This window comes from Gossypium hirsutum, chromosome A10 (genome assembly GCF_007990345.1).
Source record: "Gossypium hirsutum isolate 1008001.06 chromosome A10, Gossypium_hirsutum_v2.1, whole genome shotgun sequence".
Classification (NCBI taxonomy): domain Eukaryota; kingdom Viridiplantae; phylum Streptophyta; class Magnoliopsida; order Malvales; family Malvaceae; genus Gossypium; species Gossypium hirsutum.
In genome coordinates this window covers 116,968,988-117,111,015 of record NC_053433.1, presented here as the reverse complement: position 1 = coordinate 117,111,015, position 142,028 = coordinate 116,968,988, and the positions used below count along the sequence as shown (strand labels likewise).

The 142,028-nt window shown below is 32.7% G+C and overlaps 14 protein-coding genes, 3 long non-coding RNA genes and 3 pseudogenes across 24 annotated transcripts in view; 14 read left to right on the top strand and 6 right to left on the bottom strand.

Moving 5' to 3' along the window:
* Positions 1–8,072: 8,072 nt before the first annotated feature.
* On the top strand, positions 8,073–14,036 carry LOC107931778 (probable LRR receptor-like serine/threonine-protein kinase At3g47570). The gene is made up of 4 exons (XM_041078643.1): positions 8,073–10,776; positions 10,943–11,356; positions 13,520–13,933; positions 14,029–14,036. Exons 1-4 carry the CDS (start codon positions 8,073–8,075, stop codon positions 14,034–14,036), a joined length of 3,540 nt encoding a protein of 1,179 aa, XP_040934577.1.
* A 768-nt stretch (positions 14,037–14,804) lies between these two features.
* On the bottom strand, positions 14,805–16,702 carry LOC107940341 (uncharacterized). Its single transcript, XM_016873773.1, has 4 exons — positions 15,851–16,702; positions 15,376–15,651; positions 15,091–15,294; positions 14,805–14,888 (listed from the first exon to the last, which is right to left on the bottom strand). Exons 1-4 carry the CDS (start codon positions 16,700–16,702, stop codon positions 14,805–14,807), a joined length of 1,416 nt encoding a protein of 471 aa, XP_016729262.1.
* A 10,654-nt stretch (positions 16,703–27,356) lies between these two features.
* Positions 27,357–30,472, top strand: LOC121208149 (probable LRR receptor-like serine/threonine-protein kinase At3g47570; the record flags this gene model as incomplete). Its single annotated transcript, XM_041078642.1, has 2 exons — positions 27,357–30,090; positions 30,207–30,472. Coding segments are annotated over exons 1-2 (3,000 nt in total), but the record flags the coding sequence as incomplete, so codon positions are not given.
* A 6,171-nt stretch (positions 30,473–36,643) lies between these two features.
* On the top strand, positions 36,644–40,781 carry LOC107931777 (probable LRR receptor-like serine/threonine-protein kinase At3g47570). The gene is made up of 3 exons (XM_016863709.2): positions 36,644–39,350; positions 39,467–39,849; positions 40,509–40,781. Exons 1-3 carry the CDS (start codon positions 36,644–36,646, stop codon positions 40,779–40,781), a joined length of 3,363 nt encoding a protein of 1,120 aa, XP_016719198.2.
* A 6,462-nt stretch (positions 40,782–47,243) lies between these two features.
* LOC121208147 (putative receptor-like protein kinase At3g47110) lies at positions 47,244–48,762 on the top strand. The gene is made up of 3 exons (XM_041078641.1): positions 47,244–47,616; positions 47,680–47,962; positions 48,045–48,762. Exons 1-3 carry the CDS (start codon positions 47,244–47,246, stop codon positions 48,760–48,762), a joined length of 1,374 nt encoding a protein of 457 aa, XP_040934575.1.
* A 4,358-nt stretch (positions 48,763–53,120) lies between these two features.
* On the top strand, positions 53,121–55,521 carry LOC121208146 (probable LRR receptor-like serine/threonine-protein kinase At3g47570; annotated as a pseudogene).
* Positions 55,522–57,698: 2,177 nt separating this feature from the next.
* Positions 57,699–59,742, top strand: LOC121207873 (uncharacterized). Of its 2 annotated transcripts, none has more exons than XR_005902983.1 (3): positions 57,699–57,920; positions 58,013–58,049; positions 58,634–59,742. It is a non-coding gene; the product is annotated as an uncharacterized lncRNA (long non-coding RNA). The 2 variants fall into 2 exon arrangements; XR_005902982.1 differs by lacking the exon at positions 58,634–59,742 and adding an exon at positions 58,160–58,587.
* A 789-nt stretch (positions 59,743–60,531) lies between these two features.
* Positions 60,532–64,522, top strand: LOC121207869 (probable LRR receptor-like serine/threonine-protein kinase At3g47570). 2 transcript variants are annotated; one of them, XM_041078377.1, is made up of 3 exons: positions 60,532–62,653; positions 62,726–63,595; positions 63,727–64,522. In XM_041078377.1, the coding sequence occupies exons 1-3, from the start codon at positions 60,874–60,876 to the stop codon at positions 64,095–64,097; spliced, it is 3,021 nt and encodes a 1,006-aa protein (XP_040934311.1). In that variant the 5' UTR covers positions 60,532–60,873; the 3' UTR covers positions 64,098–64,522. The 2 variants fall into 2 exon arrangements, with proteins under 2 accessions (XP_040934311.1, XP_040934310.1); XM_041078376.1 differs by having other exon boundaries at positions 60,532–63,595.
* A 1,663-nt stretch (positions 64,523–66,185) lies between these two features.
* LOC121207870 (heparanase-like protein 2) lies at positions 66,186–74,581 on the top strand (annotated as a pseudogene).
* On the top strand, positions 66,831–68,612 carry LOC121207872 (heparanase-like protein 2). 2 transcript variants are annotated; one of them, XM_041078379.1, is made up of 6 exons: positions 66,846–67,127; positions 67,219–67,452; positions 67,537–67,726; positions 67,809–67,934; positions 68,014–68,113; positions 68,190–68,600. In XM_041078379.1, the coding sequence occupies exons 1-6, from the start codon at positions 66,953–66,955 to the stop codon at positions 68,514–68,516; spliced, it is 1,152 nt and encodes a 383-aa protein (XP_040934313.1). In that variant the 5' UTR covers positions 66,846–66,952; the 3' UTR covers positions 68,517–68,600. The 2 variants fall into 2 exon arrangements, with proteins under 2 accessions (XP_040934314.1, XP_040934313.1); XM_041078380.1 differs by lacking the exon at positions 67,219–67,452 and having other exon boundaries at positions 66,831–67,127; positions 68,190–68,612.
* On the top strand, positions 68,571–70,367 carry LOC121207871 (probable LRR receptor-like serine/threonine-protein kinase At3g47570). The gene is made up of 2 exons (XM_041078378.1): positions 68,571–69,472; positions 69,589–70,367. Exons 1-2 carry the CDS (start codon positions 68,695–68,697, stop codon positions 69,981–69,983), a joined length of 1,173 nt encoding a protein of 390 aa, XP_040934312.1. The 5' UTR covers positions 68,571–68,694; the 3' UTR covers positions 69,984–70,367.
* Positions 74,582–83,912: 9,331 nt separating the features above from the next.
* Positions 83,913–84,858, bottom strand: LOC121207867 (uncharacterized). Its single transcript, XR_005902980.1, has 2 exons — positions 84,668–84,858; positions 83,913–84,466 (listed from the first exon to the last, which is right to left on the bottom strand). It is a non-coding gene; the product is annotated as an uncharacterized lncRNA (long non-coding RNA).
* Positions 84,859–88,731: 3,873 nt separating this feature from the next.
* Positions 88,732–91,346, bottom strand: LOC121207866 (uncharacterized). The gene has a single exon (XM_041078375.1). It carries the CDS (start codon positions 89,795–89,797, stop codon positions 89,210–89,212), a length of 588 nt encoding a protein of 195 aa, XP_040934309.1. The 5' UTR covers positions 89,798–91,346; the 3' UTR covers positions 88,732–89,209.
* Positions 91,347–94,350: 3,004 nt separating this feature from the next.
* On the top strand, positions 94,351–98,233 carry LOC121207865 (probable LRR receptor-like serine/threonine-protein kinase At3g47570). 2 transcript variants are annotated; one of them, XM_041078373.1, is made up of 3 exons: positions 94,351–97,346; positions 97,457–97,857; positions 97,987–98,186. In XM_041078373.1, the coding sequence occupies exons 1-3, from the start codon at positions 94,661–94,663 to the stop codon at positions 98,008–98,010; spliced, it is 3,111 nt and encodes a 1,036-aa protein (XP_040934307.1). In that variant the 5' UTR covers positions 94,351–94,660; the 3' UTR covers positions 98,011–98,186. The 2 variants fall into 2 exon arrangements, with proteins under 2 accessions (XP_040934307.1, XP_040934308.1); XM_041078374.1 differs by having other exon boundaries at positions 94,361–97,346; positions 97,993–98,233.
* Positions 98,234–100,961: 2,728 nt separating this feature from the next.
* Positions 100,962–104,707, top strand: LOC121207864 (probable LRR receptor-like serine/threonine-protein kinase At3g47570). Its single transcript, XM_041078372.1, has 3 exons — positions 100,962–103,705; positions 103,835–104,250; positions 104,383–104,707. Exons 1-2 carry the CDS (start codon positions 101,032–101,034, stop codon positions 104,206–104,208), a joined length of 3,048 nt encoding a protein of 1,015 aa, XP_040934306.1. The 5' UTR covers positions 100,962–101,031; the 3' UTR covers positions 104,209–104,250; positions 104,383–104,707.
* A 1,094-nt stretch (positions 104,708–105,801) lies between these two features.
* On the top strand, positions 105,802–109,136 carry LOC121207861 (probable LRR receptor-like serine/threonine-protein kinase At3g47570). 3 transcript variants are annotated; one of them, XM_041078369.1, is made up of 3 exons: positions 105,802–107,660; positions 107,733–108,602; positions 108,682–109,136. In XM_041078369.1, the coding sequence occupies exons 1-3, from the start codon at positions 105,869–105,871 to the stop codon at positions 109,083–109,085; spliced, it is 3,066 nt and encodes a 1,021-aa protein (XP_040934303.1). In that variant the 5' UTR covers positions 105,802–105,868; the 3' UTR covers positions 109,086–109,136. The 3 variants fall into 3 exon arrangements, with proteins under 3 accessions (XP_040934303.1, XP_040934302.1, XP_040934304.1); XM_041078370.1 differs by having other exon boundaries at positions 105,807–106,311; positions 106,477–108,602; XM_041078368.1 differs by having other exon boundaries at positions 105,804–108,602.
* Positions 109,137–109,230: 94 nt separating this feature from the next.
* On the bottom strand, positions 109,231–111,440 carry LOC121207863 (uncharacterized). The gene is made up of 5 exons (XM_041078371.1): positions 111,223–111,440; positions 111,031–111,126; positions 110,864–110,938; positions 109,801–109,984; positions 109,231–109,664 (listed from the first exon to the last, which is right to left on the bottom strand). Exons 1-5 carry the CDS (start codon positions 111,247–111,249, stop codon positions 109,381–109,383), a joined length of 666 nt encoding a protein of 221 aa, XP_040934305.1. The 5' UTR covers positions 111,250–111,440; the 3' UTR covers positions 109,231–109,380.
* Positions 111,441–114,678: 3,238 nt separating this feature from the next.
* Positions 114,679–121,716, top strand: LOC121208145 (protein NUCLEAR FUSION DEFECTIVE 4-like; annotated as a pseudogene).
* Positions 121,717–126,209: 4,493 nt separating this feature from the next.
* On the bottom strand, positions 126,210–130,076 carry LOC121207860 (auxin transporter-like protein 2). Of its 2 annotated transcripts, none has more exons than XM_041078367.1 (9): positions 129,643–130,076; positions 129,300–129,466; positions 129,023–129,208; positions 128,811–128,923; positions 128,544–128,727; positions 128,375–128,472; positions 127,429–127,636; positions 127,093–127,350; positions 126,210–126,690 (listed from the first exon to the last, which is right to left on the bottom strand). In XM_041078367.1, exons 2-9 carry the CDS (start codon positions 129,462–129,464, stop codon positions 126,484–126,486), a joined length of 1,419 nt encoding a protein of 472 aa, XP_040934301.1. In that variant the 5' UTR covers positions 129,465–129,466; positions 129,643–130,076; the 3' UTR covers positions 126,210–126,483. The 2 variants fall into 2 exon arrangements, with proteins under 2 accessions (XP_040934301.1, XP_040934300.1); XM_041078366.1 differs by having other exon boundaries at positions 129,853–130,076.
* A 10,981-nt stretch (positions 130,077–141,057) lies between these two features.
* Positions 141,058–142,028, bottom strand: part of LOC121207859 (uncharacterized) — a 1,156-nt gene continuing 185 nt past the window's right edge. The window contains exons 1-2 of the long non-coding RNA XR_005902978.1: positions 141,745–142,028; positions 141,058–141,427 (exon numbers count right to left, since the gene is read on the bottom strand). The exon at positions 141,745–142,028 is cut by the window's right edge and continues 185 nt beyond it. This is a non-coding gene — a long non-coding RNA (uncharacterized lncRNA). The remainder of the gene's footprint in view (positions 141,428–141,744) is intronic.

The following is a 142,028-nucleotide window of genomic DNA, read 5'->3' as shown; positions in this document are numbered from 1 at the left end:
ATATAATTCACCATTCTTTTTTCTTTTTCGGAATTAATGTATTTACTGTTGATTAGACTTTATCATAAGTTGGGCCACTCGGCCTGGCCCGAAGGTCCTCCTGAAAAGTGGGAGGATTTAGGCAAAAATATAGATCTAAAAAATGAGTTTGGACAAAAAAATGAGGCCTGTTTTCTAAACAAGTTGAGCATTGAGTAAGCTTTTTCCTTTATCAGGCCCGATTTGACCCGTACTTACAAAAAAAGTTGTTTTTTCCACTATTTTGTTGTCATTTCGCTATTATATTGCAATTATTTTGTTGTTATAGTTTAGATATTGTATAAATCTTGTTTTATTGTTAATTTTGCTACTATTTTAGAGACATTTGCTTACTAAGCTGTACTTATTTTAATGTTATTTAAGTATACATACTTTTTTTAATTTATTCTCAATTTATTGAGAAAACATTTGTTTTAATGTTTTTAGTATATTTGATGTATTATATTTTTTAAATTTATTTTTATATAAAAATAATAATATAAAAAAATAATATGGGTGAGCCAAACCGGGCTAGGGTTTTAATATTTTATCCGGTTGGGTTTGGACAAAATTTTAGGTCAATTTTTCAGGCCGGCTCGACCCATGATCACCACTACTATAAATAGCTGTGATTAATCTTATTGTACTTTATGCTCATGAAGAGAGATTGGACGTCTGAACACATAATTAAGGGACAAAATGAACTATCACCGCGTCATTTCTAAATCCGCATAAATAAAAAATTATTCATACTTTAAAAAAATGTTATTCATTAATAATAAATAAAAATTCCTGATATTTAATATAAAATAATAAAGCATAAGTATTATTAATTTTTAATTATAAGTAAATAAAAATCTGGATACCTTCCTTCCTTTGCATTGTATGCTATTCTGTTATTTTAATTTGGGAACCTCACCCAACCAAAGTAAAGAATAAGTTCCATTGGCTTTCGCATTTTTTAAAGATTTTATGTAACTTTTTATTAAAAAAATTTAGGTTATGATGTGGTATAATTTTAACGTTAATATTATTATTATAAAAATAAAAACAATTTTTTTAATTTAAAAATATTATATTAATTATTATTTTTATTGGTAGTTTTTGTTAAAAATTATGAAATTAACATATTTATTTTTTGTTAATCATATGCACGGGCATATCTAGGGGTTGGTAGGGGCTCAACCCCTAAAATAGAAACTATCCATTTAGGATATTTAGAGAATTTTAAATTTTAAATTTGTAAATGTAAAGTTACACTTTGGCCCCCTAAAATAAAAAATTGATTTATTTTTTAGAAATAATAAAGATATAGGCTATTAAAATTTAAAATTTAATTTCGACCTGCCTAAAAAATTTTTCTGACTTTACCTCTGATCATATGACACATCACATGAGGGTAGCTTGATCAACATGCCAATTTGATAAATTTTGATAGAAAATACTTATGATTTTAATGATTGAACTGAAATTTTTAAATCAAAATAGTCAAAGGACTTAATTTCTAACTTTATAAGTACATGTGTTATATCTTAAATTTTGTCAAAGTACATGGACCAACAACATATGTTAATAAAAATTAAATAAAATTATTTTATAATAAATATAAAATTAATGGTATATTTATATATTTTTTACTTAAATTGATAATTAAATATTTTTTTAAAAAAAGAATTGCTCACATTTTCAGTTAATCAAAATCACACTTTTCATTTACAGGAATAAATGTTTGTTAGTAGAATGGAAAATCATGGATTTAAAATATTTATTTTAAAATTAATTGTGTTTAATATTATATGTAATTGCGGTGTGTGAATCTCTCTTACTTTGTGCACATGTTATGCGTGAGTTGTTTTCGAAATTTTCTGACTTTGTATAGTTTTATCAGATTTTTCGTCCACTATGCTTAGTTGGACATATATTTATACTTATATTGTAATTATTCTTGTACTATATCTGTATTAATGACACTTTTAAAAAAAAAACTAGATGAGGTTGAAAACTAATAATTACTAGAAATTCTATGATACGCGTATGCGTGTGGAAATTACGAATTTAGAACATCGATATGTGTTTGAAAATAACATACAATAAACAACGAATTGTATGGTTTGAAACTAGTAATATGTATGATATTAAAATAAAAAACAAAAAATTATAAGTAAAACGAAATTTAAATACGTAAATACATCATATAAACAATACTAAATGCATTACAATTATTTATCACGGTTTTATTATCAATTGTGAGTTAGTATCAAGTTAACTTGTGACACCAACTCAATTAGCAACATTATTAATAGGGTAAACTATCAAAATCGTCACTTTTGTTTACCTTAGATTACGTTTTAGTCACTTATGTTTGAAATGTTACGTTTTAGTCACTTACGTTAACATGTTGTAATATTTTAGTCACTGAGTCGTTAATTGCCGTTAATGAAGTAACAGTAAGCTGATGTGGCATATTAAATCATAATTTTAAACAAAAAATTTAGGTTAAATTATACAATTGGTTTTCATATTTTTTCGTTTAAATAAATTTCATTTTTTTCTTTTATGTTATTTTTAACTTTTTTTTCTCTATTTTTCATTCGCTTCTGGTTCTCCCTTTGCTTTCTTCCATTCTCTATCTCTTTCAATGTAGTTTTCTATATTTTTCATTTGTTAAAACTAGTCCCTAAACTTTAATTTTTTTTGAACAATTTAAATTTTCTTTTTATTTATTTATTTTCCTTTTCTTCTTCCCCTCTAATTTCAATAATTGAAGTTCAAAAGTTTATATAAATGTAAAATCTTATTAATATAATTATCAAAAGGTTAAAATATATTAGTCCCTATACTTTAATAAAATTTGGAATTTAATTTTTATATTTAAAAAGTTATAAAGTTTTCTAATTATTTTAATTTAAAAATCCTAGTCAAATCATTAAAATTATAAGTATTTTTTGTCAAAATTTGTCAATTTGGTATGTTGATTAAGCTGCTTTCATGGGACGTGTCATATGATTCACGAAAAATAAACACATTAACTTGACAAATTTTAATAGAAACTACCAATGGCGATAATGATTGGACTAGGATTTTTAAACTGAAAAAATAAGAAGATTGAATTTTTAACTTTTAAGTGAATGGACTAAATCTTAAATTTTATAGAAGTATAGAGGCTAATAGCATATTTTAACCTTACCAAAATTATAATCAAGATGTAATTTTCATCGGCAATGGGCACCTAAAAGTCAAAAGATTCTGCCTTGTGTCTTGTCAATTACTGCACGCCACGGCCCACGCAAGTGGTTTATAGTGTTAATTTCTTTCTTTCTTTTTTTTTTTTTAAAATTATATTAGGGAATTAAGAATTATTTGATAAATTGAAAATTAATTTTGAAAATTTAAATGTTCAAAAATTAAGCATTTAAAATTGAATTATAAAATATGTTTATCATGTTAATTAAAATTAAAATTAATTAGATTATTTGATAATTTAAAAAATACGATTTTAAAATAAAAAATGGTAATTATTTGATACATGTAAATTTTTTATTCTACAAGCGAAATTAAGATTTTTTTATATGTCTTATATATTTTTTAATTTTTTATATACAACTTAAGGACACATGAAAAAATATCAATACACTTGTAAAGTTAAAACTTTCCACCGTAAGTATACCAAATAGTTATTCATAAAAAAATGAAAAGCAAACTAATGTAATCTTTATAAGTGATAAAGGAACTTTTATTTAGGTGCTATTTGATAAAATAAAAAAATTATATTTGATAAATTAAAAAATTAAGTGTCAAAAAATTAAATATTAAAAAATTAAGTACTAAATTTAAGTTATAAAATCTGTTTGATATATTACCTAAAATTTCTTATGGAATATAAATAGATTGTTCGATAAATGTAGATTTTAAATTATAAAAAAATTATATTATATATTTTATTTTTAATTTTTAAACATTTCACCTTACTTTTAAATAAAAGCTAAATTTTATAGTTAAATTTTGATAGGATAATATAATATTAAAATAAATAAAATAAATAAAATAGAATTAGTTAAAAATATTCTCTATTAAGTGATAAGCAACTCTTATCTACTTATCATTTTCCATACTTTTTTTATAGAAAGTCCTACCGATTTATTTTTATTTTAGATTATCAAACATGTATTGACGCAATTCATTAAATTTTAAAATTAAAAGTAAAAAAATTGTATTTATTTAAAATCCAGAAATGATTTTTTTTTAAATTATAAAAGTCAATTAAAATTAAAATTTATTTTTTAACTTCTAAGCTACAGAATAAATTAATCAATTCCAACCAAATATATTTAATCAAATTCAAAAAAGAAAAATATAAATTGAATAAAACAAATGGGTTAGAACTTAAAATCCTTCTTAATTTTCTCATTTGTGAATCCAATGGGCCTCAATTCAACTGTAAGCCCATTTTCTTGTCACCCAAGGCCCGTCATATGAAAAAGGAGGTAGTAGGCTTGGAGCACTAAGTTCTTGATGTTTTAATTTTCTTGCTAATTAAAGGTATTTATAGGTCGGGTCGGATAATATTAACGTAATTTATACTTTTTTCAAGCTTGACTTAGCTTGAAATATGAATTTAAAATTTTATTCTAATTTTCCATTTTAAATATACTCATATTTGTTTTTGAATTTTTTAAAAATATTTATATTTTTTATTTAATATTTAATAATTATATATTTATTTTTATTTATTAAAATATTTACATTATAACATTACATATTACTATAGAAATAATTTTTATGCGTTATAAATTTCATAATATTTGTAAATAACATATTATAAACATTGAAAACGGATTGGACTAGGCTTAGGTCTTGAATGTTCCAGTCAAGTTTAATCCATATTTTAAAGGAGGCTAACTTTTCTTTGCTAAAATTCAATTTTTAAGCTTAATAGTTTTACTTAAATCCTTTCAAATATTGAATTTTAATAAATAGCTCGATCCATCAACAAGTCTAATTATATTCTCTAATTAAAAAGTCATAAACATTTTGGGATTCCTCTCTTGCTACAAGCAGTAATGCTATCTCAGAGCTTAGTGTCAACGATAATGGCGTTTTGTCTAGATGCGAGAGGGGAAAGAACAGCGAATCAAATCATTATTCTAATAACAATCAATGTGAATCTAATTGGATTTGTATTATTAGGGATATCAGTTTCATCTATGGAAGAAGGGCATGCATAATTTCATGCAGTCATTTTAGCTCCATACAGTCAGAAATTCAGAATCACCAAGAATTGTGACATTAGGAGCATGCAGTCCACCCGCTGGAAATGGCCCAAACTTTTGGACATAAACTGATTCCGAGTGAGTTAAGACATGAAAATGGCTCAAATTTTCATGCAATCAGGAACATTCTTGTATGAAATATATATTTAATCATAATTTTCTGTAGCTTCTATCTATCATCTCTTGAATACCCTATGCTACATTTTCAAGAATAATACTACGATTCTTCATAAGTTCCCGAATATCAGTCTGGATCGGTTCAATCTTCCGATGCGGCCTCTAATGGCGATCGAAGAGCATTCTCCTTATGCATTTGAGCAGGATTTCACGAACAGCGATTAACCGAACAAGAACCGGTTCCAAGTTGGCGTGCAAACTTCCTCTGTACTTGACAAAATTCTACTCGGTTATTGGTCAAGTATAAGAGCAGCAAACTTGCCTCCGAGGTTCCCATCTGTCCTATCCATAAGGATTCGAAACTTCGGGTCAACTAGTTGGCCGATCGTTTGCATTCCTTTGATGTCTGCAAATGTAGCACATTACCACGGCCATCTGCTGCTTGATATGGTTATCAATCAAAGAACCATCCAAACTTCCTTCAATCTAATTAGCAGTCCATTTGATAATACTCTAAAATGACGTGTTTTTATATATTAATCATGTGTTTATTTTGAGCTTGAGCCTACTAATTTGAGCTATTTATGTCTTTTTATCTTTTAGGGACTAAATTGGAGGCAAAAAGTAAATTCAAGGGAAAAAGCGTCAATTTGGAGATTAAATGGGCCAATATGCAACGTGGGACAAATATGGTGCCAAAAGTGCGAACATGGAAGGCACAATGACTTAAAAGCAAATAGAAGAGATTTTATTTTGGAAGACTCTATTTTATTTTATTCTATTAGGATAATTAATATTAAGATAATTATTAGGATTATTCAAATTTAGGATTTTATTTTAATTATCTTTGTTTATCTTTAATTAAATGTATTTATCTTTTTAGAATTTAATTCAATTAGACTATCTCCTAGCACTATAAATAGAGGGTGAAGTGACTCTATTTGGGAGCATCTTTTTCTGTAAACACTCTCCCCAAAAGTCTTTTGTTCTTTCATATTTCTTTTCAATAAAATTTCTTTTTCTATATTTTTATTTATTTGCTTTCCCTTCATTATCATGAGCCACTAAAAAACCCTTCTAGCCAAAAGTTGTCAATATTTCCCCAAAAAAGGTTCTTGAGGCCTAGAATCCGTACTTAGCCTTCTCGCCAAGTATTCATCGTTTCTCCGCACTACGGGCTGACGCTTCCGTCCATGGCCCTTAAGAAGTAAGCTTTTCAGCATATGCAAAGGCGGCCGCTTTGTATGTTTTGGAAGGACTGCATAGTCGGTTCGTTAACTTACTGCGTCAGAGGTTGGCGAGCCAAAGAGACAAAATGGCGTGGGATTCGCCATTGAGAAGCGTTGATCTAGCATAGATTACTGGTTAGAGTCAGGTTCCCTAAAAAATCGTAAATCTAATCTTTGGAGCTGGTGGTCGTAGGCGTCCTCTTCCACTATAACTGGCTTACTTGAGTCGAGAAGGATCATCTAAAAGCCAAAGATTGAGCCCAAGGCGGAATGAGACAACTGGAGGCTGGAACTTTCCCATAAGAATTTCTTTTCTCTTAAAACTCTCTTTATTATTTTTATTATTTTCGTAATCATAATTTCAGTAAACTTTAAATTCTGTTTTTATTTTATTTTCGCTTCCAAAATCAATTCTTAAAATTCTGTTTTTTATTTTTTTTATCCAGGAACGCAGGTTTTCTTGGGCACGATTCTGCCCAGGATTTCGAGAGACAAGCATTCGTATAATCCGGTCCCTGAGGATTCGACCCTAGACAATCATTCATATAATCCGGTCCCTGAGGATTCGACCCTACTTCCCTTTTACTATTTCTTTTTCATTATTTTACAGGGAATAAGATATTTTTGGCGCTCTCAATGACCCCATCACCATTCTTGGAAGTCACCAACAGGATAATTATTGGCTCCCGATCTGACCTCAATATCAAACCAAATATCCCGAGCATGATTCCAATGCAATGGGACAGAAACATTTTGTATAACTTTATATCGATGTATACAATTGAATCAAAATTAAAGTTACCGTCTTTTTTTGTGTTAGCCTTCGTTGAAACATAGATTTCAGATTAAAATAATTCTTTATATATGTAATATAACAATTTAAAATGTTGTTAATTCAATAATGTTATTAGTGGTTTGAGAAATTTTAATCAAATTAAATTTTTTTATATAAAATCGGGGAAAACTAAAATTAATGTATAATAGTATACATTTGCATGTCATCAAACTTTATCATAATATCCATAGCTATAACTTGATCATTAACAGCAGGAGGTACTAATTATATATTTAATCATAATTTTTTTTCAAAATTTTTACTTCTTTTGCAAAGAATCAAACCATGCTATGCCCTTATTTAATTCCAAAGAAATGACTTTTCAGAAGCTACTGTTTTAATCATTTCTCTAAAATGGCATTCCCCCAAGGGTATTGACCAAAGAATTAGGCAGAACCAACTATCAGATGACTTTGAAAATCAATACTTACATTTTCCAATTTCTTTTACACAAAGTCAATAAGGGACCATGTATCATTTTCTTATACAAGAAATATGATGTTTTTTTGAAAATATATATAGATGTACTTGAAGTTCCCCCATGGATAAGCCTACTCCCAAATACAAATCATTCTCATCAATCAAGAAATTGTTTTCAGATTGATGGAGCAATCAAGAAAGCATTTGGAAGTGTCTAGTTCTTTTTTTCTTGTTTATGTTGAAGTTATAATTCTTCTCTCATGCTTCAACTTCCAGGGTCTTAATTTGCTTGGTTTAGCAAGCCCTGTAGCTGGAGGAAATGAAACTGATCAACAAGTTTTACTCCAGTTCAAAGTAAAGATAATTGGTGATCAGCTCAGATCCTGGAATAGTTCCATTCACTTCTGTCAGTGGCTTGGTGTTACATGCGGTCGCAAGCATCAGAGAGTCACCAGGTTGGAGTTGCAATTCCAGAAACTATCGGGATCATTGTCACCGTACATTGGAAATTTGAGCTTTCTCAGGGAGTTGAATCTTTCGGGCAACAACTTCCGCGATGATATTCCACAAGAAATTGGTGGTTTAAGAAGATTGGAAACATTAAGTCTGATTAATAACTCCCTCAGTGGTGAAATTCCTTCGAATTTATCTGCTTGTTCTAAGCTTACATTAGTTGATATGACAGGCAACCAACTAACAGGAGAAATACCATCTGTGCTGGGTTCCTTGTCAAACCTGAAAGTCTTGAATCTTCAAAACAACAGTTTGAGAGGGAGCATCCCACCTTCGTTGGGGAACTTGTCATCCCTGGAAGTACTTTCTTTGGCGATTAATAGATTAACTGGGATCATACCTGAAGCTTTTCGACAGCTGACAAATCTTTCAGATTTCTCGGTAGCACAAAATGCAATTTCTGGTATTGTTCCTGTTGCAATGTTCAACCTCTCCAATATTAGAATCTTTAATATTGGTCAAAACAAGATTCAAGGTACTCTTCATTCTGACATATCAATCACCATGCCATATGTTGAGTTCTTTTCCATTACTGGAAATCAAATCTCTGGACAAATCCCTCTCTTAATATCCAATGCCTCAAATCTGAATGTACTTCACTTAGCGGATAACAAACTCAGTGGAAATGTGCCTTCATTAGAAAAGCTGAATAAGCTGTATAAATGTGCCCTAGCCATAAACCATTTGGGTCATGGGGAAGAAGGTGACTTGAATTTTTTGTGCACTTTAGTTAATAATACCAAGCTAGAATTTCTATATCTAATCCAAAATAATTTTGGAGGTGTATTTCCAGAATGCATTAGCAATTATTCTAGCACCATTTTACATTTAGTAATAGGAGAGAACAAAATATCAGGAAGAATCCCAGATGGGATTGGAAATCTCATCAATTTAGAGTTTCTAGCAATAGCACAAAATCAACTATCAGGTCACATTCCCTTTGACATCGGGAGACTACAGAAGCTAAAGATATTTTCTGCTGATAATAATTTTCTCTCTGGGATTATTCCTTATTCTATTGGAAATTTAACAATGTTAACCAAACTTGGTTTAGGTGTTAACAATCTTCAAGGCAACATTCCTTCTAGTCTAGGTAAGTGCCTAAATTTGCTTGAAATTGATATTTCTTTCAACAATCTTAATGGATCAATTCCGCGTGAAGTACTTGGGCTTTCATCCTTGTCCATTGAACTAGACTTATCATCAAACTATTTGATTGGTCAGCTTCCCGTTGAAGTAGAAAAACTGAAAAATCTGGGTTACTTGGATGTTTCTCAAAACAAGTTATCTGGTTTGCTTCCAAACAATCTTGGTAGCTGTGTAAGTATGGAGAAGCTGCTCTTGGATGGCAATTTTTTTGAAGGGTCCATTCCTTCATCTTTGAGTTCATTAAAAGGTCTTGAGGCACTGGATGTATCTAACAATAATCTTTCAGGTGGGATTCCTGAATTTCTTGTGAAATTTGGGGCATTAAAATATTTAAATCTCTCTTTCAATGATTTTGAGGGAGCGGTACCAAGTGAAGGAGTCTTTAAAAATGCAAGTGCTACATTTGTTGAGGGAAACAATAAACTTTGTGGAGGCATTCCTGAGTTACACTTGTCTAGATGTAACTCAAAACCATTATCAAATACTTCTCTTAGATTAAAAATTGCAATAGTTGTTGTGATTTTAGGAGTGACTTTTCTATTCTCTTTTCTCCTCATCATGTGGTTTAGAAAGCAGAAAGAGAAGCAGTCAACAACTTGTGTAGAAAGTTCCCTTTTACAGTTATCATACCAAAGCATCCTAAGGGCTACGGATGGATTCTCCACGCAGAATTTGGTTGGTTCAGGAAGCTTTGGTTCTGTATACAAAGGAGTTCTTGAAGCTAGTGGAGCAGTTATTGCAGTGAAGGTGCTTAATCTTCTGAATCGTGGAGCTTCCAGGAGTTTCCTGGCTGAATGCGAGGCCTTGAAGAACATTCGACATCGAAATCTTGTCAAGGTGCTAACAGCTATTTCAGGAGTCAATTACCAAGGCAATGATTTTAAAGCCTTGGTTTATGAGTTCATGGAAAATGGAAGCTTGGAGGACTGGTTGCATCCATTTATTGGCATGAATGAACCAGAGACGGCTAGAAACCTAAACTTCTTCCAAAGAGTAAGTGTGGCCATAGATGTTGCTCATGCACTCGAATATCTGCACCATCTTTGTGAAGAACCAATCATTCATTGTGACCTCAAGCCAAGCAATATTCTACTCGATGAGGAAATGGTTGGCCATATAAGTGACTTTGGCTTAGCAAAAATCCTTTCTGCAGACAAACTTAACTATTCTGCTAATCAGTCAAGCTCTCTTGGATTAAGAGGAACTATTGGTTATGCTCCACCAGGTAAGTTCACTTTATTTGTTTCTTCTATAATTTAAGGGCAAGACATACAATCTAGAAGTATTTTTTCATATATTTAGAACTTGGTTGTAAGAGGCTATCTTATAAATTCTCAAGGATCTTTCTCTGCAATTATTTCTATATGTAATTTTTGATAAACCGATTGTAGAATATGGCTTGGGAAGTGAGTTGTCAACAAAAGGTGATGTGTACAGCTATGGCATTCTTTTGCTAGAGATGTTTACAGGGAAGAGGCCAACTCATGACATGTTCGAAGAAGGTTTCAGCATTCACAATTTTGTTATGGCAGCTTTGCCGGAACGAATAACTGAGATTATAGATCCCATTCTTCTTCAGGAGAGATCTAGACATAGAACACCTGGAAACATCACTTTCAGTGACAGACATCTTCAACACTTGAATTCAATATTCGAGATTGGACTCGCTTGTTCTGCTGAATCGCTGAGTGAGAGGTTGGACACGAGTGATGTTGTTTCCAAGTTATGTTCTATTAGAGACAAGCTTCTTCGTCCTACTCACTATAGTCATGAGCGCCAAACTTTAAATGCTGCTCAATCAACAGGTATACAATAACGTCTTATTGCATTGTTCTTAACAATATAATCATCATTGCATGACAAAAGGCAGTTGTTTGACTTGTTTCCTTGTATTCAACATGCAGGTATCTAAGGTGTCGTATGGATGAAGTTGAGCTTGAGAGGCTTGGGTCAGTCAAAGTGTTGGATTTTATCTTTTGTTCACATTCTATTGGGTATTAGCAGGTCTCCTCATTTCGCCTAAAAGCACTATGCTTTGAGAAAAGAATAAATATGCAATATCTATAGCTTTCCACCAATAATTTCTTAGTGTAATTTGTATTAATGCTTTGTTTTTCTCTTTGCTTCTTAAACTATTGGATACTCATCTAATAAGAACTCAAGAAAATGCCAATAAGCTTTGATTTTATCTATGTTACTCGAATTTGGAAGAATTTATTGAAATGTTTGATAAGAGTCTATTAGATTTTACATCTCAGTTTGATCAGTAATCACTGAATATTAATCTCATTATAGATTCTAATAATATATTTAACGCACTCAAACTCATATACTTTTATTTTGGCAACAATATAAATACCAATCAATTTAAGACTTAATCAGAAGATTCTTCTCAATTTTTACCAAGTATTATAGTTGTTGGTGTTAATCACTTAATCTAAGTTTCATGTACTCAAAAATTTTAGAACCCTCATAGGGATATTTCATAAAATCTCTATAAATGCATTTCTAATTTATTTCCACCTCCTTTTCCTTCTTAAATACAATCTTAAATTGCTCATTGAATATTTTTTCTTTGACCCATTTTAACAAAGTTTCAAATTTTAGGACTGAAAAGCTAAAGGGAGTTTTACAAAATCTCTATAAATCCTTAAATAGAATAATTGTGAATTGTGAATAGATTATGGACATTAAGTAAATTCAAAGCTATAAGAGATGCTTGCAAACAAAGTTCGTTATGATCTAATTGCATAGGATCAATGTTTTCTTTCATAAGAGGACTTTGTGATTGTCATTAAGCACGAGTAAAATATCAACAAGTGTTGAGTATAGTGTTAAGGTAAATTGCAATATCAAATAGAGATGTTAGTTTAAATATTGGAAATGGCATTTTTGGGAAGGACTGTTACAAACACAAAATATGGGCCATAAAATGGATATGGAAGATATCTAAAAAAAAAACCTAAGCATAGACAAAACTATGTTTCTTTTGGATAATTTCCATATTTTATTATTTGTTAAATTCTATTATTAGTCCATGTACCTTGCGAAAGGTGTGGATTTAATCCATGTACTTTAATTTGGTCAAATTTAGTCCATATAATTTTTAAATTTGTCAATTTTAGTCCCTCTACTTTTGAAATTTAAAATTTTAGACCTAACCCAAATGTTAGCAATTAAATTCGTTTGGTTAAATTCAATTACTAGTCTTGTACTAGACATTCAGATGTAAATTTGGTCTATATTCTCCAATTGGATCATTCTAAGTCCCTATGCTTTTCGAATTTTGAAATTAGTCTTGATGCAAATGACAGTTGTTAATCTATTACCTGTGTTTTTAGTGAGTAATATGTGGAAATGAAAAGCTGGCATGGTATTGCACATATGATAATATGTTTTCCAAATTAGATTTTAGAAATAACAAAACTAAACTTAATGAATTTAACAATTATTGTTTGGTGATAAAAATGACCAAATTAAAGTATGTGGATTAAATCCACAACTTTTATAAAATATAGGGACTAATAACATAATTTAACCTTTTTTAATATTGAAATCAATAGATTTTTCAGATAAGAATTGTCCGTAGTTGCTCGCTTTCAAAATTGACATGGATTAAATTGTTTTAAAATTTTTTGAGAGGGACTAGTTTGCTTAATATCGAAATTGAAAGGGAATTGAGAGGTCTTTTTACCAGTAATTTGAGAGGAGGAAGTCTAAGTTGCTTTAGACAAACTTAACTATTCAACTAATCAGCCAAGCTCTCTTGGATTAAGAGGAACTATTGGTTATGCTCCACCAGGTAAGTTCACTTTATTTGTTTCTTCTATGATTTAAGGGCAAGAAATACAATCTAGAAGTGTTTTTTCATATATTTAGAACTTGGTTGTAAGAGGCTATCTTTTAAATTCTCAAGGATCTTCCTCTGCAATTATTTCTATATGTAATTTGTGATAATCCAATTGTAGAATATGGCTTGGGAAGTGAGTTGTCAACAAAAGGTGATGTGTACAGCTATGGCATTCTTTTGCTAGAGATGTTTACAGGGCAGAGGCCAACTCATGACATGTTCAAAGAAGGTTTCAGGATTCACAATTTTGTTATGGCAGCTTTGCCGGAACGAATATCTGAGATTATAGATCCTATTCTTCTTCAGGAGAGATCTAGACATAGAACACCTGGAAACATCACTTTCAGTGACAGACATCTTCAACACTTGAATTCAATATTTGAGATTAGACTCGCTTGTTCTGCTGAATCGCTGAGTGAGCGGTTGGACATGAGTGATGTTGTTTCCAAGTTATGTTCTATTAGAGACAAGCTTCTTCGTCCTACTCACTATTGTCATAAGCGCCGAACTTTAAATGCTGCTCAATCAACAGGTATACAATAATGTCTTATTGCATTGTTCTTAACAATATATATAATCATCATTTCATGACAAAAGGCAGTTGTTTCCTTGTTTTCTATGTTGTAGGAACGTAAGGTGCCATAATATCAATGGAGTTGAGAGGGTTAAGTCAGGCAAAGTGCAGCTATTCTCTTTTATTCACAATATATTTCTGTAATATGCATTAAACATAAATCACATCCTTTTGTGGATCAATAAATTGGAATATTGTGTTTATATTTAGGGTAAATTGTCAAAATAGTCACTCTTATTTGTCTCAGATTATATTTTAATCACTTACGTTTGAAATGTTACGTTTTAGTCACTTAAGTTGGAATAATGTTAGGTAATATTATAAAAAAATGAGTTGAGTAAATTCTATATAAAAAGTGTTCATTATGGTTCAAAAATTTGAAGGCAATATTGTTGAAAGGAGTAAGCATGAACAAGAAACATGGACTGTAAAACAGATATGTAGGATCCAAAAAAAATAGAAACGACATTGTTGAAAAGTGTTGGTTTAGCAAAGAACTAATTGAAGTATAGAACAAACTATGAATGAAGGGATAATTTAATTGATTAACAAAGCAGCCCTTATATACAAGTCCCAAGTAACAACCTCAACAAGAAATAAATTCAAATTACTACTAACAAGCTAACAACTCCTCCTCCTACTAACAAGCTAACAAATCCCCCTAAGACTTAATTTTATTATTTTAAAAATAGCTGCAGCCTTGAGATACTAACATTCTCCTCCTAACTAAAGTGCTGAAGACACCAAATTTATTCTTAAGAAACTCAAAACGACTAACGTGAAAAATGTAGTAAAATATCCGTCATCTGATCTCTGAAAACCAGTTTCTTCAATATTCGCCTTCTAAGAATTCCTTCTCGACTAGTGTAGCTTCAAGAGTTGCCTCTAATTGTTTCCTAGCATGCAATGCAATCTAAATCAAAATTCCATAATTCAAAATCATCACAAGTTGCTCTAGAAAAGTCATGAGAGTGGCCAGAGTGCTTTCCCTCCTTCCAAGATCTTGTGTTGTCACTATACTTGCGATTAATACGATTTATAGTTTGATTAACCAATCTTCTCGTAACTAATAATTCCTTTTTTAATTTTGTATTTTGCATTGAAAGCTTAATCACCTTACCAACTAAATTCTTAAACTCAACAACATCTACAGATGTCAATTCTTTCGCATATGAAGCTTCTTCAGTCGATTTTTGATTTTGGAAACATAACCCACTATTCTTTTTCCGTGGCTCCTCAGCATGTTCTTCAGATATTTCATGTGCAAAAGATGATAGTTTATCAGAGAGAAATGTCACCTGCTGCTCCAAGAGAGTTACCTTTGCATGCAACTCATTCTCAAAACACTTGATTTGCAGTTGTTCTTACACGATAGGATTATCTTCCTAAAACTTGGATGCCATTTGCTCCTCTTCAAATGGATTCAATGAGAACCTCTTCTTCTGCATCTTGATCCTAAACAATTCATTGCCATTAGAGTCAATGATCAGACACATTCCCTCTTCGAACATCACCTTGAATCTCTTCTCTACCAATTGCCCCACACTCAACAAGTTTTGATCAATCTCAGGTACAAACAGAACATCTGAAATCAACTTAGTTCCAGCACAGCTCTCTATTGCTACTGTGCCTCTTCCATTCACTTCTAGGTATTCTCCATTTCCTATCCTTGCTTTCTATTTAAATGACTTGTCAAGATCTTTAAATAGCTTCCCATCATAAGTCATGTGATTGGTACAACCACTATCAACTAACCAACTGTCACATAAAATGCTTGATGAGAAGTAAGAGACGACAAACAAATGGTTCTCTTCTTCTTTAATTACAGCATGTGCTCCAAATGTGCCCCATCGAGTTACACTTTCTGCACTTTACATCTGGCCTTCTCCAACACCTGAAATAAGGATGATTCTGTTTTTCACAAAACTTACATGAAGAATATTTGTGAAAATTTCCAGTCCCATTACCTTTTGCAGCAGTTTCTGAACCACTACCGCTATTGCAATCACTATTCTTCCCATTCCGCTTCTGTTCCTCTCCTTTTTCACCTTGCTGCATCTTAGCCTTTAATGCTCCTTCTATGCTTCTTTCTATACTTCCTTCCTGCCTCATTAGCCTCCTCTGCTCTTGTGCTTGTAAACCAATAATCAACTCCACTACTCTCAATTGAGTCAAGTCCTTAGTGTTCTCAAAAGAGGCAATTGTTGCTTCATATTTCTCAGGCACGGAGACAAGTATCTTCTGCACCAGTCTAGAATCAGAGAGATCAGCCCTAAGAACTCTTACCTTGTTGGCAATATCAATCAACTTGTCTGAGTATTCTTTGATTGACTCAGACTCCTTCATTTGTAGCCTTTCTAATTCTCTGATCAAATTCAACACTTTCATGCTCTTGATCCTCTCATCTCCTTGATACTCAGCTTTGAGGTAGTCCCATATTTCCTTCACTGATCCAAAAGCCATAATTCTATTGAATATGGCCGGCGAAACCAAAGCATAAAGACAAGACCTTGCCTTGGCCTTCCTGGTGGTTCTCTCATTGTACATTTTGATCTGATTCATAGTTGGATTATTAGGAAGTAGAGTCACCTCATAGTCTTCCTCAATGGCTTCCCAATAATCACAACCCTCCATGTATGCTTGCATTCTCACTGCACATGCTTGATAATTCTCTCTATCAAACACAGGTGGGGCTGAGATGGACAGGTTACTCGATCCCGATTCCATTTTCCTAAAAAAAACCCTCACAAGTGTATCTCTTAAAATTTTTTTCTCAGAATTGTCACAAAACTTTTCTCACAAGTCCCTCAAAAAAACTGGCTCTAATACCACTGTTGGTTTAGCAAAGAACTAATTGAAGTATAGAATAAAATATGAATAAATGGATAATTTAATTGATTAACAAAGCAACCCTTATATACAAGTCCCAAGTAACAACCTCAACAAGAAATAAATTCAAATTGCTACTAATAAGCTAACAACTCCTCCTCCTACTAACAAGCTAACAAATCCTCCTACTATGGACCATAAAATGGATATGGAAGATATCTAAAAAAAAAAAAAACCTAAGCATAGACAAAACTATGTTTCTTTTGGATAATTTCCATATTTTATTATTGGTTAAATTCTATTATTAGTCCATGTACCTTGCGAAAGGTATGGATTTAATCCATGTACTTTAATTTGATCAAATTTAGTCCATATAATTTTTAAATTTGTCAATTTTAGTCCCTCTACTTTTGAAATTTAAAATTTTAGACCTAACCCAAATGTTAGCAATTAAATTCGTTTGGTTAAATTCAATTAGTAGTCTTGTACTATACATTCAGATGTAAATTTGGTCTATCTTCTCCAATTGGATCATTCTAAGTCCCTATGCTTTTCGAATTTTGAAATTAGTCTTGATGCAAATGACAGTTTCTATTACCTATATTTTTAGTGAGTAATATGTGGAAATGAAAAGCTGACATGGTATTGCACATATGATAATATGTTTTCCAAATTAGATTTTAGAAATAACAAAACTAAACTTAATGAATTTAACAATTATTGTTTGGTAATAAAAATGACCAAATTAAAGTATGTGGATTAAATCCACAACTTTTATAAAATATAGGGACTAATAACATAATTTAACCTTTTTTAATGTTGAAATCAATAGATTTTTTAGATAAGAATTGTCTGTAGTTGCTCGCTTTCAAAATTGACATGAATTAAATTGCTTTAAAATTTTTTGAGAGGGACTAGTTTGCTTAATATCGAAAGTGAAAGGGAATTGAGAGGTTTTTTACCAATAATTTGAGAGGAGGAAGTCTAAGTTGCTTTAGACAAACTTAACTATTCAACTAATCAGTCAAGCTCTCTTGGATTAAAAGGAACTATTGGTTATGCTCCACCAGGTAAGTTCACTTTATTTGTTTCTTCTATAATTTAAGGGCAAGAAATACAATCTAGAAGTATTTTTTCATATATTTAGAACTTGGTTGTAAGAAACTATCTTTTAAATTCTCAAGGATCTTCCTCTGCAATTATTTCTATATGTCATTTGTGATAATCCAATTGTAGAATATGGCTTGGGAAGTGAGTTGTCAACAAAAGGTGATGTGTACAGCTATGGCATTCTTTTGCTAGAGATGTTTAATCACTTATTTTTGAAATGTTACGTTTTAGTCACTTAAGTTGAAATAATGTTAGGTAACATTATAAAAAAATGAGTTGAGTAAATTCTATATAAAAAGTGTTCATTATGGTTCAAAAATCTGGAGGCAATATTGTTGAAAGGAGTAAGCATGAACCAGAAACATGGACTGTAAACAGATATGTAGTATACAAAAAAAAATGACATTGTTGAAAAGGGTAATTATGAAACCAAAACATAAACCATAAAATGGAGATAGAAAATACAAAACAAAATAATTCTAACATAATCAATTAATCATATGACTTAACATTCAATCTCCACTTTATTCTATATAAAAATTATTCATTATGGTTCAATTACGGTCAGTGTGGTTTAAGGACAGTAGAGAAATTTTGTAGTGGGGTCAGTTAGGCAGTGTTGCTTTTCACCCAAGGGGGTTTGGTTTGATTTTTAAAGGAGTTATATGAGTATGTTGCCTACCAAGACTTCAAAATTTGAACAATTTCAGGCTGAGTGTTGTTTAGTTTGGGAGAAAATTTTGTTTTCTTGTGTGAATGTGACTTTGCTTCCATGGAAACGTGTTCTTCACTTCTAGTACCAATTTGGGTTTTATTTTATGTTCTTATTTAAAGTCATAAATTGATGAATGATGGGTTCAATTCCAGGGTTTTTGAGTACATGAACAAAACGAGAATCAGCAAAAGCATAATCTGAGTGGTTAGACTATCATTAGATGAATGACTTAAGTCAATCCCTCCATTATTTGAGGCACTAATGGGCCAAAATGGCATTAATATATAGAATTTATTATTATTAAAGTTAATCAATATAAATTATATTCCGCCAACATCACGTTAGGACAGTAGCAATTAGGACAAACGAAAATCGTTGTTTTGTTTTTTTATGTTTTTCAAATAATGTGATTAATATTGCTGAAAGTGTCGAGTATAATGGTCAGACACGTTACATTTTGAAAGAAAAAAATAAGTTCGAGCATTGGAGATAATATTATTGAAGAAATAACTACAAATCCCGAATATAAATTATAAAAAGGATAAGAAGGATTAAAAAAAATGAATGGATAATCTGTTAGAATTAAGTGATCCGAATCCTTATTTAAATATAATACAGTGGTAAAATAAAATAAAAAAAGAATCTATATAGAATTACACTTCTTTTATTTTTTTTAGAATAAGGTTTTTAAACCTTATTAAATTCTATCTATTTGATATTAATTAGAATAAAGTGTTTCAGTCTTACTAGAATATGGCTTTACAAGCTTATAAATAGACATAGTCTATTTCTCTTGTAATTATTCGAATTCGACATAATAAATTTTTTTCTGCTCTATCCGTAATTTTTTTCCGAAAGAATTTTCATGTAAAAATCTTGATGTGTTTTTTTATTTTATTTTATTTTATTTTTTTCACATAATCAAAGTATATTGTTGTGGGATATGGGTCTAGTGTGAAAGAGGTCTTTGATTGCTTAGATAATGGAAGAAGAGGGTGATGAATTGGACTGGTTTGCTTAATCATAATCAATATATCACAAGACTTAAAACAGTATATCCACTACTTAAAATTCCATATGGTCAAAATCCATGATTCTAGGATACAACCTTTACCGAATGCCTTTTTAATTTATCAAATGTTTTGAAGCGATGCCTAGAATACAACCTTATTTAAAACTATGAAAAATGCCATTTTATGGTCGATAAAGGGTTGATTCTAGGATAAATAGTTTCTTCTAACGGTGTTGCGGTCAATGAAGCCAAGACCGATGTTATTCGCTCACTCCCTTACCCAACTAGGGTTAGGGAAGTACATTCTTTTCTTGGCCATGCAGGATTTTACCGATGATTTATCAAGGACTTCTCAAAGATCGTACAACCGTTATGCAGTCTTCTTCACAAGGACCAAATCTTTGATTTCAATCCAAAATGCAAAAAGTCGTGGAACACCTTAAAGGAAAAGCTAATGATGGCTCCAATTGTACAACCACCGGATTGGGAATATCCATTCGAGCTGATGTGTGATGCCTCCGACACTAGTGTTGGCGCGGTTCTCGGCCAGAAAATTGACAAAGAGCCGCACGTCATTGCCTATGCGTCTCGAACTTTAGACTCGGCTCAGAGAAATTATTCTACTACTGAAAAAGAGCTTCTTGCTATAGTATTTGCTTTAGAAAAATTTCATTCGTATTTATTAGGTACTAATATTATCATTTTTTCTGATCATGCAGCATTGCGGTACCTGATGAGCAAGAAGGAAGTGAAGCCGATGCTAATTCGTTGGATTCTACTTCTCCAAGAATTTAATTTGGAAATAAAGGATAAGAAGGGACGAGAAAATTTAGTGGCCGATCACTTGAGCCGAATTCCCATCACTTCGTCTGATCCGCCGATCAAAGATGAGTTTCCCGAAGAGCACTTAATGTTAGCGCAACAAGGGAATTTACCATGGTTTGCTGACATTGTAAATTACTTAGCTATGGGTAAAATTCCGATACACCTACCAAGAGCGATAATTAATAAAATTAAGAGGGAGTCTCGATATTACATTTGGGATGACCCTTATCTTTGGAAACATTGCTCTGATCAGGTAATTCGGTGATGTGTAGCCGAAGAAGAGGTAAATTCGATACTGAATTTCTGTCATTCGTATGCATGTGGCGGTCATTTTGGACCGAAGCAATCTGCTCATAAAATATTAGAATGCGGTTTCTTTTGGCCGAATATATTTAGAGATGCTTATTTTTATTGTAAATCATGCGAAAAGTGTCAAAGACCAGGTAATTTAAGTCGTAGGAATGAAATTCCTATGAATCCAATCCATGTATGCGAAATTTTTGATGTGTGGGGTTTTGATTATATGAGACCTTTTGTGTCATCTTATGGTAACACTTATATAATTCTTGCAGTCGATTATGTTTCAAAGTGGGTCGAAGCGAAAGCAACCCATAATAATGATGTGAGAACTATTGTTAATTTTCTAAAGAATTTTAATTTTTCTAGGTTTGGCACACCAAGGGCGATCGTTAGCGATAGAGGAACCCATTTCATCAATTGAATTATTGAAGCACTCATGAAAAAATTTAGCATGACACAAAGAATTGCCACGGTTTACCATCTGCAAACAAATGGGCAAGCGGAGGTGTCAAATCGTGAAATTAAGGGGATTCTGGGAAAGATTGTCAAATTGGACCGCAAGGATTGGAGTTTAAAGTTATCCGAAGCACTTTGCGCGTATAGAACGGCTTACAAAGGGTCGATCGGAATGTCTCCATACCGCCTAGTTTTTGGTAAACCGTGCCATTTACCGGTTGAACTTAAGCATCATGCTTATTGGGCGGTGAAGCAATGTAACATGGAGATGGAAGCGATCGGAGAAGCATGAAAATTACACATTCAAGAGTTAGAATAAATATGACGAAATGCTTACGATAATGCCAAAATCTATAAAGAAAAGACAAAAGAACTCCACGATCGAAGGATATCCTTTAAATCATTTAATGTTAATCAAAAGGTTTTGCTATTCAATTCTAAAATTAAGCTTTTTGCAGGAAAACTTCAATCAAAGTGGCTCGGACCATTCAAGGTAACTCAAATTTTTCCTTATGGCGTCGTGGAAATAGAAGACGACTCAGGAGTTCGATTCAAGGTTAACGGGCAAAGATTGAAGCCATATTATGAGAATGCCCCTGTCGGATTAGTTGAAGAGATTGAATTGGAAGAACCCAAGCTTTGAAATCGGGTCGTTGGGCTAATGATGTTAAACAATGGCGCTTAATGGGAGGCAACCCATTTCATTTTCATTTCTTGTTTTCAATCTTTAGTTTTTTTTTATTAATTTCGCTTAATCATTTTTAATTCTTTGATTCGAATTTTGTAGGTACCCTGGACATTTTAATTCGGACAAAGCCGAAGCAAAGAATTGGTTTAATTAAAGCATAAATTAACCGAATTCAACTCCAATTTCCAGCAAATATTGTGAAAGGGTAGCAGCAGGGTCCCCCATGTTCTAGACGCACCATAACATTAAGTGAGGGGGAGCGTTCGAAGCACGTTAGAAGCAAGAATAGGGCCAGCGCAAGACAGCACAACCTAAACCCACCTTTTGTCCCCTTGCCGCCAACACCCCCACATTAATCAGGGAGTACTTTCACCCTCTCTTGTGCATTTTAATTTTTATTGTTCATATTGGAGTAATATGATCTTAAGTGCCGGGGGGTGGGATTAGACTCAAGTTAACTTTTGTTTATTCGTTTGATTTGAAATTGAGTATTTCTTGATTATGACTGTTGACTTATCTTGGTTGCCAATCTCTAATTTATTGAGTTTCTTTGTGTTTCTTTCTGAATTCAAGCATGTTCTTGTTGAATTTAGGATTCAAGATAGCATGGCATGATTAATTTAAGTAAATTTTTCTTGGTAATTTCATGCTTTCATTGATTGAATTGGATGCATCACTTAGTTCACAAGCCTTTCATATGAGTTTTTGAACCTATTGAGCATATCTTTTATTCTTGCTTTTTGTTTTAATTGAGTATGCCGAACGAATTGATTCCATTCTAGAACTTGTGACTCGATGCTTGTTGAGATTACATTGTTGATTATGATGCTATGATGTGATAGATGCATTAGGATCTAACCCATTTCTTTTCCCAAATAAAACAGCCTACCCTATTTGTTTTACCCCTTAGTGAACCAATTTGAGCTTTATCCTTTTCGTTGATTCACCACACTTAAAACCTGAGGCTATTTTATTTTTACCATCTTTTTGCTACCCTTTTTCATGAAAAGGTGAGATTGTTTCGGGAAAGAAAAAAAGGAAGAAGCTATTCGAAATAATAGTCTAGATTCGAACAAAACCAGCCAGAAATTAATCCTGTTCGAACAGAAGTTCTTTCAAACAGTTCAGTTTTTCGTGCAGATTTCTTTAACAGTGCAGTTTTGATTCGAATGAGCAGGAAAACAGTTTGGTTCGAGCAGAAAAGAAGGAAAAAAGGATGTCTCGGAAAAAAGAAGAAAGAAAAAAAAGAAAAGAAAGTGAATTGTGCTCTGATTGAATTTCTTGTTTCTCCTACCTTCTATTTTTCTTTGAATAATTTTTGGAATAATTTTTTTCACTGTCTTGGAATTTGGAAACCTCATTTTTCAGCATTTATCCTACCCGAACTTAGCCCCATTACAACCCCTTTGAAGTCCTCTTGATTGTTGCATCATTTTCACACTAAGTAGTGGAGATGAGATTTAGTTACAAGCCTATGGTAATGCATTGGTTGGTTCAGGCTTGAGCGATTCTTTCACCCGAAACACTTGAGTGGAATGAGTGAACCCATGAGAGGAACTAAGTCTTGAATTCTTTGGAATTGATGATTGATTGAAATGTCATGGTTGAGTTGCACTTAATTGATTATACCTTGCTTGATTGAGCTTGAATTTCGACATTTGCTTGGTTGGGTTTGCTTAGAAACCTTGGAAATTTTCTAAAATTGGAATTGGCAATTTTGAGTTTTTGCATGATAATTGAGAAATGCTTGAGGGCAAACATTGAATAAGTGATGGGAAATTTGATTAGTGTTTAAATTATACATTATTTCATAGTTGATTACTCCTTTATTAGCTATTTTCAGTTGCTAACTTGGCATTTTTCATTCCTTTTTGATTCAGGACATTGAATTGCATAAATTGAGCTTAAGTCAACGAAATTGAGCATTTTTGGATTTTCTGGATACATGGCTGAATTACCGGGCGTGACTTGGGGCATGATGTCGCTGACGTGGCGTCCAGTCAGCAGTTTCTAGAAGGTCTAGTAAGCAATTTCTAAAAGGCATTTGGAGTGGAGAAAGAGACTTAGCCGCCCATTTAAATTCAAATTAGGATTAAGATTTATTTTTATTTATTTATTTAGGATTTTTCTCTTAATTTTGAATACTACTTTTTAGGATTTTTAAGGACTATAAATGCCCCATTGGAGTAAGCCTCAAGGGGGGACCGATCCATCGAGCATTCTTCACTTTGCATTTATTAAACTCTTTGTTTCTTTCTAGTTTTAATAAATTTCTCTTTTTGATTTAGTTTTTACTTTATTTTCTTAAAGTGCTAAGTATGGTCTCTACCATGCTTAGCTAAGTTTTCCATAGACAAAGGCTAAAGCGATGACTCGATTTTAAGTCGAGAGAATCAAAAAGCACTTCATACCCTCGAGGGTTACATTTTCAGTTTTCGGGAATCAATGGTTGGTAATCGACCATCCTTTTATAATCAAATCGGTTTGATTTCAAAAAGTGCACGTTGGAATAAAATTCGGTTTCGATTAACAGTTGGGAGGAAGAATCGGCCTGTGGCACTTCGACTTCCTGTGAACACGCTTAGCGGCGGTCCACTAAGGGAAACTAAAATCGGGTTAGATTCTTATTTAAGATGATAGAATTCGAGTCGGGTTTTTCCAAATTTTCAAAGCATTGAATTAATAAGTGATTGACGCTATTAGCTCATAAAGAATTAAGATCTAAAAATTGATTTTAGATTCTCGATTTACTTGAGAGAAAAACAAGTTATAGGGGTTGGGCCCTATAGACTGTAACCGGCATGTGCCTAGAGGAAAAATCCCATTCGAGGATCGATTTAAATCGAGGCAAGGTCTTTAGCCCAAGGCTGACTTTTATCTCTTGATTTCAATTTCAATCTTTTTAATTTACTTGTTTAATTTCAATCATTTACTTCACTTCAAACAAACCCCCTTCTACTCCTCCCTTTACTCATCACGCCTAAACAAAGTTAAAAGCAAGAAAATCATCAAACTCCTAGTCCCTATGGAATCGACCCTTACTCTCCCTATTCTACTTATTCCAATCATTTTATCGAGATTAAGGCTATTTATTTTTGACATCATAACGACAGCATGTCAATGAATTAAACATAAATCACATCCTTTTGTGAATTAATAAGTTGGAATATTGTGTTTATATTTAGGGTAAATTATCAAAATAGTCACTTTTATTTGCTTCAGGTTATATTTTAATTACTTATGTTTGAAATGTTACGTTTTAGTCACTTAAGTTGAAATAATGTTAGGTAACATTATAAAAAAATGAGTTGAGTAAATTCTATATAAAAAGTGTTCATTATGGTTCAAAAATCTGGAGGCAATATTGTTGAAAAGAGTAAGCATGAACCAGAAACATAGACTGTAAAACAGATATGTAGGATACAAAAAAAAACGACATTGTTGAAAAGGGTAATCATGAAACCAAAACATAAACAGTAAAATGGAAATAGAAAATACAAAACAAAATAATTCTAACATAATCAATTAATCATATGACTTAACATTCAATCTCCACTTTATTATTCTATATAAAAATTATTCATTATGGTTCAATTACGGTCAGTGTGGTTTAAGGACAGAAAGTAGAGAAATTTTATAGTGGGGTCAATTAGGCAGTGTTGCTTTTCACCCAAGGGGGTTTGGTTTGATTTTTAAAGGAGTTATATGAGTATGTTGCCTACCAAGACTTCAAAATTTGAACAATTTCAGGCTGAGTGTTGTTTAGTTTGGGAGAAAATTTTGTTTTCTCGTGTGAATGTGACTTTGCTTCCATGGAAACGTGTTCTTCACTTCTAGTACCAATTTGGGTTTTATTTTATGTTCTTATTTAAAGTCATAAATTGATGAATGATGGGTTCAATTCCAGGGTTTTTGAATACATGAACAAAACGAGAATCAGCAAAAGCATAATCTGAGTGGTTAGACTATCATTAGATGAATGACTTAAGTCAATCCCTCCATTATTTGAGGCACTAATGGGCCAAAATGGCATTAATATATAGAATTTATTATTATTAAAATTAATCAATATAAATTATATTCCACCGACATCACGTTAGGACTGTGGCAATTAGGACAAACGAAAATCATTGTTATGTTTTTTTATGTTTTTCAAATAATGTGATTAATATTGATGAAAGTGTCGAGTATAATAGTCAGACAGATTGTGTTTTTAAAAGAAAAAATAAGTTCGAGTATTGGAGATAATATTGTTGAGGAAATAAGTACAAATCTCGAATATAAATGATACATGCACAGATGGGGTGAAATTTATTAGATTCCAATCATCAAAATTGCCAATTTTCAGGCTTGGGAAATCAGCAGACTTTCGACAACTTTTTGGATGGGATCCTGGCATTTCTAGGTTGAGATGTCTCATGGCGTTTGAAGATTTATCTTTTAGCTTCAAAACGCATTTTTGAATCACTCAATTTTGAGTTCGGAAGTTCAAGTTATGAGCATTTTAGTGAAGACTGCGCGAGCAGAATTTCTAAGACGGGAGTTACGAGTTTCGGGCTTTTAATTCGAGTTTAAATCCTATTGAGTTTGGGTTTTAGGCTAGTCTATATATAGGCTTTTGCATTGTACACAAAATAGACAATTGATTATTATTCTATTTCTCTTTTGAGTTAATAAATTTTCTTTGAGTTTTTCTTTTCAAGAATTTCTTGAGTTTATTTTAGAAGAGTTTTAACAATCTTTTTAGATTGTGGGGATCATCTTCAAACTTTTTTTTGCCAATGTTTTATCTTAGAGGGGAAATTAGAGCCGCTTGAAGGGGGTTGTGGATTCTTCATGTTTCCAAGGCTTCTTAGTACTTCTACACGCCACGTTATATCTTTCTATTTATCTTTTCATTTATCTTCTTTATTCACTTCCTTAATCTTTAATTTATTATTTGTTTTAATTATTTTATCTAACTTGGATTTAATTTCGTTTCAGGTTGTGTCAAAAAATTTGGTTTCTTTCCGAACGTTTAGAGCCCTAAAATCCGCGACTTCGACGAACTTTACGATCCGCTTTCGCGTTCATCCTTCTCACCCTTTATCAATAAATTATAAAAAGGATAAGAAGGATTAAAAAAACAAAAATGAACGGATAATCAAAGTATATTGTTGTGGGATATGGGTCTAGTGTCCAGGAGGTCTTTGATTGCTTAGATAATGGAAGAAGAAGGTGATGAATTGGACTAGTTTGCTTAATCATAATCAATATATCACAAGACTTAAAAACAGTATATCCACTACTTAAAATTCCATATTGTAAAAATCCATGATGAAAACCAACCCAATGAAGTGCCTCTTCCACTAAAAGCAGGATATAAATAAACTTGTTCTTGTTGATGAACCCCATCACTCTCAAATACAAACAGATCTCATCAATTAAAAAAAAACTATTTGGGTTGATGGAGCTATTGAGCATGCACTTACAAGTGCCCAACTCTTTTTTCCTTGTTTACATTCAAGTCATAATCCTCCTCTGGATCTCATGCTTCAACCTGAAAGGTCTTAGCTGGCTTGGTTTAGCACATGCAGCAACTGTAGTCGGAGGAAATGACACCGATCTACAAGCTTTACTCCAGTTTAAAGCCATGATAACCGGTGACCAACTCAAGGTTATAAACTGCTGGAATAGTTCAATTCACTTCTGCCAGTGGCATGGCGTTACATGTGGTCGCAATGATCGGAGAGTCATCAAGTTGGAACTGCAATTCCTCAAACTCTCTGGATCTTTATCTCCATTCATTGGAAATTTGAGCTTTCTCAAGGAGTTGAACCTTGTGAGTAACAACTTCCACAGCCAGATTCCTCAAGAAATTGGTCGCTTAAGAAGATTGGAAACATTACAACTGTCCAATAATTCCATGACGGGTGAAATTCCTTCCAATTTATCCAGCTGTTCTAAGCTTACATTTGTCAGTATGAGAGGCAACCAACTAACAGGAGAAATACCTGCTTCATTGGGTCTCTTGTCAAACATGAAAACCTTGGGTTTTGCCATCAACAGATTGAGAGGGAGTATACCACCTTCGTTTGGGAACTTGTCATCTCTAGAGGCACTTATTTTGAGGACTAATGCATTGAGTGGGGTTATCCCTGAAGATATTGGACGACTGAAAAATCTTTCATTTTTCTCGGTAGAAGAAAATGCAATTTCTGGTATTATTCCGGGCGGAATGTTCAATCTCTCCAATATTAGAAGCTTTGATATTGGTGGAAACAATATTCAAGGTGCTCTTCCTTCTGATTTAGCAATCACTATGCCATATGTTGACTTCTTTTCTGTATGGGGACACCAAATCTCTGGCAAAATCCCAATTTCTATATCCAATGCCTCGAATCTCAAGGTACTTCAGCTTCATAAGAATAGACTTATTGGAAACCTCCCTTCCTTTGAGAAGTTGGATAAACTATTTTATCTTCTTCTAGGCACAAACCATTTGGGAAATGGAAGAGAAGGTGATTTGAACTTTCTCTGTAGTTTAGTCAATAATACCAAACTAGAGAGTCTAGATATACGAGCAAATAATTTTGGAGGGGTACTTCCGAAATGCATTAGCAATTTTTGTAGCACACTTTTATCTTTAGTAATAGAAAATAACAAAATATTGGGGAGAATCCCTGATGGGATTGGAAATCTCATGAATTTGGAGGTGCTACGGGTATCACAAAATCAACTATCAGGTCCCATTCCTCTAAACATGGGGAGGATTCAGAAACTAAATACATTTGACTCTCGTTATAATTTTCTCACTGGGACTATTCCCTATTCTATTGGAAATTTAACAGGGTTAATGTTCCTTGCTTTAGGAGCTAACAATTTTCAGGGCAATATTCCTTCTAGTCTTGGTTACTGCCAAAATTTGCTTGTATTGGGTCTTTCTTACAACAATCTTAGTGGATCAATACCACCTCAAGTACTTGGACTTTCATCCTTGTCCATTTTACTAAACTTATCATCAAACTATTTGACTGGTGAGCTTCCCGTAGAAGTAGAAAATCTGAAACATCTAGGAGATTTGGATTTTTCAAAAAATAAGTTATCCGGTTTGCTTCCAAAGAGCCTTGGTAGCTGTGTAAGTCTAGAGAGGTTGTTCCTTGCTGGTAATTTGTTTGAAGGACCCATTCCTTCATCTTTGAGTTCATTGAGAGGTCTTGTGGAATTGGACATATCTGAAAATAATCTTTCAGGTGGGGTTCCAGAATTTCTTGTGAATTTTGGTGCATTACAGTATATAAATCTCTCTTTCAATAATTTTGAAGGAGTGATACCAAGTGGAGGTGTCTTTAAGAATGCAAGTGCTGTATTTGTTGAGGGAAACAACAAGTTATGTGGAGGCATCCGTGGATTACATTTGTCAGTATGTAACTCGAAAACATCATCAAAGACTTCTCCTAGATTCAAAATTGTAATTGTTGTTGTTGTTGTTACATTAGGAGTGACTTTGGTATTGTCTATTATTCTCATCATTTGGTTCAGAAAGAAGAAAGTGCAGCAACCGATATCAACTTTTGCAGAAAATTCTCTTTTATGGTTATCATACCAAAGCATCCTAAAGGCTACCAACGAATTCTCCATGCGGAATTTGGTTGGCTCGGGGAGTTTCGGTTCTGTATACAAAGGAATTCTTGAAGAGAGTGGAGTAGTTATTGCAGTAAAGGTTCTTAATCCTTTGGACCATAGATCATCTAGGAGTTTCTTGGTTGAATGTGAGACCTTGAAGAACATTCGACATCGGAATCTTGTCAAGGTATTAACAGCAATTTCAGGTGTTGATTATCAAGGCAATGATTTTAAAGCCTTAGTTTATGAGTTCATGGTAAATGGAAGCTTGGAGGACTGGCTGCATTCTTCAACAGGTATCAGTGAATTGGAGACGATGAGAAAGCTAAACTTCTTCCAAAGAGTAAGCGTGGCAATAGATGTTGCTCATGCACTTGAATATCTGCACCATCATTGTGAAACATCGATCATTCATTGTGACCTCAAGCCTAGCAATATTCTACTTGATGAGGAAATGGTTGGCCATATAAGTGACTTTGGCTTAGCGAAAATCATTTCTGCAGACGAACTTAACTCTCCTACTAAGGTGTCAAGCTCGCTTGGATTAAGAGGAACTATTGGTTATGCTCCTCCAGGTATGTTCACTTCAGTATTTTCTTCCATAATGTAAAAGCAAAGCATACAATCTAACATCAAATTTTCATGCTCTCTGCAATTATTTCTATATGTAATTGTGATGAACTAATTGTAGAATATGGCATGGGAAGCGAGTTGTCAACAAAAGGTGATGTGTATAGCTATGGCATCCTACTGCTTGAGATGTTTACAGGAAAAAGTCCAATCGATGAAAGGTTCAGAGAAGGTTTAAGTCTCCACAACTTTGTTAAGGCAGCACTGCCTGAACGAATAATCGAGATTACAGATCCTATTCTTGTTCAAGAAAAAGTGAGACGAGGAACTCCTAATGTAAACAACTTTAGAAATGATAGGTACCTTCAGTGCTTGAATTCTGTTGGAATATTTTCAAATATTTATAGTATCCCAATAACTATAAATGAATGGGTTTAAAAAATCAAATGATATAACTTTTGATTCTAAATATTTTGAAAATGGGGGGAGATTGTTGGAATATTTTCAAATATTTATAGTATCCCAATAACTATAAATGAATGGGTGTAATTAATCAAAAGATAAAACTTTTGGTCATTGGTCAAAAGTTATATCATTTGATTTTTTAAAAAAAGAATTATAACTATTCAAAAAATATTATTTGAATAGTTACAAAATTAAATGAATAATTATTATTATTTATTTATTCATAAAGACACCTATTGAAAGATGTCTCTATGAAGAGACATGAAAATTCCTATAAATAGGAATGGGATTTCATTTGGAAATCATATCAACAAATTCTAATATTATTTCTTCTCTTCCTTCATTTTCTAATATTATTAGATTATTCTATAAAGTATTGCTGCAGAAATCCTTTGTAGAAATTGAGTTTTTGTTATACATTACTCAGTGCATAGTGGACTATTCTCGTCAGTGTAAAACGCAAATAGTCATTGGCTTCATTGTATCCTCGAGGTTAATTTGCTTGGAACTCGTTTGCACACTGAAGATAAGTGGGGGCGAATATAACCTTAAAGATAGTGGCTTGATACACGCCTTGGAGCCTGTCCTATTTCTTCTTTTTCTTTTCGAGTTCCGATCGTGTGTTCGAGTTTTTTCCTTACCGGAGTTTTGTACTAACAAATTAACTATTCGAAATAGGACTCACTTGTTCTGCTGAATCACCCAATGAGCGGATTGACATGAGTGATGTTGTTACCAAGCTTTGTTCCATTAGAGACAAGCTTCATCCAACTCGATTGCATCATGAGGTTGGAACTTAAATATATTGCTTAGTAGAAAGGTAAGTTATTTTCTTATCTTAGCAAAATATTGTATCATTTCATAACTTAAGGTATATTTCCACTACTTTTGGAGATAATTGTTATGTTTAGATGATATGAAGAAGTAAAACAGATTACCTTGTATTCAATATGCAGGTATCTAAGGTGTCGTATGGATAAAGTTGAGAGGCTTGGGTCAGTCAAAGTGTTGGATTTTATCTTTTGTTCACATTCTACTGGGTATTAGCAGGTCTCCTCATTTCGCCTAAAAGCACTATGCTTTGAGAAAAGAATAAATATGCAATATTTATAGCTTTCCACCAATAATTTCTCAGTGTAAATTGTATTAATGCTTTGTTCTTCTCTTTGCTTCTTAAACTATTGGATCCTCATCTAATAAGAACTGAAGATAATGCCATTAAGCTTTGATTTTATCTATGTTACTCGAATTTGGAAGAATTTATTGAAATGTTTGATAAGAGTTTATTTGATTTTACAGCTCAGTGTGATTAGTAATTACCGAATATTAATCTCATGATAGATTCTTATCATATTTTCAGCGCACTAGAACTCATATACTTTATTGGCAACAATATAAATACCAATCAATTTAAGACTTAATCAGAAAATTCTTCTTAATTTTTACGAAGTATTATAGTTGTTGGTGTTAATCTCTTAATCTAAGTTTCATGTACTAAAAAATTTTAGAACCCTCGTAGGGATATTTCAATAAAATCTCTATAAATGAATTTCTATTTTATTTCCACCTCCTTTTCCTTCTTAAATAAAATCTTAAATTGCTCATTGAATATTTTTTCTTTGACCCATTTTAACATAGTTTCAAATTTTAGGACTGAAAAGCTAAAGGGAGTTTTACAAAATCTCTATAAATCCTTAAATAGAATAAGTGTGAATAGATTATGGACATTAAGTAAATTCAAAGCTATAAGAGATGCTTGCAAACAAAGTTCGTTATGATCTAATTGCATTGGATCAATGTTTTCTTTCATAAGAGGACTTTGTGATTGTCATTAAGCACGAGTAAAATATCAACAAATATTGAGTATAGTGTTAAGGTAAATTGCAATGTCAAATAGAGATGTTAGTTTAAATATTAGAAATGGTATTTTTGAGAAGGACAGTCACAAACACTAAATATGGACCACAAAATGTATATGAAAGATATCTAAAAAAAACATAAGCATAGACAAGACTACGTTTCTTTTGGATAATTTCCATATTTTATTATTGGTTAAATTCTATTATTAGTTCATGTACCTTGCGAAAGGTGTGGATTTAATCCATGTACTTTAATTTGATCAAATTTATTCCTTATAATTTTCAAATTTGTCAATTTTAGTCCCTCTACTTTTGAAATTTAAAATTTTAGACCTAACCCAAATGTTAGCAATTAAATTCGATTGGTTAAATTCAATTACTAGTCTTGTACTATACATTCAGATGTAAATTTGGTCTATATTCTCCAATTGGATCATTCTAAGTCCCTATGCTTTTCGAATTTTGAAATTAGTCTTGATGCAAATGACAGTTATTAATCTATTACCTATATTTTTAATGAGTAGTATGTGAAAATAACAAGCTGACATGATATTACATATATGATAATATGTTTTCCACAGTAGATTTTAGAAAGAACAAAACTAAACTTAATGAATTTAATAATTATTGTTTGGTGATAAAAATGACCAAATTAAAGTATGTGGATTAAACCCACAACTTTTATAAAATATAGGGACTAATAACATAATTTAACTTTTTTTAATGTTGAAATCAATAGATTTTTCAGATAAGAATTATCCGTAGTTGCTTGCTTTCAAAATTGACATGGATTAAATTGCTCCAAAATTTTTTGAGAGGGACCAGTTTGCTTAATATCGAAATTGAAAGGGAATTGAGAGGTCTTTTTACCAATAATTTGAGAGGAGGAAGTCTAAGTTGCTTTAAACAATCTACAGTAATTGTTTTGAACAATCTCATTATAGGTTCTGATCATATAAGTTTTTTTTTGACACAATACTTAGAACTACCCAACCCATAAATAGGAGGATAATGTACTTCAACGCACTCGAATTCACATCCTCCTACATTGACAACAATATCTATGCCAATCAAACTAAGACTCAATCGACACAATTATGCATTAATTAAAATCACAATTTCTTAATTAAATCCATCGTATCATCAATTTTAGTACAGCCTATAATAAGGAAAAATAAATATTTCAAAACATTAAACAACCAGCAATACAAAACTAGTTAAATATATAAACAACTACCTCCTATAAAGAAATTGGAACATTAAACATATAACTTTATTTATTTATTTCTACCTGATCTTTGCTTTCAATTTGGTTTCTAATTATTTAATAAATGGTTGCATGTCACGAAACATTATAACAATAGCCATAGGGAATCTAATGTTGAATATCACAATAAATTTTTTTGGTTACTTATAAAACATGGCAAAGTCCGAACAACAAACGCGACTCGAACTTAGGTCATACTTAGGGTGGTGAACACCCTTAACCATTAAGCTATCACATGAGGTTTATCATATCTGTTTTTTTTAATATAATGTTTAACACTATCCATAGTCTCTTTCCAACTCTTAAATAGGAGGATAATGCGTTGCAACACACTTGAACCCACGTCCTCTTGGACTGACAATAATACTAATACTAATCGAGTTAGGACTCAATCAATAAATATAATAATAATTTTCTATGTTTTCTATTGGCTTCAGTCAAGTCTGGCGACTATGTTTTACTTTAACATAATGAAAGAGGCAATTCTTAACAGCTAATCATTTGAGATTCGCATTAGGGACCAATTATATTGTATTAATCTCTAATGTGAAGACCCTAATAAATTTAATTATAGAGTACCCAATAATTTTATTTAAATATAATCTAGTCTAATTTGAATTCGGATAATAAAATAGAAGACTAATTTATACTGATATTATAAATATACAACTATATATAAAAGGTGTTCCTTTCAAGATAACTGTCTTTTTCCTTTTTTATTTTAACATGAAAATATTATGGTCAAATTTCATCTTTAATTTTTTATAATTATGTAAGGATGGTTAAATTTCAATTTTGATTTCTATATTTCACTCAAATTTGAAATTGAACCTTTATATTTTAATTTGACATAATTTAGCACATCGATTCTTATAATGTTATTAGTTAGTTTAAATACTTTATTTTGACTAAAATGCTAATGTGAATTTTTAAGGATTGTTAACATCATTAAAATTATTTATTAAATTCAAGTCCATTACGATGTCACTTTTTTGTTACATGGATGCTAAGTGAGTATCTTTTTAATTTCAAAATGCCACGCTAGCAAATTTAATAATAGAATTATAACAGTGTTAACAAATAGACTTAAAATATTAAATTCGAAAAGTAGAGAGACTAAATTCCTGAAAATAAAAGTAATGAGATTATTTCTAAATATACGAAAAGTACAAGAACTTTGAGCATATTATAACCTTCAAACTTTTACTATATAATTTAATTAGAAAATAAATAATAAACCCAACGTGAAGCGTGAGTGAAACCATACTAGTATTATATAAAAGGAATGCCACGAGGATTCTTTATCTAGCACACATCCAACCCAATTTTTTTTTCTTTTTTAAGGTTATATAATAATAGTCAAATTTTAGTTTTGATCTCTATATTAAGCTTAAATTTGAGATTTAATCTCTATACATTAATTGTCAACATAATTTGGTCCATTAACTTTTATAATGTAATTAATTAGTCTAAATATTTTATTTGACTAAATGTTGACTTGAATTTTTCCTAAGAACACCATTATATAAAAAAAAATCATATGATAAGTTAAATTCTAACAAGAAAAATACACATGCATTTTAATCAAGGCTTTGAAAGTTTTAAATAATATTTTAAATTATGTTATTAGTCTTTTTACTTCATCAAAGTTATGGATTTAATTTCTATACTTTAATTTAGTCAGTTTTAGTTCATGTACTCTTCAAATTCTAAAATTTCTGTCCTCACAAAATAATAGCGGTTAAATTCATTAAGTTCTACTATTTTCAAAATTTGATACAGCAAACATATTATCATATGTGCAATGTCATGCTAGCTTGATATTTCCACATGTTACTAACTAAAAATCGAGTTAACGCATTAACTACTATCATTTGTATTAAGACTAAAATTTCAAAATTTAAAAAGTATAAGGACTTAAAATGATTTAACTGGAGAAAATGAACTAAATCTACAACTATACAGGACTAGTAATGATTTCAAAATTCAAAAAATACAGAGATTAAAATTAACCAATTTAAGAATTACAGAGACTAAATTTGATAAAATTAAAATACATGAATTAAACTTACAACTTTCATAAAGTACAAAACTAATAGCAAAATTTAACATAAATAATATTGATTGAATACTGAATCTTGAAAAGGTGCCTCATGTCTTGGTTGATCATTTTCCTCAAAGGGGGTAACCAGCCTTGACTTATTTGATTGTCCCACTCTTTTGAGGCATTTTCTTTCTCTTGTTTCTTGTAATTTTGCTTTGTTTTGAACCTTTTTCGAGTTGTTCTTTTGGTGCTTTCTTAATGAATAAATTTTTTCTTAATTAAGAAAAAAATGATGGTGTTAATTATTTGGACTAATTAATGTTATTATAATAGTAAATAAATTAAATTTTACTAAGTAAAAAAGTACAATAATTAAATCTCAAATTTAAACATATATAATAAAATGATCATAATTATATTATGACCAAAGATAATTTATATCTAACACAAATTATACCAAATAAAAATATAGTAATTAAATCAAAAATTAAAATTTCATGTTTACATACAAAATTAAAGTTCATGTATAAATTTGACATTTATTCCAATTATTTATCATTAATTTTGTCTGATCATGCATGACGTCTTATATGAATAATTATCTTTTTTTCTTTTTTACAATTTTGTTATTATTAAATTTAATAAATGTAAAATGACGTTTTACAGATCATATTTGATACGTTTATATATATATATATACATGTTTCTAGTATTATTGATAATCTGTAAGCGATAAACTCGGCATGTGAACTCAATTAAACAAATTATAATGTAAGAATCAGTCATATTAAACAAATTTTCATAATTCAATCCAACAAAAACAATGCTCTATAAATAGGTTAAAAAGGTGGTGGAGTCAAATATGTTCCCAAGAACCAGAAGGAAACATTCTCAAATAGAAATAAATCAAACTGATTCGAGTTATGGAAGTGGGCAATTCTTTTTTTATTGTTTGCATCGAACTTATAATTCTTGTCTCATGCTTCAACTTGCAGGGTCTTAACTTGCTTGGTTTAGCACATGCAGCAACTGCAGTCGGAGGAAATGACACTGATCTACAAGCTTTGCTCCAGTTTAAAGCCATGATAACCGGTGACCAACTCAAGGTTATGAACTCCTGGAATAGTTCAATTCACTTCTGCCAGTGGCATGGCGTTACATGTGGTCGCAACAATCGGAGAGTCATTATGTTGGAATTGCAATTCCTCAAACTCTCGGGATCTTTATCTCCATTCATTGGAAATTTGAGCTTTCTCAAGGAGTTGAACCTTGCAAGTAACAACTTCCACAACCAGATTCCTCAAGAAATTGGTCGCTTAAGAAGATTGGAAACATTACAACTGTCCAATAATTCCATCACGGGTGAAATTCCTTCCAATTTATCCAGCTGTTCTAAGCTTACATTTGTCAGTATGAGAGGCAACCAACTAACAGGAGAAATACCTGCTTCACTGGGTCTCTTGTCAAACATGAAAACCTTGAGTTTTGCCATCAACAGATTGAGAGGGAGTATACCACCTTCGTTTGGGAACTTGTCATCTTCAGAGGCACTTATTTTGAGGACTAATGCATTGAGTGGGGTTATACCTGAAGATATTGGACGACTGACAAATCTTTCATTTTTCTCGGTAGAAGAAAATGCAATTTCTGGTATTATTCCGGTCGGAATGTTCAATCTCTCCAACATTAGAAGCTTTGATATTGGTGGGAACAATATTGAAGGTACTCTTCCTTCTAATTTAGCAATCACTATGCCATATATTGACTTCTTTTCAGTATGGGGAAACCAACTCTCTGGAAAAATCCCGATTTCTATATCCAATGCCTCGAACCTGAACATGCTCCAGCTTGATAGGAATAGACTTAGCGGAAATGTTCCTTCCTTAGAAAATCTGGATAAACTATCTATACTTCTTCTAGGCACGAACCATTTGGGAAATGGAAGAGAAGGTGATTTGAACTTTCTCTGTAGTTTAGTCAATAATACCAAACTAGATAGTCTAGATATACGAACAAATAATTTTGGAGGGGTACTTCCCGAATGCATTAGCAATTTCTCTACCAGCCTTCAATTTTTAGAAATAGAAAATAACAAAATATTGGGGAGAATCCCTGATGGGATTGGAAATCTCATCAATTTGGGGGTGCTGCAGGTATCACAAAATCAACTATCAGGTCCCATTCCTCTAAAAATCGGGAGGATTCAGAAGCTAAATACATTTGACGCTCGTAATAATTTTCTCACTGGGACTATTCCCTATTCTATTGGAAATTTAACAGGGTTAACAGTACTTGCTTTAGGAGTTAACAATCTTCAGGGAAACATTCCTTCAAGTCTTGGTAACTGCCAAAATTTGCTTGTATTGGGTCTTTCTTACAACAATCTTAGTGGATCAATACCGGCTCAAGTACTTGGACTTTCATCCTTGTCCATTTTACTAAACTTATCATCAAACTATTTGACTGGAGAGCTTTCCGTAGAAGTTGAAAAATTAACAAATCTAGGAGATTTGGATTTTTCAAAAAATAAGTTATCCGGTTTGATACCAAAGAGCCTTGGTAGCTGTGTGAGACTAGAGAGGTTGTTCCTTGGTGGTAATTTGTTTGAAGGAACCATTCCTTCATCTTTGAGTTCATTGAGAGGTCTTGTAGAGTTGGACGTATCTGAAAATAATCTTTCAGGTGGGGTTCCAGAATTTCTTGTGAGTTTTAGAGCCTTGAAGTATTTAAATCTCTCTTTCAATAATTTTGAAGGAGTGATACCAAGTGGAGGTGTCTTTAAGAATGCAAGTGCTGTATTTGTTGAGGGAAACAATAAGCTATGTGGAGGCATCCCTGAGTTACATTTGTCAAGATGTAACTCGAAAAAATCATCAAAGACTTCTCTTAGATTCAAAATTGTAATTGTTGTTGTTGTTGTTATAATAGGAGTGACTTTGGTATTGTCTATTGTTCTCATCATTTGGTTCAGAAAGAGGAAAGTGCAGCAACCGATATCAACTTTTGCAGAAAATTCTATTTTATGGTTATCATACCAAAGCATCCTAAAGGCTACTAACGAATTCTCAATGCGGAATTTGGTTGGTTCGGGGAGTTTCGGTTCTGTATACAAAGGAATTCTTGAAGAGAGTGGAGTAGTTATTGCAGTAAAGGTTCTTAATCCTTTGGACCATAGATCATCTAGGAGTTTCTTGGCTGAATGTGAGACCTTGAAGAACATTCGACATCGGAATCTTGTCAAGGTATTAACAGCAATTTCAGGTGTTGATTATCAAGGCAATGATTTTAAAGCCTTAGTTTATGAGTTCATGGTAAATGGAAGCTTGGAGGACTGGCTGCATTCTTCAACAGGTATCAGTGAATTGGAGACGATGAGAAAGCTAAACTTCTTCCAAAGAGTAAGCGTGGCAATAGATGTTGCTCATGCACTTGAATATCTGCACCATCATTGTGAAACGTCGATCATTCATTGTGACCTCAAGCCAAGCAATATTCTACTTGATGAGGAAATGGTTGGCCATATAAGTGACTTTGGCTTAGCGAGAATCATTTCTGCAGACGAACTTAACTATCCTACTAAGGTGTCAAGCTCGCTTGGATTAAGAGGAACTATTGGTTATGCTCCTCCAGGTATGTTCATTTCAGTATTTTCTTCCATAATGTAAAAGCAAAGCATACAATCTAATATCAAATTTTCATGCTCTCTGCAATTATTTCTATATGTAATTTTGATGAACTAATCGTAGAATATGGCATGGGAAGCGAGTTGTCAACAAAAGGTGATGTTTATAGCTATGGCATCCTACTGCTTGAGATGTTTACAGGAAAAAGTCCAATCGATGAAAGGTTCAGAGAAGGTTTAAGTCTCCACAACTTTGTTAAAGCAGCATTGCCTGAACGAATAGTTGAGATTACAGATCCTATTCTTGTTCAAGAAAGAGTGAGACGAGGAACTCCCAATGTAAACAACTTTAGAAATGATAGGTATCTTCAGTGCTTGAATTCACTATTCGGAATAGGACTCACTTGTTCTGCTGAATCACCCAATGAACGGATTGACATGAGTGATGTTGTTACCAAGCTTTGTTCTATTAAAGACAAACTCCATCCGACTAGAGTACCCCGTGAGGTTCCAACTTAAATATGTGGCTCAATCGAAAAGAATATATGTGCAATATTTATAGCTTTCCACCAATAATTTCTCAGTGTAATTTGTATTAATGCTTTGTTTTTCTCTTTGCTTATTAAACTATTGGATTGTCATCAAATCAGAATTCAAGATAATGCCAATAAGCTTTCCTTCGTACACCTTTTGGGGCTTGATTTTTTTTAATGTTACTCGAATTTGGAAGGATGTACAAAAATGTTTGACATGGCGAAAAACAATTTGAGTATAAAAATAAAATTTAAAGAATACAATTATTAGTTATATTGGAAAAATTATATAAAATTTTCATTACGAAATAAAAATTAACTTTAAAGTAGCATATGCAAAATTTTTATATGAATTAAAATTTTATTATTAAAAAATCGATAGTATTGGGTAAAATAAATAAAATAAGCATAGAAATATATTATATTAAAAATGAATATGAGGGGCAAATCATAATTTAACTTAATTTACCCTTTTAACTTAATTAGTGGAACCGTAGCTTTTGGGACCATAGTGGTCACAACACAAGATGGGGCGGAAATTATGTCAGCTCATTAGGCTTTAACCCAGTAGGCAAATATGAGTTTTAGGGAGAACAAGAGCTAAATTCTATCAAATATTTTACCTTTAAAAAGGATCTCATTTCACTGAAGCCACAAGGTTGTGAAAAAATCATCCTCCACGAGCAATGGCTGCTCGAACGATTGATAGCAAACTGCCATGCAAGAAAGAAATCCAATGGCCAATGGGTTCGAGGGGGAAACCCAACACACATCCCAGAGGCTATAGCAGTGTTGCCAAATGGCCCAGGATTCGGCGCAATTGAAGAAGATGTGGTCCATCGTCTCAGGAAACTGGCAAAAGGGGCAAGCAGCCGTTTCCCAAGAGATTACACCACACTTTGCTAACTCAACTTTACATGGCAGCCTATTGGAAATTAACATCCAGTTAAAGACTCGACTTTCAACGGGCCAAGGCCGGCCCATTTGATAGTAGGATTTGGAGGAGTAATGTCCCTTCGATGCTGCCTTCCACAGGAAACGGTCCGATCTCGACTCATCAAGGACGCAACTATGGATGAGTTGCCAGAAGTCAGCCCCTCGGTTCCTTTCACAGTCAAAAAGTTACCATCTAAATTCAATATTCCATTCCCACTAGTCGTTACTAACAGAACCAAACTGTTGAAGCAATGGTCAGCATGCAGCAACCAAGACTGTCGAGGGCACTACATGCAGAAGCTGCAAGTTCATCAAGCCAGCAAGCTGTGTTTTCACTTATTTTGTATTTTTAAGTTAATGCAATGTAACTTAGTTGTATTTCAACTATGTTAGGTTTATATTTGATGTAAAACTGATGGTGATTGAGCTGATAAATCAGCTTTGTTGATTTGTACAAGTTAATTAGCTCAAGTTACTAAGTTTGTTAGTGGTAGTAGGTGAAGTTTAGGTTAACCTACTGTTTTGTCAAGTTGTAAGCTTGTTTATGTATTGGCTTTAAGCCATATTCAGTTTTTTGAATGAATTCAACAAGTTTTCATCCATATGCTCTCTATTTTTAGTTTTGCTTCAAAATCTATTTGAGTTTTCTGCTTTGTTTCTGCTGCAAGTCACGAGACTTGCTCGACAAGCATTCTGTTGAAGCTTGCTGCTGTAGCACTTAGATCCAACAATTGGTATCTAGAGCCATATTCTTAGAGGACCTGTTGTAGTTCAGTATCAAAACCATGGCATCATCAGGTTTTTCACCAGCTTCACCACCTGTCTTCAATGGAGAGGGCTTCAACATTTGGGCAGTTAAGATGAGGACTTACCTGCAGGCATTCGACCTATGGGAAGTTGTTAACTCAGATGCTGAGCCAGCACCTCTTCGAGCTAATCCAACAGTTGCTCAAATAAGGCAACACACTGATGAAAGAACAAAAAGGCATAAGGCCATGTCATGCATACAGAATTGTGTGACAGATGTGATCTTTATGAGGATCATGGCCTGTGAAACACCAAAGGAGGCTTGGGACAAGCTAAAAGAAGAATTTCAGGGGACTGAGAGAACAAGGCAGCAACAGCTGCTCAACTTGAGAAGAGATTTCGAAAATCTCAAAATGAAAGAGGAAGAAACAGTTAAGCAGTACTCAGATCGGATTATGGCTGTTGTAAACAGCATAAGGCTCCTAGGAGAGCAATTCAGTGAAGCTAGAATAGTTGAGAAAGTCATGTCCACTCTACCAGAGAGGTATGAAGCTAAAATTTCATCCCTCGAAGACTCAAGGGACTTGACAACTATCTCCTTAACTGAGCTAATCAATGCCTTGTATGCACAAGAGCAAAGAAGAGCCAGCAGACAAGAGGAGCACCAGGAAGGGGCTTTTCAAGCCAAAGAAGCCTCGAGTATCAAAACTCACAAAGGAAAAAAGTTCTGGAAAAACAGGCCTAAGCCTGATGCTGCTAGGAGCAGTGACCAACTCTGCAGACATTGTAAAAGAGCTGGTCATCCAGAAGATAGATGCTGGTTTAGACCAGATGCAGTATCCCAGCACTGCAAGAAAAAAGGCCATGTTGAAAAAGTTTGCAAGAATAGAAGCAAACCAAGACAGAATCAATTTCAGCAACAAAAGGTAGAAGCTCGAGTAGCTGAAGAAAGCAGTGATCTAGAAGAACATGTTTTTGCTGTGTCATGTGCAGCAAATCAAAAGAAGGGTTCAAAGGGCTGGCTTCTAGACAGTGGGTGCACAAACCACATGTCACCAGATGCAACTATCTTCAAAACCCTGGACAGAACCTGCAAAACCAAGGTAAAAATTGGAAATGGTCAGTTGATTAATGCTGAAGGAAGAGGAGATGTGCTGATTCATACCTCTACAGGTGGCAAAATCATTTCAAATGTACTTTTGGTACCTGAAATCGATAGGAACCTTCTCAGTATAACTCAACTACTTGAGAAAGGTTACTCAGTTGTGTTCAAGGAGAAAGAATGTCAAATTTTTGATCCAAGTGGATCAAACCTCATAACAGTCACCATGACTGATAAATGTTTTGAAGTAGACTGGCCAAATGACTTACATTCAGCCTGCATAGCCTCCACTGATGACTCTAGACTCTGGCATCAGAGGCTTGGACATACAAACTACAAATCCATAGCCCGCATGGTCAATGAAGGTCTGGCAGAAAATTTCATCGATTCAGTGAAGAATGATGAGCTTTGTGAGATATGTCAGCAAGGAAAATTGGCAAGATTGCCATTTCCAACAAGCACAACATGGAGAGCATCAGAGAAGCTCCAGCTTGTGCATACAGATGTGTGTGGACCAATGAAGACTGAGTCTCTCAAAGGAAGCAGGTACTTTATTCTATTTAATGATGACTTTACAAGATACTGCTAGATTTATTTTCTAAAACAGAAATCAGAAGTTCCATCTGTGTTCCTGAAGTATAAAGCTGCTGTTGAAACTGAGTCTGGTTGCAAACTTAGAGCAATGAGGTCAGATAATGGAACTGAGTACACCTCAGCTCAGTTCCAAGCCTACTGTGAAGAAGCAGGTATCAAACACCAGTTGACTAATGTGTATACACCCCAACAGAATGGGGTCAGTGAAAGGAAAAACAGAAGCTTGATGAACATGGCAAGATGTTTTCTGTTTGAGAAGAATTTGCCCAAAACTCTGTGGGCTGAAGCTGTTAACACAGCAGTTTATCTCCAAAACAGGCTCCCAATCAAGGCTCTGGCTGAGAAGACTCCATTTGAAGCCTGGTTTGGGTTTAAGCCATCACTGGCTCATCTCAGAACCTTTGGTTGTCTATGCTACACTCAAGTTCCAGCTGAGAAGAGAAGCAAGCTAGATAAAAGAGCTCAAGCAGGGATCCTGATCGGCTATAGCTTGGTTAAAAAGGGCTATAGAATCCTAGAACCTGCTACAAACAAGATATTGGTTAGCAGGGATGTTGTTTTAAATGAAAAAGACACTGGAATTGGGAGAAGGCTGAACCAGAGGCAGTGGCTGAAGATCTGGCATTGGACCAAGTTGAAAATGATGAAAACACACCTGAAATGGATGTAGATGATGTTCCAATCAGAGGCACTCGATCACTGGTTGATGTTTATGAAAGAGCACAAGTGGCTACTGTTGAACCAAGTTGCTTTGAAGAAGCAGAAAGCCAGGAGGACTGGAAGCAAGCAATGATTGAAGAAATCAGGATGATTGAAAAGAATCAGACCTGGAGTCTGGTTGATAGACCAACAAACAAGAAGATTATTGGTGTCAAATGGGTTTATCGAGTCAAGAACAATGCTGATGGTAGCCTAAACAAGTTAAAGGCTAGATTGGTTGTGAAAGGCTTCAGCCAAAGGTATGGATCAGACTACCTGGAAACCTTTGCACCAGTGGCCAGGCTAGACACCATCAGACTGCTAGTTGCCTTAGCAGCACAAAAATAGTGGCTGATACACCAACTTGATGTAAAATCAACATTTCTGAATGGATTCCTTGAAGAGGAGATTTATGTGGAGCAACCTCAAGGTTTCAAGGTGTCTGGCAAGGAAGAAATGGTGTACAAACTCAACAAAGCCTTGTATGGCTTGAAACAGGCTCCAAGGGCCTGGTATAGCAGAATTGATGGATATCTGACCAGTTTGGGATTTGAGAGAAGTCTAAGTGAGCCAACTCTCTATGTTAAATTGACTAGTACTGAAATTTAGCTCATTGTGTCAATATATGTCGATGACTTACTGGTGACAGGAGGAGATCGAGAGATGCTAAGCAGCTTTAAAGCTAAAATGCAACAGCACTTTGAGATGTCTGACTTGGGATTGATGTCTTACTTCTTAGGCATGGAAGTAACTCAAGCTGAAAATGGAATTTGGCTTAGTCAAAAGACCTTTGCTATGAAGGTTCTCAACAAATTCTCAATGGAGAATTGCAAAGCAACCAGCACACCAATTGCTGTTGGAGAAAAACTCTCGAGCCAAGATAAGCATGAAAAGGTCTGTGAAACAACCTATCGAAGTCTAGTTGGATGTTTGTTGTATTTGACTGCTACCAGACCTGATATAATGTATGCTGTGAGTCTACTCTCAAGGTTCATGCATTGCTCAAATGAAAGTCACTTTAGAGCTGCAAAAAAAGTTCTAAGATACATCAAGGGAACTTTGTCCTATGGAATGCAATTTACCAAGGCTGAGAACTTAAAGTTAGTTGGCTATTGTGATAGTGATTGGGCAGGTTCTTTGGATGATATGAAGAGAACAACAGGTTATGCATTCAACCTAGGCTCTGGTACGATTTGCTGGAGTTCAAAGAAACAGGCAGCAGTAGCACAATCTACTGCAGAGGCTGAATATATAGCTGCTGCTGCAGCAGTTAATCAAGCCATATGGCTTAGAAAAATCTTAGCTGATCTTAACCATGAGCAAAATGAAGCAACAGAGATAATGTGTGACAACCTATCTGCTGTTGCAATTGCAAAGAACCCTGTCTTTCATGGAAGGACCAAGCATTTCAACATCAAACTTCATGCAGTTCGAGAAATGGAGCAAGCTCATGTTATCAAATTAGTTCATTGTAGTTCTGAAGAGCAAACTGCTGACATTTTGACAAAGACACTCAGTGTTTCCAAGTTTCAACCCCTAAGAACTAAGATGGGAGTTTGCAACATGCTAACCAAGGAGGAGTGTTGAAGCAATGGTCAGCATGCAACAACCAAGACTGTCGAGGGCACTACATGCAGAAGCTGCAAGTTCATCAAGCCAGCAAGCTGTGTTTTCACTTATTTTGTATTTTTAAGTTAATGCAATGTAACTTAGTTGTATTTCAACTATGTTAGGTTTATATTTGATGTAAAACTGATGGTGATTGAGCTGATAAATCAGCTTTGTTGATTTGTACAAGTTAATTAGCTCAAGTTACTAAGTTTGTTAGTGGTAGTAGGTGAAGTTTAGGTTAACCTACTGTTTTGTCAAGTTGTAAGCTTGTTTATGTATTGGTTTTAAACCATATTCAGTTTTTTGAATGAATTCAACAAGTTTTCATCCATATGCTCTCTATTTTTAGTTTTGCTTCAAAATCTATTTGAGTTTTCTGCTTTGTTTCTGCTGCAAGTCACGAGACTTGCTCGACAAGCATTCTGTTGAAGCTTGCTGCTGTAGCACTTAGATCCAACATAAACTCAGCAAATTTCCCCGTTTTATTAATTGCCAAAGCAAAAACTCTAGGGAACTTTATTTTAATAATAATGATAATAATAATAAAGCTTGAATGACTTTCAGCATGTGAACAGGTGATTTCAGATTCCATGATTTTGAAGACTCATTCAAAAGGCTTTTAGAGTTGCATTATTGCTTGAAAGACTAATTAGAAAACAGTCATTCCAGGTAATCTCGAAAGTAACCATATACAAAACCTAAGCAGTCTCAATCCCAAACGAATATAAATAAGAAAATAAAAAGGGTCGACTGGTGATGTATGAGATTATCTCATTCTAGTTAAATATAGAGATAATATAATTTTTTACTCTTGAATTTGATAACAAGGTTCATTTTTGTACCTGAATTCATTTTGATATCTGAATTTGAAAAATATAAAAGTTTCATTATGTGGTACTATTGGATTGTGCCATGTCATCACTTGAAAATTAAAAAAATTATATAAATTTTCAGACGATGATATTGTGCAGTATTAGAGTGTCACACACAATGTTCTAATAATGGAATCTACGGTTGAATTAGTCAGACACTAATTTCATATTCAATCAATTTGATATTAGTTCAACTTTTAGGCCACTAGTCTATTGGTCTGTTCTAAGTCCAATTGGTTCGAACGACTAATTCAGTCATATTCCAAGAAAATTGGTTACATCATTAAATCTTGATGAAATATAAGTTTAGGGACCACATTGAATTTAGTTACCGAGTTCAGGTATCAAAGTGAACTCAAAAAATAAGAATAAATATAAAAGTGGACCTAATTACCAAATTTAGATCCTTTAATAAATAAATAAAATGACTACCCATAAAGAAACTGGAATAATACACTTGCCGGCAATTTGGTTTTTCTACCTTATATTTGCTTTCAATTTGGTTGCCAATTAAAAGATAAATTGTCGCAAAACTTTATAATAATAGCAATGGGAAACTGATATTGAAGATGAGAATAATTAAATATGGCAATTGTCAACGGCTAATCATTTTAGATTCACATTAGAGATCAATGGTGTTTTTGTTTTAACGAAGTTATAAAGATAAAGCCTAGAAAGTAAGGGAAAGCAATAAAAGTCACAGCAAGTTTGTTGTGTCAGATTTGATTTCCATATCAGTTCTTGTTGATGAACAAGGTAGTCCCAAACACAAATTAATATCATCAATTAAGAAGTTGATTCAGGTTGATGGATCTATCAAAAAAGCATTTGGAAGCGTCCAGCACTTCTCTCCTGGTGTGCACTGAAGTTATAATTCTTCTCTCCAGCTTCAACTTGCTGGGTCATTACTTTCTTGGTTTAGCAACAGCAACCACTGTAATCAGAGGAAATGACACTGACCAACGAGCTTTACTCCAATTCAAATCCAAGATAACCAGTGATCAGCTTAAGGTTATGGAGTCTTGGAATAGTTCCATTCACTTCTGTCAATGGTATGGTGTAACATGTAGTCGCAAGCATCAAAGAGTCACCAAGTTGGAACTGCAACTCCTCAAAGTCTCGGGATCTTTGTCACCTTACATTGGAAATTTGAGCTTTCTCAGGGAGTTGAATCTTGCGGGTAATAACTTCTACAACTAGATTCCTCAAGAAATTGGTCGTTTAAGAAGATTGGAAATATTAGACCTGATCAATAACTCCATCAGTGGTGAAATCACTTCCAACTTATCTGCTTGTTTTAAGCTTACATTTTTCCGTATGAGAAGCAACCAGCTAACAGGAGAAATACCAGGTTCGTTTGGTCTCTTGTCAAAGCTGAAATTCTTGAGTTTTATCAACAACAGTTTAACAGGGAGCATCCCACCTGCACTGGGGAACTTGTCATCACTGGAGGAACTTTATTTCACATATAATGCATTAAGTGGGGTTCTACCTGAAGCTCTTGGACGATTGACAAATCTAACACAGTTCTCGGCAGATGAAAATGCAATATCGGTATTATTCCGACCGCAATGTTCAATCTATCCAATATTATAGCCTTCTCCATAGGGGGAACGAGATTCAAGGTACTCTTGATCCTAACTTAGCAATCACTATGCCATATGTTGGAGCCCTTTCTGTATGGGGAAACCGAATCTATGGAGAAATTCCTATTTCCATATCCAATGCCTCAAATCTATATCAACTTCAACTTGATGGGAACAGACTTAGTGGAAATGTGCCTTCCTTAGAAAAGCTGGAAAAACTGTTCGCGCTTAATCTAGGCGAAAACCATTTGGGATATGGAAGAGAAGGTGACTTGAACTTTATTTGCACTTTAGTCAACAAAACCACATTAAAATATCTAGATATGGGCATAAATAATTTGGGAGGGGTGTTTCCCGAATGCATTAGCAATTTTTCTAGCAACCTTCTACAATTAGTAATACAACAAAACAAAATATGGGGAAGAATTCCGGAGGGGATTGCAAATCTTATCAATTTGGAGACTCTAGGGGCATCAAGAAACCAACTATCGGGTCCCATTCCCTCTGATATTGGAAGGCTTCAGAACCTAAAGATATTTTATGCTTCTAATAATTCTTTGTCTGGGTATATTCCCCATTCTATTGGAAATTTGACAGTGCTAAGCAAACTTGCTTTAGATTTTAACAATCTTCAGGGCACGATTCCCTCTAGTCTAGGTAATTGCCAAAATTTGCTTGTAATAGGTCTTTTGTTAGTGCAAAGAGACAACAACAGACTGTTTTCAATCTTGCTTGTATAGCAAGCCTCGAGCCTTGCTGAAGAAACAAACTCAGAAGCAAGAACAGAAACACATGCGAATGGAAAACAAAGAATTGAGAGAGAGTATTTTGAATGAAAAGAGCTGATATTTTCATTAACAAAATCCAGAAGGCATAATGCCATTACATATAATAGATAACAACAACAAAATGAACAAGTCTTTACCTAATGACATACCTAACACCACTAAATTTACATTGGAAATTGTTAATCAGCTTGCTTAAGTTTCTTTGCTGATTTTTCAGTCAATCAATCAACAAAAAAACATCATAAGGTTTACCAACTTAGTTCAACATGAACTAGATTACAAAATAATAATTAAAAATACAATCAAAACATAACAAGTAGTTAGGCAACTTCAAGCTCTAGTTTCTGCACTTCATAGCTCGACTGCTTGCTGCCACTTCTCCTTGCATGGCCACCTTTGCATGTCTTGCATGGGAACTAAATTCAACACTCCTCCTTAGTTTCCATGCTAGTGACACCTAATTGCCTTCTTAATTTAACAAATTTAGACACATTGAGTGCCTTTGTAAAGATATCAGCAATTTGCTCTTCTGAATTGCAATGAACCAGTTCAATTTCATGAGCTTGCTCCATCTCCCTTATGACATGTAGCTTGATGTTGAAGTGCTTTGTTCTACCATGAAAGATAGGATTCTTTGCAATTGCAACAGCAGATTTGTTGTCACAGTAAATCTCTGTTGCCTTTCCTTGATTTTGATTTAAATCAGCTAGGATTTTTCTAAGCCATATGGCTTGATTTACAGCAGATGCAGCAACAACATATTCAGCTTCTGCTGTTGACTGTGCTACCAGACTTTGCTTTTTAGAACTCCAGCAAAACATGCCTGAGCCAAGACTAAAGGCATATCCAGATGTGCTTCTCATGTCATCACAAGATCCAGCCCAGTCACTATCAACATAGCCTATTAGCTTCATGTTTTCAGCCCTTTTGAACAATACACCATGATCAATGGTGCCTTTGATGTATCTAAGCACTCTTTTAGCTGCTTGAAAGTGCTGATCATTGCAGCAATTCATGTATCTGGATAGCACACTAACAACAAACATGATATCGGGTCTTGTTGCAGTCAAATACAACAGACTACCAATGAGACTTTTGTACATAGTCTCGCAAATTGGTTCACCACTCCCTTGCCTCGAAAGCTTCACTCCAACAGCCATTGGTGTGCTTGTTGGCTTGCAGTTCTTCATAGAGAACTTATCCAGGATCTTCATAGTAAAAGAACTCTGACTAAGAAAGATTCCCTTTGCTGTTTGCTTCACTTCCATTCCAAGGAAGTAGTTCATTCTGCCTAAATCAGACATTTCAAACATTTCCATCATTTTTCTTTTGAAATCTTCCAGCATTCTTCTATCTCCTCCAGTCACAAATAAATCATCAACATAGAGTGACAGGATAAGCTGAGTTTCAGCTTGGTTCTTCTTCACATACAGTGTTGGTTCACTGAGACTTCTCTCGAATTCCAAACTGAGCAAGTAAGAATCAATTCGAGCATACCAGGCTCGAGAAGCCTGTTTCAGGCCATACAAAGCCTTTTTCAGTCTGTACACCTTGTGTTCTTTGCCAGTGACCACAAATCCTTGAGGCTGTTCGATGTAGATCTCTTCTTCCAGGAAACCATTGAGAAATGCAGACTTAACATCAAGCTGATGAATGGTCCACTGATGTTGAGCAGCCAAGGCAACTATCATTCTAACTGTGTCAAGCCTGGCTACTGGTGCAAATGTCTCCAGATAGTCCAGACCATACCTTTGGCTAAAACCTTTGACAACAAGCCTGGCTTTTAGCTTGTTCAGACTGCCATCTGCATTCTGTTTTGCTCGATAGACCCATTTTACTCCAATGGTCTTCTTTCCAGTAGGTTTATCAACTAACTCCCATGTCTGGTTCTTCTCAATCATGTTGATTTCATCGACCATAGCTAGTTTCCAGCCTTCATCTACCTCAGCCTCTTCAAAACTGCTAGGTTCTGCTATTGCAACCTGTGCCCTTTCATAAATATCATCTAGGGGCCTTGTGCCTCTCACAGGCACATCATCAACATCCATTTCAGGTCCTAGCTGCTCAAGTTCAGCTTGATTAGGCACCAGGTCTTCTGAAGCAGCTTCTGGTTCATTCTTTTCCCAATTCTAGCAAGCCTTCTCATCGAAGATGACATCTCTGCTCACTTGAACTATGTTTGTCAAAGGATCCAACACCTTGTAGCCCTTCTTAACTGAGCTATAGCCTACTAGAACACCTGGTTGAGCCTTTTCAGAGAGCTTGTCTCTCTTTGCTACTGGTATTTGTGCATAACACAGGCAACCAAACACCTTCAGATGTGCCAAGGAAGGCTTGAAACCGGACCAAGCCTCGAAAGGTGTTTTGGATGCAAGAGCTTTGGTAGGAAGCCTATTTTGAAGGTAGACAGCAGTGTTTACTGCCTCAGCCCACATGGTCTTGGGCAGTTTCTTCTCAAACAGCAGGCACCTGGCCATATCCATCAAGCTTCTGTTCTTTCTTTCTGATACCCCATTCTGCTGAGGTGTGTAGACATTTGTAAGCTGGTGTTTGATACCAGCATCATTGCAAATGGCTTGAAACTGAGCTGAAGTGTACTCAGTGCCATTGTCTGACCTTATCGATTTCAGCTTGCAACCTGTTTCTGTCTCTACAGCAGTTTTAAACTTCACAAACACTTGAGCTACCTCAGACTTGTGTTTTAAGAAGAAAATCCAACAAAACCTTGTAAAATCATCAATGAAGAGGATGAAATACCTATTTTTGCTGAGTGATTCAGTCCTCATCGGGCCACATACATCAGAGTGCACCAGCTGCAGTTTTTCAGTAGCTCTCCAAGCTGAATTTGTAGGAAATGGCAGTCTTGCCTGTTTCCCCATCTGGCAAACTTCACACACATCATCATGCTCCACTGAGCTAGTAAAGTTCTCTGCCAAGCCTTCTTTGGCCATTCGAGCCAATGATCTAAAGTTGGCATGCCCAAGCCTTTGATGCCAAAGCTTGGAATCATCAACAGAGGCTGTATATGCAGACTTTGAGTCATTTGGCCAGTGTACCTCAAAGCATTTGTCAGTCATTGTGACTGTCATAAGGCTTGATCCACTTGGATCAGCAATGTGGCACTGTTTGTTCTTGAACACAACAGAATAGCCTTTCTCGAGCAATTGAGCTATGCTGAGAAGGTTTCTGTCGATTTCTGGCACTAACAACACATTTGGAATGATCTTGTTGCCTGTGGGGTACATATCAGCACCTCTCCTCTTCCTTCAGCCCTTATGAACTGACCATTTCCAACCTTGACCTTGGTTTTGCAACTTCTATCCAAGGTTTTACATAAGGAGGCATCTGGTGACATGTGGTTAGTGCAACCACTGTCCAATAACCAGCCTTTTGAGCATTTCTTCTCAGCAGCTAAGCAAGAAACAGCAAAGACCTGCTCTTCTTGATCACTACTGTCCTCAGCTACTCGAGCTTCAACCTTTGGTTGTTGAAATTGACTCTGCCTTGACTTGGTTCTATTTTTGCAAACCCTTTCAACATGGCCTTTCTTCTTGCAGTGTTGGCATACTGCATCTGGCCTGAACCAGCATCTGTCTTCTGGATGACCTGGCCTCTTGCAATGTCTGCAGGGCTGGTCATTGCTCCTTGCAGTATCAGGCTTAGGCCTGCTTTTCCAAGGCTTTTTACCTCTTGGAGCATTGATGCTCGAGGCTTCTCTGGCCTTGGCATTGAATGCACATTCCTGGTGGTCTTCAGCTCTGCTAACTCTCCTTTGTTCCTGAACATAGAAAGTGTTGATTAGCTCAGTCAAAGAGATGGTAGCAAGGTCTCTTGAGTCCTCAAGAGAGGATATCTTGGCCTCATATCTCTCAGGCAAAGTGGAGAGAACTTTCTCTACTATCCTTGCCTCATCAAAGTGCTCACCAAGGAGCCTTATACTATTAACCACTGCCATGATTCTATTTGCATACTGCTTCACTGTTTCTTCTTCCTTCATCTTCAGGTTCTCAAAATCCCTTCTCAAATTCAATAGCTGCTGTTGCCTTGTTCTCTCAATGCCTTGAAACTCCTCCTTAAGCTTATCCCATGCCTGTTTTAGAGTCTCACAGGCCATAATTCTGGTGAAGATGACATCTGACACACAATTCTGAATGCAGGACATGGCTTTGTGCCTTTTGGTCCTCTCATCAGCATGTTGCCTAATCTGAGCTACTGTGGGATTGGCCCTCAGTGGTGCTGGCTCAGCATCTGTGTTGACAACTTCCCACAGATCAAAGGCCTGTAGGTAAGTCTTCATCTTGACCAGCCATATGTGGAAGCCTTCTCTATTGAAGACTGGTGGGGCTGCTGGTGAAAAACTTGAGGAAGACATTCAGCTTTCTTAGTTTGATAAAATAGGTCCACTAAGAATGAAGCTCTAGATACCAATTGTTGGTGCAAAGAGACAACAACAGACTGTTTTCAATCTTGCTTGTATAGCAAGCCTCGAGCCTTGCTGAAGAAACAAACTCAGAAGCAAGAACAGAAACACATGCGAATGGAAAACAAAAGAAATTGAGAGAGAGTATTTTGAATGAAAAGAGCTGATATTTTCATTAACAAAATCCAGAAGGCATAATGCCATTACATATAATAGATAACAACAACAAAATGAACAAGTCTTTACCTAATGACATACCTAACACCACTAAATTTACATTGGAAATTGTTAATCAGCTTGCTTAAGTTTCTTTGCTGATTTTTCAGTCAATCAATCAACAAAAAAACATCATAAGGTTTACCAACTTAGTTCAACATGAACTAGATTACAAAATAATAATTAAAAATACAATCAAAACATAACAAGTAGTTAGGCAACTTCAAGCTCCAGTTTCTGCACTTCATAGCTCGACTGCTTGCTGCCACTTCTCCTTGCATGGCCACATTTGCATGTCTTGCATGGGAACTAAATTCAACATCTTTCACATAACAATCTTAGTGGACCAATACACCCTCAAGTACTTAAACTCCCATCCTTGTCCATTACATTAGACTTATCATCAAACTATTTGACTGGTGAGCTTCCTGTTGCTGTAGGAAATCTGAAAAGTCTAGGTGAGTTCCATGTGTCCAAAAATAAGTTATCTGGTTTGCTTCCAAGCAGCCTTGGTAGCTGTATAAGCCTAGAGAAGCTATTTTTGGATGGCAATTTGTTTGAAGGGCGTATTCCTTCATCTTTGAGTTCACTGAGAGGACTTGAGGCATTAGACGTATCCAACAATAATCTTTCAAGTGAGATTCTAGAATTTCTTGTCAGATTTGGGGCTTTAAGGTACTTAAATCTCTCTTTTAATAATTTTGAAGGAGTGATACCAAGTGGAGGAATCTTTAAGAATGCCAGTGCAACATTTGTTGAGGGAAACAGTAAGCTCTGTGGAGGCATCCCCGAATTACACATGTTAAGATGTAACTTGAAAACATCATCAAGCAATTATCTGAGATTAAAAGTTGCAATTATTATTGTGACTTTAGGAGTGACTCTGGCTTTTACTTGTCTCCTCATCTTGTGGTTTAGAAAGAAGAAAGAGAAACCGGCAACAACAACTAGCGTAGAAAATTCCTTTTTACAGCTATCATACCAAAGCATCCTAAGGGCTACGGATGGATTCTCCACACAGAATTTGGTTGGTTCGGGAAGCTTTGGTTCTGTATACAAAGGAGTTCTTGAAGCTAGTGGAGCAGTTATTGCAGTAAAGGTGCTTAATCTTCTGAATTGTGGAGCTTCTAGGAGTTTCCTGGCTGAATGCGAGGCAAGAACATTCGACATCAAAATCTTGTCAAGGTACTAACAGCAATTTCAGGAGTCGATGACCAAGGCAATGATTTTAAAGCCTTGGTTTATGAGTTCATGGAAAATGGAAGCTTGGAGGACTGGTTGCATCCAGTTATTGGCATGAATGAACCAGAGACGGCGAGAAACCTAAACTTCTTCCAAAGAGTAAGTATGGCTATAGATGTTGCTTATGCACTCGAATATCTGCACCATCATTGTGAAGAACCAATCATTCATTGTGACCTCAAGCCAAGCAATATTCTACTTGATGAGGAAATGGTTGGTCATATAAGTGACTTCGGCTTAGCAAAAATCCTTTCTACGGACAGACTGAACTATTCTGCTAATAAATCAAGCTCCCTTGGACTAAGAGGAACTATTGGTTATGCTGCACCAGGTAATTTCAATTAATTAATTTCTTCAATTATTTAATAGTAAAGCATACAATCTAAAAACACTTTTCCGTATATTAAGTGGGTTTCCCTCTGTAGTTATTTCTATATGTAATTTGTGATGAATTAATTGTAGAATATGGCATGGGAAACGAGTTGTCAACGAAAGGTGATGTGTATAGCTTTAGCATTCTTTTGCTAGAGATGTTTACGGGTAAAAGGCCAACCGATGAAGGGTTCAAAGAAGGTTTAAGTCTTCACAATTTTGTCAAGGAAGCTTTGCCCGAACGAGTGACTGACATCATAGATCCCATTCTTCTTCAAGAAAGAATCGAACGAGAAACTCTCAACGAAAATAGCCTAGGGAGTGATATAGATCTTCGATGCTGGAATTCAATATTTGAAATCGGACTCACTTGTTCTTCAAAATCACCGCATGAGCGTATTGACATGAGTGATGTTGTTACCAAACTTTGTAAAATTAGAGACAAGCTTCATCCAACTTGATTACGATTTGATATTGGAACTTAAATATATTGCTCAATCACCAGGTAATATTATTTTCTTATCTTAACAAAATACTTAATCATTTAATCACTACTAATTTTGAGATGAATGTTGCTTTTAGATGATATGAAGTAGTAAAAGAGGTTTCCTTGCTTTCTTAAGTTGCAGGTATCTATGGTGCCATAAGAATGGACTTGAGAGGTCAGTCTAAGTGCTTGTTTGTTTATGTTTTGTTTAGGCAAATAAGCTAAAGAAAACGAGTAATGAAACCATTGTTTGGTTTATACGAATAAGTTGACTTAATAACGATGTCGAATTTTGAGTGTGCATGCAACTTGTATCAGCATTGCAATTTAACATGTCAATAGAACTTTATATTGTTGAAAATTAAAGATTTGAATGTTTGTGTTGAGTTATCTCTTTATCTTGGCTGATCAAATAAGTCTCTCGTAAAAAAGGCTAACATATAAATATGTCCGAATTATCTCTTATTTTGGCTGATCAAGTTTATTGCAGGACAACCTTGGTTGTAACAGTGTTTTCATCGTATTTATTTTTCACGTATTTAACGTATTATAGATTTATTATTATAAATTTATGTGAATTCTTTTGCACTCTAATAACTTGTTTTGTATAAATTTAATATATTTATTTGTTTGCAGTATTTTTATTTCAAAAAATATTTGGTGCACTATTAGTGAAGTTGTATTGTAAAATATTGTAAAAAAAATACATGTTTATAAAAAAAGACATGTGACAATTTTTTAATATTGCTTGTTGAATAAAATATATTAGAAATTCTATCACACGTGCATGTGTGTGAGAACCATGTATTTAAAACATAAAAGTTTGTTTGAAAATCCCATCATATGTATATTTTTATTGTTATTTGTTAAAAAGAAAAGATTAAAATACTCTCAAATACTATACGTTATTTTAATTACGAAAAATATTTTCGTATTTTCTCTAGCCGAGTTAGTCCTTGATTGACTTATGACACAAACTCAGTCAAAAATTTAAATAATAATAAGTATAAATTATTTAAAAATTTATGACTAATCATATATTTATTTCAGACTCATTTTACTTTTTTATGTCATGTGGTATTTAAATTTTCTTAAATCACATTTTTATGTGTAATATTAAATTTTTTAACGTAACATGTAAAAACACTTAAATAATAATTATATAACATTATTAAATCTTTATTTACTTACCATTAATTCTTTAAATTTCAGGACAAAATCTAGTTAATTAATAATAATCAAAACCCTTTCCCAAATTGTACAACCTTGCAATCGGTTTTGTGATAGCACTCGCTCCATTCATCGAATCAATTCAAATTAAAAACTAGCAGTTAATATTGTTACCTCTAAATACTAAAATATATGATTTTTGTTAAATACAGATACAAAATTAAATAAAAAAATAACATAGTACCACATTAGGAAAAGTGTCAAACTCGAGTATTAAATAATATATTAAGAAAAAGTTAAAAACTAAATCTTCCTACTTTTTAAACTTAAAACCTTAGTCTTATAATTAATACTATTAGTAATTTTCGTCAAAATTTATTGACTTAATATGTTTATTTTTCATTAATTATATGCTAGATATATGAGAGAAGCCTAATCACATGCTAAGTTAGAATTTCAAGTACAGGGATTAAATATTAAAAATTTCAAACTATAGGGACGGATAGTAGATTTCAACCAATCTGAAAACTACAAAGGATGCATGAGGAACCGGAGTTTCCGCTGACGCAACGTGTTTTTATTTTTATTTTATTCTTATTTGACTAATCAATCCCCCTAATCTTCGGTACTTTCCCTAATCAATTTTAACTTTTTTTCATCTATAAAATCCAACTAAAATTCTCATGATAAAAGAAAAACCCAACTAAAACTCTATCATATTTCGACAATTTTAATTAAAATAAAATACAAATTTTACGATAATTTTAGTCAAAATAATCAAAATACTTTCATATTAATCAAATTACGTATTGATAGTATTTATTACTTTTCTAGAGTTATAATACAAACAAATCTTTTAATTGTTTCAATTTAATCTTAACTCTAACCTATTTGAGTTCACTTCCAAATGTATTATTGATCTATAAATAGTCAATTGATTCAATCGTATTTTATCATAGCAATTTATAAGTTTTGTTTGTTTTTTTTTTCCGATGATGAATTTCAAAAGTATTACGTTTTTTTGCTGTGCTTCTGTCATACCTTTTGGTCTCAAAAGCTGAAAAAGTTGAAGTTGTGGTTGAAGGAGCAACTTCCATTGCTCAAACCGATGAAGATTTTATTTGTGTTACCCTTGATTGGTGGCCTACAAACAAGTGTGATTATGATCAATGTCCGTGGGGTCAAGCTGGACTTTTTAATTTGGTAATTTTATTTTATTTTTTTAGTATATATTGATTAAAGACTATTTATTTACTTAGATGTTTATTATTTTGTATTATTTATTCCATTTGTAGGATTTGAAGAACAAGATTCTTGAAAAGGCTGTAAAAGGTGAGTATTGGAGTTATTCTAATGAATGTTTTGTTTACTAGTTTTTTTTTTGCTGATATGAGTAGCTTCTAATATGCTAATTAATGTTGGTGAATAAATTATGGTTTCAGCATTTTATCCTTTGAGAATTAGAGTTTCGAAATAATATTGAGAATTGCCAACCATTCCAAAAACAAGACAAGGGCTTTTTATTTGGTTTCTCTATTGGATGTCTTGACATGAAGAGATGGGATGAACTCAATGAGTTTTTCAATCAAACTCGGTATAAATCAATGACATATATGTTATTTTTAAATAATAATTATGATATGAGCTATTCATGTTATTTTTATGTTGTAGAGCTAAAGTTACATTTGGTTTAAATGCTCTTATCGGAAGAAAAGAGTCTGAAACTGAAAAGACTCTTTAGGTTGATAATTGGTATTCACATAATGCTCGAGATCTCATGCGTTATACAATTTATAAAGGATATAAAATTGACTCTTATGAATTAGGTATTTGATTAATATCAATATTTTTAAGTTTTCAAATTAGTTTATATATGATTTACTCTCATGAAATGCAATTTTATTTTCTTTTTTTAGGAAATGAATTGTGTGGAGTAGGAGTTAGTGCTAGCATTGAAGCTAAACAATATGCAAAAGATATGGCAACACTTAAAAATCTTGTAAAAGAGATGTATCCAAATCCTAAAACTCAACCTAAGGTTTTAGGCCCGGGAGGTTTCTATGACAAGAAATGGTTTGATACTTTTTTGGATGCTTCAGGACATGACGTTATTGATGGAGTTACACATCATATTTATAATCTTGGACCTGGTATCTATCTATATATCATTAAAAATATTATTATTATTTATTGTTGTTCCATGAGTTTTCTAATATTATAGATGATTAATGGAAGTAATAACCCAGATCTGGTTTGTCGTGTCCAATATCCATTTTTCTTGACTCAAATTGCTCAGACATTTAAAGATGTTTCAAATACTATTGACAAATTTGCACCATGGTCTGGTGCATGGGTTAGTGAATCGGGTGGGGCTTATAACAGGGTGGCCAATTAGTGTCGTATACATTTGCATTTGGTTTTTGGTAAGGGCCTTTCAAATATTTTGTTTAATATTTTTAAGGCCCTGTTAAAGTCTAATGATTAACTTATGACTCCAACAGGTACTTGGACCAATTGGGAATGACATCAGTTTATAACCACAAAGTTTATTGTAGACAAGCTTTAATGGGGGCAATTACGCTCTTCTTAATACTAACTTAAGGCAAAAGGGGCAAGCAGCCGTTTTCCAAGAGATTACACCACACTTTACTAACTTTACATGGCAGCCTATTGCGAATTAACATCCAGTTAAAGACTCGACTTTCAACGGGGCAAGGCCGGCCCGTTTGATAGTAGGATTTGGAGGAGTAATGTCCATTCGATGCCGCCTTCCACAGCAAACGGTCCGATCTCGACACATCAAGGACTCAACTATGGATGAGTTGCCAGAAGTCAGCCCCTCGGTTCCTTTCCCAGTCAAAAAGTTGCCTTTCTAAAATCAATATTCCATTCCCACTAGTCGTTACTAACAGTCTAACAGGACCAAACTCAGCAATTTTCCCCGTTTTATTAATTGCCAAAGCAAAAACTCTAGGGAACTTTATTTTAATAATAAATGATAATAATAATAAAGCTTGAATGACTTTTAGCATGTGAAGTGTGAACAGGCGATTTCAGATTCCATGATTTTCAAGACTCGTTCAAATGCTTTTGAAGTTGCATTATTGCTTGGAAGACTAATTAGAAAACAGTCTCATCAGGTAATCTCGAAAGTAACCATATACAAAACCTATGCAGTCGCGATCCCAAAGAAAATATAAATAAAAAGAAAATAAAAAAGGCCGGCTGGTGATGTATGAGATTATCTCATTCTAGTTAAATATAGAGATAATATAATTTTTTACTCTTGAATTTTATAACTAAGTTCATTTTTGTATCTGAGTTTATTTTGATATCTAAACTTACAAATATAAAAGTTTCATGATATGGTACTATTGAATTGTGCCACATCATCACTTGAAAATTTAAAAAATTATATAAATTTCCAGGCAATGGCATTGTATAGTATTATACAATGGTCTAATAATTGAATCTATGGTTGAATTAGTCAGACCACTAGTTTCATATTCAATAAATTTGATATCCGTTCAACTATTAGACCAACAGTTATTAAATAGATAATTAAAAACTCATAAAATTTAAAAATTAAAAAAAATGATTAAACCTGCTTGTATCAGTCTATTAGTCTATTCTCAGTCCAATTGGTTCGAACGACTAATTCAATCATATTTCAAAAAAATTGGTCACATAATCAAATTTGAATGAAATCCAAGTTTAAGGAACAAAAAATTTAGTTACCAAATTTAGGTACCAAATTGAACTAAAAAAACAAGAATAAATACAAAAGTTGACCTTTTTACCAAATTTAGTGCGCGCCCTTTAATAAATATATAAAAAGACTACCTATAAAGAAACTGGAACAATACACATTTACAGGCAATTTGGTTTTTCTACCTTATATTTGCTTTCAATTTGTTTGCCAATTAAAAAATAAATATGGCAATTGTCAACAGCTGATCATTTTAGATTCACATTAGAGATCAATGGTGTTTTTGTTTTAACGAAGTTATAAAGAAGCCTAGAAAGTAAGGGAAAGCAATAAAAAGTCACAGCAAGTTTGTTGTGTCAGATTTGATTTCCATATTCGTTCTTGTTGATGAACAAGGTAGTCTCAAACACAAATCAATACCATCAATTAAGAAACTGATTCAGGTCGATGGATCTATCAAAAAAGCATTTGGAAGCGTCCAGCACTTCTCTCCTGGTGTTCACTGAAGTTATAATTCTTCTCTCCTGCTTCAACTCGCTGGGTCATTACTTTCTTGGTTTAGCAACAGCAGCCACAGTGATCAGAGGAAATGACACTGATCAACAAGCTTTACTCCAATTCAAATCCAAGATAACCAGTGATCAGCTTAAGGTTATGGAGTCTTGGAATAGTTCCATTCACTTCTGCCAATGGTATGGTGTTACATGCAGTCGCAAGCATCAGAGAGTCACCAAGTTGGAACTGCAACTCCTCAAAGTCTCGGGATCTTTATCACCTTACATTGGAAATTTGAGCTTTCTCAGAGAGTTGAATCTTGCGGGTAATAGCTTCTACAACCAGATTCCTCAAGAAATTGGTCGTTTAAGAAGATTGGAAATATTAGACCTGATCAATAACTCCATCCGTGGTGAAATCCCTTCCAACTTATCTGCTTGCTCTAAGCTTACATTTGTCCGTATGAGAAGCAACCAGCTAACAGGAGAAATACCTGGTTCGTTTGGTCTCTTGTCAAAGCTGAAATTCTTGAGTTTTATCAACAACAGTTTAACAGGGAGTATCCCGCCTGCATTGGGGAACTTGTCATCCCTGGAGGAACTTTATTTCACATATAATGCATTAAGTGGGATTCTACCTGAAGCTCTTGGACGACTGACAAATCTAACACAGTTCTCGGCAGATGAAAATGCAATATCTGGTATTATTCCGACCGCAATGTTCAATCTATCCAATATTATAGCCTTCTCCATAGGGGGGAACGAGATTCAAGGTACTCTTGATCCTAACTTAGCAATCACTATGCCATATGTTGGAGCCCTTTCTGTATGGGGAAACCGAATCTATGGAGAAATTCCTATTTCCATATCCAATGCCTCAAATCTATATCAACTTCAACTTGATGGGAACAGACTTAGTGGAAATGTGCCTTCCTTAGAAAAGCTGGAAAAACTGTTTGTGCTTTTTCTAGGCGAAAACCATTTGGGATATGGAAGAGAAGGTGACTTGAACTTTATTTGCACTTTAGTCAACAAAACCACATTAAAATATCTAGATATAGGCATAAATAATTTGGGAGGGGTGTTTCCTGAATGCGTTAGCAATTTTTCTAGCAACCTTTTACAATTAGTGATACAACAAAACAAAATATGGGGAAGAATTCCGGAGGGGATTGCAAATCTTATCAATTTGGAGACTCTAGGGGCATCAAGAAACCAACTATCGGGTCCCATTCCCTCTGATATTGGAAGGCTTCAGAACCTAAAGATATTTTATGCTTCTAATAATTCTTTGTCTGGGTATATTCCCCATTCTATTGGAAATTTGACAGTGCTAAGCAAACTTGCTTTAGATTTTAACAATCTTCAGGGCACGATTCCCTCTAGTCTAGGTAATTGCCAAAATTTGCTTGTAATAGGTCTTTCACATAACAATCTTAGTGGACCAATACATCCTCAAGTACTTGGACTCCCATCCTTGTCCATTACATTAGACTTATCATCAAACTATTTGACTGGTGAGCTTCCTGTTGCTGTAGCAAATCTGAAAAGTCTAGGTGAGTTCCATGTTTCCAAAAATAAGTTATCTGGTTTGCTTCCAAGCAGCCTTGGTAGCTGTGTAAGCCTAGAGAAGCTATTTTTGGATGGCAATTTGTTTGAAGGGCCCATTCCTTCATCTTTGAGTTCACTGAGAGGACTTGAGGCATTAGACGTATCCAACAATAATCTTTCAGGTGAGATTCCAGAATTTCTTGTCAGATTTGGGGCTTTAAGGTACTTAAATCTCTCTTTTAATAATTTTGAAGGAGTGATACCAAGTGGAGGAATCTTTAAGAATGCCAGTGCAACATTTGTTGAGGGAAACAGTAAGCTCTGTGGAGGCATCCCCGAATTACACATGTTAAGATGTAACTTGAAAACATCATCAAGCAATTCTCAGCGATTAAAAGTTGCAATTATTGTTGTGACTTTAGGAGTGACTCTGGCTTTTACTTGTCTCCTCATCTTGTGGTTTAGAAAGAAGAAAGAGAAGCAGGCAACAACAACTAGCGTAGAAAATTCCTTTTTACAGTTATCATACCAAAGCATCCTAAGGGCTACGGATGGATTCTCCACACAGAATTTGGTTGGTTCGGGAAGCTTTGGTTCTGTATACAAAGGAGTTCTTGAAGCTAGTGGAGCAGTTATTGCAGTAAAGGTGCTTAATCTTCTGAATCGTGGAGCTTCTAGGAGTTTCCTGGCTGAATGCGAGGCCTTGAAGAACATCCGACATCGAAATCTTGTCAAGGTACTAACAGCAATTTCAGGAGTCGATGACCAAGGCAATGATTTTAAAGCCTTGGTTTATGAGTTCATGGAAAATGGAAGCTTGGAGGACTGGTTGCATCCAGTTATTGGCATGAATGAACCAGAGACGGCGAGAAACCTAAACTTCTTCCAAAGAGTAAGTATGGCTATAGATGTTGCTCATGCACTCGAATATCTGCACCATCATTGTGAAGAACCAATCATTCATTGTGACCTCAAGCCAAGCAATATTCTACTTGATGAGGAAATGGTTGGTCATATAAGTGACTTCGGCTTAGCAAAAATCCTTTCTACGGACAGACTGAACTATTCTGCTAATAAATCAAGCTCCCTTGGACTAAGAGGAACTATTGGTTATGCTGCACCAGGTAATTTCAATTAATTAATTTCTTCAATTATTTAATAGCAAAGCATACAATCTAAAAACACTTTTCCGTATATTAAGTGGGTTTCCCTTTGTAGTTATTTCTATATGTAATTTGTGATGAATTAATTGTAGAATATGGCATGGGAAACGAGTTGTCAACGAAAGGTGATGTGTATAGCTTTGGCATTCTTTTGCTAGAGATGTTTACGGGAAAAAGGCCAACCGATGAAGGGTTCAAAGAAGGTTTAAGTCTTCACAATTTTGTCAAGGAAGCTTTGCCTGAACGAGTGACTGACATTATAGATCCCATTCTTCTTCAAGAAAGAATCAAACGAGAAACTCTCAATGAAAATAGCCTAGGGAGTGATAAAGATCTTCGATGCTGGAATTCAATATTTGAAATCGGACTCACTTGTTCTTCAAAATCACCGCATGAGCGTATTGACATGAGTGATGTTGTTACCAAGCTTTGTAAAATTAGAGACAAGCTTCATCCAACTTGATTACGATTTGAGATTGGATCTTAATTAAATATATTGCTCAATCACCAGGTAATATTAGTTTCTTATCTTAACAAAATACTCAATCATTTAATCGCTGCTAATTTTGAGATGAATGTTCCTTTTAGATGATATGAAGTAGTAAAAGAGGTTCCCTTGTTTTCTTAAGTTATAGGTATCTATGGTGCCATAAGAATGGACTTGAGAGGTCAGGCTAAGTGCTTGTTTGTTTATGTTTTGTTTAGGCAAATAAGCTAAAAAAAAAAAGGAGTAATGAAACCATACCATTGTTTGGTTTATACGAATAAGTTGACTTAATAACGATGTCGAATTTTGGGTATGCAACTTATTGTATCAGCATTGCAATTTAACATGTCAAAGAACTTTATATTGTTGAAATTAAAGATTTGAATGTTTGTGTTGAGTTATCTCTTTATCTTGGCTGATCAAATAAGTCTCTCGTAAAAAGGCTAACATATAAATATGTCCGAATTATTTCTTATTTTGGCTGATCAAGTTTATGACTAATCAAGTCATTGACCAAATATTGCAGGACAACCTTGGTTGTAACAGTGTTTTCATCGTATTTATTTTTCACGTATTTAATGTATTATAGATTTATTATTATAAATTTATGTGAATTCTTTTGCAGTCTAATAACTTGTTTTGTATAAATTTAATATATTTATTTGTTTGCGGTATTTTCATTTCGAAAAATATTTGGTGTACTACTAGTGAAGTAGTATTGTAAAATATTGCAAAAAATACATGTTTACAAAAAAAGAGACAAGTGACAATTTTTTAAGGTTGCTTGTTGAATAAAAAATATTAAAAATTTTACCACACGTGCATGTGTGTGAGAACCACATATTTAGAACGTAAAAGTTTGTTTGAAAATCCCATCATATGTATTATTTTATTTTTTTTGTTAAAAGAAAAGATTAAAATACTCTCAAATACTATACGTTATTTTAATTACGAAAAATATTTTCGTATTTTCTCTAGCTGAGTTAGTGCTTGATTGACTACAAACTCAGTCAAAAACTTAAATAATAGTAAGTATTGATTATTAAAAAATTTATGACTAATCATATATTTATTTCAGATTCATTTTACTTTTTTATGTCATGTGGTTTTTAAATTTTCTTAATTCACATTTTTATTTATAATATTAAATTTATTAACGTAAAAGATAAAAACACTTAAATAATAATTATATAATATTATTAAATCTTTATTTACTTACCATTAATTCTTTAAATTTCAGGACAAAATCTAGTTAATTAATGATAATCAAAACCCTTTCCTAAATTGTACAATCGCCTCATTCATCGAATCAATTCAAATTAAAAACTAGCAATTAATATTGTTACCTTTGAATACTAAAATATATAATTTTGTTAAATATAGATACAAAATTATATAAAAAAATAACATAGTATCACATTAGAAAAAGTGTCAAACTCGAGTTTTAAATAATATATTAAGAAAAAGCTAAAAACTAAATCTTCCTACTTTTTAAACTTAAAATCTTAGTCTAATAATTAATACTATTAGTAATTTTCGTCAAAATTTATTGATTTAATATGTTTATTTTTCATTAATTATATGCTAGATATATGAGAGAAGCCTAATCACATGCTAAGTTAGAATTTCAAGTACAGGGATTAAATATTAAAAATTTCAAACTATAGGGACGGATAATAGATTTCAACCAATCTGAAAACTACAAAGGATGCATGAGGAACCGGAGTTTCCGCTGACGCAACGTGTTTTTATTTTTATTTTATTCTTATTTGACTAATCAATCCCCCTAATCTTCGGTACTTTCCCTAATCAATTTTAACTTTTTCTCATCTATAAAATCCAACTAAAACTCTTATGATAAAAGAAAAACCCAACTAAAACTCTATCATATTTCGACAATTTTAATTAAAATAAAATACAAACCTTACGATAATTTTAGTTAAAATAATCAAAATACTTTCATCTTAATCAAATTACTAATATTATTTATTATTAAATCTTTTAATTGTTTCAATTTAATCTTAACTCAAACCTATTTGAATTCACTTCCAAGTGTATTATTGATCTATAAATAGTCAATTGATTCATTCGTATTTTATCATATCAATTTATTCAAGTTTTGTTTGTTTTTTTTTTCCAATGATGAATTTCAAAAGTATTACGTTTTTTGCTGTGCTTCTATCATGCTTTTTGGTCTCAAAAGCTGAAAAAGTTGAAGTTGTGGTTGAAGGAGCAACTTCCATTGCTCAAACCGATGAAGATTTTATTTGTGTTACCCTTGGTTGGTGGCCTACAAACAAGTGTGATTATGATCAATGTCCATGGGGTCAAGCTGGACTTTTTAATTTGGTAATTTTATTTTATTTTTTTAGTATATATTGATTAAAGGCTATTTATTTACTTCAATGTTTATTATTTTGTATTATTTATTCCATTTGTAGGATTTGAAGAACAAGATTCTTGAAAAGGCTGTAAAAGGTGAGTATTGAAGTTATTCTAATGAATGTTTTGTTTACTAGTTTTTTTTTTCTGACATGAGCAGCTTCTAATATGATAATTAATGTTGGTGAATAAATTATGGTTTCAGCATTTCATCCTTTGAGAATTAGAGTTGGAGGTTCAATGCAAGATCAAGTGGTGTACAATGTTCGAAATAATATTAAGAATTGCAAACCATTCGAAAAACAAGACAAGGGCTTCTTATTTGGTTTCTCCATTGGATGTCTTGACATGAAGAGATGGGATAAACTCAATGAGTTTTTCAATCAAACTCGATATAAATTTATGATATATATGTTATTTTTAAATAATAGTTACGATATCAGCTATTCATGTTATTTTTATGTTGCAGAGCTAAAGTTACATTTGGTTTAAATGCTCTTATCGGGAGAAAAGAGTCTGAAACTGAAAAAACCCTTTGGGTTGGTGATTGGTATTCACATAATGCTCGAGATCTCATGCGTTATACAATTTCTAAAGGATATAAAATTGACTCTTATGAATTAGGTATTTGATTAATATCAATATTTTTAAGTTTTCAAATTAGTTTATATATGATTGAATCTCATGAAATGCAATTTTATTTTCTTTTTTTTAGGAAATGAATTGTGTGGAGTAGGAGTTAGTGCTAGGATTGAAGCTAAACAATATGCAAAAGATATGGCAACACTTAAAAATCTTGTAAAAGAGATGTATCCAAATCCTAAAACTCAACCTAAGGTTTTAGGCCCGGGAGGTTTCTATGACAAGAAATGGTTCGATACTTTTTTGGATGCTTCAGGACATGACGTTATTGATGGAGTTACACATCATATTTATAATCTCGGACCCGGTATCTATCTGTATATCAATTAAAATATTTTTTATTATTTATTGTTGTTCCATGATTTGTTTAATTTTATTATGATTAATGCAGGTAATAACCCAGATGTGGTTCGTCGTGTCCAAGATCCATTTTTCTTGACTCAAATAGCTCAAACATTTAAAGATGTTTCAAATGCTATTGACAAATTTGCACCATGGTCTGGTGCATGGGTTAGTGAATCGGGTGGAGCTTATAACAGTGGCGGCCAATTAGTATCTTATACATTTGCATTTGGCTTTTGGTAAGTGCTTTTCATATCTTTTGTTAGTTTATTATTTTTAAGTCCCTGTTAAAATATAATGATTAACTTATGACTCCAACAGGTACTTGGACCAATTGGGAATGACATCAGTTTATAACCACAAAGTTTATTGCAGACAAGCTTTGACCGGGGCCAATTACGCTCTTCTTAATACTACTACATTCATTCCTAATCCAGATTATTACGGGTATCTTTCATATATTTTCCACCGTATTTGTTGTTAATTTCATTTGTTTTAACTTTATTTGTTAAAATATCTTTTGTAGTGCGCTTTTGTGGCATAGAGTTATGGGGAGTAAAGTTCTTTCCGTCACGCATAAGGGTTCTCCATATTTGCGTGTATACTCTCATTGTGCCAAAAAGGAGGTAATTTTTATTATTTTGGTTGTCTCAATTAATTTTAATTTAAGTTTTTATGTATTAAATTTTTGTTTGGTTGCAGCCTGGGGTTTCTTTTGTTTTCATCAACTTATCAAAAAATACCTCATTTGAAATTGATCTTTTCCATGATCTAAATTTAAATGGTGGGAGTCCAAATTTTGAATTTAAAGGACGTAAAGAGCGAGAAGAGTATCATTTGACTCCAAAAGATGGGAATATCTTAAGCAGAGTTGTATTGTTGAACGGAACACCACTGGAACTTTTAGTCTCGTTGGAGATACCAGAGTTGAAGCCGAAGCTTGTGGATGGTTTGAAACCCATTAGCATCGTTGCTCATTCAATCGCATTCGTAACCATTAGAGATTTCAATGCACCTGCATGTTCTTAGTATTTTATTTCTTTTAGGGACAAAATTTATTGATTTTAGTCATTAGGCAAATTTAGGATTTTTGGTTTTTGAGTTACAAGATTTATTAATTTTGTTCATTAGGTCAATTTAGGTTATCATATTATTGTTTAATTTTTAATTTGTTCCTTCTTATTAAAATAAATTATTCTTTTTTATTATGTTAAGATGTAACTTGAAAACATCATCAAGCAATTCTCTTAGATTAAAAGTTGCAATTATTGTTGTGACTTTAGGAGTGACTCTGGCTTTTACTTGTCTCCTCATCTTGTGGTTTAGAAAGAAGAAAGAGAAACAGGCAACAACAACTAGCGTAGAAAATTTGGTTTTACAACTATCATACCAAAGCATCCTAAGGGCTACGGATGGATTCTCCACGCAGAATTTGGTTGGTTCAGGAAGCTTTGGTTCTGTATACAAAGGAGTTCTTGAAGCTAGTGGAGCAGTTATTGCAGTAAAGGTGCTTAATCTTCTGAATCGTGGAGCTTCTAGGAGTTTCCTGGCTGAATGCGAGGCCTTGAAGAACATTCGACATCGAAATCTTGTCAAGGTACTAACAGCTATTTCAGGAGTCGATTACCAAGGCAATAATTTTAAAGCCTTGGTTTATGAGTTCATGGAAAATGGAAGCTTGGAAGACTGGTTGCGTCCACTTATTGGCATGAATGAACCAGAGACGGCGAGAAACCTAAACTTCTTCCAAAGCGTAAATGTTGCCATAGATGTTGCTCATGCACTCGAATATCTGCACCATCATTGTGAAGAACCAATCATTCATTGTGACCTCAAGCCAAGCAATATTCTACTTGATAAGGAAATGGTTGGTCATATAAGTGACTTCGGCTTAGCAAAAATCCTTTCTACGGACAGACTGAACTATTCTGCTAATAAATCAAGCTCCCTTGGATTAAGAGGAACTATTGGTTATACTCCTCCAGGTATGTTCACTTTAGTATTTTCTTCCATAATTTAAAAGCAAATCATATAGTTTAATATCAATTTTTCATGCTCTCTGCAATTATTTCTATATGTAATTTTGATGAACTAATTGTAGAATATGGCATGGGAAGCGAGTTGTCAACAAAAGGTGACGTGTATAGCTATGGCATCCTACTGCTTGAGATGTTTACAGGAAAAAAGCCGACCGATGAAAGGTTCAGAGAAGGTTTAAGTCTTCGCAACTTTGTTAAGGCAGCACTGCCAGAACGAATAATTGCGGTTACAGATCCTATTCTTGTTGAAGAAAGAGTCACAAGAGGAACTTCTGATGTAAAAAACTCGAGAAATGATAGACATCTTCGGTGCTTGAATTCACTATTCGAAATAGGACTCACTTGTTCTGCTGAATCACCCAATGAGCGGATTGACATGAGTGATGTTGTTATCAAACTTTGTTCCATTAGAGACAAGTTTCATCCAACTCGATTACGTCATGAGGTTCGAACTTAAATAAATTGCTTAATCGAAAGGTAAGATAACTTCTTATCTTAGCAAAATATTGAATCATTCCATAACTTAAGGCATATTTCCACTACTTTTGGAGATAAGTGTTATGTTTAGATGATATGAAGAAGTAAAACAGATTACCCTGTTTTCAACATGGAGGTATCTAAGGTGTCGTATGGATGAAGTTGACAGTCTTGGGTCAGTCAAAGTGTTGGATTTTATCTTTTGTTCACATTCTATTGGGTATTAGCAGGTCTCCACATTTCGCTTAAAAGCACTATGCTTTGAGAAAAGAGAATAAAGATGCAATATTTATAGCTTTCCACCGATAATTTCTCAGTGTATTTTGTATTAATGCTTTGTTTTTCTCTTTGCTTCTTAAACTATTGGATCCTCATCAAATAAGAATTTGAGATAATGCCAATATGCTTTGATTTTATTTATGTTACTCGAATTTGGAAGAATGTATTCAAATGTTTGACATGGGATATATTTTATTTTACATCTATGTGTGGTCAGTAATCACTGAAATTTAAGGCTCTTTGTTTCTGTATCCATAATAAATAATATAGACTTCCTTTCTATTGGATTGAAGGGAGACTTATAAAATGTCTCTACATGATTTATTAATAGAAGCCTGTATTTATAAAATGTCGAGGAACTACTTATACTGCATTTTGTTTCTTGTTGATCAACAAAACACTTTGAAATACGTATAGAAATTGATTCAGGTTGATGGAGTTATTGAAAAAGCATTCGAAACTTTCCAGCTCTTTTTTCCTTGTTTACGTTGAAGTTATAATTCTTCTCTCATGCTTCAACTCCCAGTGTCTTAACTTGCTTGGTTTAGCTGACCCTGTAGTTAGAGGAAACGCCACTGATAAACAAGCTTTACTCAAGTTCAAAGCCAAGATAACAAAATAATTAGAATTTCTATTTATTAGTGACAATAATTTTGGAGGGGTATCAGCAAATTTTCCAACACCCTTTTACGAAATACTGGGAAGAATCCCAGATGGGATTGGTAATGTCGTCAATTTGGAGGTATTATTTGCATCAGAAAGCCAACTGTCAGGTCCCATACCATTTGATATTGGGAGGCTTCAAAAGCTAAAAAAAATTTTCCGATCATATTATTTTTTTCTCCGGGACTATTCCGAAATTTATCGGCGTTAACAGAAGTTGGTTTAGATTTTAACTATCTCCAGGGCAGCATTCCTTCAAGCTGGTTTCATCAAATAGATGTCGACAATACTTCTCTTCAAGGTCTTTTTTATGAACTAGTCTTTACGAGACGACCATCAAGATTTTGGGGACTCAGTCAATCCAAATCATGTATGCAAGTTATCTAAGACTATTTATGGGCTCAAGCAAGCCTCACAACAATGGCATAAAGAAATCGCCGAAGTTCCCTTGAAAATGGGGGTTTCAACTCTCTGTGTCAGATGCCTCCTTGCTAATCAAATACAATGGAAATTGCATCTACTTAATGGTTTATGTGATGACATTGTTATAACAAGTAACAACATATCCATCGTAAAAATTGTAACGTCCCAAGTTTCTTAAATCTTAAATTGCTTCATTATATTAAATAATTTGATTTGGTTAATTTTTTTTATTTTTTTATTCTTATTTGACTTATCAATCGCCCCTAATCTCCCCGGTGCTTTCCCTAATAAATTTTAACTTTTTCTCATCTATAAAATCCAACTAAAACTCTATGATAAAAGAAAAACCCAACTAAAATTCTATCATATTTCAACAATTTTAATTAAAACAAAATACAAACCCAACTAAAAACTTCCGACAATTTTGATTAAAATAATCAAAATATTTTCACCTTAATCAAATTACTGATATTATTTATTACTTTCAGAGAGGTATAATACAAATAAATCTTTTAATTGTTTCAATTTAATCTTAACTCTAACCTATTTGAGTTTAGTTCGAAGTGTATTATTGATCTATAAATAGACAATAGATTCATTCGTATTTTATCATATCAATTTATTCAAGTTTTGTTTTTTTTTTCAATGACAAATTTCAAAAGTATTAACATTTTTTGCTGTGCTTCTGTCATGCCTTTCGGTCTCAAAAGCTGAAAAAGTTGAAGTTGTGGTTGAAGGAGCAACTTCCATTGCTCAAACCGATGAAGATTTTATTTGTGTTGCCCTTGATTGGTGGCCTACAAATAAGTGTGATTACGATCAATGTCCTTGGGGTCAAGCTGGACTTTTTAATTTGGTAATTTTATTTTATGTTTTGAGTATATATTGATTAAAGACTATTTAATTACTTAGATGTTCATTAATTTGTATTATATGTTCCATTTGTAGGATTTGAATAACAAGATTCTTGAAAAGGCTATAAAAGGTGAGTATTGGAGTTATTCTAATGAATGTTTTATTTACTAGTTTTTATTTATTTATATGAGCAGCTAATTAGCGTTAGTGAATAAATTATTGTTTTAGCATTTCATCCTTTGAGAATTAGAGTTGGAGGTTCATTGCAAGATCAAGTGGTGTACAACGTTCGAAATAATATTGAGAATTGCCAACCATTCCAAAAACAAGACAAGGGCTTCTTATTCGGTTTCTCCATTGGATGTCTTGACATAAAGAGATGGGATGAACTCAATGAGTTTTTCAATCAAACTCGGTATAAATTTATGACATATATGTTATTTTTAAATAATAATTATGATATCAGCTATTCATGTTTTTTTTTATGTTGCAGAGCTAAAGTTACATTTGGTTTAAATGCTCTTATCGGAAGAAAAGAGTCTGAAACTGAAAAGACTCTTTGGGTCGGTGATTGGTATTCACATAATGCTCGAGATCTCATGAGTTATACAATTTCCAAAGGATATAAAATTGACTCTTATGAATTAGGTATTTCATTAATATCAATATTTTTATGTTGTCAAATTAGTTTATATACGATTGACTCTCATCAAATGCAATTTTCTTTTCATTTTTTAGGAAATGAATTGTGTGGAGTAGGAGTTAGTGCTAGGATTGAAGCTAAACAATATGCAAAAGATATGGCAACACTTAAAAATCTTGTAAAAGAGATGTATCCAAATCCTAAAACTCAACCTAAGATTTTAGGCCCGGGAGGTTTCTATGATAAGAAATGGTTCAATACTTTTTTGGATGCTTCAGGACATGACGTTATTGATGGAGTTACACATCATATTTATAATCTCGGACCCGGTATCTATCTATTTATCTATTAAAATATTTTATTATTATTATTGTTGTTCCATGATTTGTTTAATTTTATTGATGATTAATGTAGGCAATAACCCAGATGTGGTTCGTCGTGTCCAAGATCCATTTTTCTTGACTCAAATTGCTCAGACATTTAAAGATGTTTCAAATGCTATTGACAAATTTGCACCATGGTCTGGTGCATGGGTTAGTGAATCGGGTGGAGCTTATAACAGTGGCGGCCAATTAGTGTCGTATACATTTGCATTTGGCTTTTGGTAAGTTCTTTTCAAATATCTTGTTAGTTTTATTATTTTTAAGGCCCTGTTAAAATCTAATGATTAACTTATGATTCCAACAGGTACTTGGACCAATTGGGAATGACATCAATTTATAACCACAAAGTTTATTGTAGACAAGCTTTGACCGGCGGCAATTACGCTCTTCTTAATACTACTACATTCATTCCTAATCCAGATTATTACGGGTATCTTTCATATATTTTCCACCATATTTGTTGCTAATTTCATTTGTTTTAATTTTATTTGTTAAAATATCTTTTGCAGTGCGCTTTTATGGCATAGAGTTATGGGGAGTAAAGTTCTTTCCGTCACACATAAGGGTTCTCCATATTTGCGTGTGTACTCTCATTGTGCCAAAAAGGAGGTAATTTTTATTATTTTGATTGACTCAATTAATTTTAAATTAATTTTTTATTTATTATATTTTTGTTTGGTTGCAGCCCGGGGTTTCTTTTGTTTTCATCAACTTATCCAAAAACACCTCTTTTGAGATCGATCTTTTCCATGATCTAAATTTAAATGGTGGGAGTCCAAATTTTGAATTTAAAGGACATAAAGAGCGAGAAGAGTATCATTTGACACCAAAGATGGGAACATCTTAAGCAGTGTCGTATTGTTGAATGGAACACCATTGGAACTTTTAGACTCGTTGGAGATACCAGAGTTGAAGCCGAAGCTTGTGGTTGGTTTGACACCCATTAGAATCGCTGCTCATTCAATCGCATTCGTAACTATAAGAGATTTCAATGCACCTGCATGTTCTTAGGATTCTATTTCTTTTAGGGGCAGAATTTATTGATTTTACTCGTTAGGCCAATTTAGGATTTTTGGTTTTTAAGTTACAAAATTTATTGATTTTGTTCATTAGGTCAATTTAGGTTATGGTAATTATTTTTTTAATTTTTAATTTGTTCCTTCTTATTAAAATAAATTATTCTTAATTTTAAGCAAAAGTTTGGAATAAAGGTTATGAGTATACATATTTACAGCATTGTATAGTCATTAATACTGTATTACTACAAATCAATCAAAAGAAGTCAGAAATTACGACAAAGCCTTCGTTAATACAACATGCTACTTTCGCCTACATCGTCTAGCACTTGGAGAATTGTTTTTCCCTTGTCCATGCATTGCCTTTTTAACACTTTCTAAAAAAAATTAATAAATAAACAGTAAATGAAAACAAACTTTATTCTTAAATATATAAATAAATATTGTTTTTGACTTATCAAACGAGCCTTATCTGCTTAATTCTTGCAGCTTTTTGTCTGTACCAATATGAGATATGGCAAGATTACATAATTGAAATTTCTTTAGGAAGACCTTTCCGTTGTCGTTGCATCCCAAATAAAACAAGCACAATGTGTTTGGCACATTCCCAAATAAAAAAAATGGATGAACTTGAAAGTTGGAAAGTGAAATAAAATTTTGACACTTGGTTGGTATTAAAAATCACTTGATTTGATGTTTTTTACGATATAAAAAAGAGATTAAGGGTTGTAATTGAGCTGAATTAAAGTTATAAAAAGCTCGATTTTAATTCAAATTTAATGTTCTCAAATGTAGCATAACTTTTAAAATTTGGACTTTGATTCAAAACATAAATCAAACTAGCTTGATTATACTTAATTATACTTGTTTATCTAGTACAAAATAAGTTAAATTTCATACTTGGTTTATGAGTTCATGGAAAATGGTTTAATTATAGATCCCATTCTTCTTCAAGAAAGAGTCAAATGAGGAACTTTCAATGAAAATAGCCTACGCAATGATATAGATCTTCGATGCTTGAATTCAATATTTGAAATCAGACTCACTTGTTCTTCAAAATCATCGCATGAGCGTATTTATATGAGTGATGTTGTTACCAATCTTTGTACCATTAGAGACAAGCCTCATCCAACTTGATTACGTTGAGGTTGGAACTTAAATATATTGCTCAATCATCAGGTAATATTATTTTCGTATCTTAACAAAATACTCAATCATTTAATTACTCAAGGCATATTTCCACTACTAATTTTGAGATGAATGTTGCTTTTAGATGATATGAAGTAGTAAAAGAGATTTCCTTGTTTTCTTAAGTTGCAGGTATCTATGGTGCCATAAGAATGGAATCTTGTCAGGCTATGTGCTTGCTTGTTTATGTTTTGTTTAGGCAAATAAGCTTAAAAAACAAGAAACGAAATCTTTGTTTTGTTTGTTCGAATAAGTTGAATTAATAATGATGTCGTATTTTGAGTGTGCAACTTATTGTATCAATAGTGCAATTGAACCATTTTATGGCAAGATTACATAATTGAAATTTCTTTAGGAAGACCTTTCCATTGTAGTTGCATCCCAAATAAAACAAACATGCATACGTATACATGCATATATGTTGAAAGCGAATGCAATTTCTAGATAAAAACCAAACTTATCCTTTAAAAGATATTTTTTTAGAAGATTATAGAATATATATAAAATAAAGAAATAGGATATTTTCTAGAAGGCTAGATATTTTACATGAACATTCTAGTTATTAGATATTTGTGAAATTAATGGTAAGGATGTCGATATGTGTCAACAATCCAATGATCACTAAACTCTATAAATTGGGGTAAGAGCTTTCATTCATGTGATGATGAAAAAGAGAGATGTGTGTGTCATTTTGTAATTGTATTGTGTATTAATAAATGTCAAAACCATTTTTTTTTATTTTTTTAAAAAACGGGGATCGACTTTAACTCGAGTGGAGTCGCCACCAATCATTTTGTTTAGGTGTGATTGGATCACCTGATAAAATATTTTATTTTATTTAAATTAATTTTGGCCTACGAAATTTGAGAAAATGGGTTCGGGAGTCGGTTACGTACGAAGAAGGATTAGCACGCTCGCTACGCCCAAAATTGGTAGCAAATTGATTAAGTAATGTCCTTATGTCTAAGATTTAAAAATATTTTGAAATACGATTATCAAATTGAATGTTAAAATTCTCTTGTTTCAAAGGAATACAGTATCACATCCAACACGTTAGGACACGATCCTTTAAACCCTAGAAACCACGATCAATTCTTGATTTACAAAAGCTCATATATTTGAAAATTACAAAAGGATATCCGATTATTTGGTCCAGCGAAAAACTGAAACCCAACACGTTAGAGCACGATTTCTCGGATTTCCAAACATAGAACATTGCCTTGTTTTAAAATTTAGAAATCATGAATGAAACTTTAGAGGTATATTTGATTATTTGGACAAGCGAAAAATCGAAACCCAGCACGTTAGGGCACGATTTCCCGAATTTTCAAACATCAAACATTGCCTTTGTTTTGGGGAAATTTTCAAATAAATCATTATAAAGCCAACTCAAAATGCATTAGTTTGACTTGAAATAAAATGAAATAATTAACTTCAGATTAGTAAATTGAAAATTACAATGCAACACTTCTGAATGAATGGCGAAATTATAAACATGGAACCATATACACGAATAATATACTATACTTAGTGAATGAAAATAGTATAAACAATAAAACAAATTAACAAATATATAATAGCAATGAGCACACATCCTATTTTGAAAAACATTAATAATTAAAATAATGAAAACTAAAAAATAACTAATCAAAGAAACATATTAGAATAAAATATAATCAATTTTTCAAACACAGATGAATAATGATTGACATGATAATACAAAAGACGAATAAATAATATGCAACAATAATATATGAAATAATATAAAAAACAATCAATATACAAAACAATTTAGAAATTAGGAGTCAATATAATGTAAAAACAAATAAAAAAAATTAAATATATGAAAAATTTTAAAATGAACCACACATACTAAGGTTTGAAATAATTTTTAAAAAAATAATAAAATATAAATGAGTATTAGAATAAATATTATAAATGAAAAAACAAATTGGAGTAAATAATGTACAAAATATTTTAAAAAACAAAACATGTCTATTTAGAATTAGCAGTACACATATAATAAAAAATCATAAACAATGCTAATTAGATAATAGTACATGAAAGAATTTTGAATAATGAAATTATAATAAAATATATTTTTAAAATATAAACTATATACACCATAGATTTGAAAGAAAATATAGATTTAAACGAAATCATGTACGTAAAATAACATGGGGTTAATAATGTATGTAAAATAAAGCTAATTTTAATATAAGCCATATATATATAATATAAAGGTCATTTAAAATCAATATTATACAATATTTCAAGACAATATAATATAAAAGAGAATTTTAAAAAAATAATTTCAGAATTTAAACAGATAAATAAAAAAATAAACTAAGAAATTATTATAGCAATTCCAAATGTATATTTAAATAAATCTTTAAAATGAATACTAAATGAATTTTTTAGAAAAATAATGAATTACACATATTGAAATGAAAAGAAAATTTAATTGAGATAGAATTAAACTAACAAAGATAATTAATAAATAAAATAAATCATTGAAATTGACATAAGGACTAAAATGCAATGCGAGCAAATGCACGGGGATCAAAATTGGAAATATTCTAGATTCCAAAACGCAGCGTTTAGACGTGGACCAAATTGCAATAACGCAAATCTCAGGGAAAAATTTAAAAAAGAAAGAAAATACACAAAGTGTCCAATCGGATACCAGCGCGAAAGGGAGGGACCAAACGATGTCCAATCGGATACCTTTCTTTCCTTAAAGTTATTGAAGTAGACTTAAAACGATGTCGTTTCATATACTCCATAAAAAACAAAAGAAAACCCTAAAATGAACCCCTAATCACTTTAAACAAAATCAAAACAAAAAACCTAAGCTTCCTCTCCCTCTCATTCGGCCGAATCAGACGGTTCTTCTCCCATCTGCCATTTCGCCTCCATGTTTCTGTGGATCGCACCATATGAAAGCATGATTTTCCTTATTCGAAGACGAACCCAAAGGTTTTGATGCTCTTAAGCCACAGAATTCTCACTTAAACTTCGATTACTACGAAGCAAGCAAAGATTTGAAAGTGCCAATACCAAGATAAGTCACTTTCTTTTTATTTTTTTTATACCGTAAACAAAAATCGAGAAGAACAAAGAAATAAAGCGAAAGAAATGCCAGATCTAAGAATCACCTTTCCAAAATTGATTTCTAAATGCCTTTTCTTTGTATTCAGTATCCGTCCATTTTACAGTACAATCGACTTCTTTTTATAGCTGAATTTCTAAAATAATAAAATAAAATACAAAAAAAACTGATTTTGTTATTCGTTTGCTGGCTATTCTGGTACTGCTTAGCTGTTATTCGATTTTTCTCGCAGGTTCGATAGCCGTACGGAGGAGAAGACTGTGGTGACGTGGAGGAGGCAGTTGGAGGTTGCGGTGGCTGAAGCTCTTAGGGTTTGCTGAGTGGTTTTTTTTGTTTTGGGTTGGGATTTGGGTTATTTGTTGGGTCCGGTGTTGGGTTTATTTTTGGTTTTAGGCCTCAAGTTTGGGTTTGTATTTAATGGACTGCAAACAATTTAATTTAATTTATTTTATTTATGTATTTGTTGTAAATAATTTTAAAGGCCCAGGCAAAATGGGCTTTCTACAGTAAAAGTGTTCTCTTCTCTTGTAATTATAAGTCTCGGTTCACCTTAAGTTTTTAAACACTTAATAAATTTGGGTTAGCTTTTATACATTTTTTTTACAACAATTGAATTACAAGGGTAAAAGTAAGGGGGTTGGCAAGGCCAGGCCATCTTAAATTAATAAAGGTAAAATTGCACTTTGTCCTTTCTTAAAAATATAAAAAATTTGATTTAATCCTTTAAAAATTATAAATATATAAACTATTAAAATAGTAAAATTACATTTTTACTATCGTAAAATTTATAATTTAATTTTAACCCCTTAAAATTTTTTTCTAATTTCTCCCCTGTATTGAAAGTTTCTTTAATAACATCCTATTCTTGAATCTACGTATTTTCACAGGCATGGCCAAGGGACGATACAAATCCTTACAAGAATGCAAGTCAAGCAATATGGCAAGTAATATATGTGAAGGTAAACATTTAATCTCTTTAACGAATTGAAACCGCACTTGAAGTTTGAGCACCCAAGAGGTGGGATTTGTGATTCCTGTCTGCTTATTTTCAACACAAAAGTAGAGCTCGACCTGCATGTGAATTCTGAAGTTTGCGAACATAAATCTAAAACCAACCGTAAGAAATGTAAAAAGCAAAAGGGATCTTCAACTTAATTTTTTCAATTATAGGCCATAGGAACAAAGGTTGTCCTCGATTTTTTAGTAGCTAATAGAAAAAAATAAAAAAAAAAAACCAAAGAAAAATAACAGAAAGAATTCCAGATCGTATTAGAAATCTCATCAATTTGGAGGAGCTATTTGCATCAGAAAACCAACTATCAGGTGCCACTCCTTCATCTTTGAGTTCACTATGAGGATTTGAGGCATTAGACGTATCCAACAATCATCTTTGAGGTAAGATTTTCTTGTATTTTTCTGGTGCTTTTTCATCAACTCTTGTTCTTTAATTCTAAAGTACCTTTCTTTCTCTCACTCAGTTGGAGGGGTATTTCCTAAATGCATCAACAATTTGTCTAACACCATTTTACGTTTAGGAATAGACCAGAACAAAATAACAAAAAGAACCCCATATAGGATTAGAAACCTCATCAACTTGGAGGAGCTATTTGTATCAGAAAACCAACTATCAGGCCCTATTCCTTAATCTTTGAGTTCACTGAGAGGGCTTAAGGCATTAGACCTATCCAAAAGTTATCTTTCAGGTGAGATTTTCTTGTATTTTTCTAGTGCATTTTCTTTAATTCTAGAGTGCCTCTTTTTCTCTCACTCAGTTGGCAGGTACGTATACTTTCTTTTCTTTTATTTTTCTAGTAGTTTTTTAACAAATCCCATTCTTAAATCTACTTATTTTTGCAGACATGGCTAAGGGACAATTCAGATCCTTACAAGTACGCAAGTCAAACAACATGTTATGTAATATATGTGACGATAAGTCTTTCGATCTCTTTAACGGGTTAAAATCCCACCTCAAATCTGAGCACCCAAGTGGTGGCATTTGTCATACCTATACGTTTATCTTCCACACAAAAGCAGAACTCGGCCTACATGTAAATTCTGAAATCTGCGTGTAGAAGTCTAAAACGAGCCGTCGTTAATGTAAAAAGTAAAAGAGTTCTCGGGTTTAATTTTTTCAATTTTGGGCAATAGGAATAAAGGATGTTCTAGATTTTTTTAGTAGTTAACAGAAAACAAACAAAAAAATAAAAAAAAATTTGCATTACCAGCTAAAGTGATGATATTTTTTTAACACTAATCTCATTGTAGCTTCTTATTATATCTATAGTTTTTGATACAATATCTAAAATTACTCGTAGCCCCTTCCTACCCATTAAATAAGAGAATACTGAGCTTCAACACACTTGAATCTACATAATTGTTGAGTTATATCAACATCCAAAGATCAAAATTAAAAAATAAAATTTGTGTTTGAAAGATAAAAAACAGAAGCAAAGATGGGAGTTGGTTGAGAGAAAAATTGAAAACTCTTTTTTCTACTATAAGCAACATTACAATATACATAAGTAGTTTCATTACATTGGAAGAAAACAAAACATTGTTTGTACTAGTATCCAAGCTGTAAAATCAGCTTAATGATAACCTAAAAGGCTAGTAAATCAGCTAAGTACATGACTAACCTTAGCCAAAAAAAATTAAAAATAAACTAAACATAAGTCACATGTTACAAAAAGTTTTAACAACCAAATTACACATTGGACATTTGCTTGTTGTTGCATTGTTGCCAACTTTCAGCACTCCTCCTTGGCTACAAAGTAGCAAACTCCAATTCTTTTCCTTAAATACTCAAACCTTGCATTAGTTAGTGGCTTAGTTAAAATGTCTGCAAGCTGAACCTCCGAATGGTAATGAGTCAGATTGACTTCCCATGATAGTTCTGCCTCCTTTACAAAATGATACTTGATCTTGAAATACTTGGTCTTGCCATGAAATACAGGAATTTTGAAAATAGCAACAGCTGACTGGTTGTCCACCTTGATCTTTATTGCTTCCTCTTGATCAGCATTCAAGTCACTCAAAAGTTTTCTAAGCCAAATGGCTTGATTAACAACGGTAGCAGCTGTAATGTATTCTGCCTCTGCAGTGGATTGAGCTACTGTTTGTTGTTTCTTAAAACTCCAACAAAAGACCCCTGAGCGTAAAGTGAAAATGTAGCCCAATGTGCTCTTCATATCATCAACTGAGCCTGCCCAGTCACTATCTGAATAGCCAACTAGTTTTAGCTCCTCAGTTTTCACAAACTTCACCCCACAGTTTAAGGTCCCTTTAACATATCTTAAGACTCTTTTAATAGCCTTGAAGTGAGCAACATTGCAGTAATGCATGAACCTTGATAGAAGGCTAACTGCATACATGATGTCTGGCCTTGTTGCTGTCAAATAGAGTAGACAACCTACAAGGCTTCTATAGCCATTTTTATCCACTCGTTCATGGTCACTATTGCTGAAAAGTTTTTTCTCCTTGTACTACAGGAATGCTAGCTTATGAAGATACCATGCTCATTTGATTTACTTTCATGCTAAGAAAGTAGGTCATCAAACCTAGATCAGTCATCTCAAAAACATTTTACATATATTTCTTGAATTCTTCAATCAATTCATTCCTACACCCAGTAACTAGTAAACCATCCACAAACAATGACACAATCATCAAGGTTTCTTTCTCAAATTTCTTCACATTGAGTGTAGGCTCACTAATGCTCTTTTCAAACCCCAGCTTTGACAAGCAAGCATCAATTCTATCATACCAGGCCTTTGGAGCCTGTTTTAGACTATAGAAAGCCTTCTTAAGCTTGTAAAGCTTGTGCTCTTTATCAAGAACCTTGAATCCATCAGGCTGCTCAACAAAGATCTTTTTTTTTTGAGAAATCCATTCAAGAAAGTAGATTTGACATCTAGCTAGTGCACTTTCCACAGCTTTTGAGCAGCTAAGGCAAACAACAGCCTTATGGTGTCCAACCTTGCAACTAGTGCAAAGGTTTCAAAAAAATCAATGCCATATTGTTTATTATACCCCTTTACAACTAGCCTCGCTTTGTGCTTGTTCAGTGACCCATCTGCATTGTGTTTGGTGTTGAACACCCATTTCACAACAATAATTTTTCTGTGTATTGGCTTATCAACCAGCTCCCATGTACCATTCTTGTGAATCATTTCCATTTCTGCCTCCATTGCTTCTTTCTAGAAGCCCTCCTTTGCAACTTCATCAAAGTTGGAAAGCTCAACAATGGTCATATCACATCTTTCATAGATGTCCATAATAGTCCTTGTACCTCTAACAGGTACATCATCATATCCTTCCTCAATTTCAACTTCATTCTCAACATGCTACAAGTCAAGATCTTGCTGGTCTTGCTCAGACAAGCTTGCATCTGTTCCATCCCATTTCTAACAGCTGCCTTCATTAAATTTCACATCTCTGCTCACAACAATCATTTTAGTGGATGGATCAAATACCCTTTACTCTTTCTTTATGCTGTTATAGCCAACAAAAACTCCAGGCATAAACCTTCTTTCCAACTTGGTTCTCTTTTCAGCTGGTACAAGTGTATAGCATAAATAGCCAAACACTTTCAAGTGTGAGACAATAGGCTTGTGTCTAAACCAAGCTTCAAATGGTGTTTGTCTTTGCCTGTATTTTTTGGCAGTTTATTGAGTAAATACACTGACGTATTTACTGCCTCAGCCCAAAAAATGTTAGGCATTTTCCCTTCAAACAAAAAACACCTGGCCATATCAAGAACAGTTTTGTTTTTTTCTTTCACAAATACCATTTTGTTGTGATGCGTAGATGGTGGTTAACTGATGTTGAATTCCAGCTTTATCACAAATTTTCTAAAACTTTTAAGACACATATTCAGTCTCATTGTCTGACCTCAATACCTTCAGCTTACAACTTGCTTGATTCTCAACTAAGGCCTTAAACTTGCAAAAGAAATCAACCATTTCTGACTTCTGTTTCAAAAAATTCACCCAACAGAATCTGGTGCAATCATCAATGAACAACACAAAATACCTACTGCCATTTAAAGATAAGGTCTTCATAGGTCCACAAATATCAGTATGGACCAGTTGGAGCCTCTCTTGAGCTCTCCAAGATTTGTTAACTGGAAAAGGTAGTCTGGTCTGCTTGCCAAGCTAACAGACCTCACAGACTTTATTTTTAGGCTCAATTCTGACATGTCTTCAGCTAGACTCATCTTATACAGCAAACCAAGTACTTGTAGTTGACATGCCCCAACCTTTTGTGCCATAAATATGATTCATCAATCAAGTAGTGTAAGCCTTTACTTCTAACTTATTCACATCTAAAATGAAGGATCTATCATACATAACTGTAATGGCCCATTCTTGCCCGGGCTCAATTGTAAATAAATAGAACCAAAATAAAAATCGAAAAATAAATAAGTCCAAAGAGTCCATTTACAAATATCCAACCCAATTAAATAAATACCCCAAAACCCTTTACATAAAAATTAAAACCTAATTACAATAAGCCCATTTCTTAACCAAATACCCCAAAGTTCTTTAGCCCTAATTACATAATATTTGGCCCAAATTCTAAAGCCCAATGAAATCAATCCACATCTTAAATCCGGCCCAAAACTGAGGCCCAATATGCAAGAAAAATTGTATCAGTATCTTGAGGATGCTGGAAGCTTCTGGAGTAAACCAGAAGGTCACCGAAAGGTCAGTCTCGTGGAAAAAAAATTTTGACGATTGGTCTCCACGTCACCAGGGTCGCTCCTCCGTACAACCGTTCCTGCAAAGAGAATACACCAGAAAGAAAGGAATAACAGAAATGGGCAGATGACAGCAAGAAAAATATTTTTTTCTTTTTACTATTTTCTCTGTAAATCCAGGCTATAAAAGCCTCATTCTGTACCTGCAAAAGGATTACACAGACACATCCACAGAATATACACTTACATTAGCACATTGAATATTTCGAAAGCAAGAATAGAAAGGTGATTTCCAGTTTTTTTACTCGCTTTTAATTTCTTTTTTTAGAATCATTGCATTTTCTTTTTCAATATTTCAGTATTATATTTCAAAATATAAAGAAGAGTGAAAGAAGGAATCTTACTTTGTAAAGTTGCCATGAATCTTTCTTTGCTTCGTTGAAATCGGAGTTAGAGAAAGAAGTTCGAGGCTAAATCGACTTCATGGCTTGAGGGTTTGATGGTGGTAGCAATGTGTTATGCGAAACCTAAGAAAAAGGGGCTGATAGCATATTTTTTTAGGCTAAAAAGTTTGCTGTGTTTTGGAAGGCAAAACAATTAAAAGGGGAAGTGTAGTAGCCAATTAAAACGACGCCGCACAGGGGAAGGAACCAAGGTCCGCGCATTAACCCGCCTGGGGCTCCGAATTGGTGCCTTTGCGCCTAAATTGGTTTATTTTCGTGGAAGGTCCCTTGTACTTGTATTGCGGCGCAATTTGCTCCCATTTTCATTTAATTTACTTTATTTTCTTTTAAATTATCCCTAAAATCTGAAATACTTTTATGTTTTAGTCCATATTTCAACACAATGTTTCATGATCAGGGATTATTTCAATATTGATCCCTGTGGATTCATGTGTGTTACATATTGTCTCCTTTTCTATTTTTACTTATTTTGTAAATTTTCTTTTTATTTTACTTTGTTTCCACTTAAGTATTTTATTAGATTTCTGTTGTAAATTTGGATTTATTCGCTTATATATTTTCTGTTTTTTATTTAATGTTGTATGTTCATTCTTGTTTTATTTTCATTTTTTTTGTTTATATTATTTATAATATTAATGGTGTTATTTGTATAGTTAGTTATTTATTTGTTGTAATTTAGGGTACTTGAATTCCCATATTGTTGTATATTATTTATGTAATGTTTTATGTGTCATTGTACATGTATATACATCATAATAATGGTTTCTATTCCACGAATATTATTAACATTAAATTATTATGCATATATTTAACTATTTTTGGTCCACATGATATATATATATTTGTTTTCTAAAACGAAATTACATGTTCTATATATAATTAAATTTTAACTATACATACACAAAAATAATTGGTATATGTATAATTTAAATACATTTTTAATATTAATATTTTTGTACATATTTTTAGATTTATTCACATATTTTTTATTTTCAAAAGGAAATCTCACACGTCTTGTATTATTTAAATTATTATTAAACATATTTTGTATTTACATTTAATTTCCATCTATTATTAAAACTAGGATATTCTTATATATATATCTATATATATATATATATATATATTTTTAAATAAACTCATATAATTGTGCTTTTAAAATTATTACGTATATAAGTTATGTTTAATTCTATAATTCATATTTTAATTAAGTAATATTTTGACATATAATTATTTCTAACATTTTCCCACATGTATATGGCATACTTTAATTTATTTTTACTAGGGTATATGTTATTATTTTCACATAACTTTTTGTAAATATTTTTCTATGTATATATATATCTTCTTTTAAAATTATTTATATAATATTTTTAAGAACTTTTTTTAAAATCATATAATTTATTGTATTTCATATTTTCCTCATATTTTTATGTATATTTTTGTTACCTATATAATTCATATATTTACTTCATTTTATACATCATTAATTTTATTTGTATACTCAATATTTATTTGTATATAAAGGTTTCACAAATTGACTTGGAATATTATCTTATATCATATATTGTTATACTTTCATATTATATTATTTAAATTATCTTGTGAATTATCAATTTTCGAATAAATTTGTGTTAAAAATCTTATGCATGATTTGATTTGAATTTTGAAATTTATAATAACTATTTCAATAAATATCCCAAATTTTGTGCAAATGTGTCAACTTATATATGCCATATAATTCTTCATTTTTTTTTATGCACATTTTGTACATCATTTTATTTTGTGTTATAACTATGTATGATATTTTATATTAATTATTCATTTTTTATGCTTAAAAGTTTTGTTTTTTTACAATGATTATTAAACAAGGTTATTTGTATTTTGAGTATATTGTTTCATATGTTTTTTTTACAATGTATTAAATATTTCATCAATTTTAAAATGAGTAAACATGTTTTTAAACGAATTTCTAAATTTTTGTTATTCAAGGTTTCGAAATAAGGCAATATCTAGTGTTTGGGGAATTTGGGAGAGTTGTGCTCAATCGTACTGGGTATGACTTTCCCGAAGAACCAAATATTTAGATAACCTCTTTTATAATTTTTCAAAAGTCAAAAATTGATCGCATCTTAAAAGTATAAGGGATTGTATCCAATCGTACTGGGTATAAAACCGCATATCTTTGGAACGAGAGATTTTCGATCACCAACTCGAACTATTTAAACATTTTTATATATTTCAAAAAAAAAACCTTTCCTTTTAAATCTTTAAGGACAGCCTCAAATCAATTTGGTACCAGTTTTTGGGCGTAATGAGGGTGCTAACCCTTCCTCGTACGTAACCGACTCCCGAACCCCTTTTTTTACTAAACCAAATTTACTTTGTTTTTTCATTAAATAAAGCATTTTAATAGGCGATCCAATCACACCTAAATCAAAAGATTGGTGGCGACTCCACACTCGGTTTTTTAAAGTCGATCCCCATTGTTTTTCAAAATAAAATAGGGTTTCAACATAGCTACTATCACTAGCTCTTGGCCAAAGAGATCCTTAATCATACAAGTTTTATCTTTAAAGATAAAAGAGTAAACCTTTCTAACAATTGACCAACACTAAGTAAATTTTGGTCAATATCAGGTACAAAAAGAACTTCTGAAATTGTTTTTTTACCTGATTGAGTGCAGATCACAGCTTTGCCTTTGCTTTTGGCCCTAATGAACTCACCATTCCCAATTCTGACCTTGGACACAAAGCTGGTATCTAGTTCCCTAAACATACCTTCATCTGATGCCATGTGATGAGTACAGCCACTATCAATCAACCAGTTCTTTCTGACCTTACTCAAACTTGCAAAACAAGAAGTAGTAAAAACATGCTCCTCCTGACCTTGAACATCCTTAGCAACTTGAGCTTGATTCTACTTCTGTGTTGTGTTTTTGCCTTATTTTTACAGACTTTTTCCATATGACCAAGTTGCTTACAACTTCTACACTGAATGTCAGGCCTAAACCAGCAGTACTTTTCTAAATGTGTGGACTTCTTGCAATGAGTGCATGATAGAAACTTCTTTTTGGAAGCATCTTTCTTTGCCTTTTCTTTCTTTTCAGACCAAGGCTTCTTACCCTTGTAGCTTGAGCTCAAGCTTGAGCTTTCTTTACTTCTAGCCTGAAAGGCTTCTTCAGAATGATCCTCCATCTTGTTTTCCCTTCTCTGCTCTTATGCATGAAGAGCATTTATCAGCTCTGTCAAGGATATAGTTGATAGGTCCCTAAAGTCCTCCAAGGAAGAAAATTTTGACTCATACTTCTCTGGAAGGGTTGTAATGCCTTTTCAACTATTTTTTTGTCACTGAAATCATCCCCAAGAAGCCTAATATTGTTAACTATAGCCATAATCCTATCAGAATACTACTTAATGGATTCAAACTCCTTCATCTTCAGATTCTCAAGTCCCTCCTTAGGTTGATCAATTGCTGCTGCCTGGTTTTATCTAATCTTTGAAACTCTTCTTTGAGTCTATCCCAGGCCTACTTTGGAGTGTCACAAGCCATTATCCTTGTGAAAGTTACATCTAAAACTCCATTTTGAAGGCATGACATAGCCTTATACTTTTTGGTACAGTTCTTATTGTGCTGCCTAATTTGAGCTATGGTAGGATTAGCTTTCAAAGGTGATGGGTCTGTGTCAGTTTGAACAACACTCCACAGATCATGAGCCTGCAGGTATGTTTTCATTTTCACAGCCCAAATGTTGTAGTTTTCACCAGCAAAAACATGTGGTGGTGGTAGTGGTGGTGAGAAACTCATTCTTTTGCAGTAACCAAAAAACCAACAAAACAGCTTCTGTTTCTTTTCTTTCAAGCACAGAACACTCACATGAACAGCACACAGCAGAAAGGCCCTCAAAGATGGCAAGCTCTTGATACCATTTGTTGAGTTATATCAGCATCCAAAGATTAAAAAAAATTGTGTTTGAAAGATGAAAAACAAAGAAAAGACAGGAGTTGGTTGAGAGAAAAATTGACAACTCTTTTTTCTACTATAAGCAACATTACAATATACATAAGTAGCTTCATTACATTGGAAGAAAACAAAACATTGCTTGTGCTAGTATCCAAGCTGTAAAATCAGTTTAATGATAACCTAAGAGGCTACTAAATCAGCTAAATACATGACTAACTTAGCAAAACAAAAATTACAAACAAACTAAACATTAGTCACATGTTACAAAAAGTTTTAACAACTAAATTACACATTGGACATTTGCTTGCTGCTGCATTGTTGCCAACTTTCAACAGTAATCCTATTCTAGCAACAATATCAATACTAATCGAACGAATACGTATTCGGCAATTTTTTTTTCCTTTATACAAGCAACTCTGTAGACAAAAAAAGAACAGAGCAGTATCCAAACAAGAAAATTACAGTAGATAAACAAAAAACATAGTTCCAGCAACAAGAAAACACTAATCTAAGCCAAAATCACCACCATGCTTTAAACACATGTGGTCTATTCACACCAGCCAAAGCTAATGAGAACGCCATGTCATTTCTATTCCTATCCCCCAAAGAGAAGACAATGGATCCGATCTTACACTTAGCAATTTCAATATCTAAAAAAGTTGCATGAAGCGTCCAAGGTCTCAATTCCTTACTGATACACCAAGAAAACACCACCGAAGAACCTACTTCAATAACCAGAGAATTAGAAGACTTCCAATTCATAGATGCAAACATTTCGAGAGCAAAATTCACCGCTCCAATCTCAGCTTCCTCAGCAACATTTGTACCAACAGCACCAGAGAAAATCCCTCTTGCAATCCCCTCCATATCTCTCAATATTCCTCCACCCCCAGCCTTGTCCTCTTTCGCTATACCACATACATTGAATTTTAACCATCCACAAGGAGGTGGTCTCCAAAAGGAAACATCAGCATTAGATTTGTGAGACACCACACGACATCTTTGTGGAGCTAACCACCAAAACTTCTCCTGCAGCATGATTTCATTATGATTTGATCTAATCCACAACAATGCCCTCATCTTAGATTGAAATACCAAATTAGCCATATTCACTCTCCTTCCATCAAAAACCAGCCCATTTCTTGCAATCCAAATTGTCCAGCATGCTGCAGCAATAGAAATCGGCCATAACCTTTTCTTACTCTCATCCAACCTCACATTGTAACACAATGAAAAGAATTCCACAAAACCATCAACTCTCTTCCATACAACATCCCACTTATTCGGCAAATGATCATATATGTATAACCCAATAATTATAAATATCTCTACAAAGGTTGGCACCAAATATCTATCTATATTTGAATGGAATGATCCAAAGAGGTGGACATAGTGAAGAAAAGAGAAGATGTTGCACCTCTTTTGCCTTGGGAAATGGCTCCCTTAAATCATCATAATCTAAATTAAGCTCCTCGTCATTTATATCTAATTGTAAAATTTGACAATCGTAGATGCCCATGTCTGATCCCCCTGTTTTATAACAATACATACTATCATCATCCGTGAAGTAAACGCAAATAGATCTGCAACCATGATAATCAGCGGCAGCAATGGTGAAAGAGCAACAATTTCCCACGAACAGGGAGCTATCACCCAATGAAATAATCTTCTCCCAACTCTTGGTGTGCATATCTAATTTGAAAATAAGAAATTCAATGGTTACGTTTTGGTAAACCTTCCTAATATTATTATTTTTGTCCTCCTCATCCTCATCCTCATCCTTATCCTCATGCTCCTCATATTCTACGATACCATGCACGAGATGCCAAACAAGTATTTCCATCCAAATCAAACAGATATACCCTTGGGTCGAGATAACCCAAAGGCGAAGGGGCAAATTTCACAGCTTTAGGATGAGAACCATATAAATCTTCACATAAAAAATCTCACCAGAATGTCTACAAGCATAGAAATTACCCTTAAAATAAATGGCATCAGTTACTAAATTAACACCATCAATGGGAGTCCATGTTTCATCGCCAGGCTTTGCAAAAGCTAATAACAATGTTTGGGTATAAATTACAAGAACTATACAATTAGATCCAGACCCTTCAGGACTGGTAAATAATATTAACTTTTCCAGAAAAGACTTACACAAATTTTCAGGTGTGGGATCTCCCAAGTCTTGGGGATCTTTTTGGTGAGGTAAAGTCTATAATGAAGGAAGGGGAAGACTGACTTTCGATAATGGATTAAAGAGTGGAATTTCAAAATCGAGCCCACATGTCACCAACCAACCAAAAGGAGTTCCCCAACATCTCTTTCTTTTTATCTCTAGCAAATTGAGCTCAACGAAGATTTCATCTGATATACTATAGAAACAACGATTGTCACTTTTCTCCATCCCCGGTAGCATTAAACAGATGGGAAATTTAAGCTTTTGATCAACAAGAGAAGCTTGCCAATGTTTACGATCATACGAAAGCGATCTTTACCGGATTGAGTCATGCCTACAATATATCTTAAAACATCTGCTGGAATACTAGCCCAATCTGAAACACCAGCAGCACCTACTAATTTTTCTTCTTAAACGGAAGCATGATGATGATGATGCAGATGGAGTAGTAACAATAATCTTTTAATAGTATGGTTTTGATTGTTGGCCACCTCTAATAAGCAATATCCTCTCCACCACTTGGTTTTATATAGGGGCAATAATAATAAATTAATAAAATATCACTTAATTAATAAATTTTATATTGAATTAATTTTAATTTTAATTTTTATTAAGTTTAAATATTAAATTCTTATTTTACTCCAAAATGGATTTTACTAGGGGTGTGCAAAATTCGGGTAAAACCGAAAAAATTCGATTAATTGACCGAATTCGGTTAATCGGTCGGTTAACCGAATTAATTCAGTCGGGGCCGGTTAATAATTTTTTAAGTTTTCGGTTAACGGTTAATTCGATTCGAAACCGGTCGGTTAACCGAATATTTTCGGTTAATCAAAAATATTAATAAATAAATTTATAATATATAAATAATCCACTATTTATTCAAACTCAATTCAACATAAACCCAAATACCCAATCTAATATATATTAACCCAAGTACCCAACCCAACCTAATCATAAAAATTACAAATAATGTAATAAATAAAAATAAAAATATAAAAATATAAAAAAATATAATTTTATACAAATAATTCAGTTAATTGGTTAATTCGGGTAATTCGGTTAATTCGATTAATTCGGTTAATTCTGTTAATTTTATACTTATTTTAACTAAAAATAAAAATATATATTTTTCGGTTAATTCGGTTAAACGACCGAATTAACCGAAAAATTTTCGGTTCAATTAATTTTTTTGAAAAAATTTCAGTTCGGTTAACGGTTAAAAATTTTGAAGAGTCGGTTAATTCAGTTAATGTTATTACAGGTCGGTTAACCGATTGAACATCCTTAGATTTTATGTAGGTATTAATTTTTTTATTAACTTTTTAAAATATTAATTAAAATTGGTCTAATTATTTCATTAAAGTTCTTATTAATGTAAAATTTTCCTATGAAGTATTTATTTTATAATAATAAATAATTAAAATTAAATTCTTCTTTGTCTCCCTAGTGGATTCTACGTTGATAATTTCTAAGTTAAATCATTCAATTTTTAATATTTTTTTATATTTATTAAAGTAAAACACTATCGATTAATTTTATTGGTTGTATTATTTAATTAATTAAAGTTCTTATTAGTGCGAAATTCTTCTACTAAGTATTTATATTAAATGAAAATATTTTTTTTATTTTTATTAAATTTAAATGTTAAATTCTTCTTTGCCTCCCAAATGGATTTTACGTTAATCATTAATTATTTTTATTAAATTTATAAAATATCAAGTATTTGGAAATAATAATTTTCAAGCATATCAGAATGGCTACCTATTTATTGACATTTGAGCGAAGACATATTACCGAGAATCATTCATCAATTAATGGATGCCGATTTCTATCATGAAAAACAAATTGGGAGAATTGCTTAAGCTCCATCATTCTTATTCACTCTAACTGAATGATGGATATTAAAGACCCATACGTTTCATCTCTCATGCAACGAAGCGACAATATTGCCAAAAGATATAGTGTAGACCTACATTAAAAGCTAAATCAATAACGTGACAAAATCAATTAGAAGCTAACACATGGTATGCCACCTAGATAGCATGCTAAATTGAAAATCCTAAAAATAATCCTTATTATTTATTATATTACAAAATTGACATGTCACGTACCAAATATATAAAAAAACTAAAATCTTAAAAATTATAAAAATATACTAAAAATGCACGACTAGCATGAACCCAGACAAACGTACATTCAAGTTTATTTGAATTTAAACACTTATTTGTTCAATTCATTTTAGATATAGTTTAGCATATTATAAAAATATAACAATTATACTAGCTGTCGACAAGTACAATTATAAAATGTTAAAATATAAATAAAATATTATAAAAATATATATCCAAATTTTGTCCATATTTTTATAGTCTATACTTTTATATTTTTAAAATATTAAATTAAATATTTATTATTTTTAGAGGAGATAAAGTGTAATTTTTATTTTTATTGATTTAAAACTTTTAAAGGATTTAAATAGACAATTTTGAGAGGCTGGATATGCAACTGCATGTGTCCCTATTTACCCCCATTTTGTCATAGAATTTTTGGAATCTGTGAAAAATGAATTCAAAAGTCATGTTATTGAATGAATTTCTTATTTCAAGTTGATATTAATTAAAATGTCACAAATTAACAAGAAAAATTATTTTAAGAGATTTTTGTGTTCATTTTTCGTATTAATTATAGGTACAATGATGCATAAAAATGATTTTTCATGAACTAAAAGTTCAACAAATTTGATAGATCGTCAGGCTTAATTTGATTTTCATATCATTAAATTAATAATTACATCATTATATATTTTATATAATCATTAAATTTAAATAATTACTAACTTTTTATATCTATTATACATAAATAATAATTGCATTAAAATTTATTTTAAATTAATAATTAATGTTTTCAAAATTTATTTCAATTTACAATTTAATGTTTTGTATAATTTTTTAATATAATTATATAATATTTAAACATATTTTCACTTTTAGGGTTTTAGATCAAGTTTATCTAAGACTTGAGTTTAGGAATATCTCGAACTTGAATTATTTTAGACTTAAGCTTTGTCAAACTCAAATTAACTCAAACTCAAATTTTTTAAGGATTTTAATATGTTCGAGCTTAAATATTGTCGAGTTCAAATTGTAATGAGCTCGAACAGACACAAACAAACAGACTTTCGAGATCATAACTATTTGGCCAATCCTACTCATTTTCACGTTTGAAATAGGAACTTTTTAGAAAAGTGGGGCATTTGTAGAAAGCTTCTCCTTTATTCCTTCCTCCAAATATGATATTCAGTAACTTTGAAAATCAAAACACATGATAACTTTGTTTGGACGTTTGTATTTTAAACAATAATTGTCAATGTAGGCCTGGTGAGAGTTTCCTTGAAGTCTCTCCTCTATCATTTTCCATGAAAGAAATTAATGTTTTCTGAATATATAGATTGATAAAAGCAAAATGCAAAATGTTTCATCTGTCGTTGGGTCAATATGAAGTCCATTTCCTTCGCTATCATAGTATTAAAATTCCATGCCAGTTGTCAAGCATTTAGGACATCAATTTTGACTTTGTTGTGGAAAAAGAAATCGACAACCAGATTCCTTAAGGAAGCATTTAGCTCGAATTCCCAAGAAAATAGTAGGCATGTGATGTGATTTTCAAAGCTGGAAAACATGAACCAACTGACAGGAGATATCAGAGTTTGAAGCCTACTTATATTGCATGCTAGTTCTTGTTGATGAACCAAGCACTCTCAAAACAAATCAATCTCATCACAGTTCAAGTTGATGGAGCTTTCAAAAAAGCATTTTGAAGCATGCTGCTCTTTTTTCCTTGTTTTCTTTTTACAGCAAGTTTTCTCAAAAACTCCAACAGGTCTTGTAGTTAGAGGAAATGACACTGGTCAGCAAGCATTACTCCAGTTCAAAGCCAAGATAACTGATGATCAGCTTAGGGTCATGGAGTCCTGGAATAGTTCCATTCACTTCTGTCAGTGGCATGGTGTTACATGCGGTCACAAGCATCAGAGGGTCAACAAGTTGAAACTGCAATTCCTGAAACTCTCAGGATCTTTATCGCCATTCATTGGAAATTTGAGCTTCCTTAAGGAGTTGAATCTTTCGGGCAATAGCTTCTACAACCAGATTCCTCAGGAGATTGGTCATTTAAGGAGACTGGAAATATTAGATCTGACTAGCAACTCCATAAGCGGTGAAATTCCTCCCAATTTATCTTCTTGCTCTAAGCTCACAATAGTTCGTATGGGAAGCAACCAACTAACAGGAGAAATACCTTCTTTTCTGGGTTTCTTGTCAAACTTGAAAGTCTTGAGTTTTTACAACAACAGTTTGAGAGGGAGTATCCCACCTTCATTGGGTAATTTGTCATCCTTGGAGAAGCTTGCTTTGTCATATAATGCTTTAGATGGGATTATACCTGAAACTCTTGCACAACTAACAAATCTTTCAAGTTTTTTGGCAGCAGCAAATGCAATTTCTGGTACTGTTCCTGTTGCAATGTTCAATCTTTCCAATATTAGGTTCTTTGATATCGGTGTGAATAAGATTCAAGGTACTCTTTATACTGATTTAGCAATCACCATGCCATATGTTGAGTTCTTTTCTGTAAGGGGAAATAAACTCTCCGGACAAATCCCAGTTTCAATATCCAATGCCTCAAATCTGAATGTACTTCAATTTAATGATAATAGACTTAGTGGAAAGGTGCCCTCCCTAGAAAAGCTAGATAAACTATCTACTCTTCAACTAAGTGTAAACCGTTTGGGGCATGGGAGAGAAGGTGACTTGAACTTTCTTTGCACTTTAGTCAACAATACCAAACTAGAGTTTCTATATATTAGCGATAATAATTTTGGAGGGGTATTTCCTACATGCATCAGCAATTTGTCTAACACCCTTTTACGTTTAGGAATACACCAGAACAAAATAACAGGAAGAATTCCAGATGGGATTAGAAATCTCATCAATTTGGAGGAGCTATTTGCATCAGAAAACCAACTATCAGGTCCCATTCCTTTTGATATTGGGAGGCTTCAGAAGCTACAGAATTTTTTCGCTCATAGTAATTTTCTCTCCGGGACTATTCCCCATTCTATTGGAAATTTAACATTATTAAAAAAACTTGGTTTAGATTTCAACAATCTTCATGGCAACATTCCTTTGAGTCTAGGCAACTGCCAAAGTTTGCTTGGCTTGAGTGTTTCTTATAATAATCTTAGTGGACCTATGCCCCCTCAATTACTTGGGGTCTCATCCATGTCCATAATACTAGACTTATCATCAAACTATTTGACTGGTGAGATTCCTGTTGCAGTAGAAAATTTGAAAAATCTAGGTGAACTATATCTTTCTCAAAATAGGTTATCTGGTTTGCTTCCAGAAAACCTTGGTAGCTGTGTAAGTCTAGAGAAACTATTTTTGGATGGAAATTTTTTTGAAGGGCCCATTCGTTCTTCTTTGAGTTCATTGAGAGGACTTGAGGCATTAGACGTATCCAACAATAATCTTTCAGGGGAGATTCCAGAATTTCTTGTCAGATTTGGGGCTTTAAGGTATTTAAATCTCTCTTTCAATAATTTTGAAGGGGTGATACCTAGTGGAGGAGTCTTTAAGAATGGTAGTGCTACATTTGTTGAGGGAAACAGTAAGCTTTGTGGAGGCATCCTCGAGTTACACTTGTTAAGATGTAACTCGAAAACATCATCAAGCAATTCTCTTAGATTAAAAGTTGCAATTATTGTTGTGACTTTAGGAGTGACTTTGGCTTTTACTTGTCTCCTCATCTCGTGGTGGTTTAGAAAGAAGAAAGAGCAGTCAGCAACAACTTGTGTAGACAGTTCTCTTTTACAATTATCATACCAAAGCATCGTAAGGGCTACGGATGGATTCTCCACGCAGAATTTGGTTGGTTCAGGAAGCTTTGGTTCTGTATACAAAGGAGTTCTTGAAGCTAGTGGAGCAGTTATTGCAGTAAAGGTGCTTAATCTTCTGAATCGTGGAGCTTCCAGGAGTTTCCTGGCTGAATGCGAGGCCTTGAAGAACATTCGACATCGAAATCTTGTCAAGGTACTAACAGCTATTTCAGGAGTCAATTACCAAGGCAATGATTTTAAAGCCTTGGTTTATGAGTTCATGGAAAATGGAAGCTTGGAGGACTGGCTGCATCCACTTATTGGCATGAATGAACCAGAGACGGTGAGAAACCTAAACTTCTTCCAAAGAGTAAGCGTGGCCATAGATGTTGCTCATGCACTCGAATATCTGCACCATCATTGTGAAGAACCAATCATTCATTGTGACCTCAAGCCAAGCAATATTCTACTTGATCAGGAAATGGTTGGTCATATAAGTGACTTCGGCTTAGCAAAAATCCTTTCTACGGGCAGACTTAACTATTCTGCTAATAAATCAAGCTCCCTTGGACTAAGAGGAACTATTGGTTATACTCCACCAGGTAAGTCGCTTAAAAGAAAAACATACTATCTAAACATAGTTTTTTGTTTATTTAGAGGGTTTTCTTCTGCATTTATTTATATATGTAATTTGTGATAAATTTGATTGTAGAATATGGTATGGGGAGTGAGTTGTCAATAAAAGGTGATGTGTACAGCTACGGCATCCTCTTGCTAGAGATGTTTACAGGGAAAAGGCCAACTGATGAAAGGTTCAAAGAGGGTTTAAGTCTTCACAACTTTGTTAAGGTAGCATTGCCTGAACGAGTTATTGAGATTTTAGATCCAATTCTTGTTCAAGAAAAAGCCAAGCAAGGAACTCTCAATGGAAAATTCCTCGGAGTTGACAGACATTTTCAGTGCTTGAATTCAATATTTGAAATAGGACTCACTTGCTCTGATGAATTGCCGAGTGAGAGGATGCACATGAGTGATGTTGTTACCAAGCTTTCTTTTGTCAGAGACAAGCTTTGCCCAACTAGATTGCGTCATGAAGTGCTACTTAATCAACAGGTAATTATATCTTCTTATCCTAACAAATTACTCAGCCATTTCATCATTTAAGGCACATTTCTCCTACTTTTGAGATAAACACTATGTTCAGAAGATAAGAAGAACTAAAAATTTCCTTGTTTTCTTAAGATGCAGGTATCTGAGGTGCCATAAGGATGGCCTCGAGTAGCATAGGTCAAGCAAAGTGCTTCCTTATTGTTGCTTTGTTTAGACAAATAAACTATAGAAAAGGCAAGTAATGAAACTACTGTTTTTCTTTTCAAGTGATAGTTGGAGAAAAGAGACTTGTTTTCTATATTAATGAAAATGTTTGGATTTTGAGCCTGCAACTTATTTTAGTAATGCTATTCAACATGCTGATGGTTATTCTGGCGAACTTTTATTGTTGAAATCGATAATTTTTACTCGTATTTTGAAATGTGTTCAACATGGGCAGATTCAACTTTAACTTCTTTTTTTTCACATATTAATATGAAACATTTTTCAAATTAGGTTTGGCTAGACTTGTTCTGAGTCGGGCATCCGTTCAAACCCGAAGGCCCACTAAAAATTTAAGAGGGTTTGGAAAATAATGTTAAGCCCGAAAAACAAGTTTGGTCAAAGAAATTAAATTGTTTAAAATATGAGTCGAGCTTGGACTTGAATATTCGAGGCTCAAAGTTAGCCCAAATCAATTTATTTTTTAAATTTTTAATATTTTATTATATTATTTTTATACATTATGTAATTTATAGCTCACGAAATTTTTTTTTATGGAAGCCAGCTGGAGTACTTATTTATTATAGGAAAAATAAACAATAACAAACCAACACAAATTAGAAATTGAAAACAAACCGTGCCTGGATAACTTGACCATTTCTTAACTAAAAGTAACTTTACCCCTTCCTAATAAATGGACTCTCCTAACACAGTAACCTTAAACATATATCACATTAAATTTAAATCTATAGTAATATACAAATATTAAAAAAATATTAAGATAATTATATATAAAATTTTAATAAATAAAATTATCAAATATTAATTAAAAATATAAATATAGTTTTTAAGTTTTCAAAAAAAATAATGTTAGCGTATCTAAAATAAGTTTGGATTAACCATTTATAAATATAGGCATTGGGTAAAATTTAAGCCTCATATTTCGGTCCGGACTAGACTTGAGCAAGTATTAAGTATGTTAATATCATACTTAGATTTGACTCGATTCAACCCATGAACACCTCTTAAGTTCAGCTATTTAATAGAGTTACCTAAAAACTTGTTTTTTTTTTTAAATTTAAATAGGGGAATTAATTCCCAAATTTGCATTTTGAAAAGAAAAATCAAAGAACTCATAGGGCAGTTTTATTAAACAAAATTATCAAATGCATTCGCAATTACAATATTGTATAGCTTGACTGGATACTCTAAACCAAACTTGAGCTTCCTCTAAGCAATTTTTTAATATGGGAGGGGTAATGTAGGGGTCATTTTAGAATTGAGATTTAAAAAAAAAAAGTTAAGACCAAGAAAACTGGTGATCAGCTTACAATGTATGTTCAGGTAGACAAGCACAATAAAGATGCAGGAATAAATAGTGTATTATTGCTAGGAAGACTAATTGGAAAAGTCATTCCAACCAATCTAGTGTTGGTACAATCGACTGCTAGTACAATCATAAATACACATTATACTTAAAAAGGAAAAATTTAGGTTCAAACCTTAGAAATAATGTTGTTGGGAGTGATAATTACGAACCCTGAAAAGATTAATTTTTATGAACTATAAAACAGACATAAATAATATAATTTATCCCAATCCCAAAGGGAAAATAAATAAATAAATAAAAAGACTAAATGCTTAAAATGAAGTTACCTTTTATGAAAGTACTTAAATGAAGGTCAAAACCAAATCTTTTTTAAAGTACTCAAATAAGTACTATTCAAAAACCATATATGCTATTAAAATGAAGGTCAGCATGGAGATGGGATGACAAACACGTGTCATCGAACCATATATAGTATGATGGTTAGAATTTTTTTTAGTTTTAAAGTTGATTTGATAAAGATTAATTATTAATATTATTAACTAATAAAGAATTTTAATTAAATAAACTCTAAAATTCAAATTAAACACTAAAAATTAGCAAAAATAACTTCTAATACCAAAATATATACTTGTTGCCGTTGACGCTTCAGTTTCGTTCCCTTATTTCCTCACGAGGTAAACAATGAACCTTATGAAAAAAAATCAATTTTGAGTTTAGGGTTCTTACTTGATGATAAAAATAGGGAAAATAAAATGGATTAAAAAAATTACTGGAAACTATTTTCCAGCAAGGAGTGCTTATGTGGTCATGACATATAATATCACCTCAGATGCCGTTAGTGAGAAAATAAATAAGTGACTAAAATGTTTAATTATTGTAACAACAATAACCAAATTGTAAGTCTTTTTATTTGAGTAGTCAAAATAAAAGCGATTGATAAGATATCTTTAGCCTAAAAACCCAATATGCTCCACCATACTTCTAATTATGTAGCAATTTTTATTATTTATTATTAATTTTGGGGGGTTTAATAGTATATCTTTATAATTTTAAAAAAAAATTAAATTTTATTATTTTTAAGGGGTTAAAGTGTAATTTTATTATTATTAATTTAAAATTTTATAAATTATAAAGGACTTAAATAGAAAATTTCTCATTTTAAGAAGTTACGCTCTGCGAACTTCTCGGCTCTGCTAGTGAGATTCATCTAAAAGGTTGGGTTTTAAGATTGAATTTTAAGCATTAAATTTAGATATATTAGTAGCCGCACGTGAACTAAATTACAAAGCAAGAATCAGACAAAACACATGTTCAGGATTCAATCCAATAAAATCATGCCACGTAACCTAACACAAATCTCAACACATTTAATAAATGTAAAATGATGGTGATTACAGATATACTTAGCTAGGCAGGTCTTTATTTATATATGTTTCCAGTATTGATAAATTGTAAGTCATAATCTATGCAATGTGAACTAAATTAAAAAGAATAAGACAAGACAAATTTTCATAATTCAATCCAATAAAAGCAAGCCATGTGACCTAACACAGATATCAACAAATCGGTTCAAGTGGTGGAGTCGAAGTCTGTATGTACCCAAGAACCTGAAAGAAGAGCTCTCAAATTGAAATTGATTCAGGTTGATGGAAGTGGCCAGCTCTTTTTTCATTGTTTGCTTCCAAGTGATAATTCTTAGCTTGTTCAGTTTAGCATATGCAGCGCCTTTATCCGGAGGAAATGACACTGATCTACAAGCTTTACTACAGTTCAAAGCCAATATAATTGGTGATCAGCTCGGGGTTATGGACTCTTGGAATAATTCCGTTCACTTCTGTCAATGGCATGGTGTTACATGCAGTCGCAAGCTTCGGAGAGTTACCAAGTTGGAACTGCAGCTCCTAAAACTCTCCGGATCTTTATCACCATACATTGGAAATTTAAGCTTTCTCAAGGAGTTGAATCTTGAGGGTAACAGCTTCTACAATCAGATTCCTCAAGAAATTTGTCGCTTAAGAAGATTGGAAACTTTAGAACTGTCCAATAATTCCATCACTGGTGAAATTCCTTCCAATTTATCTGCTTGTTATAAGCTTACATTGGTCGGTATGAGGGGCAACCGGCTAACAGGAGAAATACCTGCTTCGCTGGGTCTCTTATCAAACTTGAAAGTCTTGAATTTTGCCATCAACAGATTGAGAGGAAGTATACCACCTTCGTTGGGGAATTTGTCATCCTTAGAGATACTTTCTATGAGGACTAATTCATTAAGTGGGGTTATACCTGAAGGTATTGGAAAATTGACAAATCTTTCAGTTTTCTCGGTAGAAGAAAATGCAATTTCAGGTACTATTCCCTTCACAATGTTCAATCTCTCCAATATGAGAAGTTTTGATATTGGTGGAAACAATATTCAAGGTACTCTTCCTTCTGATTTAGCAATCACTATGCCATATCTTAAGTTCTTTTCTGCATGGGAAAACCAAATCTCAGGAAAAATCCCGATTTCTATATCGAATGCCTCGAATCTGAATATACTTCAGCTTAATGAGAATAGACTTATTGGAAACATCCCTTCCTTAGAGAAGTTGGATAACCTAGCTAATCTTCTTCTAGGCACAAACCATTTGGGAAATGGGAGAGAAGGTGATTTAAACTTTCTCTGCAGTTTAGTTAATAATACCAAAATAGAAACAATAGATATACAAACAAATAATTTTGGAGGGATATTTCCCGAATGCAGTAGCAATTTTTCTAGCACACTTTTATTTTTAGTAATAGAAAATAACAAAATATTGGGAAAAATCCCCGATGGGATTGGAAATCTCATCAATTTGCAGGTGCTACGGTTATCACAAAATCAACTATCAGGTCCCATTCCTCTCAATATCGGGAGGATTCAGAAGCTAAAGAGATTTGACGCTCGTTATAATTTTCTCACTGGGACTATTCCCCATTCTATTGGTAATTTAACAGGGTTAACATTTCTAGCTTTAGGAGTTAACAATTTTCAGGGCAATATTCCTTCAAGTCTTGGACACTGCCAAAATTTGCTTATATTGGGTCTTTCTTACAACAATCTTAGTGGATCAATACCCCCTCAAGTACTTGCACTTTCATCCTTGTCCATTTTACTAAACTTATCATCAAACTATTTGACTGGTGAACTTCCCGTTGAAGTAGAGAAATTGAAAAATCTAGGTGGTTTGGATGTTTCAAAAAATAAGTTATCTGGTTTGCTTCCAAACAGCCTTGGTAGCTGTGTGAGATTAGAAAAGTTGTTTCTTGGTGGTAATTTGTTTGAAGGGCCCATTCCTTCATCTATGAGTTCATTGAGAGGTCTTGCGGCACTAGATGTATCCGAAAATAATCTTTCAGGTAAGGTTCCTGAATTTCTTGCAAGCTTTGGGGCACTAAAGTATTTAAATCTCTCATTCAATGATTTTGAAGGAGTGATACCAAGTGAAGGAGTCTTCAAGAATTCAAGTGCTACATTTGTTGAAGGGAACAATAAGCTTTGTGGAGGCATTACTGAGTTATACTTGTCAAGATGTAACTCGGAAAAATCATCAAACACTTCCCTTCGTTTAAAAATTGTTATTGTTGCTGTAATTTTAGGAGTGACTTTGATATTCCTTTTTCTCCTTATCATGTTGCTTCGAAAGAAGAAAGAGCAGCAGGCAACAACAACTTGTGCAGAAAATTCACTTCTAAGGTTATCATACCAGAGCATCCTAAGGGCTACTAACGGATTCTCTACGCAGAATTTGGTTGGTTTGGGAGGTTTTGGTTCCGTGTACAGAGGAATTCTTGAAGAGAATGGAGAAGTTATTGCGGTAAAGGTGCTTAATCTTCTAAATCATGGAGCTTCGAGGAGTTTCTTAGCTGAATGTGAGGTCTTGAAGAACATTCGACATCGAAATCTTGTCAAGCTTTTAACTGCCATTTCAGGTACCGATTATCAAGGCAATGATTTTAAAGCCTTGGCTTATGAGTTCATGGTAAATGGAAGTTTGGAGGACTGGCTGCATCCACCTGCTGGAACCAATGAACCAGAGACAATAAGAAACCTGAACCTCTTCCAAAGACTTAATGTGGCCATAGATGTTGCTCATGCACTAGAGTATCTGCACCATCGTTGCCAAATATTGATCATTCATTGTGACCTCAAGCCAAGCAATATTCTACTTGATGCGGAAATGGTTGCCCATATAAGTGACTTTGGCTTAGCAAAAATCCTTTCTGCAGACAGGCTTAACTATTCTGCTAGTCAATCAAGCTCCCTTGGATTAAGAGGAACTATTGGTTATGCTCCACCTGGTAAGTTTACTTTATTTATTTCATGATTTAAAAGCAAAACGTACATTCTAAAAGAAGTTTATATATAAAAATTAGAGTGTTTTGCTCTGCAGTTATTCCTATATGTAATTTGTGATGAACTAATTGTAGAATATGGCATGGGAAGTGAGTTGTCAACAAAAGGGGATGTGTATAGCTATGGCATCCTCTTGCTAGAGATGTTTACAGGGAAGAGGCCGACGGATGAAAAGTTCAAAGAAGGTTTAAGTCTTCACAATTTTGTTAAGTCAGCTTTACCGGATCGAGTGATTGAGATTTTAGATCCCATTCTTGTTGAAGAAAGAGTCCAACAAGAAACTCTCAAGGGAAAATGTCTGAGAAATGAAATACTTCTTCAGTGCTTGAATTTGATATACGAAATAGGACTCATTTGTTCTGCTGAATCACCAAGTGCACGTATGGACACGAGTGATGTTGTTACCAAGCTTTGTTCCATTAGAGACAAGCTTTATCCTACCGGATGACATCATGAGGTTTCGAACTCAAATACGTTGCTCAATCAACAGGTAATAAGATCTTATCTTACCAAAGTACTTGAACATTTCATCACTAAAGACACATTCCACTACTTTTGAGATAATCATTGTGTTTAGATGATATGATGAAGTAAAAGAGATTTCCTTGTTTTCAACTTGCAGGTATCAAAGGTGTCGTATGGATGAACTTGAGATGCTTAGGTCAAATATGTTGCTCTTTTCTTTTCTTCACATTCCATCTTATATTAATGTCAGTTCTTTATCAGTAATTTGTCAATGTAATTGTATTAATGTTTCATTTTTTTTTCTTTGCGTTTTAAATTATGGAACTGTCATCAAATCAGAATTCAATATGATGCCAGCATGTAAAATAAGTCGAACATCAAGTAAGGGTTTTTTGGCTCGAGCTCAGCCTGGTCCGAATTTTTGAATATTGTATGATACTTTTTTTTTTCCAAATATTTTAGTGGTATTTGTTTGTTAAGTTACACTTATCTTAGTGTTATTTAAGTATAAAAAATTAATTTATTTTTAATTTGTTGGGAAACATTTATTTTAATATTTTTAGTATATTTAGTGTATTATATTTTTTTTAAAACCGTTTTATATAAAAAAATAAAAATTAAAAAAATTAATACAAACGGGTCAAACCGAACCCGAATTTTAGCATCTTCGTCTGAGACAAACTTGGACAAAAATTTAAGCTTGACCCATGTACAACTCTAAATAAAATATCGAAAATTAAGAAGTTGATGCAATTCATTTGAAATAAATATTGATGTTCATACATGGTATTTGAAGACAACATGGTGATAGTGTTGGGGTTTTGGCAGAAAACAAAGGAGATTTGAAGTAAAGAAAACGGATGCAAAGAGAATTGGTCCAGATGATTGCATTTCAAATTTCATTGTCAAAAAACATACAAGTTACAAGGCAGTTTTACCTACTGTATAACTGCTCCCACTAATTACTTGACTAGAACATAGCTTAAATTGCACACAAAATAAAGCTGACTGATCAGCTATTACATCACTTGAACATCATTCAAATCAGCAGCAAATCTTACAAACTTTAAAGACTAATTACAAAAGAACTAAAGCTAGTTACATATTAAACAAGATATAGCTGCTGTACTGGTTGAGCTTCAAAGCTTCCCTGCTGTTGCATTGCAGGCCAAAGTTCAACAGATAGTCTATTCTATAACAAAAATCAAATATTAGATTATGACAAATATTCTAATAAATAACAATTTGATTTGAATGTAATGGTTTAATTTGAATATGGACAAATATTCTAATAATCTAATTATTAAACAGGTATACTCGAATCATGTATAAAGCTAGTTTTCCCCAAAGTGTTGTCATTGTGGGGCTCCATAATTGTGAGCCTGCTGACAATTTCCTCCATATAATCCAAACCTTTATTTGAAATCTCTCCCTCTATCATTTTCTGTACAAGAAATTAATGTTTTTTTTAATACATACATTGAAAAACGTCAAATGTATATCGTCAATGTTGGAAAACTTAGGCCATTGAAATCGTAGCCACGTGACTTTCAAAGTTGGAAAACTTGAACCAATTGACAAGTGATAGAATAGGATGATACCAAAGTTCAAAATCTACTTATATTGCATGCTAGTTGTTGTTGATGAACAAAGCACTCTCGAAAACAAATCAATCTCATCTCAGGGCTATGGGGATATCAAAAAAGCATTTAGAAGTTATTATTCTTCTCTCATGCTTCAACTTGCAGGGTCCTAACTTGCTTGGTTTAGCAACAGCAACCACTGTAATTAGAGGAAATGACACTGATCAACAAGCTTTACTCCATTTCAAAGCGAAGATAAGTGGTGATCGACTTAAGGTTATGGAGTCTTGGAATAGCTCTATTCACTTCTGTCAATGGCATGGTATTACATGCGGCCGCAAGCATCAGAGAGTCACCAAGTTGGAACTACAAGTCCTCGAACTCTCGGGATCTTTATCACCATATATTGGAAATTTGAGCTTTCTCAAGGAGTTGAATCTTGCAACCAACAACTTCTACGATCATATTCCTCAAGAAGTTGGACATCTAAGAAGACTGGAAAGGTTAGAACTGATCAATAACTCTTTTAGTGGTGAAATTCCTTCCAATTTATCTGCTTGCTCTAAGCTTACATATATCCGCATGAGAGGCAATCAACTAAGAGGAGAAATACCTGGTTCGTTTGGTCTCTTGTCAAAGCTGAAATTCTTGAGTTTTGTCAACAACAGTTTAAGAGGGAGCATCCCGCCTGCGTTGGGGAACTTGTCATCCCTGGAGGAACTTTATTTGACATATAATGCTTTCAGTGGGGTTCTACCTGAAGCTCTTGGACGACTGACAAATCTAACACATTTCTCGGCAGATGAAAATTCAATATCCGGTATTATTCCGACAGCAATGTTCAATCTATCCAATATTATAGTCTTCTCCATAGGAGGGAACAAGATTCAAGGTACTCTTCATTCTGACTTAGCAATCACTATGCCACATGTTGGGGCCTTTTCCTTATGGGGAAACCAAATCTATGGAAAGATTCCTATTTCAATATCCAATGCCTCAAATCTGTATCAACTTCAACTTGATGAGAACAGACTTAGTGGGAACGTGCCTTCCTTAGAAAAGCTAGAAAACCTGTTCGTACTTAACCTATACACCAACCACTTGGGACATGGGATACAAGGTGACTTGGACTTCGTTTGCACTTTAGTCAATAATACCAAATTAGGAATTCTATCTATACAAAATAATAATTTTGGAGGGGTATTTCCCAAATGCATTAGGAATTTTTCTAGAACCTTTTCAGTATTAGGAATAGAACATAACAACATATTGGGAAGAATACCGGATGGGATTGGAAATCTCAACAATTTGGAGGTGCTACGGGCATCACAAAATCAATTATCAGGCCCCATTCCCTTTGATATTGGGAGGCTTAAGAAGCTAAAGAAATTTTACATTGATAGTAATTTTCTCTCTGGAACAATTCCCCATTCTATTGGAAATTTAACATTGTTAATCGAACTAGCTTTAGATGTTAACAAACTTAAGGGAAACATTCCATCTAGTCTAGGTGATTGCCAAAATTTGGTTAGGATGACTCTTTCTCATAACAATCTTAGTGGATCAATACCCCCTCAAGTACTTGCACTTTCATCCTTGTCCATTTTACTAAACTTATCATCAAACTATTTGACTGGTGAACTTTCCGCCGAAGTAGAGAAATTGAAAAATCTGGGTGAATTGGATGTTTCAAAAAATAGGTTATCTGGTTTGCTTCCAAACAACCTTGGTAGCTGTGTAAGCCTAGAGGAGTTGTTTTTGGATGGCAATTTGTTTGAAGGGCCCATTCCTTCATCTTTGAGTTCATTGAGAGGTCTTGCGGCACTAGATGTATCCGAAAATAATCTTTCAGGTAAGGTTCCTGAATTTCTTGCAAGTTTTGGGGCATTAAAGTATTTAAATCTCTCATTCAATGATTTTGAAGGAGTGATACCAAGTGAAGGAGTCTTCAAGAATTCTAGTGCTACATTTGTTGAAGGGAACAATAAGCTTTGTGGAGGCATCACTGAGTTACACTTGTCAAGATGTAACTCGGAAAAATCATCAAACACTTCTCTTCGTTTAAAATTTGTTATTGTTGCTGTAATTTTAGGAGTGACTTTGATCTTCCTTTTTCTCCTTATCATGTTGCTTCGAAAGAAGAAAGAGCAGCAGGCAACAACAACTTGTGCAGAAAATTCACTTCTAAGGTTATCATACCAAAGCATCCTAAGGGCTACTAACGGATTCTCTACGCAGAATTTGGTTGGTTTGGGAGGTTTTGGTTCCGTGTACAGAGGAATTCTTGAAGAGACTGGAGAAGTTATTGCGGTAAAGGTGCTTAATCTTCTAAACCATGGAGCTTCGAGGAGTTTCTTAGCTGAATGTGAGGTCTTGAAGAACATTCGACATCGGAATCTTGTCAAGCTTTTAACTGCCATTTCAGGTACCGATTATCAAGGCAATGATTTTAAAGCCTTGGTTTATGAGTTCATGGTAAATGGAAGTTTGGAGGACTGGCTGCATCCACCTGCTGGAACCAATGAACCAAAGACAATAAGAAACCTGAACCTCTTCCAAAGACTTAATATGGCCATAGATGTTGCTCATGCACTAGAGTATCTGCACCATCATTGCGAAATATTGATCATTCATTGTGACCTCAAGCCAAGCAATATTCTACTTGATGAGGAAATGGTTGCCCATATAAGTGACTTCGGCTTAGCAAAAATCCTTTCTGCAGACAAGCTTAACTATTCTGCTAGTCAATCAAGCTCCCTTGGATTAAGAGGAACTGTTGGTTATGCTCCACCTGGTAAGTTTATTTTATTCATTTCTTCCATTATTTTTCATATATTTAGAAAGCTTTCCTCTAAAATTATTTCTACATGTAGAATATGGTATGGGAAGCGAATTGTCAACAAAAGGTGATGTGTATAGCTATGGCATCCTCTTGCTTGAGATGTTTACAGGGAAAAGGCCGACTGATGAAATATTCGAAGAGGGTTTAAGTCTTCACAACTTTGTTAAGACAACTTTACCCGAACGAATGACTGAGATTATAGATCCCATTCTTCTTCAAGAGAAAGTCAGACAAGGAACAAAAAAAGACATTATTCTTAGTGGAAACATCATAGAAAATGACAGGTGTCTTCAATGTATGAATTCAATTCTTGAAATAGGACTCACTTGTTGTACTGAATTACCAAGTGAGCGGGTTGACATGTGTGATGTTGTTACCGAGCTTTGTTCCATTAGAGATCAGATTTATCTGACTCAATTAGGAGGTCTTTGTTAACAGATCACTTTATCAGTTCATCACATAAGCCGCATTCCACTAGTTTTGATATAATTGTTGTGCTTAGATTTATCATTTCATTGAGCCATACACATCAATGTACATGAGTCTAATCCAAAGGGAGAAAAGGGCAGGCAAAAGAATATATATTGAATCCAATCTCTTTACCGAATGATATATGAACCCTCCAAGTATTTAATGCATCAAAACCTACGACCTAAAATACTATTTGATTGGGATCAAAAGGAACACATATAAGCTTTTCATCTGAGATAATTTACAGTTTACAGCATTGTTACATATCATCAGGCTTTATATCCCATCTTTTCTTGTGCACCATGAAACTTTTAAGAAAGTTTTCCATTTCTTCAGCTATTGGTCCTGGTGTTAGCTCCACGATATCTTCTTCATCGTCACTGCAAATCCAGCCATTGTAAGGCCTGCGCTTTGTGGTCAAGCTATCACCTTGCAGTGGTGGTGAGTTGTGACAATGAAGTGGAGTAGAGTGGTTGTTACCACAAGGATATGTAACATCTCTTTTGCTACAGCCTTCGGCTTCAACTGGTAGGAGAGAGTTACCTGATCACAATGAATGACTAAATGAATTTATGCTATTAAAATTTACAAGTTAAATGGTGCTAGTTGGATTGGGTCGAAAATATGACCCAAACCCGTAAATTTCAATGGGAATAAATTGAAAGGGAAAGCTGGTTACCGGATTCATTTGTCGGTTTCGGTATACACAAAGTTTTATTCAACTCTGATGCACCGTCAAAGCCATTGCTGGCTTGGGATTCAGTGTTAAGTGGACTCACATCAGAGCATATAGGTAAAACAGCAGTTCTACTTGAGGTCTCAGCAACTGGTTCCTTAGGATCACTTGTTCCTTCTCCGGTTACCTTGAAAAACGAATATCAAAAAAACAATCAACAATTAACTAAAGACATGTTCATTATAACCGAATGCTGAAATCAATTGTCAATAAAAGAAAACAGAGCAATCCAGAAAGCAACACACAAGCAAATTCATGAGGTACAGATAGGATAAAATAAATCATTAAGAGCATCAAAAGGTATTCGCTATCACAAATAGTTAAAGGCTGCTATGAGATAGTATGTCAACTTCCAACTTTGCTTTATGAACCTTATCAAGCAACAATCTTCAACGATGATCAGTCACATAAAACAAATAACCCAACTAGAGATAAAGTTCATGGAAGTTTAATACAGAGCACAATACCCCCAACAATCGGTTGATAACATTCAGCATTTTCAGAACCCTTGTACTAGAAAGGACCAGTTTGCTCTTTGATCTAATATACATAAATTAATTTGCTCACTTTTCGAGTAAATGGGGCAAAATGCTAACGGACTCTAGTACAAATACCTCCATAATATTTTTACCCAATAACAACCTCAGCATATCTACACAAGATAAGTTAAACATATAACTTTGATTCTATATTTCGTTGTAGCCTAATGTATTTGAAGCTTCTGATCATGTAACAAATACACACACACACACATATATATATACATGTATGTATATCACCACTACAGATTAATGAAAGTTAATTGTTACATTTTTCAAATCAACTTCATTAGGAGTGGAAGATGAACTGCAAGGTTAACAATTTGGATCTTCACTAACAAGACCAGAAAGCAATAAATGACGGGGACAACAACAACATTACAATATAAGACCAAACATGAAACTCCTAAAAAATATAAAAATATATACAATTTTTATAAGAAAGCAAAAACAAATATAGCTTCTACCTTTTCAAGTATGGCTTCAAGTAAAACCTTGTAAGCAGAATCTTCAATGAATGGCCACCCATCTTCCCCATAAACCTGAAACAAAAACAATCTCAGATTTTCCTTATGGCTTTTTCTTTAAAACCCAAAAAAGAAAAACAGAAACTAAAAACTTTTTAAGAACTCACATTTAGCAAATCCTTTATGGTTGTTTGAACAACGTCTACAGGAAACCCATATGGCTTCATTGCATCAATGGCAGCATCCTTTCTCGTATTAGATTTCTGCAACATCCAAAAAAAAGTACAAATTTTTCATTAAAAGTGAACGATAGGAACAAACTTAAGAGAAATCAAAGGAAAAACAGGGAAAGAAATTGCCTTTTTCGGACGTCTTCTTGGAGGCATTTTTTCGCACTGCTTCGCAAGAAAAAAACAATGGAAAAGGGTTCTTAGCAAGCGACCATGGCACTGAAAAAAATGGGATTTTTTTTTCTTTTTTGGAGTGGGAACTGGAAGGATATGGGAATTAGGAGAAAAAGTGGAGTTGAAGACGATGAGACTAGGTCATTGTTATATGTCTTAACTCTGCTTACGTTACTTTATTTTTGTACTTGTAGACATACAAGCAGGGGCAGAGTCGGGGGTCGGGGGTCGGGGGTCGGGGTAGAGGTGTGCATGGGCTGGGCCGGGCCCGGTTTGGGCTGGGTCCATAAAAAATTTTGGCCCGTTTTCAAGGCCCGGGCAAGGTCCGGCCCGAAATATGGGCCTAGAATTTTGTCCAAGCCCGGTCTGAGAAAAAAATGATAGGCCCAAGCCCGGCCCGGCCATATCAAAATTTTTTTTTGCTTTTTTTATTAAATAAAAAATTTTAAAATATAATAAATCAAACAAATTTAAAACATAAAAACAAATATTAAAACAAAAAAAAATAAAAAATGGGACTAAAATAATTCTTAAAATAATACATAAATTAAAAATATAATAAAAAGTAATTATATTAAAATTAAAAAATTAAAACAAATTAGAACTAAATTAAGAACTAAATTATATTAATAACAAAAATTTTACAATATCAAAATAACATTAAAAACAACAAAAAAACTAAAGTAAAAAAACTAAAGTTACTTAAAATTTAAAATTAAAAAAATTAAAAAATTTTAATATTTCGGGCCAAAAAAATCTTGCCCGAGGCCCGGCCCATTTTCTAAACGGGCCTCGTTTTTTGCCCAAGCCCATTTTTCGGGCCTATATTTTTACCCAAACCCTCCCATTTTTCGGGCGGGAATGCACACCTCTAGTCGCAGGGCACGGAACAATTATAAGACAATCTATAAAAATAGTTGTTTTTGTTAATCTCATATTATATTTTAGTCACTTATATTAGAACTGTTACGTTTTAGTCACTTACGTTATCATTTTGTTAAAGTGGTCACTTTACCATTAAGCTCCGTTACTCCTTAATTCCGGTCCTACATGGTAGCCCAAATGGGTTTTAAATGCATTTTAGTCATTTTTGTTTGCCTCATATTATATTTTAGTTACTTATGTTTGAAATGTTACATTTTAGTCATTTATGTTATCGTTTTGTTATAAAGTGGTCACTATACCAATAAACTTCATTACTCCCTAATTGCGGTCCTACATGGCAGTCCAAATAGGTTTTAAATGTCAATTTAGATGTCCTATGTGGCAATCCAAAATAAATTTATTTAATAAAAAACTTATTTTCATCCCAACAACTAGACATCTAAGTTGGCATTTAAAATCCATTTGAATTGCCATGTAAGACTTCCATTAGGGAGGTAACGAAGCTTAACGGTAAGTGACAATTTTGTAATAAAACGATAATGTAAGCGACTAAAATGTAATATTTCAAACATAAGTGACTAAAATATAATATAAGACAAACAAAAGTGACTATTTTTATAGTTTATCCTAAAATTTATAAAATTTTAAATGAGTGATCGTTAAATTGTACTTTGACCCTTAAAATAATAATATTTTTTATTTAATACTTTAAAAAATATAAAGATATAAACTATTAAAATGATAAAATTGTATTTTTACTATTGTAAAAATATACAATTTAATTTTGATCCCTAACAAAATTTTCTTATTTTGCCCTGAAGTATGGGATTAGTCCAAAGTGTAGGTTGCACCACAAGTTTAATAAGGTTAAAATATTTTAGAGTTGTCTACTTTTTAGATTTAAAATTTTAAGTTTAACTATTAAAAGTGAAAGTATTTGAGAGGTCTATCTATTATAACAACTTGATCAAATTAGTTTCTCTACTATTAAATGGATCAATTTAGTCCTTGTACTATTAAAAAGAATTAAATAATGTCAAATTGAAATAAGTTAACATTTATTATTTAAAAAATATTATTTTGTGTATAGGAGAAATAATATTTTAAAAATTTTTATAGTTCAATATAAGAAATCTATTATTTAGAATTGAACAGAGCAACTGAAAAGAAAAAAATTTCAAGACATTTTTTATACAATAAATGTTAATTCTATTAAAATTTGGACTTACTTTAATTCTTTTTAATAGTATAGTGATTAAATAGATCCATTTAATAATAGAGGGACTAATTTGATCTAGCCCCTATAATACAAGGACCTCTCAGGTACTTTAACAACTATTAAAATTTCTAGAGATATTTTTTTGGTTTACAACTTGACCCAAAAATTTAGAGAAATTACGAAATTACCCCACTGATAATTTATGATTATTTTTGTAAAAAATTTTCTGATTCGAGGTGAGCCCACACTCGGCAAACGTGAGCTTGAGATAGCGGAGAAGACTACTTGGTCGAAGCGTTCATCCTAGATGAATTGAAAACGTACAATTTTGATTAACTGTTTATTACTTTAAATATCATAACTAATATTTTGTTTTGGAAAAATTTTTAAAACTCTAGTTTTTTCTAAATTTATTTTCTGCTGCGTTTTCAAACCCGTTTTTTCCAACAAAAGTAAGGTGTTACATTTGTAGAATCATTAGGAGTGGAAGATGAATTGTAAGGTTAATAATTTGGATATTCACAAACAAGACCAGGAGTGAAAGCGAAAACAAATACAAGCTTCTACCTTTTAAGCATGGCTTCGAGTAAAACCTTGTAAGTAGAATCTAAAGATTTTCATTTTAACTTGATTTTTAAATTTCAAAACTTTTTAATTATATCTATAATTATAAATCATCGATGACATATCAATCAAGTACTTCCATTATTAAAATCGTTAATTTAACTATTAAATTACACTTAAATTTTATATGACATAATTTAAAATGTAATTTGAAGAGGATGTAAATAAAGCAAGGAAGCATGCAAGTGGTTATAAAGAGCTGGGAAATGCCATACATGCATTGAAGTAGGAGAAGATGAACGAATGGAGGAATGGCAGATTTCAAAAATCTGTATAATTTTAATTTTAGTGATTAAATTGAAAAAATTATAAGATTCAAAATTTTAGGACTGAAATGTAAATACTATAAATTTGAATTACAAGACTAATATGTAAAAATTACAGAAATTAAAGTATATGGTCTATTTTTTTAAAAGAATATGAAATTTTGCATAAGAGATGGATGATAATAGTGACATATATGTTCTAAATATGTTAAGATTAGATAATTTGATTTAACATGTGAATTGATTTAATAATTGTTTTACTTCATAATTTGATTTAGCATGTAAATTGATTTAATAATTGTTTTACTTTAAAAGAAAGGATTGGTAATTAATTAGCTAAAGTTAAAATAAGTATAGTTAAAAGAATTTAATTAAAAGATAATTGGTAAAATTGATATAAGAAATTTAAAAAAGATTATGAAGCTTAATGCTTTTAAAGGTAATTACACTAGAGCCGATTGAGTATTAATTCGATTGGCATGGGCATTATTGTCAATATAGGAGGACTTAGGGTCGAGTGCACTGAAGCACTTTATCCTCCTATTTATGGGTTGGGGTGAGGCTATAAATAGTTCTAGGTATTGTATTGAAAAGAGCATATATGATCAGAAATTATAATGAGATTTAAAAAAAGTAACTTAATACTAAATTTCGTAGGTGTTGTTCACTCTGTCTTTGGTTTTTCTACAGCAGGTGGAGTTATTCGTGACGGGAAGGGAAACTGGATATTGGGCTATAATCGTTTCTTAGGAAGTGTTCAGTTGCGATTGCTGAGTTTTGAGGCTTATTGGATAGTTTACTTCTACTCTAGAAACAAGGATATGATGAGGCCATCATTCAGTCAGATAATCTAGAGAATGTCATATCTATTAATGACAATTCGCCTGTAGGACCTTAAAGCATGCTAATAAGGCGAATTCAACAAATCCTAGCCTTTGAAAGGAAATGGTCCTTGCGTTATGTTCCTAGAGAGACTAATCGGATAGCAAATGCTTTAGCAAAAATGGCTCTATCAAATGATGAAGTATTGCACATATTCGAGGAACCCCTGATGGAGATTAATAAATTTTTAAAAAAGCCTTTTCTTCTAATAACTCAATTATAGCAATCATTTGTTTTATTTATAAAAAAAAGTAACTACACTAGAACTGTTTAAGGGTTTGGTTATCCGTCCAACCCTGATGGTCTATCCAAAATTTAGTAAGGTTTGGGTAAAAATATTAGGACCAAAAAAGGTTAAGTTACCTAAATTTAGAATTGTATTCAATGAAAAGAATATATTGAATTATTAAATTAAAATCAATAATATGGGCTAACCTAAAATAGGATTGGTTAGCTATTTATAATTATGGGCAGGCTTGAACAAAATTTTAAGTTCATGTTTCTGGTCAAGCTTTGATAAGCATAAAGTGTATTAACACCATGCTTAAGCCCGATCTAACTCATGAACACCTCTAAACTATATCGAAGGTTGCTAAATTATTAGTAAGTTTAGGTTTTGATTACTCAACTTCAAGAAATTACAAAATAGTTATTGAACTATTTGAAAGTTATCATTTAAGTCACTCAGATATTAGGGCAGGCTCTGGGGGCTATTTTGAAGTGCAGCCGCCCAGAGTCCAAGGATAAAAGGGGCCCAAAAAATTATTTATTCAACTTAATGTGGGAAAAAAATTTCCAACTAAAATAAATTAATTGAATGCATCCTCTTATTTTGATTTCTCGAACCAAGAGATCCATGAATCGGGATCCTAATACATATAGATACTAATGGTCCAACGGAAGCAAGAATTTTCAGGAGCATTTGGAACATTTCGTTTTTTAGCAGAAGAGTTGTTTTTAACTAGTGTTCAATCGATTACGTATTAATCAACATTCGATTAATTGGTCTAAGGTTATCGACAAAAAAGATTTGTCTAAGTCTCTTAGTTTCTTTTTGTCCAAGTTGCTTCTCTTTTTGTCTAACTCACTTCTTTTTTCCTTTGTGAGTTTCGAGAATATCCCCGCTCATAGGTCTGAGATCTACATCTATGAATTGAAAGGTCCGAATGATCAAGGTTTTCAATTCTCAATCATAAATACTTCATCTTCAACTCTTTGGCTTATCCAATCCTCCTCTAATCCCCAAATTCCAACTCCTACCATTTAAAAAAGAATTTCAATTTTCCCCAAAAAAATCAATCGTTACTTGCTTTCAACCTTCTTTATTTTCCCTTAACCATGGTAACGAGAGAAATTTTCTACAAATTAAATAGGGCCAAATTTGATTTGAGTAATACATCATTCATCAATCATTAGCATCAATCAATTGAAGTTATTAATTTTTACTTTATATTCGAGAGATTGAGAACCTCCCATCTACGGTCTATCGGATCTACCATTGTTGCGAGTATAATTCTCCCACCTTCCTCTTCTTTCTTTAATCTTTTCATTCTTAATTTGATGATATTTTTGGATTTTAACTAATAAAGTCATTAAGTATCCTTATATTTAACTTCTCCCCCTAATTCCTTTTTTTATGACAATATATTACTACATATCCTTCTTTCTTTATGACTTTATGCGATTAAAATTTTAATTGTTTTTGTTACTTATTTAATTTTAATTTTTTAGTTGCATCTTCCTCACAAATAATTGATGTTGGTGTTATCATTAATGATTTTGCATCTCAGAATACTGGTAGAACCCTTTTTTTTAATGATTTTTTATGTTTTTGTGGTTGATGTTATAGGAGTAGATTGAATGAAAATTATTTTTTTAAAATTTTATTAGAAAAACATATTATTCCCTTAGTGTTATAAAACATATTATTTATAATTTTTTTAAAAGAGCCCGATTTATTATTTCGCCTAAGGCCCTAAAAATGTCAAGAACGGGCCTTCGCCTTCAATGGCTTTGCTATGTCTGACCACCCATTTCATCAAGATAGAACAGAGAGTTTGTTTTCTTCTGTATATACAAAACATAAACATAAAGTCAATGACTTAAAAAATGGGAAATTTTGGGTTCTTGCTGTTGTCTAGTAATTGTTACTCTCTTTTTTATTTTATGTACTAGAAATGGAAAGCAGCATCTTTGAGGAAAATTGTTTAAAAAACTTTATGTTGTTAGCCCTCATGATTTTCATATTTTATACATGCATGTGTAATAGGTAAAATGTGTTTGAGACTAAACGCATGATCTACCTATCAATAGGTAAAATGTGTTTGAGACTAAATGCATGATCAACCTATCAATTCATTTATCAACTTTATAAAGTAAACAAAAAAAATTGGAAAGAAAGAATGAAATTTTCCTTTCTTTAGGAATGCCAACGCAATGTCTGAGATGATGTTTCATCTTCCAATCCCTTTAAATATGCCATTAGTACCCCAAGTCTATTTCAGTTTTAGATCTTCTTTGGCATTTTGGTCATGGCTAGAATTTTTCTTCAATAGCTTAGCCTAGTTGCGATCATTTGGCTTCAATCCATAAATAGAACTAACTCAAATTTCCCAGTATATTCATCCCAACCAAGCATTTCCTTTTCATTTCACAAATTCAACTCAATAACCTTGCATTTGTGCCTCCGATGCCAGTAAGCTGTTTGGGTGGCTTTCAGGCAGCGCTGCCAATTACTTGCCCATGTGGTTGGTCCTTATCCTCGATTCATCTCTCGGGTTGATCGGTTATAGAGTGAAATGTCTCTTCTTCATATGCCGTGTCTCCAACTTATCATATGGTGCCATTTTCTTTCCCGCTATGCTTACGGGAAATAGCATTTGTTGGATCAACACTGTTTGCTACCTTGTTATTATTAGAAACTTTCCCCTCGCCATAGGATTGACAGGTAGCTACCAGGGATTGAGTGCAAAAATCTATACAGATGTTGTGAATGTTGTCTATCATTGTTCAGACGTGGAGAGAACCAGAGCCTATCTTTTCCTTAGCTGTCTTACCCCTCACAGTTAGTGTCATAGTCGCACCAGTAGTTAGAGTTATTGATGCTGTGAAGACAAAGAAGGCAAAAGTTGCATTCATATTGATTATTATCATAACAACAGTTACAGACGCTTTTACTATCATGGGCAGTATGGGATTAGCATCAAGCTTGTTATCACCATTTACTGGTGAAGTAGGAATGGGCAGTATGGCCGATTATGGTGTCATATGTGGCACCATATGGCACCAGGTTATTGAGTACAATATCTCTTCCTCATATGGCGCCTATTAGGACGAGATGAACCAAGGATAAGGACTAACCATATGGGTAAGTAATTGGCAGCGCTGCCTGAAAGCCACCCAAATAGCTTACTGTTAGAGGCAAAAGTAAGGTTATTGAGCTGAATTACGAAATGGAAAGGAGATGTTTGAGTTAGATGAATAAGCTGAGAAATTTGAGTTAGTTTCATTTATGGATTGAAACCAAATGATGGCAACTAGGCTAAGATATTGAAGAAAAGTTGGGCATGACCAAAGCCAAATGCAAAAGGAGATGTAAAACCGAAATAGGCTTGGGGTACTAATGGCATATTTAAAGGTATTGGGAGAGAGATGGAATTCTAGTTTCAATTCAGTTAAAGTATATATTATGCGCCTTGGCGTAGGATCTAGTCACAGGTCTAGACGAGAAAGAATTTTTACTTCGACCTATGGTTACTCAAAAGACAAATTCGTCATTGACTGAACCCCCTTCCCAAACTAACGCTTGTGATAAAAATAAACTGCTTACTTTATTTCATATTGGCAACCTTTTTATAGGCTGTTAATTACAAAGGGAAAGTCCTAATAGAATTCCTAATTTAAAGTTTATAAGGAAATAAAAAAACCTAGTAAAACTAAAACTACTAAAGAAATTAAATAAATGTAAAACTCTAATTCCTATTCCTTCTTTGATATTGTTTTCCAATGAAAACATCCATATTATTACTCTTCCTCTTTAAGTTGAGCTTGTCCTCAAGCTCAAATTCAGGATAAGCTGCTCAAAAACTATCAATTGGTTCCCAAGTGGCATCTTCTTGATGACATCCTGCCAATTGCACTAATAGTTCCCGTCGACCTCGATTAAGCCTGGTATTAATAATAGGTTGTATAGTAGGCAAGGCCTTGCTATCATATACTAAGGGCAAGTCTCCTACCGCATCTGGTTGAGGTCCCTTGTATTCTTTGAAGAAAGAAACATGGAATACATCATGTATTCTACTACCTGTAAGTAAGTCAAGCTGATAGGCCACTGTTCCTATTTTGTTCAAAACCTTAAAAGGACCGAAATATTTTGGCAACAACTTGTGATGCTTCTATTTAGTTATCGTCAATTGTTGATATTATTGAAACCGTAACCAAACCCAACCCCAAACTTTAAAATTCAACTCACTGTGCCCCAAACCATAAGTGTTCTTCATTCGTTGCTGAGCTTGTAAGAGTCTATCCATAAGTGTTCTTCATTCGTTGCTGAGCTTGTAAGAGTCTATCTCGAGCATTTTGTAAAAGTGCATCTATCTTGTAGAGCCTTATCCACAACTTCAATCCTTGTAGAACTAGCTGAATAGGAGAGAAGTTGAGGTGGATCCCTACCATATACTAATTGGAAAGGGGTGGCCTTTAGAGCATTGTGATTTGATGTGTTGTAGCAATACTTAGCCCATGGAACCCAATCGACCCACTGTCGTGGAAGATTATTAGAGAGGCATCGTAGGTACATTTCTATTGTTCGGTTAACTACCTCTATCTGACCATCAGATTGGGGATGGTATGCTAAAGAAAAAGTGAGCGTAGAGCCACTTTGACGAAATAATTCCTTCCAAAATAGGCTGAGGAAAACTTTATCACAGTCTGAAACTATGGATTCCAGCAAGCCATAAAGTCGGAATACCTCTGCAAAGAAGACAGTAGTAACAGATATAATAATAAATGGATGGGACAAGGGTAAAAAATGGGCGTACTTCGATAGTCTGTCCACAACCACCATAAGTACCGATTTCCATTTTACTTTGGGTAGACCCTTCATGAAATCCATAGAGATATCAGCCCAAACATGTTGTGGTATTGGAAGAGGTTGAAGTAAACCTATGGGTTGTAAATTTTGCCATTTGTGGCATTGGCACACTAAACAATGTTGCACAAATTCTGAGGTTGCAAGCTTCTTTACCTTTCAAAAAAATTTTGACGAAGACGATGTAATGTTTTCAATCCCCCTTCATATGCCTTAGCATGTATAGAGGAAATAATAATGGGAATAATTGGTAAGGTAGGTAAAAGGTACAACCTTCCTTTGAAGAAAATCAACCCATCTTGTGCGACCCAATCGGACCCCAATTCTCATTGTAGAATTCTTTGCTGGAGTTGTGATAATTCTAGGAAAGCTTTTATTTCTTGTCTGATGGCTTTAAAAATTTCAACTTGAGGGAATGAAACAGTCATGAGGTGTGGTAAGTCTTCTTCTTTTCTAGATAAAGTATTTGCAGCTCTATTCAACTTTCCTACTTTATACTCCACTCGGAAATCAAACCCCATTAGTTTGCTAATCCAATGCTGTTGTGGGGATGTCGTAAGTCGTTGATCTAATAAGTACTTAAGACTGAAGTGATCAGTATGGATGAGGAAGTGCCTTCCCCAAAGATAGGGTCGCCAATGAGTCACTGCCTTTGCCAAACCAATTAATTCACATTCATAGGCAGCCAACTTAAGGTGTCGATTTGCAATCTTGCAACTGAAAAAGGCAATAGGATGTCCCTTTTGTTACAGTATAGCTCCAAACCCGCTGTCCAAAGCATCACATTTTACCATAAATTCCTCCTTAAAGTTGGGTAATTGCAAGACTAGGGCTGCTGAAAGAGAAGTTTTTAATTGGGTGAAAGCAACATCAACTTCCTTAGTCCAGTTGAAGGCATTTTTCTTTAGAAGAGATGTTAAGGGTGCAACAACTTGTCCATAATTCTTGATGAATTTTGTGTAATATCCTACCAACCCAAGAAAACCTCGTAGAGCTTTGGTAGTTTTAGGAGTTGGACAATCGGTGACATCTTTAATTTTAGTGTGATCAACCTCGACTCCTTCACCATGGATGACATGACCGAGGTAGGTTACCTGAGACTATCCAAAGAAACAATTGGATTTCTTTAAGAACAACATTTTATCCCGTAAGAGTTCAAAAACTAATCTTACATGATGCATATGTTCAGTCCATGTTTTGCTATAAATTAATATGTCATCAAAGAAGACTAAAACAAACTTATGCAAGTGAGGGCAAAAAATGTCATTCATCAAACTCTAAAATGTGGAAGGGGCATTGATAAGCTCGAATGACATGACAAGAAATTCAAAGTACCCATAGTGGGCACGAAAAGTTGTCTTTTCTACATTTGTAGTTTCCATTCTAATTTGAAAATATCCCGACTGTAAATCCAATTTTGTAAAATATTGCCCTATAAAGTTCATCCAACAATTCCACTATAGGAATTGGATATTTATCTTTAACAGTGCAAACATTAAGCTCACGATAATCAATGCAAAAATGCTATGACCCGTCATGTTTCTTTACCAAGAGTACTGGAGATGAGAATGGCGATCTATTGGGTCGGATCATTCCTTGTTGTAACATTTGATCACACTACTACTCAATCTTATCCTTTTGAAAATGTGGATATCGATAAGGCCTGACTACAATTAGTCTCATTCCTGGTTTAAGAGTTATACGATGGTTACATTTGAGGTTAGGAGGTAACCCAAATGGTTCCTAGAATAAATGCGCAAATTCTGCCAGTAGTTTATCTAATACTATATTAGTTAAATCATGTCCTTGTATCAAATTAAGTCGTGGAACTTTCTCAAGGTGCTGCCCTTGCCATAGCATCTTCTTTTTATTTACTGCAAATTGCATAGTTGAGGAGCTGAAATCCTATAAAATTGGGCCAAGGGTACACAACCATTTAACCCCAAAAATCATATCAAACCCTTCTAATGGTACTGTATAAAAATCAGCTTGAAAGTTGTCATTGGCCACAACGAATTGCACTGATTTACAAATGCGTATGCTAGGAACTCGTCCTCCATTTGCCATACATGCTTGCAGCCCAGATTTCTTTTGTATTTTCAGTCCCAATCTTGGCACTAAACCTTCATGTAGAAAGTTATGTGTACTGCCTGAATCAACGAGAACTAACATTGTTTTTCCTGACACCTTTGCTGTTAGTTGCATAGTAGATAAATTGCAAGTTCCTCTAATGGCATGTAAAGAAATTTCAAAATCATCTACCTCATCATCTTACTCATCTTCATTATCTGGTACTTCTATTCAAAATAACCTTTTACATCTATGTCCCATGGAGTAAGACTCATCACAATTTTAATACAATCCTTTAGCCCTTCTTTCTGCCATTTTTACTCGTGTCAATCTCTTGATAAATGGTGCGGAAGAACCTATTTTGCTGTTATTCCCTACTGGTTTAATTGTTTGTCCTCCTTTCTTTGCAAAGCTCTTAGTTGTTGGAATAATTGAAGTGTTGCCAACGTTTTGGGAAGCTGACCAGTTTAAATTGGTTTGAGATAACATCTTAGAAGAGACTTTTTGTTTACGTTCCAATGCTCAAGCCATATTCATTGAAACTCCAAGGTTTCCCGGTAGTAAAAAGGTTTATTTGTTGTCGAGGTTTAAGATCAGTAGTCCTAGCCAGTAGTAATTGAAATTGGCGTTGATATTCTTCAACCTTTCCAGTTTGTCTCAGGTTTGCAAGTTCCCCCAAGGGTTTATTACTCATAGGTGGCCCAAACCTGACATGACAACACTCTTTGAAGCGAGCGCTCCCAATCTAGATTTCTCTCTTCTTCTTCGATTTGATCAAACTACAATTGTGCTTCTCCTAAGAGACGGAATGAAGCTAAGCCGACTTTTTCTTCTTCGTTGGTCTGTTGATTGCCAAAAAAATTTCGCATCTTTTTAACCATTCTAAAGGATCTCCAACACCATCATAAGTGGGAAATTCCATCTTAGATTATCGTGGCACCATGCCCCCACCGTGTTGCGAATCTGAATTTCTTTTCTTGCTTCCACTGCTGCCCTATTCTTCATTATTTTTTTTAATCCCCTTTCGTTGTCTTTTGGACCGAAAGAGATAACATGGCCATCTGCTCCTCTAATGCTTGTTGCCTTGTAGCCGTTTGTTCCATGAATGTCTCCAACTTGGATGTCAAAGTTTTTTCGTCACCCATGATAGCTGACTCCGGTACCAAGTTGTTATGCGCCATGGCGTAGGATCTATCACAGGTCTAGACGAGAAAGAATTCTTGTTTCGACCTATGGTTACTCAAAAGGCAGATACCCATTCCCAAACTAACGTTTGTGACAAAAATAAACTGCTTACTTTATTTCATATTGACAGCCTTTTTATAGGCTGTTAATTACAAAGGGAAATAAAAAACCTATTAAAACTAAAACTCCTAAACAAGTTAAATAAATGTAAAACTCTAATTCCTATTCCTTCTTTGATATTGTTTTCCAATGAAAACATCCATATCAGTATACTCCTAATTCCATTCCAATTACTTCTACTTTAAGCAGTACAAACTACTCCAATTATCATCAATATAATTTAATTAGAGGTTAATGGTAATTAAATGATGAAGAAGAGGCATTAAGAACATGATTTTGAGGCTGCTGCTTCGAACATGCAGATACAGGAGCAGGTGCAGTTCCTTCATATTGAATAGGAGATGAAATTATAACTGTTCGGCAATTTTACTGCGCTTTGTAGGTGACTCATTTTCTTGCCTGCTGATTCTGTTTCATCTCCTCACTATTAATAATTTATTGAATCCAAGTATCCATTATGCATGTATGCAATTCCAATGGCAAGGGGCTAATACCAAGCAACAAAATCCACCCTCCTTTTCATTAATCTAGGTATGGTATGGTATTGCTTGTTCCTGCTGCTCACACTAGGTATTGGTAATTGCAGCTAAAGATTTACTTGGGAATTATGAACATCAATGTTTTATATAATCTTATATAGATGTATATCGTGTATGTAAATTCAAATTTTCAAAAGAATATAACTACTCAATTAATTCCATCTTTGTCCAATTATATTATATTATATTTTCCCATCGGATCCTTCCTCTTCGTTTACCTAGCCGCCATTGTTTATCACAAGGAAATGCTTTGGCATGGAATGCTACACAAACACCTTTATGAATATGTACCTGCAAATAATAAAACCTTGGAAGAATCAAATCTATTGAAATACACATCATAGTTTGGGCTCGAGTTTTCTCAGGCTTTTTCTAGTTCAGATTTTTTTCGATCTATTAGGGGCTCGAGTCTTTTCGGACTCGAAAATTCTCAAGCTCGGGTATTTTTGGATTCAAGCTTAGATCGAGCTAAAATAATATACTCATTATTACCTAAACTCAAAATAAACTAATTATATATAGCTCAAATCTCAAGTCCAAAATAAAAAGAAATTAAACCAATATTGAAATATAATTTGTAAAAGTTAAAAGCCCAATTCAAAATCTAATTTAATAAAAATAATATTTTATTAAGATATTAAAATTTTGGTAATAGTTTATGTATTACTAGTTATAATTATAAACATTTATTTTAATATATTAATAGTTATATATATTAATACCCATAAAATATATTATTTATTATATTATTTCGTTATATAATATTATATCACATACTATAATAGTAGAGTAGTATATAATATTTTAATTATTATCATATATATTAATGTTTATTATTATTGGGTTGACTAGTTCAGTGACAATTTTATAACTTTTTGAAGTTAAGTGATCAAAACGTAAGTTTATTAATAGTTTAATAACCTTAGATGCAGTTTACCCGGCTTTAAAAAGTGATATTATTTCAAAATTTTAGTTCCCATTTCATCAGTTATTCAATCTAGTCACTTCTAGTGAAAATTGACAGTTGAGAAAAGATATATACCTAATTGTATTTAGAGTTGCAAGTTCTCTATTTTCTCAAAAAAAAAAAGGCAAGCAAGTCTTGTGAAAATGAAAGTTTACCATGAAAGAAAGAAGAAAGGAACAATGAAATTAGGAGAGAAAAAAAAGTTCCATTATATGTCAAAATCAACAGTAAAGATTCAAAAATGCAGACCAAATTTTTTATGCAATAATAATATTTTTATTTAAATTTTATTATAAAAATAATGAATATTCAAATTCAACTCAAATCAAACTTGAATAAAAAAGGCTTTCGTAAAATCCGATCCTAATCTGACCCTTGACACCTCTATTTATTTGGGACTAGATCGGTTTGTCAGGTCATTTGATCTAAAAATCGATCGGTGTATTAATCTGAATAAAAGGATTGAACCAGCCTCTAAGTAGACATTTGGAATCGATAAAAACTAAAGGTTGAACAAGTTAAATTGATTTATAATTTTTTGGAATAAAAAAATTTTAATCCCTAAGCTTTGAATTTTTTCAATTCAATCCCTAAATTTTTTCGCTAGTCTGCATTAGTCATTTGACTTGACAATTATTTTCAAATTTGGACCTTATAATAATGTGGCACAATAGGATTATGCCATGTCACCATCTCACATGTACTAAAATTGGAAAAGAATTGTTCAACCAAGACTAATGTGAACCAATAAAAAAGCTCAAGGACTAAATTTAGAAAAATTACTAAGTTCAAGAAATAAACATTGTCATAAATTTTAATTATTATTGAACCAACGAAGATAACTCCATTTTCCATAAGTAGGAGAGGGAATGAGGATAAAGATGAAAGTAACATGCACCCACTCAAATCATTGAAAAAATCATTTTAGGAAAACCACAAATCAGTGTTCCTTTTTTCAATTAGGTCCAAACTTGACCAGTCAAGAGCTTCTAAAAGAAACCAATTAAGCTTGAAGAAGAAGACATTTTAGTGGTGGGTTCATTTAAAAAAGAAAAATACAAACAACTGAATCATATGAAATAAGCCAAGCAATATATGATCATATAGACTGTAACTAATTTGTTTTCTTTTGGATCCAAACAAGCCATGTGAAGAAAATTCCAGCTTGAAAAAAGATTACTTTTTTGCCTCCATAGAACAATATATATATATATATAGGGAATACCATAAAACCCTTTCACAATCATTGATTACTTGTAGAACAAGGTAGAACAAACAGAGAAGAAACTACGACACACTGAAATATACTGGACTCCGGTGATGCCGGTGCTACAAAAAAGGGGTTCGAGTTTCAAATTGGAGTATTTATATCAGTGATGTTTTGATGATGGTGAAGGTGGACATTGGTAGCACTTGGCGAATAATCCGAACGTATCTACTTGTTTGATGAAATTCGTCATGCTAGCCCAACCTCCTAATCCGAATCCGACTACGAAAACCCATATCACGATAGCTGTGTTCACCGCATAGATTGCTGTCCAGCTTGGGAGGAAGCAAGGAAGTTTCTCAGCTGCATTCTGTTTCATACATCATCAAGGACCAATGAGTAAAGTTGATAAATTTATATGATTATGATATAGTTTTTGAAAGTCCAAAAGTTTTAACTTTTTATGTTTTGATCACTATGATGGTTTAGCCTACCAGAAAATTTACTGAATGACAAGGAAATGCCAACAACCTCATCTTTTTTCACTGATAGATCCATTAGTGGGGACGAGAATCCGAGAACTGTAGTGACTTAGGACATGAAACCGACCTACAATCATATGTCTCAAATCGTATCCCCGCAAAATAGTGCGACTTAACATGATTGCTTCTCTTAAGTTATACTAGGAATTATGTTTGTAGCAATCAATATCATCTAATAAGGTAAGTACAAACAGAGGCCGGCAGCAAATGAGGAAATTTTACGAGTTTACCTTTCTTGCAGAGGCCGATTTATAAGTGAGCGTATGAGCTAAAGCAGGGATGATGTAGACAGTGAAGCTAACCAAGAGCGATCCTACAGCCGAGTTAATAGGACCGAAGAATGGAAATATGATAGCCAAGAACCATATAGGTATCACCACAGGTAACCGAGATACGGCCCTCAAACAAATGCTTTTTGTGTCATGCATCCCCACTACTTTCTCCCACACAAAGTACAACGGCGTGCAAGCGAACCCGAAGGTAATAAACTGCAACAATCGGTTCATCAAGTCAATTTCACTGATCAAACAAGACTATACTAGCATAAAACCGACGAATCCGCAAACCTGATGGATTAACATTAGGATAACCGCTGCATCACGCCATGCCGAGTGCGGGAGGAGTGAAAAGGCATTGGAATGGTTAAGGAGTTGATCACCAAAAGCCCAATAGACAGCGGAGGCGGACGGGATGGTTAGGGTGAACACATATAATGTGGCCAATAGGTATATGTACTTGAACTTTTGAGGTTTCCACATAGCATGCATAATTTCACTGCAAAAGATTAATTTGTTTTACACCTATTTTTTATCATTTATCCGGACACGAATATGAAAATATGTTCGCTCACCACTCGAGTAATGTAACCATGGGTTAAAAGTAGCAAATTGCCCTGTGCAATTATCATGACACAAACAAACCCCACTCAATTACAAAAAGCTAAACTCAAACAAAGCCTACAAGTATCATTATTTCACTTCTTAATCATTATTTTGATAAACTTCGAAGCACACATTTACATATCATTATTTGAGGTTTAAATTTAACAATTTTTTTTATAAATTAAGCTTTAAACTTAACATTTATTCCGTGTAATAACGAAAGTTAAATTTAAAGTTTAACTTGTTAAAAAAAATTCAAGAAACGTCAAATTCAGACAAAAAAATGATTTAACAGCAAAACTTGTAAAATTACCAACCGACCAGAATTGATGATATTTCACTAGAACTTTTTGACCAAAACAGGAGACAAGAAAGATACCAAACCAGAAACATTGTCTCAATGGTAACTTTACTAAGTGAACAAAGGGATATTAATGAATTTGTTTCAAAAACTTTTGTCCCTTTCTCAAATCCCAAGAATTTGCTAACAAAAGCTGCAAATGATATCCTATTCTAAGTAAAAACCCCATTTTTATTACAAATTTTACTGCTTTTCTTGTTCAATAAATTAAAGCAAAAAAGTCATTTATTCTTTTGAAACAATAGCAATAATGATAATAATGACACCTACACTGTGACAGCATGTCCGCCGAAAGTATACAAGATATTGGTGGCACCAGTGAAGTACAAAACCAATTTGGTTGGACCTTGATGAGTTACACCTTCCACCTATAAACAAATAAAAGTAAAAAAACTGAAAGATTTCAAGATTTAACCAACTATTTCTTGTGCTTTTTTACCTGGCCATGAACAAGAGCTGCTATGGTTAAATACCATGCAGTATATGTAGTCATCCCAAGTCCCAAAAAAGACCAGATTCTGTAGTTATGAAATGAAGGGATGAACACTGTTGTAGCACAACAAGCTCCAAAGATATATGTCCATGTCCTCTTATCTAGCTTGTCATTTATGTAATATATGTTGCTGTAATAAAACAAACAAAAATCAGACACCATGAAAACTGAAAGAATTTGATGAAAAAGTTTAGGGGAAAATTAAAGTGAGACCTTGCACAAGCTATAAGCTGAATGACAGAACCAAAGAGGAGAAAAGTGCAGTTAAACGCTAATCCAATAGCTTTCCAATAAGGTCCTAATAAACCATCCAACACTTCAAACCACTGCATGTTGAAGACACAAAGTCACAAACCATACCCAAACATGTTTTAGATTATGTTCATATGTTGTGTTTTTTTTAAAAGGGTTTTTTCTATGATAACCTGTATGACATGGTTCTTGAAGCTGACATTCTCTTTTTCTTTTCTGGTTCTATACTCAATATATAAAACACTTATGAGATAAGCAGTCCAGCTACCAAGAACACCATAAAAAACTTGTAAGATAATCCCTGAAAGCATTCCCATTTGAGAGAAAGAGTATGGTAGTGTTAATAGAACTTGAGCCACCTGCAAAACCCCATCATCAAAAACATAAAAAAGATTCAGTTTTTTTAACACTAGTTTGAATTATTACAAGTTTTCAAGTTTGGGGTAGTACCTGATTTGAAGCACAACTGAACCAAGCATCATAAACTGAACCACCATGCCAAAGAAGACTCTTAACACTAAAAATGGAATTATCTCCTTGATCTTCTTCTTCATGCTCCATAGTTTCATTTAAGCTTGAAACAATGGCTTCCTCTGCTTGCTTCTCACTTGACATTGCTTCAGTCACAACACAAACACAAAATCAAACCAAAACCAAGTTTTTTTAGAACATGCACCTCAAATATTTGACTATGTGCTTACCCTACAAGCTATGAAAAATACAGATCCTTGACAAATGTTATAAATAGCAAGCTTCTTTAACTGATTGTGTGTATTTATCTCGTTTTTTTTACCTTTAAGAGCAAGAAACCTCAGTTTTTAGGGTGGCTGTTACAGCTTTATTATCATGGGTCTGATTCAAAGGATTTTATAAATGCAAACAGAAAGAGAAAAAAAAATCATAATTCCAAGGTTGGCAGTGCCTTAATTACAGCTAAAAAAACCCTTTTAAAAAATCATTCCTTTTTACACTCAAAGGTCCAACAAACAATAAAAAGCTTTACTTTGAAGATGAGATAAATTCATAAACAATCTGCCATTGGAAAAAAGCAAGAACCAGGAAGACACCCAAAAAGGAAAGCAAGGTAATAACTAGGAAACTATAGAAAAAAGGGTAAGGTTTTGGTTGCTTTTCTTTTTTACAGTTTTCTTAAGAAAAAAAAAAGAACTAGCAGAGAACAAAAAGAAAGATGAAATCTTTCTTGATTTTTAAAAAGCTAGTGTCCGAGTTTTCAGTTAATACATATGTATATATATAAGAGTGGCAGAGGAAGATCTTTTGTCTTGTTGTTTTAACACTGTTTCATAGCCTCTGGGGGTGTTTGTCTCAGTCACTAAATGAGCCTATGAAAGAAATATAATAAGTTAAAATATCATATAAGTGTTTATACTTTTCATAAATTTAAAAGTTAATCCTTAAATTTGATTTCTTTTAATAAATTTTAATTTTTAAACTGATGAATCAAGAATCAAATTGAATCAAATAAATCTAAATTAACTTTTTATTTTCTCTATCTTTTTGCTATTATATATATATATGTATATAGGAAATTAAAAAGAAAATGAAAGAAATGTCATCATAGAATTTTCAGCATCATGATAATGAAGTGCATGGCTTCTAGCAATTGTAATGAATGAAATGTAAATCACTGCAACTTCCATAACTACAAAGCTTACATCCATGATTGCCAAACCATCAATCATCAACTTCAACATAAAAATACAAAAGTAAATTTCAAAGCATTTTAATTTTAAAAATAAAAAGCTATTGAAGGGAAATAATACTGTCAAAAGGTGGATAGTGTGTATATGGGAAATTGAGCCAATTGATTATTCATATTGTAAACAAATCCAAAATCAATTCCTTGTAAAGAAAGATTGAATTCATTTATCAAAAGGATTTGATACATTTGTAGATTTTAATTGACAAAAATGATAAAAGAAACATTGTATATATTTAATTCATGGATTCATGGATTTAGTAATAAATTTTAATAGGAATAAAGTAAGATTTTTTCCTTAAATTTAGTAATTTTTACTTAATTCGTGAATATTATCAGTGTTTTTATCCATTAATGTCATATTTCTTTGGTAATGAAGTCCTTTCTAAATTTTGTGAATACAGTTAGGTTTTCCTTTAAAATGGAAAATAAAACCCAACGATAAAACCGAACATAGACACCACCAACATAATACCTCTACTGTTTGAGGGTTTGAAATCGACCTCTTGTTAACAAAATTTAAGAGGAATAAAGTAAAATTTTGTCTTTAAATAGATAATTTTTTTAGCCATTGAATTTTTTTTTCACATTAGTCCTGAAATTTGACAAATTTTCTCAATTTTGACCTATGTGATGGTGTAGCACTTTTGAATTGTGTCACGTTATCACCAAAATAATTTATTTAAAAAAATTATGTGAGGATGTTCATAGTGCCACATCATCACAAAGAACAAAACTAAAAAAATTTTATCAAGTTCTAGACCAAATATGGACAACAAAAACAATTCAAAAACTAAATCAAAAAATTTGCCGAGTTCACGAACTATATGTTATCATTCTCGACAATTTTCTTTTGAACAATTTCATAATAGGTTTTGTTAATATTTGTTCTTTTTTACACAATATCTAGAACTACTTATAGTCTCTCCCCAACCCATAAATAGGAGGATAATGTACTTCAACATATTCGAACTCACGTCCTCCTATATTGACAATAATATTATACATATCAATCGAGTTAAAACTTCATTGACTATTCTCGATAAATTTAAATAGATATGGTATTCATAAATTTTTTACACATTAATGGATAAGTGTACAAAATAATCAAATATAGGTGATGAATTATATGGTAAGATCTCATGACAACTTCTAGGAAAAATTTCAATTAATAGTGGAAGCAATGGAAAAAGGCAATGAAGATTATTGACCAAGAAAATTAGAGCTTTTTTCAACAATTTCCTTATGGATAAAATATTATATTCAGTGGCTTCCATTTAAGGTATCTATTAATGATATCTTTTTTCTCCATTTAAATCAATATGCCAAAATAGATATACAGTGTTAAATGTAATTTGGTCAAGAACATCTTGGTGATCTGAATTTAAAAAAAAAAAGTTAGTGGTTTTTTTTGTAAAATAAAAATTAGTTAAAAATTCGAGTTATAATTTATTGACGGAATGTTCACTTTTTTCAAAAATAGCATAATTTGGTCTCGAGTTCGATAAGGATGAATGGAAGTGTATATTTTAACTCTTAATTTTCTTTTTTACACTTGAAAATGGTAAAAGAAGATAAATTATATCTATGGTTATTAAATTATTAATAAGTTTACATTTTTTTCACTTAACTTTAAAAAGTTATAAAATAGTCATTGAACTATTCGAAAGTTTTCATTTAAGTCACTAGGTTTGGCCTTCTCTATTTACACTGCCTGCACCAATCAAAAGCTCTTTTCCTTATTCTTTTCTACAATTCAATTTTTTTCGTGAAACAACTTTGGAATATCACGAATTGGCGAACCAAAATCTAAGTAGCTTTCTTCTTCAATCTTCAACATTGGTCATTGGATCAACTTGGATCTAAGGTATGTTATTCTACTCATTGATGGGTACTGATTCATCATACCGATGGTCAAATTGTTGTTTGGGGCTCACCAGCCGTACTTTAAAAAAAAAACTTAACAGCGTATTGACTTAAATAAATATACTTTCGAATAATTCAATGACTTACATGAAAACTTTCCACTAATTTAATGACCATTTTATAACTTTATAAAATTCAGTAACTAAAACATAAAATTACTAATAATTTAATGACCTGGGTGTAATTTACCAAAAAATCATTTTAATATAGAAAAATTTGGCTTAAATCCTTACATTTGGTACAACATCAATAGATATTAAGAAGTGAACCACCAAATCATAATTGGTTGATATGCAAAATCAAAGAGGATTTATTAGGAAGTATTGTCATCTCATAAATCTTCTCTCTACCAACCACTTGATTCAAGTGTTTAGGTTGAAGAATAATGTTCTTTATTAATTTGATTAAAGGATTTAGTTCTATATTAGTTAAATTCAAAAAGAAATATAAATCTAAATCAAATAATTTTGTTTGGGAATTAGTGACTTAGAAAATACAAAAAAAGTAAATAATTGTTAAAAACTCCATGTAAATTATATTAAATATATATAGAAAATAAGAACAAGTAAATAAAGTAAAATCGAAAAGATCGAACATGTAAATTTTGCGTACAAAAGAGATTTCTAGATAATAAATGAGGGTACAAAAGATAGAGATAATTAAAAAAAACCGAAGCCGTAAAAACAAAACCCTTCAAAATAAAGAACAAAATTCTTTCGATCTAAATATTTTTTGTTGTATGAAACCTAGAGTAACTAAAGTTTATTTATAGACTAAAATTCGTAGCATAATTTACTAGAATCATTCTAGGTTAATAAAAGTTTAAATGTGAGACTAAAAATAAAGTTTAACTGAGAAAAAAAATCGAAAAATTTAAATTACACGTCGTTACGAAAACAGATCGCATTATTGGAATGAGGACTTCCTTCTCGTCGGGACGAAGAAAAATTAAAAATTTAAGCATAGAAAAAAAACATGCTGTATCGAAAAAAAAACCCACAAATACTAGAGTGTTGCTTAACATTAATTATCGTATGCATGCAAGCAAAATAAATTTAATAATTTGTATATTCATATGTTGGTATTATATTATTTAGATTAATGAAAAATACTGAAATGGAATTACCACTTTTGTTTGAATTGTTATTATGATGCCAATATAAAATATTCCACTTTAAGCATAGGCCCAAAGGCAATCAAATGTGCAATGCCAAGCCATTCATCCACTCAACTACATGAATCATTATATCTTCAAATGCCATTGACCATCAACTCGGTTCGCTTCAAATCATTTATCCACTTTCTTTTTCTTTTTTACCATTCTTGATTACCATATTTTGAGAATATCTTATGTACTATTTTGAAAATTAAGTTTCCCAATAGCATCTAATCTCATCAATTTAACGCACTTAATCATTCACGTCTAATTTTAGTTTTAATTTCTCTATTATATTTAAATTTAGAATTCAATCTTTGTACTTTAATTTGCCGTAATTTAGACCATTTTTTATTTTATATTGTTATTAGTTAGTTCAAAAGCTAAATACCATTAGCTATATCAATTAAAATATTGATGTAATTTTTTAAAAATTTTCAATAATGACTAATAATGTTGTGTGGTATAGTAGTTACTCGTCTCATCCTTTAATCATGTGGTTGGGATTTCGAATTCCACTCATGAGAATGAAGTATATTTTGGAAAGCATTTGCAGCAAGGGGATTAACCATGTGGATGGAGTTAATGTAAAAACAACAATGACGATTAATATAAAAGCTAAACGTACTATACTGAAAGTAAATGTACATTTGAAGGGGCTTTTAAATTACTGATCGAATAACTTAATTGAATATAATTATTTATGGTTAATATTGCCATTGGTCTCGTTAGATAGTGGAGGGACCTGTTTTCCCCTTTCACTAGACTTTATCCAACTTTTTGCCTTAATATGCTATTTCTCCTTCATTGGTGATCTTATATTACCCCATTTATTGTAATCTTAATCGTCATTAATTAAAATACCCGAAAAGAAAAAGTCATTAATTGAGTTTTTTTAATGAGATAAAGCAAAAATTTACTGGCTTTTAACATTAATTTCGGAACCAATCATATGGGAAAAGTTATTTAAAGGAGACCAGGATATATGGTTTATGCATCACATCTTCTTTGTAATGCAATTTCTTTTATCATACGAAAATTTTCTTCCAAAAGATCATGGTCATGTACACTTGTCAATTATTGGTTCGAATTACTTTTGGGTTGTATTAATTTGAATCAATTAATTTAAATTTTAAGATGGTTTTAAGTTTAAGATTTGGATTTTTTTATCGAGTCATTATGGGTTTTGATCATTTTGAGTTAAAGACATTTTGATTATTTGTTCAAATAATTTTGAGTTTAACTCATTTACAATTTGAATGTTTGGGTTCAAATCAATTCAATTCGATTTGGATGAGTAGGAATTATTTTTTTTTATGATCAAAATAAGTTAGGTCGAGTTCAAGGTAAAGTCAAAAAAAATTTTTAGGGGGTCAAAATTAAATTATAATTTTTACGATAGTAAAAATACAATTTTTAAATGATTAAATCAAATTTTTATCATTTATAGGGAATGCGAAAGTGTAATTTTATCTTTACTAATTAAAAATTTCTATTTAACATTAATTTTTTATATGTTTTTATTATATCTGCTCTTTTTGGTATAATACCTATAACTATCCGTAGTCTGTCCTTAACCCTTAAAATAAGAGGATAATGCGTTTCAACGCACTCGAATCCACGTCCTACCACATTAACAACAATATTAGGTACAATGATAATATCATATTTTAATGTGAATTGATTGAATTAGGTTTTGATTTCTTAAATTAGGGTTCTTAATTTTTAGGTTATGAAACTGTTGTCATTTTTCACCAATAATTAACTAGGTTTAACTTTAAAGCTTGTTCTAGTGGTTAGTGGGAAAGATAATGATGAATCGAAAAAGACTATTTGGGAACCTCTTTCTTTGCTTAAGAAAGTTTAAAATAATTAGTAGTGATCATAAACCCTAACAATACATATAATATAAATAATATTTTTGAACTTAGAAATATATAAAACTTTGTTTAATTATGAGTTATGCAATTATGAAAACTTTTTTATGACGTTGTTTATTAAATCTGTCATATGCTTCTTTTGTTATATTATAAGTAAAAATCAATAAAAAAAATTTATCTATTATCCTTAACTTTCTAAGGGTTGTTTAATAAATTATACATTTAATTAGTGCGTCACATTTCGTGTTTTTCTCGTATGTTAGGAGGTTGGCAGGACTTCGGTCTCCCTTAAAATGAAATTTTTTTTATTTAGGCTCTTTTAAAGTTTATAAAAATTTAAAATAATACAAATAAAAATTTAAAAGATATAGATATTAAAATGGTGAAATTACATTTTTACTATCGTAAAATTATACAATTTAATTTTTGCCTCCCAAAAAAAATTTTCTAGCTTCACCATTTCTCATATTAATCACGTCCGTCAAAAAATTTGGGAGATTGAAGTTAACTTACAAATTTTGTTGAGAGTTAAAATGTATTTTTAATATAATATGAGTTTATAGTTTTACATTTTTTAAAAAGATTAAATAAAAGATTATTATTTTTTGGTCAAAATGTAAATTTATCATATGTTCACGTATAAAATTACAATTTTTAAAGAGACTCAAAGCATAAATTTTTATTTTAAAGAGGTCAAGCCTTACCCGACTCCTACTAAATAATTGGCTTTTTTTATAAAAATGATATTAAAAAATAATTAATTACATAAATAAGGTGGAGAATAAATTAATTATGAAAATGGGGTATTGGCTAAAACAACTTTCAGTATTGTCTGACATATTGATCACACGGTAAATTTTTTAAAAAAAGTTTGATAGGAAAAAAAAAGTAAAAAACTGATAAAAATTTTAAAAATTTAATTTGTAATTCCAACACCACAATAGCATTTTCTCCGCATTTAATGTCTTAATGCATTTTCCCTATATTTAGTTCCTAAAATCACTTCTACTTTCAAGCTTTTAATGTCTTTTTCTTGCATTTACCAAACCAAACTCGAAGAAAAAAAAAGAGAAAAAACTATTTCTTTTATTTATTTAATTAATGGGATGTCGCTTGATACATTAATTACACCAATTAAAATTTTGTTTTTCACTTATTCAACCTATTTTTTTCCATCAGACTTCTGAGTATATGCTATAAATGTAAATGACTTCAAATCCTAGTTATATTATGTCATCATTTTCTTATTATAAAAAAATCCATATTTTGATTAAAATTTTTATCTGAATTAACAAAGGTTTTTTTTAATACATTCAACATTAAGCAATGTACCCTACACATTTCTTTTTACACATAAAAGTGATGATTAAAATTGCAATGAAACCTATCCATGAAAAAAATGTAGGACATAAGATTTTAATTATGTCATTTCTTAAGACATAATTTAGAAACTTAATTAATCATTTTGATTAATTTCAAAGAAATATATAAAAATAAAACATTATTGTGTCTTTTTTATTTTAAAATTAATTTTAAATAGCCTTATCATACCTATTGTTTACGATTGTCTAGTAATCATAGAAAAAAAAATACAATCTTCACCATTTTGTAAAAGTATTAATAATTAATATTCAAAGAATTTTTTAAAATGTTCAAAAATGTACATGTATGCTGAGTTTTTAATAAAGTGAGCATTCAATCGAGTTGAGTTGAATTTAGTTAAAAAAATTCTAGTTAATCAAGTTGATGAATCCAATTTTAGCTATTGAACTCAATTTGAATTTTTTTTAATTGAATAGAGTCAAAAAATTTCAAGTCAAGTCAACGGATCCTATTATTTATACTCAATGTTGTGCTTACATGGACAGATTATTTAATTAGCAAACGAAGTACAAAATTATTTAACTACATAAACAATATAATGATTTTGCCTTTTAACTTAATGATTTTGACTTTTAACTTTAGAAAATGTAAGCATTTATCAAAACGACATAGTTTTATTTTTTTATTCGGATTTTCAGATAACTTGAATTGTATAATTCATATTTGAGTTAAACCGAAAAATTTGATTTTCTTTTCGAGTTGACACGAATAACTCAAACTATTTAATTCAAAATTTAAATTTTTTATCGAATTTTTTGAATCGTTTTGAATTTTACTCACTCTTAATTTTCCATTGTGAGATAAATATATGGTTTAAAATAAAATTAATCATGAGAATGAGAAAATATATGCATTATTGCAATTATTTCATCTGAATTGTCTTTATACATGAGTTCCATGTGAGCACATTATCGGTGAACCTTTTGTATTCTAAAAATAAAATAAAATATTTTATCATATATCCTTTTCAATTATTTTTTAATATGTTTTAAAAGCATATATCAACTTACAAATTTAAAAAACAAGTCTTTCTATCAAATTTAATATTTGGTTGTAAAATATTATTTTAGATTTGACAGTATATATATTTAGAATATATATGTACCTACTTCACGGATAGTTCATGCAATAGGTATTCACAATTTTTAAACATATTTCATGTTAGATTTGAATTGGTATTTAGTGCCTGGGGTTGGGGGTTGGCAATCGCCTTGACCCTCCTAAAAATTTCAATTTAAAATTATAAGTTAATTTATAATAAAATGTACTTTGATCCCTTAAAATATGAAAACGCTCTATTTAGTCTCTTAAAAAATGATGGAATTATATATCTTAATATATGATCAAATTACATTTTGATCTTTCAAAATATTATAATACATTGTAACCTCTCTAAAAAAAATTCTGACTTCACCCCTACGACCAAATTGCCGCAACGACTTAATTAATACGATATTAATACTTTAAAGATTTAATTAAACATGTTGAAAACTAAAATAAAATCTAACCATAATTTAAAAATATATTCAATGATTGAAATTGAATAATTGTAAATATTATATTGTATAAATAAACTTGATTGTTGGATCCATGTTATTTTTTGGCCAAAAGTGTTGGACCCCAATTTAGATGATGTAATTGGAACACTAATGGTAGATACTATCAAGTGACAACAACAATATTATTATTGATGGGGTCAAACCTTTATTTTATTTATTTGCATTACTCTTTTAATCATATAAAAGCTAACTTAGTGGAGCAAAATTCCTTTTCAAGGGGGCTTCAAGATGTGTCAACATTGAATTTGCCAAGGAAAAGGACAAATTCACATTTTCAAACATCATCAAAGCCAATCCATGTTATATTGCAATACTATGAAAATCTTTATTATTATTGTAATTACAAATAATATATTCAAATAATTATAATTAAAATCGATCATTATAAAACACAATTAAATTGATATATATTATAAAAACACGATTATAATTATAAAAATATATCTAAAAAAGTTATATATTATTTATATAAAATAAATCTGGAATATAAAATTTCAAAGTTTAGGCTAATAGATAGTTTTTGTTTATTTGTTTTAATCATAATTATAATAAAAAAAAACCTTAAAATGTTGAACTCGTGTGTTGGCGTGATGGTTAGAGTGTTCACTGTTTTAGGTGTGGTTTAAGTTCGAATCATATTAATCACGTTATTATTTAGGGCTTTACCCTCCTTATGTAATTAAAAAAAATTATTAAAATATTTTCTTATCCAATTTGAGGAGTCAAAGTATAAAAAAATTTCATTAAAAGAAAAACACACACCCAATTATTGATTTGATTTGTTGAAAAATCAATTTATTTCAAAAGTTCAACGTCTTTTAAAATTTTGGTCAAATTATCATAATCCAAACTCACCAATAAATTCAAAAGCAACATGAAGCTCGAGAAATGTGATACCCAAATATTTATGGATAAATTACATTCAAGGTAACTAAATTATTAGTAAATTTATGTTTTAGTCACTTAACTCATAAGGTTGGAAAATAATTATTAAACTATTTGAAAGCTTTTATTTAAGCCACTAAGTTTAAGTTTTTTTTTTTTTTAAGTTTGGCTAGTAAGCTTCAGACAAATTCAACGATAGGTATCGTGGATAAGCACCCATCAACGAGTAAAAGAACATGCATCTGATCCAAATTGATCTGATGGTCAATGTTGAAGATCAAATAAAAAAATTATTTGGATTTTAATTCGTAGATTCGTAATGTTTAAAGTTATTTTATGAAAAAAAAAATTGAACTGTAAAAGAGAAAGGAAATGAGAGCTTTTAATTAGTGTAGATAGTGCGAACAGAAAAGGTCATACAATAATTTTAACAGCCAAATGACTTAAATTAAAATTTTCGAATAATTCAATAACCATTTTGTATGACTAAAACATAAACTTACTAATAATTTATTCACCTACCTAAGTTTACCCAATATTTATAAAACGATGATTATTCCCATCCCATCCCATCGTTGTAGACTTGCATTCTTGATCCTATCAGGAGTTTATATTTTTGAGGGCTCCAACTAGACCTGTGAATTGAACTGTTGATATTAGTTTTAAGTCGGATCAATTAAAAAACGAATAAATTTCAATTTTGATCTTTTTTAGACTTTTTTCGATTTAGGTTAATTTTGCGTTCTAATCTAACTTTGATTTTGTTTGATAAAATGTTGAAAAATTTGAATTAACATGAAAATTAATACTTTCAACTTCGTAATTTTTTTTAGACATGTTTGATAACGCACAATGAAAACAACTAAATAATTTTTTGCCTACAAAAAAGTGTAATGATAAGTAGATATAAAGATCTACTTATCACTTAATAGAAAATAAATTCAATTGTTTTTTTTAATACACTCAAGATTACATTATCCTTTATCAAACAATCTCACTATATTCAGTATTTAATTTTAAATAATTTACCAAACTGATTTTAGTACTTATTTTTCAGATTTTTTTTTAATTTATCAAATATAATTTTTTTTTTTGCATATAAAAAAATCAGAGTGATGGTTAAAATCATGTCCGACATCTAAATGATACAAATTCATACCATCCCATCTCTCAATATTGTAAGCAACTAATGAATAAAAAGAGTTAACAATGCTAAGTTTGATAAGCATGAAGAGATAAACAACAAAGCAGGCCAAGAGACCATCAACTACTGAAATCCTTGACAAAATCCTAATTAGCCTTCCACCTAGATTTAATCATAAGCCGAATCATCCGTCCATATTTGAAGGTATGTTCAAAAAGTAAGAGAATTTAGATAAATATAGATTCAAAAAATAGGCTTGGACAGAAAATAAAGCTAGTAACAAGCCGGGCCAAAATTTGACTAAAATTTTTTTCTGCTATTGTTTACTATTGTTTTACTATCATTTTACTATTATATTGTTACTATTTTGTTGTTATTGTTTGGATATTATATAAATATTGTTTTATTGTTGATTTTGCTACTATTTTAGAGGTAATTACTTGCTAAGTTGCAACTATCTTATGTTATTTAAGTATAAAGACTTTTTTTTTAATGTATTTTTAATTTGTTGGGAAACATTTATATTAATGTTTTTAGTGTATTTAATGTATTATATTTTTAAAATTTATTTTATATACAAAAATTAATATGTACAGGTCGAGCTCGGGTTTAACATTTTTTTTATCTAAATCAGGTTTGGGCAAAATTTCAAGTCTGGTTTTTTTTACGGACTTAAATATAAAAACGAACTTAAAATTTTACATTGTACAAACCCAAATTTGACTAAGCCCAATAAACCAACTACCTACCCAAAACCAAAACCCATTAACCCAAACCTAATTTCAACCCTAGCCCAGCCCAAGACCTTAACATACAAAAAAAAAAACCTAGCCCCCTACCCCCAAGTGGCACTCTAGCCACTGTCAGAGCCTAGCCATCGCCTCTGCTGCTACCACCACGTCACATCCACCGCCCCCAACTGCTCCTGCAAAAGGAACACGCAAACAATAGGAAATAATATAAAAATACATGTAAAGGCTTTATAAAAGCCAAAGAGATCAGATTATGAGGGAAGATTTTTTTTCTGGAATGAAAAGGTTTTAAAAAATACAAAACAAAAAACGAAAATAGCAGATAGAGTATAGACCGAGAATCAAACAAAAAGTCAAAAACAAAACAAGGAAATCAGATCAAGAATCGGGTTACAAATGTCTTTTATTTTCTCAATTTTTTATTTCAAATCTATTGCCTACATACATAAATATATCGGAATATACATACGATGAAGGCAAAAAAACTCACTTGGTTTTTAAATCGGCCGAAAAAAGGGATTTTTGGAGTTCCGGCCACCACGTGTGGTGGCCGGCGACGGTGGTTGACGGCGGCTCGATTGCCGGACTTCGACTCCGACCAGAGGGCGAGAGAGAGGGAGTGAGAGAGCTGCTGAGTTTTTTTTTTTAAAAATGATAGCAGGAATGTTTTTTTTTCTCAAAAATTTGGCTTTTATAGCCTTCTAAAACGGCGTCGTTTTAAAGTGTCCTGAAGATCCCCAAAACGCCTGCGCAGGCGACCCGACAGGCTAGGGG

What these genes read in the sequence shown, in the direction of transcription:
- LOC107931778 (XM_041078643.1), top strand. Translation starts at nt 8,073, where the DNA reads ATGGAGCAATCAAGAAAGCATTTGGAAGTGTCTAGTTCTTTTTTTCTT. An exon ending in TATTGGTTATGCTCCACCAG is followed by an intron (nt 10,777 to 10,942) that starts GTAAGTTCACTT and finishes AACCGATTGTAG; the next exon opens with AATATGGCTTGGGAAGTGAG. An exon ending in AAATGCTGCTCAATCAACAG is followed by an intron (nt 11,357 to 13,519) that starts GTATACAATAAC and finishes ATCCAATTGTAG; the next exon opens with AATATGGCTTGGGAAGTGAG.
- LOC107940341 (XM_016873773.1), bottom strand. Translation starts at nt 16,702, where the DNA reads ATGGAATCGGGATCGAGTAACCTGTCCATCTCAGCCCCACCTGTGTTT. An exon ending in GGTGTTGGAGAAGGCCAGAT is followed by an intron (nt 15,652 to 15,850) that starts GTAAAGTGCAGA and finishes TCATTTAAATAG; the next exon opens with AAAGCAAGGATAGGAAATGG. An exon ending in CATTTGAAGAGGAGCAAATG is followed by an intron (nt 15,295 to 15,375) that starts GCATCCAAGTTT and finishes TTGCATGCAAAG; the next exon opens with GTAACTCTCTTGGAGCAGCA.
- LOC107931777 (XM_016863709.2), top strand. Translation starts at nt 36,644, where the DNA reads ATGGAAGTGGGCAATTCTTTTTTTATTGTTTGCATCGAACTTATAATT. An exon ending in TATTGGTTATGCTCCTCCAG is followed by an intron (nt 39,351 to 39,466) that starts GTATGTTCATTT and finishes AACTAATCGTAG; the next exon opens with AATATGGCATGGGAAGCGAG. An exon ending in CGACTAGAGTACCCCGTGAG is followed by an intron (nt 39,850 to 40,508) that starts GTTCCAACTTAA and finishes ACCTTTAAAAAG; the next exon opens with GATCTCATTTCACTGAAGCC.
- LOC121208147 (XM_041078641.1), top strand. Translation starts at nt 47,244, where the DNA reads ATGGATCTATCAAAAAAGCATTTGGAAGCGTCCAGCACTTCTCTCCTG. An exon ending in CAGGGAGTTGAATCTTGCGG is followed by an intron (nt 47,617 to 47,679) that starts GTAATAACTTCT and finishes TGGAAATATTAG; the next exon opens with ACCTGATCAATAACTCCATC. An exon ending in CGATTGACAAATCTAACACA is followed by an intron (nt 47,963 to 48,044) that starts GTTCTCGGCAGA and finishes CCTTCTCCATAG; the next exon opens with GGGGAACGAGATTCAAGGTA.
- LOC121207869 (XM_041078376.1), top strand. Translation starts at nt 60,874, where the DNA reads ATGGATCTATCAAAAAAGCATTTGGAAGCGTCCAGCACTTCTCTCCTG. An exon ending in TATTGGTTATGCTGCACCAG is followed by an intron (nt 63,596 to 63,726) that starts GTAATTTCAATT and finishes AATTAATTGTAG; the next exon opens with AATATGGCATGGGAAACGAG.
- LOC121207872 (XM_041078379.1), top strand. Translation starts at nt 66,953, where the DNA reads ATGTTATTTTTATGTTGCAGAGCTAAAGTTACATTTGGTTTAAATGCT. An exon ending in TATTTATAATCTCGGACCCG is followed by an intron (nt 67,453 to 67,536) that starts GTATCTATCTGT and finishes TGATTAATGCAG; the next exon opens with GTAATAACCCAGATGTGGTT. An exon ending in ACATTTGCATTTGGCTTTTG is followed by an intron (nt 67,727 to 67,808) that starts GTAAGTGCTTTT and finishes TGACTCCAACAG; the next exon opens with GTACTTGGACCAATTGGGAA.
- LOC121207871 (XM_041078378.1), top strand. Translation starts at nt 68,695, where the DNA reads ATGTTAAGATGTAACTTGAAAACATCATCAAGCAATTCTCTTAGATTA. An exon ending in TATTGGTTATACTCCTCCAG is followed by an intron (nt 69,473 to 69,588) that starts GTATGTTCACTT and finishes AACTAATTGTAG; the next exon opens with AATATGGCATGGGAAGCGAG.
- LOC121207866 (XM_041078375.1), bottom strand. Translation starts at nt 89,797, where the DNA reads ATGGCTAATTTGGTATTTCAATCTAAGATGAGGGCATTGTTGTGGATT.
- LOC121207865 (XM_041078373.1), top strand. Translation starts at nt 94,661, where the DNA reads ATGGAGCTTTCAAAAAAGCATTTTGAAGCATGCTGCTCTTTTTTCCTT. An exon ending in TATTGGTTATACTCCACCAG is followed by an intron (nt 97,347 to 97,456) that starts GTAAGTCGCTTA and finishes ATTTGATTGTAG; the next exon opens with AATATGGTATGGGGAGTGAG. An exon ending in AAGTGCTACTTAATCAACAG is followed by an intron (nt 97,858 to 97,986) that starts GTAATTATATCT and finishes TGTTTTCTTAAG; the next exon opens with ATGCAGGTATCTGAGGTGCC.
- LOC121207864 (XM_041078372.1), top strand. Translation starts at nt 101,032, where the DNA reads ATGGAAGTGGCCAGCTCTTTTTTCATTGTTTGCTTCCAAGTGATAATT. An exon ending in TATTGGTTATGCTCCACCTG is followed by an intron (nt 103,706 to 103,834) that starts GTAAGTTTACTT and finishes AACTAATTGTAG; the next exon opens with AATATGGCATGGGAAGTGAG.
- LOC121207861 (XM_041078368.1), top strand. Translation starts at nt 105,869, where the DNA reads ATGAACAAAGCACTCTCGAAAACAAATCAATCTCATCTCAGGGCTATG. An exon ending in TGTTGGTTATGCTCCACCTG is followed by an intron (nt 108,603 to 108,681) that starts GTAAGTTTATTT and finishes TTCTACATGTAG; the next exon opens with AATATGGTATGGGAAGCGAA.
- LOC121207863 (XM_041078371.1), bottom strand. Translation starts at nt 111,249, where the DNA reads ATGCCTCCAAGAAGACGTCCGAAAAAG. An exon ending in TTGAAGCCATACTTGAAAAG is followed by an intron (nt 109,985 to 110,863) that starts GTAGAAGCTATA and finishes TCGTTTTTCAAG; the next exon opens with GTAACCGGAGAAGGAACAAG. An exon ending in GAAACCGACAAATGAATCCG is followed by an intron (nt 109,665 to 109,800) that starts GTAACCAGCTTT and finishes CATTGTGATCAG; the next exon opens with GTAACTCTCTCCTACCAGTT.
- LOC121207860 (XM_041078366.1), bottom strand. Translation starts at nt 129,874, where the DNA reads ATGAATTTATCTCATCTTCAAA. An exon ending in CAGCTCTTGTTCATGGCCAG is followed by an intron (nt 128,473 to 128,543) that starts GTAAAAAAGCAC and finishes ATTTGTTTATAG; the next exon opens with GTGGAAGGTGTAACTCATCA. An exon ending in TCCTAATGTTAATCCATCAG is followed by an intron (nt 127,351 to 127,428) that starts GTTTGCGGATTC and finishes CGATTGTTGCAG; the next exon opens with TTTATTACCTTCGGGTTCGC.